Source organism: Equus asinus, chromosome 12, assembly GCF_041296235.1.
Source record: "Equus asinus isolate D_3611 breed Donkey chromosome 12, EquAss-T2T_v2, whole genome shotgun sequence".
NCBI lineage: Eukaryota > Metazoa > Chordata > Mammalia > Perissodactyla > Equidae > Equus > Equus asinus.
The window spans coordinates 52,295,209-52,439,387 of NC_091801.1; positions in this window are offsets into that span (position 1 = coordinate 52,295,209).

Here is a 144,179-nt window from a genome sequence, read left to right on the forward strand (position 1 = left end):
AGGATTGGAGAACCAATTTATGAAAACTATTATAAAAAGTAGAGCAAAAAAAAAAGAATACCTTTATAGTCAATGAAATGACAGTAAGAATGGGGTACTAAAAAGATGGAATGAAATGCTAAATTGACTACCAATCATATTTTCCAGATTTTAAAATTAGCAATAATGGTTTCTCTGAAACTAATTTCCATATATCCACGCACCATCTTTTAACTAGAAATATTTCAAGTTCTCCTTCTCTGACCTTTACAACAATTTTTCACTTTGTTACTAATAGGCACTTTTTTCCCTTGGCTAGGCCTCCATCCAGAGGTTGACAAGCTTATTAAAATTTAGTATGTATGTTGGATCTCTAGGTTTCTCTTCATGATGTGGAGTTACTTGCAATTCAGTGTTTGCATGTTCAAAGAAACTCTTATTCCTCTCCATTAGACAGGGTGAATTACCACTGCTGCCAGAAGCCAGAAATCCTCCTCCACCCGACTTCCAGGACAGAAGATTTATTTCCGGGAATACCATGAAAGGGGGTGGAACTAGCGTTTTGGGCCACTTGTGGGAAAGCATCAGGATATTTGTTTAAATGGGAGTGGATGGAATTATTATTATCTTCCTTTTACAGATGAGTCAACTGAGATTACTTAAATAACTTATTTAAGATTATAAAATTAGTAGATGACAGACCTAGAGTTAAAGCATTGACAGGCTGCCACCAGAGCCCATGTTCTTTCCATACAAAGAGGGGTGGGAAAATATCAGGATCTATACCGTACCGTGCTTTAAGAAGGTGTACTTAGGACCTACGAAAGGAAAGGGAGAGTTGGGAGGGGCCAAGTTGTTACTGAGCGTATTCTATGTGCTAAGCATTGTTTATAGGTCTAAATAACTTATTTCTTTGATTATAGAAATATTACATGATCATCATAAAGAAATTGGGAAATATAGAAAAACATGAAGTAGAAGACAGTATGACAGCTCACAACTCAGAAACAACCACAGTCGATATTTTGGTGTATTTCTTTTCAGTGTTTTCTTTTTGCTATTAACCGGTTGATATCTGGAATGACATAACAGAGTTCATACGATACAAGCAGGTTTGAATACTTCTTTTTTCTTTTCCTGAGGAAAATTCACCCTGAACTAATGTCTGTTGCCAATCTCCCTCTTTTTGTAGGGGAGCCGCTGCTGCAGCATGGCCACTGACCAATGGTGTATGTCTGTGCCCAGGAACCAAACCAGGGCCACTGCTGTGGAGCGTGCTGAACTCAACCAGCAGGCCATGGGGGCTGGCCCTTCACTACTGCTTTTTCCATTTAATATTATGTCTTATGCATTGTTCAAGCTAGAATTCGAACAACTACTTGAAATTTTTTGGAAATTATAATTTGACCTGTGTTCTTTTTCTGCGAAGACAGGCTTGATTCAACTACCATGAGAACACCAAGTTACAGTTTTTTATAGAAAAACAATTACAGAAAGGAGCAGGTACAAGACAGCTTGGAATTTACCAAAAATGCTGTTCGTATACTAAAAGGCCTGCTATGTGGCTGTTCTCTCCTAAGGGGCTTCCTAGAGACACGGCAAAGAGGCCGGTAGGGGAAGAGTTGAGAATGAGTAGACTCCTGATGTTCGGCCTGTTTACTGGCAGGGGTTCCAAGTGGGTCCTAGTAGACTCCAGATCAGAGGTCAGTCTTGGGTTTGGACTTGTTCTGGTATGATCTGGAGTTTCTTCCCTGTCCTCTAGTGTCATCTGGTCAGCACAGTGCTTGCTGAGCCCCTTTCTGGACCAGGCACTCCTCAAGGCACAGTAATGAGACTAACATGCCTTCTGCTTTCACACAGTTTATAATCCAGTCTGGGAAAAAGCCTCTGAACCATGATTTGCCTGCTTAACTCTTTACCTAAGTACAATGGTGGGAAGTGCTCTCTACGGAAGAAAAGCAGCAGGTGCTGTGAGTCTTGGGGCAGGAGCTGGTGGAGAGCGGGTGGTTAGGGAAAGCTTTCCTGAGGAAGAAGGATGGATAAGACCTGTCCAGGAGAAGTGTAGCAAGGAGAGAACTGAGGTAGAGGGAGGAGGACATAGAATTCCCAAAGGAAGGAAGCAGCTCGGGACTTTCGGGAAACGGAGAGGCCAGGGTTGTTGGAGCATAATGATCGAGTGGTTCGAGGTGAGTCTGTCCTCTTCTGAATCCTTTGATCGATACCACAATAAAATCTAATAAACACCATCAAGAGTAGAAACACACAAGTCACGCTGGCAATTGAAATTTAAATGGGCTTAGAAAAGGAACAATTTTAATTGTTAGGGAAGGAAATATGAATAAATGAAAACTTCTGCGAAGACAAATGCAAAAGGCGATTGAAATAGAAATGACTGTAAACTCAAGGCAAATTCAAAGGGCAGTTTTCCTTTATTTTAATTTCCTGTGTTTATTCAGAGGATCATATGAACATACTCATAAGTTTAATGCTCCCTCCATGAAAAAATCATTTTTAAACACCAATTTTTTTTTTTATTCCAAGAACAGGAGAAGCTAATGCCCACATTTTTATTCTGAATGAATTGCCAACATTTTATTCAGTAGTTTCACAAAAGAGCTGGAACCTCACTGAGGTTTCTGAATTAAATTAGCTTTCAGAACCATTTAAAGTTCTTCCATTCTATTAATTCAGCAGACAATCAAGTTGTTCACTTGTTGACTTTTATCCACATGCACTCAATCAAATCAACTATCAAAGAGAGATACCTATTAGTTGTTAATTTCATATGTTAGATAGGAATCCTAGAACTCCTGTTTATATCTGTTTGATAACCTTCTAATCTTTGCCACAGTCTCACTAACAGCAGCATTAACTAGTCTGCCATCTATCTTGATTAACAACACTGGGACTCAGAAAGATGCACAGCATCTGATAAGCTGAACAGGCCAAACTTCTAACAATGCCTGTAGCCCTGTGGAAAACGGGCTGCTACCACCATTCTTACAAACCCTTGAAATTGTCTTTAGATCACAGTTTTGCAAATTATTATTTTTAAGCAAATGAGAAGAGCTTGTTTTAGTGTAGGAGCTCTTGAATAATTGGTAAGACTAAATGTTTTGCAACATTTTTATCCTCTATTTTTCATCCTCTGGGTTTGGGTTTTTAAAATTTATTTTTGCCTTATATTTAATTACAAGAGTACTGTTATCTTTGGATCTGACTAATTCAACAAATATTTATTAATCTCTGTATGACTAGCACTTCCTACGTACATAAAAGATGTAGAAAATACAGCTCCACATACCATAAAGTTCTATATTTGAAATCACAGCAACTAGATTTCTTGAATAAGTGGAATTATATTGGCCTTTATGAAAGAGAGAGAGAGAGAGACAAAAATTCATTGAACATAATCTTTGTTCCATAGGTAACGTCCGGGTTATTCTTCATGCACTTCTTTCAAAGTCTATTTATACCATTCTTGTTAAGGACACCACACATCATTCTTGTCGATTTTAGTAACTGCCCACAGCCTTTGTCGCCACACTGTTCTCAGGAAGTCTTTGGTGACTTCCATATTCACCTTGCCAATGCTTCTACCACCACAATCTCATGGTTTCAAGTTTTGAAACTTCCACTGACTCAATTCTTTATCCCACTTCAGACATTCTTAGGCACTGCTACACCATGGAACTTGATTGGGACCACGGCATCTCTAATATTGCAATCTGAAAAGTTCTTTTTGACTTTCTCTGAATCTTTATTGGTCTACCTGCTCTCTCAGGTGGCTTGTGGGAAGTAGATATCAACAAGAGGTTGGAGCAGAAGAATATAGGATGAATGATTCCTGATGTGACACATCCCTAGATATGTCCAGAATAAAGTATGTAAAGTTGAGAGAGAAGGATTGGATTCTTATATTATCTCAAGAAGGCTTTGCACTAGCACATTTTAGATACTAATGTGATAAAATGTAATTTATATAAAATGTGAATGTATTATCTCAGGATGATGGGCCATAAAGATGTTCACATTTCTTTCTCAACTTCCGTACCTGTGCAAATGACTCCCTAATTTATTTCTGAGGTCATGGTCACTCTCCTGAGTTCCATTCCTGAATTTCCAATGACTTGTTGGGTATCTCCAAATGTACCTCCCAAAGAACCTTCCAGCTCAGCATGTCCTGATTTGTATTCATCATCAACTCTCTTACATTAGCATCATCTGAAAATTTTACTATCCATTCATTATACCACCATTCTCTAGGTTCCCTATTTAGCTCCTCCATTTCCAATCCATTGCCAAGTCCTAACAATTCTTTTCCATGAAATTTCTCTTATGTGTATCTATTTTTTTCTTTTCCCAAATCCACTTCCCCAACTCAACTCTCATTATATCTCATTCTGAGAACTGCAATATACTTCTATCTGGTTTCCCCAGACTCTCACTCCTCTAATACATCCTGCCCAAAACCAGAGATCATATTCCTAAAGCTACTTTAGTGCAGGCACCCCTGCTCAAAATTTAGAGTGGGTTCACCTTCTCAGTGAAATTCAGAGACTTTAATCTGTATTCTGGTCCTTCATAATCTGCCCAAACTTTCCTTTCAATTTTGTTTTCCTCTCATATATATTCTTTCATACATCTTTGTCCACCCATTGCCTTGGGTTTTACATTTTATGCCTTTCTTATGATGTTCCTTCTGCCTCTAATTCCCTTCTTCTACATATATATTGATGCCAAAATGATTTTCAAAACTCTATTCAAATCCCTTCTTCTTTCCTTCTTTTCTTTCTTCTTTCTTTCTTTCCTTCCTTCCTTCCTTCTTTCCTTTCTTCCTTCCTTCTCTCCTTCCTTACTTCCTTTCTTCTTGTGGATAGTGCGTTCACAGGCATCTATTATGTTCCAAAGGGCAGGCAATTCTGTCATGAAGGATCTCACAGTCAAGAGAAGATGACCAATACATCAATAAGTACAAGCAAATATGGGAGCAGGGAGAAGAATAGAATCCAGTCTTGTTTGGAGAGGGGTGAGGGATCAATCATAGGAGAATTTTTGGAGGAAAGTTGCAGCTATGCTGAATCTTAAAGTATGACGAAGAATTATCCAGAAAAATAAGTTTAGCTGAGAAGGAAGGTTTTGACAGATTTTGGAGCTGGCGTGAGCACAGGTTGCTGAAAAAAGGAGGTATTTGATGAAACCACTAGGTGGTAGGTTTTGCTTGAACTCAAAGGACGGGGGAAGGGAACAGCAGAAGATGAGATCAGAGAGGTAGGCAGGGTTTGAGAAGGAATTGCTGAACAATGTTTAAAATTTTAGAATTTGTGCTATAGATGATTGGAACCATGAATAGATTTAAGCAGGAGAGTGAAATGGCCAGATTTGCATTTTAGATAAACCAAGCAGGAAGATGTGTTAAGAACAGATTTGAGGAAGAAAAGTCCACCGCCAGTGACAGTGGATGGAAGATATTAACAGAATCTATGGGGGAAGAGAATTAAGAGGAAGGAAGGAAAAAGTACTTAGTAGTTAATATTGGTAGCATTCTATTAATCGATGTTGGAGAATGGGAAGAGTCAACGATGACTCCCAGATTTCTAGTTCGCAACATTGACTGGATAGTGGTACTACAAGATGAGATTAAAAACATAATAGTAATGTGTGAGGAGCAGGCTTATGAGGAGAAATGAGAGGGAAAGGTTAAAGATAAATTTGAATGGCCTCATCATGTCATCAGGTGAAGATGAATGAAGTTAGGCAATATACAAGATACATGGCATACTATCTGAGCTTTAAAGTTGAGATTAATTATTGCCCAGATGGTTTTTATACCTAGATTGCATCTGTAGCAATGCAGTGTATCCTGGAAGGAAACCTTAAGGAATAGATGGAGGAACAAGAGCTGAGGAAGTAGACAGGGAAGAAATAATTAACAAGGAAAAAATCCATCAGAAATGTACTTTTCCATTGATTTCAATGTCCATCTTTTCTTTGAGTTCCCAAAGCATTTGACACTCTTTGGGGGAAGGAAGGAGATTCCTTCTGTCTCCCTTTTTCTTTACAATATCCCAATCTAGTCAGATTAAAGAGAATTTATTGGACTATGTTTACTAGTGGATGGATTTACTATTGCAAATTGATGTACTCTTGTGCCAAGATCTCTTTCTTCTTCTTCCCATTGCCTTCAAGAAATGTAATTGGTAAGCTTACCAGGGCTCTCTTGAAAGTCTCTCTTGCTCCTCTTTCCTTACAAACTCGTAAATTCTCATCACTTCGGGTGAGTAGTTAGGGAATTAAGAATGGCACATGGTAGCCTTGAATGGGTTTTGGGGATCAAATACATTCTCCAAACCAGCTTTACCAGAGAACCCTACACTGGAGTATTGGGCTCCAGCCCGGCTAATTCTAAAGTGATAATGTACCCATTTGTCTGTGTCCCTTGTATGTATTGATTCCTCAGTTTTAAGAGACAGAAGACATTATCGGGTAAATGTAGAATTCAGGCATTCCTATCTTTCCCCTTCCAGTTTAACACATTTTTGTGGCACTTGTTACTTTTTCTCTTATATTTTTATACATTTATATTCTACATATAACTATATTATATGTTCATATTTTATCTTTTAATTATTTCTACCTATCTCCTATCCCTTCTGCTGTATCCTAGGCCCTTTAAAATTCATTCTGACAGTGACCAAAGGCATTTTTATTTTTCATGACATACCAGATCCTTAGATAGTTTGAAAGACTATACCACCCTGCATCATTCCAACTTGCAAGTGACAAAAATGAGGTATTGAAAACACAAATTGACAGTATTTTATATGATGACTACAATTGTGATTTCAAGTAAGGATCATAGATGAAACCAAGATTTGTGATAGTATTATATCCACTTTATCCTAGTAATTCAGGGCCTCATTCAATGCTTTATAATCATATTATTACATATCTTTCCCTCCCCAGCAATGTATATGGGCTTGCCTACAGTCATTTCAGTAGATGCTAACAATGTTCTGGGATTAGGGATCTATAGTTCAGTGTAAAGAAGGAGAATGTCATGCTTTTGATACTGCTTGGTGGACAACGATGAGAGAGTTAAGTGCCTGTGGGGAAATGTACTTTTTACTTTTAAAATGTGTACTGAGGACCTGAAATGAGGAAATGCCTCTGTCCTTCAGCTCCTTTTAGATGTTATTTTTTAATGCCTAAGATTCTCATTAGTTTCTTCTGAGCACCCTTCCTTCTTGGCTGATTGGTGCTTGAGTGACATCTTGGTGCCTTTATTTTACTATTTTCTCAGAGGCCCCTTCCCACTGGTAAGGGAGTCGCTTAGATCTGTGTGTGTATGTGTGTTTTATGCAGTCAGGTCCATTTTTGAACATACACATGATCTGTGTGTGTGTTTTACTCAGTCAATTAACATTTTTGAATATGGACAGGTACAAATGACTTAAATTTGCTTAAAAAATGAATTTGAATCACTGATACTATGAGCCTAAAACTAAGAATTAAGTCTCTTAACTCTGTAATGAACACAGCTGACTACCCAACACCGTTGGCTGAAACCAATCAAACAGTCGTTCTCTGTTTACACACAGTAACTCTCTTTAGGTTGAAGGGTTCGCTTAAATTTTTCAGTCGTAATTTAATGAATTTTTAGATATTACGGTGGTATTAAAATTTGGAGACTCTCAAAGATATCATGTCATGTCATCACCAGTTTATCAATACTTTCTTCACTATTAAATATAAGACAAAATTCCTATTTTCAAGGAGTTTATAATCTAGTTGAAGAGAGTGTGAAATGTTAAGTTAAAGGAGCTAACAATACAAAGACTAGAGTATACAAAATGTCAAAAGGCAATAAGTGATCCAATGAATATAGGAATGCTAATGTTGCTTCGAGAGCTTGATTTTAGTCCTTTTGGATATATACCTAGAAGTGGGATTGCTGAATTATATGGAAGTTCTATTTTTAATTTTTTGAGGAAACTCCATACTATTTTCCATAAAGGCTACATTGTTTTGCATTCCCACCAACAGTGTAAAAGGGTTCCAATTTTTCCTTGTCTTCACCAACGCTTGCCTTTTGTTTTTTTATGATAGCTGTCCTACAGCACTATTCACAATAGCCAAATGTCCATCGACACGTGAATAGATAGAGAAATGTGGTATATACATACAATGGAATACTATTCAGCTTTAAAAAAGAAGGAAATTGTGCAATATGTGACAGCATGGATGGACTTTGAGGATATTATGCTCAAAGAGATCAACCAGACTCAGAAAGACAAATGTTGCAAGATTTCAGTTTTATGAGGCATCTAAAATAGTCTAATTCATAGAATCAAAGAGTTGAACAGTGGTTGTCAGAGGTGGCGGAAGGGGGAAACAGAGAGTTACTATTCAATGAGCATAGAGTTCCAGTTAAGCAAAATGAATAAGCTCTAGAGTTCTGCTTTGCAACATTACATCTATAGTCAACCATAATGTATTATACACTTAACACTTGTTAAAACAATAGATCTCATGTTGAGTGTTCTTACCATGCAATAAAGGGCAGTGATCCAAACTTTAGAATGAAGTTTAAATTTATCTTAATAAAATATTCCCTTGACCTCATAAGTCTGCAGATGTCCCTGGTTCCTGTTAAATGCCTGGAAAATGGAACCGTTGCAAGTGCTCAGTCCATTTTGTAAGGTGAGAATGATAACTTTTGACAATTTAAGAGAGAAGGAGAGCTTTATCAATGAATTTGGATGAAATGCATTATATCATATCATGACCATCAGCGTTCTATTTTTCCAGAGTCATTCAGGTATGACCACAGAGTCAAAACTTGGATATTGCTGTCTTGTTTTTGGCTTAAATGCTAGCAATCATGGAAGGCAAAAAATAATTGTTATATTTTTGATGTTGATGATTCTGGTCTGGGCCCTGATCTGAAAACTGAATCTGGAAATGACTTGAGAGCTTCCATCCTTTTGATGACTGCCTTTAGTCAAATTTCATTTTTCCAGATTTCTTGGCAAAAGTGTTTTTTCCTTAGTTGTAGTCCAATATTTTAGTCTCTCCATCCTCTGTTCCGAACTGTTGTTTTCTGCCCTTCTTTGTTCAGTGCAAATGACAGTAATGGCAACCTTCAGCTTTGGGGAGGGCAGACAGGCTACCTTCGTTTTCTACCAGGTCCCTCCTAGAAAATAATATTAAATGGATCTTTCCTTGTTTCTTTCGCTTTAGTTATTTAACTTGGCAAGTACTTTTCAATCTATTCTCCTCCTGTGTTTAGAAGTCAGGAAAACTGTATGCAATTACAGCAACTTTGTTTTATGCCGTTAGTAATTTTTCCCTCCATTCATATAAATCTTCTAATTTATAGTGAATATTCAGCTGGGTCACATAAGTCTGGACATTCAATTTCCATCAGAAAGGTTGGGTGTATGGGTTGTTTCCCCATAACTAGATTAATATTACCTATGTACATGTTTTCTACCCTAGGACCCCTGCCACTCTTTGTTCTTGTTTTAAAATTTATTTGCTCTTGGTTTTGTTGTATTTTATGGTCCTCAAAAAAGAAAATAAAAGCAGACTTCTTCCTGCCTCTACACATGGCATTTCAATAAATTAAAATCGTGACAACTTTACTATTAGAAGTCTCGTTTTATACATTCATCCCATCCAATAATAATGAGCACGTTAGTTACAATAATTGTATTAAATGTTTAACATTACAAAGCACTGAGAGAGCATTTCAAAGCTGACTCTCTTGATCTGACAGCCACAGAAGGATCCTCTTGAACACAGCTTACAGTAAGGAAGGAATACTTTCATTGCTAAGAGGAGATGTGAAAGAAAGAAAATTAACATTTGTTGATCACGTAATATGTAACAGGCACTATGCTAGGTATTTTTCTCAGTTATTTTTATAACAAACCCCTGAAATAGAAATTAGTAGCATACCCATCTTATAAACATGGCTCAGAGGTAAAGTACCTTGGCCAAAGACACATGACTAGAAGGTGGACAAGCTGGGCTTCCAACCCAAGTCTACCTGGCAATGGAGCCCGTGTATTCCCTCAGTCTATTCTGCTGCATTCTAGCATCAAGACAGGATGAAAAGCATTGGACTAGGGAGAAAAAACCTGAGTCTAAACCCATTTTACAGCTGTGGGTCCATGGGAAATTTTGGCTTCTGGGTCACTATCTCTCAATTTATCAAGTGAGAATAGAATACCTCCCAAGCTGGCTGTGAGAATTAAATAAGATTAGGTATGTGTAAATCCTTTGTAGAAAATAATTATGACCAACATGTGTTCACTTGGGTGGCAGATGGTAAATACTTTTAAAGTATCTATTTATTTAATCATAAAAATCCTATGTGGTTATTTTTATCCCCATTTTATATAAGGAAACTGAGGCAAAGATAGGCTAAGTAACTTACCCAAGGTGGCACAGTTAGCTAAGACACAGAACCAGGATTTGAACCCAGGAAATTTGGATTCAGAATGCAAGCTATTAATCACCACTGTATACTGTGCTATAAGATGTAGGGATCAGTATGAAAATTTCAGACTTCCAAATAAATATCAAAATGACACAAGAATTTAGATAAGATCAGTTGTCATCTAATAGCTTTGGAGAAGTGGAGCTGGCCCTGTTCAATATCCTAGCATCAATAACGTGCCATAGGAGTTATGTTAAAGAAGGTCAATCTAGGGGTCAGCCCCATGGCTGAGTGGTTAAGTTCACGTGCTCCACTTTGGCAGCTTGGGGTTCGCCAGTTTGGATCCTAGCTGCAGACCTAAACACTGCTCGTCAAGCCATGCTGTGGCAGCATCCCACATAAAGGAACTAGAATGACTTGCCACAAGGATACACAACTACATACTGGGGCCTTAGGGAGAAACAGAATAAAAGAGGAAGATTTGCAAGAGATGTTATCTCCCAACCAATCTTCATTATCCCCCCCCCCCAAAAAAAAGAGAGAGAGAAAGAAGGTAAATCTAGCCCACTGCCATATCAGAATGGAATCAGGCTGTCCTCATGGTTCTCCTTTGACACATTAACAATACTTAGACTACCTACAGTTATTATCCGCTCTTCCCAGGGAGACTCAGGTGTCTCATGACATGCCCACTGAGAAGGACTTGAAGGATCCCAGCAGGGCAGACTCTCTTAAAGATATAAGCATAATACATATACTCATAATATAAGCATAAAAAGGAGGAACTCTTCTTGGAGATTTATGTTAGCAAGACCCAGAAGTCAGGGTATACTTTTATGGCTTGGTGACTCCATTCCCAACCCTAACCTCATAACTATGACAAACATTACTACTCTGCCAGCACTCTTTTCTTCAGGGCCTGGATGTGGCCTTAGAACACTTCCCAACACTACTGTGGGACATCACAACTGATTTCCACTCTACTCTTTATTGTTTCCTTTCTTCTGCCTTAGGTTTTGTTTGTGCTTCTTTTTTCCATTGTTTTAAGGTGAAAGGTTAGGTTATTGGTTTGAGATTTTTCTTCCTTTTTAACATAGGCATTCACAGGTATAAATTTCCCTATAAGCACTGTTTTAGCTACATCCCATGAGCTAAATATTTTGGTATATAGTGTGTTCATTTTTATCCACATCAAACAACTTTCTAATTTCCATTTTGATTTTTTTCCTCAACCCACTGGTTATTTAGAAGTATGTTGCTTAATTTCATATATTTGTGTGTTTCCCAAATTTCTTTCTGTTATTGATCTCTAATTTATCCCATTGTCATCAAAGAACATATTTTGTGTTGTTTCTATTCTTTTAAATTGATCGAGGTTTGTTTTATGGCCTAGCATATGGTCTATCCTGGAGAATGTTCTATGTGCACTTGAGAAGAATGTATATTCTGCTGTTGTTGGGTGCATTGTGCTATAGATGTCTCAGGTTTAGTCAGTTCATAGTGCTGTTCCAGTCTTCTATTTCTTTGCTGATCTTCTGCTTAGTTGTTCTATCCATTATTGAAGGTGGGGTATTAAAGTCTCCAGTTATTGTTGAGTTGTCTATTTCTCCCTTCATTTCTGGAAATTTTTGCCTCATGTGTTTTGGCAGTCTGTTGTTCAGCAACTATTTGTTGAGCGTTTATTATATTCCAGGCATTGTGCAAGGCAGTGAAAACACAGTGGCATCAAAATGGATAGACCATTACCCTTAAAGTTACAGTGGGATAAACAGGCAGTGAATAAGTCAACTTAAAAATGGAAATATAATTTGTAAATTGTAGTAAATGCTACCTTTCCCCCACTAGTTTTTAACTCACTCATAGCACTTATCCAAACTTGAAATTATTTTACTAATTTGTAGTGTTTCTCTTTCTTACAGTAGCTTGCAAGCTATATATATATATTGACCATAAACTCTTGTTTCCAATTCCTGGCACAGTGTTTGTGCTCAATAAATCTTTGTTGAAAAACAGAAAGAGAGAAATGAAAGAAAGAGCAGCATATCTTGGGAGAGAAAACAAGAGCCACTTAATTTAGTTTTCCAGGATTGAGGAATGCCTCTTTGATGAGTTATTTGAAGCTTTGTTCTGAAGGACAAATGGAAGTTAGAGGAAGGAGGGTTGGGTGAGGAAGTGGGGAGTGGGAATTCAAAGCCAAGGGAACTGTGTATGCAAAGGCTACGAGGCAGAAAAGAACTTGTCATTTTTGGTAGGAAAACAGGCTGTGAACAAGGGGAGAGAGCCAGACGAAGTTGGTAGGGACCAGACATGAGAGGCTTATAGACTGGGATGAGTGAATGAATCAAAATGAAGGCTAGGTTGCTGGAGCAGAGATCCCAACGTGCAATGGCTCAAACAAGATGGAAGTGCATTTCTCTCACACAAAATAGCCTAAAAAAGCTAAACGATATCCTCGTGGCCAATTCATCCAGAGACCTAAGATAACAGCAGTTCTGCCATTCTCAATACTTCTCTTCTGAGATTGCTCCAATTGTTGCTATTTTTAGCCAAAAGGAAGGTAAGCGAACGTAAGGTGTGTGGGTGTCGCATGTTCTAAGGCCTGGATGTGGAAATGGCACACATCACTCCCATTCATATTGGAATCATCATTGAAACCTAATCATATGCTAACGCCTGGGACCTAGAGAAACTACAAATTTCAACTGTTGTTCAGACATCCAAGTGCCCAGAGGCAAGTCTGTTACAAGAGAAGAAGGGGAGAATGGATTTTAGTGGACAATTAGCAATTTCTGCCTTAGTAAGGATTTAGACTTGATTCTGGTAGCAAAGAGTAGTTATCGCTGGGTTTTAAGCACAAAGAGATACGATCAGATTAACATTTTACAATGGCTTCTGTGAGAAAAATTGATTATAAAGGCTTAAGAATGGAGGTGAGGAGGAGAAGAGCCAAGATGGCACCGTGAGTAGTCCTCTTTGTCTCTCGCCCTTCGAGTCTACAATTATTTGGACACTTATCGCTTGACAAAGGATATCCAGACAGCATCTCAGGACGTCTGAGACACCCACGCGACTATACATCGGAAGGCGGATGGACTTTCCTCCGGGAGGATGTGGAAATAGGTGAAAACTCTCCGACCCCGACGGGAAGCCTAGTACCCGCAAGCGGCTTTCTTCCAACGGACGCCCCCAGAGGATCCACACACATCTAGGGCAGGAGCGAGAACACAACAGAGGAGCGACGGTGGAAACAGGTGACCAGAACCCTACCTAAACCCCCTGCAATTACTCCTAAACACAGAGGGAAACTTTGGAGGTGCACACCTGAGCCCGCGGGGAGAGTCTCTCCCCGCCATTGGCGGGGAGACCCAGCCTGGTGCTCGGGGCGCCCGGAGGGTCCCAGAGAGAGACACGGAGGGCACGGAGATCTCCCAGCTGCCGTTGCCCGCCCCGTGGGACTAGGGATTGCTGGAGATCTCGGAGAGGACCGGGGCTGGGGGAACTTTCAAAGGCCGGTTCTGCGACCCGGAGGGGAAGCGCCGGAGCTCCACCCGGGCAGCAGACAAGGCTCTCTGTCTGCCGTTAGCAGAGGGGCCACGCTGAGCATTCACGGCTCCGGGAGAGGCCCGGAGAGAATCCCAGAGGGCGGGGCGACCCCCAGCTGCCGTTGCCCGCCCCGTGGGGCTAGGGATTGCCAGAGATCTCAGAGAGGACCGGGGCAGGGGGAACTTTCAAAGGCCGGTCCTGCGACCCGGAGGGGAAGCGCTGGAGCTCCGCCAGGCAGCAGACAAAACTCTCTGTCTGCCATTAGCAGAGGGGCCACGCCCAGCATTCAGGGCTCCAGCAGAGGCCCGGAGAGAAGCCCTGAGGGCGGGGCGACCCCCAGCTGCCGTTGCCCGTCCTGTGGGGCTAGGGATTGCCAGAGATCTCGGAGAGGACCGGGGCGGGGGGAACTTTCAAAGGCCGGTTCTGCGACCCGGAGGGGAAGCGCCGGAGCTCCACCCGGGCAGCAGACAAAACTCTCTGTCTGCTGTTAGCAGAGGGGCCACGCTGAGCATTCACGGCTCCGGGAGAGGCCCGGAGAGAATCCCAGAGGGCGGGGCGACCCCCAGATGCTGTTGCCCACCCTGTGAGGCTAGGGATTGCCGGAGATCTCAGAGAGGACTGGGGCTGGAGAGAGTTCCAGAGACCCAGCTTAGTAACCTAGGGGGAAACCCTACAGGCTCACAGCAGCCTTAGGGAAAGCCTCTGCACAACACCAGTAGAAGGCACCCAGCCACCAGCCACAAGGCTGGAAGACCCCAGGGCAAAAGCAGCATAGCTAGGTGTACTAACCACAGACTGTAGAAGATGCCAATAGCTCTCCTGCGACCCATAGAGGACAAGTGAGATTTGGTGGGTGCCGACAGCAATGGAGCGACAAATATAAGTGATCCCACCCCTGGCCACTGGAAAAGCCCATAACACCATTGCAGACCCCAAGGAGAGAGCACATCTAGGTGGGCTGCAACAGTAGGCACCTGCAGCCTGAAGCCCCCCTGTGACGGCCCCCACAGCAGAGGAGGGAATCCAAAGGGCCACTGTGGCTACGAAGAGGGGCCCAGGCCCAGTTAGCAACTACGGACAGGGTTCCTGGTTGGTGAAGTATAAACAGCTGCTCCCCCCACCGCAGCAGCTGAAACAAGTGAAAGGAGCAACTAAACTCTATCTCCATGCGGAGGCACAAATCAACAACATCAAGCAATATGAAAAAATACATTAAATCTCCAGAACAGAAAGAAAGCAACAAATACACAGAAAACAATCCCAAAGAAAATGAGATATATAACCTAAATGACGATGACTTCAAAACAGCCATCATTAAGATTCTCAATGAGTTAAGAGAGAATTCTGACCGACAACTCAACGAGTTCAGGAGCTATGTCACAAAAGAGTTTGATACGATAAAGAAGAACCAAACAGAAATATTGGAAATGAAGAACACAATAGAGGAGATTAAGAAAAATCTAGATGCTCTGAACAGTAGGGCCGATAATATGGAGGAAAGAATTAGCAATTTGGAAGATGGCAATATAGAATTGTTGCAGGCAGAGGAGGAGAGAGAAGCAAGACTTAAAAGATATGAAGAAACTCTCCGAGAATTATCAGACACAATTAGGAGATGCAACGTAAGGATTATAGGTATACCAGAGGGAGAAGAGAAGGAGAAAGGGGCAGAAAACCTATTCAAAGAAATAATGGCTGAGAACTTCCCAAATCTGGTGAGGGAGATGGATCTACAGGTGACAGAAGCCAATAGATCTCCAAACTTTATCAATGCAAGAAGACCAACTCCACGGCATATAGTAGTGAAGCTAGCAAAAGTCAACGACAAGGAGAAAATATTAAGGACAGCCAGGCAAAAGAAACTAACCTACAAAGGAACCCCCATCAGGCTATCAGCAGATTTCTCAGCAGAAACTTTACAGGCTAGAAGAGAGTGGAATGATATATTCAAAAATCTGAAGGACAAAAATCTACAGCCGAGAATTCTCTACCCAGCGAAAATATCCTTCAAATACGATGGAGAAATAAAAACTTTCCCAGATAAACAAAAATTAAGGGAGTTCATTGCCACAAAACCTCCTCTTCAGGAAATCCTCAGGAAAACCCTCATTCCTGAAAAATCCAAAAAAGGAAAGGGGCTACAAAACCAAGAGCAGAGGAGATAAGTAGAAGGACAACAACAGAGAGTAGCAGCTCTACATCAGAACAGATTAAACCATGGGACGAGAAACAAAGGAAACTGAAGAAAACCGGAAAACAAGACACAAAATGGGAGTGGTAGGCCCCCACGTCTCAATAATCACTCTAAATGTAAATGGACTGAACTCCCCAATCAAAAGACACAGAGTGGCAGGATGGATCAAAGAACAAGATCCAACAATATGCTGCCTCCAGGAAACACACCTCAGCCCCAAAGACAAACACAGACTCAGAGTGAAGGGATGGAGAACAATACTCCAAGCTAATAATGAACAAAAGAAAGCAGGTGTCGCTATACTAATATCAGACAAGGTAGATTTCAAAGCAAAACAGATAAAGAAAGATAAAGAGGGACAGTATATAATGATAAAAGGGACTCTCCACCAAGAAGACATAACACTTATAAATATATACGCACCCAACACAGGAGCACCAAAATTTGTAAAGCAACTCTTAATAGAACTAAAAGAAGACATCAACAACAATACAATAATAGTAGGGGACCTCAACACACCATTAACACCAATGGACAGAACATCCAGACAGAAAATCAACAAGGAAATAATAGAATTAAATGAAAAATTAGACCAGATGGACTTAATAGATATATATAGAACACTTCAGCCAAAAACAGCAGGTTACACATTCTTCTCAAGTGCACATGGAACATTCTCAAGGATTGACCATATTTTGGGAACCAAAGCAAACATCAATAAATACAAGAGAGTTGAAATAATATCAAGCATCTTTTCTGATCATAACGCTATTAAACTAGAAATCAACTACAAGAAAAAAGCAGAGAAAGGTGCAAAAATGTGGAGACTAAACAACACGCTTCTCAACAAACAATGGATCATTGAAAAAATTAAAGAAGAAATCAAATATTATCTGGAGACAAATGAAAATGAGAACACGACATACCAAATCATTTGGGATGCAGCAAAAGCAGTCCTAAGAGGGAAATTCATCGCAATACAGGCTCACCTCACTAAACAAGAAAAAGCTCACATAAGCAACCTCAAACGACACCTAACGGAACTAGAAAAAGAAGAACAAACAAAGCCCAGAGTCAGTAGAAGGAGGGAAATAATAAAAATAAGAGCAGAAATAAACGATATTGAAACAAAAAAGACAATAGAAAGGATCAATGAAACAAAGAGTTGGTTCTTCGAAAGAATTAACAAAATTGACAAACCCCTAGCCAGACTCACCAAGAAAAGAAGAGAGAAAGCGCAAATTAATAAAATCAGGAATGACAGAGGAGAAATCACAACAGATACCAATGAAATACAAGAGATCATAAGAGAATACTATGAAAAACTATATGCCAACAAATTGAACAACTTGGAAGAAATGGACAAATTCCTAGACTCCTACAATCTCCCCAAACTGAATCAGGAAGAAATGGAGAATCTGAATAGACCAATCACAAGTAAGGAAATAGAAACGGTAATCAAAAACCTCCCCAAAAACAAGAGTCCAGGACCAGACGGCTTCTCTGGAGAATTCTACCAAACATTCAAAGAAGACTTAATACCTATTCTCCTCAAACTGTTCCAGAAAATTGAGAAAGATGGAGAACTCCCTAACACATTCTATGAAGCCAACATCACTCTGATCCCCAAACCTGACAAGGACAACACAAAGAAGGAGAACTACAGGCCGATATCACTGATGAACATAGATGCAAAAATCCTCAACAAAATTTTGGCAAACCAATTACAGCAATACATCAAAAAGATTATACACCAGGATCAAGTGGGATTTATACCAGGGACACAGGGATGGTTCAACATCCGCAAGTCAATCAACGTGATACACTACATCAACAAAATGAAAAACAAAAACCACATGATCATCTCAATAGACGCAGAGAAAGCATTCGACAAGATCCAACACCCATTTATGATAAAAACCCTCAGTAAAATGGGTATAGAAGGAAAGTACCTCAACATAATAAAGGCCATATATGATAGACCCACAGCCAACATCATACTCAATGGACAAAAGCTGAAAGCCATCCCTCTGAGGACAGGAACAAGACAAGGGTGCCCACTTTCACCACTCCTATTCAACATAGTACTGGAGGTGCTGGCCAGAGCAATTCGGCAGGAAAAAAAAATAAAAGGAATCCAAATAGGTAACGAAGAAGTAAAACTCGCGTTGTTTGCAGACGACATGATCTTATACATAGAAAACCCCAAAGAATCCACAGAAAAACTATTAGAAATAATCAACAACTACAGCAAAGTAGCAGGGTATAAAATTAACGTGCATAAATCAGTAGCATTTCTATACACTAACAATAAACTAACAGAAAAAGAACTCAAGAACTCTATCCCATTCACAATCGAAACGAAAAGAATAAAATACCTTGGGATAAACTTAACCAAGGAAGTGAAGGATCTATACAATGAAAACTACAAGACTTTCTTGAAAGAAATAGGCGATGACATAAAGAGATGGAAAAACATTCCTTGCACATGGATTGGAAGAATAAACATAGTTAAAATGTCCATACTACCTAAAGCAATATACAGATTCAATGCTATCCCAATCAGAATCCCAAGAACATTCTTCACAGAAATTGAACAAACAATCCTAAAATTCATATGGGGGAACAAAAGACCACGAATTGCTAAAGCAATCCTGAGCAAGAAAAACAAAGCCGGCGGAATCACAATCCCCGATTTCAAAACATACTACAAAGCTACAGTGATCAAAACAGCATGGTACTGGTACAAAAACAGGTCCACAGATCAATGGAACAGAATTGAAAGCCCAGAGATAAAACCACACATCTATGGACAGCTAATCTTCGACAAAGGAGCAGAGGGCCTACAATGGAGAAAAGAAAGTCTCTTCAACAAATGGTGCTGGGAAAACTGGACAGCCACATGCAAAAGATTGAAAATTGACCATTCTTTTTCACCACACACCAAAATAAACTCAAAATGGATCAAAGACCTAAAGATTAGGCCTGAGACAATAAGTCTTTTGGAAGAGAATATAGGCAGTACACTCTTTGACATCAGTTTCAAAAGAATCTTTTCGGACACTGTAACTCCTCAGTTGAGGGAAACAATAGAAAGAATAAACAAATGGGACTTCATCAGACTAAAGAGCTTCTTCAAGGCAAGGGAAAACAGAATTGAAACAAAAAAACAGCTCACTAATTGGGAAAAAATATTTACAAGCCACTTATCCGACAAAGGGTTAATCTCCATAATATACAAAGAACTCACACTGCTTAACAACAAAAAAACAAACAACCCGATCAAAAAATGGGCAGAGGACATGAACAGACATTTCTCAAAAGAAGATATGAATATGGCCAATAGACACATGAAAAGATGTTCATCATCACTAATCATCAGGGAAATGCAAATCAAAACTACACTAAGATATCACCTTACCCCCGTTAGATTGGCAAAAACATCCAAAACCAAGAACGACAAATGTTGGAGAGGTTGTGGAGAAAGAGGAACCCTCATACACTGTTGGTGGGAATGCAAACTGGTACAGCCACTATGGAAAACAGTATGGAGATTTCTCAAAAAGTTAAAAATAGAAATACCCTATGACCCAGCCATCCCATTACTGGGTATCTATCCTAAGAACCTGATATCAGATATCTCAAGAGTCCGTTGCACCCCTATGTTCACTGCAGCATTATTTACAATAGCCAAGACGTGGAACCAGCCTACATGCCCAGAAATTGATGATTGGATAAAGAAGATGTGGTATATATACACAATGGAATACTACTCAGCCATAAAAAAAGACGAAATTGGCCCATTCACAACAATGTGGATGGACCTCGAGGGCATTATGTTAAGCGAAATAAGTCAGTCAGAGAAAGACGAACTCTATATGACTCCACTCATAGGTGGAAATTAGTATATTGAGAAGGAGATCTGATCGGTGGTTACCAGGGAAAAGGGGGGGTGGGGGGAGGGTACGGAGGGGGAAGTGGTGTACCCACAACATGACTAACAAAAATGTACAACTGAAATTTCACAAGCTTGTAATCCATCATAACATTAATAAAAATAAATAAATAAATAAATAAAGACAAAAAAAAAAAGAATGGAGGTGAGGAAACTGGATTGACAATAACTGCAATAGTTCAGACAAGAAATGATGGTAGTTTGAACTGCAGTGGTATAACAGAAATGGAGAGAAGCAAATCATTGAAGTATAACCTGGGAGTATAATTGCCTATGCTCGAGAAAGTATTGGAGCTGTGAGTGAGGGTTATGTGAAGGAGAAATGTAAAGAATGACGTTCATGTTTCTAACTTGAGGGACTGAGTAGATAGTGGTGTCATTGACTAAGATGGGAAAGCTTGGGGAAGAGGTAAGTAATGTGAGAAGCTCATGAAACCCACTTTTTATATCTCATGTATGAAGTGTTTGTTTCCCTGTGACTTCAACTGGCTATGGAAAAGTAGTGAGTAGAACTACCTTAATAGTTATACCTGTGTCAGTTGAGATAATGCCCAAGACATGGTTCAAAGGATTGTGAGCGGAACATCGTATTTTTCAGGGTGCCTGGAGGCATCCTTTGCTTCTACTTTAATGAAATACATAAACTTTTTCAAACATGTACTGTTTCATGCTTCCTCAAGCTCTGGTCCTCCAAATGCTCTTTTCTCCTGCTGCATCATTTAGCTCTCTCTTTGCATTGGCTGCTCAGGCAGTCATAACAGAACACTGTAGACTAGGTATCTTAAAAAACAGAAATTTGTTCTCACAGTTCTAGAGGCTGGTAAGTCTACGATCAAGATGCCAGCAAAGTAGGTTTCGTTCTGAAGTCTCTTCTTTTAGCTTGGAAGTAGCCACCATCTTGCTGTGTGCTCACATGACCTCTTCTTTGCCTGTACAAAGAGAGAGAGAGATCTTCTCCTTTTCTTAAGGGTACTAATCCCCCATGAGGACCCCACCCTCATGACCAAGGCCCCCTCTCCAAATATCATCACATTGGGGATTAGGGCTTCAACATAGGAATTTTGAGGACACACAATTCAGTCCATTCAGTCCATAGCACTCCTCCTGGTCTTCCCAAACTCCAGGTGTCTCAAGGAGTCTTGCCTGATCACTCAGTCTGTTTCAGAGACCTTCGTTTGTTCCCACAGTACACTGTTCGTGCTTCCATCAAAGAACTGATCATGCTGAACTATAACTGGACACATTATCTTCTGTCTGCCCATTAGCCTCAGTTTCCTGAAGGTGGTGCCTGGCCTTATTTATCTCTAGATTCCAAGGGCTTAGCATAATGCCTGGCATAGAACAGACGTTTGCTAAATACTGGTTAAGTGGATAAATCAGTCTTGAGCAGCTCACTCTCTGATACTAGAAATGCCTCCTTTATTTTTAAGTTGTAACTGCATATTTGGAAAAGAACTAGCTAAAATGTTAAAAATATACATCTGTGGTGCATAAACATACTCAGAGGGAAGAATATATTTTAACTTGATTTAAGCTTCCTGATGACAGAGCTGATTTTGGGAAAATGTGGTTCTACATTGCAGATTTCACCTTACATTAAGGAGCACAGAACTGCTTGTGGCCATGGAGATGCCTTCTGCGTATGCAAATGCTGACGTGTATGACTAATGTAGGTGCCCTCTCTTTTCAGTTAAAAAAAAAAAAGATTCTCACCTGAATTTTTTTCAATGCAAATAGAAGTATAGATAAAGACTTATGCAGAAATTACAGATGGCTGAAACAGAGTGAATGTGTAAAAGAGGTCAGATGAGAACAAAAAAATCCATGCTGAAAGTTTGTCTCCATAAAAATCCTAGTATTTCTGTGGTTGTTGTTTGTTTTGTGTTTTTATGTAGTGTTTATTGCTTACTGTGCTCCAGGCACTTGAGCATCTCACATACTTTATCTCATTTAATCCATATAACAGCCCTGGGAGGTAAACTAGTTGATTTAGTTTATGCTCTGCGTTTGTTACTTGCTTTTATGGACTCTAATCAGGATTTGAGGGGTAGATTCTTAGATATATTTGCTAATATGCGAAGCCATAGTTGGCTTGGCTTCCCAATTATACATACGGCTGTTATCTCACTTTTAAAATTTTCCTACAAACAAATGAACATTTGTGCATTTACTACTTTGTACAGGTAGAATCTTTCGTGAAAGTTAAATGCTGTTCATTGAAAACCTTTCCGTGGACTCTTAATCACTCGAATCTAGTCATTCTCTTTATTTCTTCTTATGTTTGTAGTTAATTGGGGAGTTACGATGAATCCCAACAGTAAGCAAGTATGATTAGCCAAGGCTTAAAGCTCTTTGATTAAATGCCAGGTGCCATGAACCACAACCAAGACAAGTGATTTGAGCCCTTCGAAGACTCATGGAGGGGTTGCTCTGTGTTGTGACTACACCAGGCTCAGGGAACTCTGAACTCCTTGGCCTTAGCTTATGAAGACTCAGAGGAAGCCAACTGTGCCGTTCCTGGAGTAAACAATGCCCCCGGGAGCCCCTTCTTCATTCCCCTAGGCATCTAAATGGTAACAAGAGGCAGCTGAAAGTCTCACTCACCCTTCTCCTGAATTTTTCTTTGGATTTTACAAGAATTGTTATTGTTCCCTTGGTGAAGACCTCTCTCTCATGAGCCTTGCAGAAATACTCTATAAATATTCTTGTATTAAAATATTCTAAAACACAAACTTTTAGCTCCTGGAGTCACTCAACTTTGTAAAAGATCATTAGGTTTAGAAGAATAAAAATAGTCTTGTGTGTTTGCAATATGACTGTACTTAATTATCAGATTACATAGTGTGGGTTATCCAGGTTCAAATTTAGACACATGTGCTTTACACGGTAAAGGATGCATTTACACAGGGGATTTTTTTTTTTACTCAGTGTAACTATGTATGAACCACTTAATTTAAAGATTATATTTGGAGATATTATAATAAATTGGGATACTATATTTTACTCAGTTTACGTTTAGTTCCAGGATGCTTGCATTCTATAAAATCTATTTCAAGACTCCCTAAAAAAGACAAAATAGACACTCTTTAAGCAGTTTACAAGATACAGATCTTTATCTTCTACAAAGGAAAGGAAACAAGAAAGCTGTAAATAATAAGTTCTGAATAGGAATGACATAAACTACCTAATCAATGTCTTCCAGAACTGGCAAGTGACACCTCTTTGTTTTTTGCAAATAAAAACCTTCTTACCATCACAATATAAACCATTATCTCTGCAGGCAAGGTATATTTAGAAATGTACAAAATGTACATTTCCTGCCAGCCTCTAGATCAGTAGGTGGAGATCTAAAGTCATGCAAATATTACAGTAAATGCAGGCAACCAATTTCTAATTATTCCATATCAGCAGATTTGTGAGGAATATAATTTATTAAAAAAGAACAGTTTATGATCAGCAGACCTTGGTTATGACTGTTTAGGAATTCAGTGCATTTTGATCTAATCACAAAATCAAAATATTCATGAAACACAATGATATCTCCCCAAAGCAGCCGGGCAGCCATTAATTTTGAAATTCGGGTAATTTATTAACACTTATCTGAAGCTGTAAAAGCTTACCTCTGTGTTTGTAATACGGGGAAAAGTGAAAGCAGTTTTAAAACTGATTCCTAATGATTTATAATGGTTTGCTGTAATTTGAGCCAGAAATTCAATTAAAATGTATGTCTAGTTTTGTTTCAAGATCTTTAGTTAAAAATTCTATTAAAATTCTATTTCCTTCTTGCATTAAATGTATCTGTTATCTGCATATACAAGAAATATAAGAAAATTCTATCATTTATTCCCCAGTCTCCATAAATGCTTTAAAAAAGCATTCATTTCTATTTCATAATTCTGCTAAAGGAGCATTTGGAATTTATATATAGTAGAGGAAGAATTACTGTCTATGCCGTTTTCTCAGGAAGGAAAGAAATCTAACACTGAATACTTTAGGGATAAGCCAAGTGATATTTGCCACTTTATCAAACTAGAGGAAAACGAATAAAATGAAACAGACGTTTTGGCTCCAAATTATTCACCTAATAGGTTGTCTCTTAGGCATTTAAAAAAATATAACTTTCCAGAGAAAGGAGTGGGAGCTGGAGTGAGGTATGGGGGAGACCGTTCAACTTTCCTGAAACAAATGCAAACAGATAAAATCTTTGAAAGAATTGTCCTAAAATACGAGGTTCTCTAGAACTTTTTTTAGGCACAATGAGCTCGGTGGGTTAGTTGAAACAGAACCCGATTGGCTCCTGCTTTTTGTTTTCTGCTTTTCATTGAACTGCATTATATTTAGCAATAATTACCAAATGCAATCATTAAAAGAACTGGTTTGCATTTTAATTTTTTGGTAGCAAGAGTCTCTGAGCATAATTTATTGAATGTTTGTTACGTATAGATGGGTGGATTGCAAGGACTTAAATAGTCCAATCTCCTCAGTACTATATGTATTGTACAGAAATACTGTTATTTCTATTTTACTACAGTGGTAGCAGAAGCACAAAGTTTCATAGAGCTGATAAGTAGAAAGTCTAGGATTTGAATCTAGAAGAATTGTGACTGATCTCCTTTTCAGTTTGGTTACATGGCAGAGTGGTGAATGGTGCCACCTTCACAGCACAAAGCCCAGAGTTGGGCTGAAGTCAGCTGACTCCAAGTTTGGTGGATTGTTTCTAAGAAAGGAGAAGATTTATTTAACAGCGCTAATAAGCACTGGGAAGAAACAGAGTGGCATTTTCCTTGGTGTATCTCTTGTACCTTGATAATTACAAGGTTGTCTTCCCTCTCGTGGTGAATTGGGGACCCGAGCAGGGTGCAGGGTTTGAGGGATGAAGTGCTGAGAGTCAGAATGCCAGAACACAGACAAGGTAAACAAGAAAACTCGATCACCAAGCCAAATGGGTATAGAGAAAAAAAGAAAGACAGAGAGAACAAAAAGAGAAAGCAAGCTAAGTTATATTGTATGAGGCTGAGACAAACGGAAGCTTAAGAATTAAAGTATAGAAAAGCCAAAAGAAGGGAGACAGGCCTGGAGCAATTCCAAAGTGGAGTCGTCTTTTAATGCTGCTCTGAAGGCTACCCTTGTGGGGATGAACTGAGAGCATATAAAGGGTCAGATACCAGTAAACCATGCACTTTTCTTTGACCACGCTCTTAGAATCACACGAGATTTCCCCATGTTTGCCTGTTGGAAGTTACTAATGGCCAGTGAGTTTCTGTTTTGTACTCTTGGGTGGGCCAGGGTCTGACAGCAGGAGACCAGCTCTCCCCTACACATACTAGGTTTCCTGACATGGGCTCATCAGAGTCAGGGCAGGGTTTTATTGGACTAGACTTGTTGCTAAATGATGGAAGCCGAGGTGGATGCCAGAACTACAATGAAAGGTGTGTGTTGATGGAAGCAGACTCGGGGATGAATGAGGTAGACGGGACATTGTATTGCAGATGGGTAGTACATTAATGGAGGAATTTTTCTAGGCATTGATATGCTCCATGAATCCATCTGAAAGCAATGGCCAGGTGGACATGAATGTGAAAGGCTTTAAACCACATTACCTAAAGCAGGGATGCAAACTAGGGTCTGTGGTCCAAGGGAGGTGTGGATTGGAGGTAAGCAAAATGGGAGTTGAAAGATCAAGAGTCAAAATGTATGACAGCCACCAGGACACTCTCACAGTTGAGGCAAGAGGTAATCAGAGATGCAGCATAATGTGCTAGTATTGGGGGATATTCCGGGAGCAGCATTTCCTTGAGTTGGCTACTCCTGTACTTGTACCTAAACCATTTCCTGTCACGGCTGTGCCCACAGACAGTCTGTATACCTTGTTAAAAGGTTTGCATGAACCAGTTTGGCCAGGCTGAATGGCACCGCGGCATAACCACAGTGTCTAGATTCATGTCTTCCAGGTGTGTTTATATAGTTGACTATTTTTCTAGAATAGGACCTTTGGCATTGTGTACCTCCTACGTGCAGGCTTCGGAAGCCTTGAATTTTTGGGAATGTGAGTCCAAGTGCTAGATTAATTGTCCAGTTATATTCCTGATGAGGGGAAAGTTTGGGATACCTTGTTAGGAAATACCTCCTGTTGGACAACACGCTTGCTCTATGCTGAGCATGAGAACAGTCGATAGGGAGGCTCTACAAGGCGTGGTCATTTCTCATTATAGAATTCTGATGTCAAGTTGGTGGTGTGTGTTTCTTGAGAGGTGGCCAAGTCATGAACCTTTGGCCACGTTCAAAACGGTTACAGTTACCTCTGAGCTGAAGCTCCCTCTACGGGTTCCCTGGTGTGGCCATGCCAAGAATGCATAACAAGTAGGAATGGAGTAGATGGTGAATAGGGAGCAAGACAACAGTTGTGAAGAATTATCAAGAAAAGCACATTTAGGAATGCATTCTGGCAACATAGAGGGCTGTGAGACAACCCTGGTTCCCCATGCCTTTCTCTCCTTCATTGCCTGGGAATTTAATGAAAATCCTGACACAAGTAGCTTAGGGCTTTTCTGAGCACTTAGCCTTTTTGTTTGTAATGAATTGTCTCTGTTAACTAAATTTCTTCCTATAACCTTATAATAAGGGTGCTTTTTTCTGCAAGGCAGATGGCATATGAAAGGAATATTTCTAAAGGCTATTTGTAGAAGAGTGTGGCTGACAAAAGAGTTACATGGCAAGGGTTACATTCCCAAAGGTTACATGGGCAAGACAAAATCAAAAGCCCCGGAAATAAAGTTACTGAAGCTTTGTGAATGTTAAATAATGCTGCATTAAAGATTTGGGATGGGGCATGAGATCATTTGATTCCGTTTACAAAAATGTAATATACATTAGGGTCCTGGGGTTATTAAAAATGACATAAGAACACTAACAAACATATTAGGAAATATTTAGGGTTTTTTGAATCCAAAACATAACATGAAATTTGAACCAACTTGCTAAAAATCAGAGCAATTTATTCAGGATTAATTGTCATAACAAGTAAATGCATACATGTTGTCTTGGCAGACATTAACTTATTTGTTCATTTTTTTAATTCACCAATTTACTTCAGAGCAATCCCATTATTCCGTTACCATCACACTTCTTGAAAAAATGCTTTACATTTGGGGGTTTTACTCCCTTCACGTTGGCTCTTCATCCCACAATAATCTGCTTTATGTTCCTCCTACTCTAAGGCAACAGCTATCATTAAGTTCTCTAATAATCTCTCAATTACCCATCTTTAAGGCTTGTCTTAACTGTAATCTTTCTTGATTTCTGTAAGGCATGTCCTTCTGTCAGTCCGCCTCTGCTTACCGTTCTCCTTTCTTTTCATTTTTACCAAACTCTCCTGCTTCTCTTTAAGCATTTGTCTCTGTTCCTTCCCAGTCCATTTTGGGGTTTCCTAGGATTCTGTCCTTGATTCCCCTCCAGGCCCAGAAACCAGGTCTCCTGGACCTCGAGTTAGGCTTTTTTCTCCAGTGCAGTCCCATCCCAGTACAAATGTAAGAGCAGGTGGCTTCTTTAGCATACCCTTGTTCTGCCTTCTCCTCCCCTCCATAGTAGTCAGATGGTGTTTCTCGAGCTAAATATTCATGTGTATCTTGCAACTATCCTCAAAAAGGACTATATGAACTCTTTGAGCATTTAATAGTAATTCATACTTTCTGTATTATTACAACCTGCTCTTCTATTCACAGAACCACTTGTTTTGCTGAAGCCAAACACTAGACATGGCTTTATTTGTGTCATCTTGACCAAATATATAATTTGGTACCCAACAATACTTTAAAAAAATTTTTTCCTATTGTTGCTTTCTTGTAGTTTGTTGATCTTCTGGTATATTTTGTCTGAATTTTAAAATCATAAATGGTATTAAGGTTTTACTGATTCATCCACCTATCCATCCATGCATCCATCCATCCATCCATCCATCCATCCATCTATCCATCCATTTATTCATTCATTCTTCTTCAACAATCTTTTTTTTTTAGCATTAGATAAATTTGTTTTGAAAAGGCAGCCTAAGAGGTAGATCCCCAAGAGTTTTGTATGTAAGAAAATTGAAGCTTGGCATGAGGGCACCACAAGAAACAAATGAGTATCCCTTGGTTTCTTAATCTGTGAGAAATTTTGCCAGCAATTACTTATTCTTCATTGTGTGACCTGGGACCTGTTCCTGGCTCATGTCTGAATATATATCTTGGTGGCCTTTGACATAAACTATTTTCCTACGTGATTATAAGCAATTTAATTTTATGTTCATCAATTTTCTATTAATGTTTCCTCCCTATAGGAGAAACTCTATATCTATAGATTTGCGATATTTTCTTTATTGACTCAGGTGTTTCTAGTAGAATAAATATATGAAAATTTTGTTATATTTGTTGCAAATATTTTCTTTGTTATTTGCCTTTTAGTTTTGGTAAACTTTTGAAACTTCCAGCTTTAACATTTTATAACCATATCTGTCACTTTCTTTGTGAGTATTCCCATTACTTATAAGCTATAAAAGTCTTCCTACCTCCAAAGAACTAATAAATATTTGCTTCCAATTTCTTTTGGATGTTTTCGGTCATTCTATTATTCTGCATTTAATTCCTTAATTTGTCTGGAATTTTAGTATATAGTGTAAAGGGAGAATCTAATTTTTTCCAGAAATACTTCTCAATTGTTTCAGCACCTTTAAAAAATAATTTTAAATTTCGCTCTGATTGGTGATACCAATTCTATACTACACTAAATTTGATATGTTCTTCGCTGTGTTTCTGGGCTACGTATTTTCCTCCATTAATTTGTCTATGTAGTCTTATCACATCTTCAATCATAGCAGCTCTATAATATATTGAGCTCTGGCAAGATTAGTGTCTCTTTTCCTCCATTAAACTTCTCTTTCAAAGTGTCTTTAGCCACATATTACTATTTATTCTTAGTTTGACAAATATTGGTGTAGATTGTGATATTCTATGTGTTTCTCATGTTTCAAGTGCCCCAAAGAGAAATTTTCACTGAGCTTATAAGAAAGGCTTTCAACAACATATAAGGGTCTTGTGAAAAAAGCCCCGGATGAAACAGAAGATACAGGTCCTAGCTATGACCTTGAACAAGTTATAATTTCTTTTAATACCACTTTCTCATTTATAAAGTGAGAGATTTGTTCTACACAATTTTAAGCTTTCATTCAACTCAGACTTTTTATGTACAGAGTTCTGATGTTAGAATTTTAAACCATTCATTTACAAATTCATTTATTCTCTCATTAAGTTTCTGGGAACAATGGTAGGAATGCTGGTAGAGATAGGATAGAAGGAGGCAAGATAAATATATATATAAAGTATATTATAATCTTCAAGTAATTTACAAGAATATATTTGTTCATCTCTGCCACTAGTCTAAACTCTGGAAGGGTAGAGCTTGACTTTGTTTCTTGTGACTGACAAATAATAAATGCACATAAAGATGATTTGTTGGATGAATAAACACTGACTTCTACAACTTGGAAGATTCTTTTTTGGGGCCCTCCAAAGTGGCTAAGGCAACAACTCCATTGCCCTCTTTCTCTAACTGTCCTTGTCCGTGGAAATCTACCTCTTTCTGTTTTAATCAGCTAACTCAGTTTTGTCTCCCCTCCTGCACTCATGGGCCTACCTCCAGCAACTCAAGATGAGAAGCTGAACACACAGTGGGATAAATACCAGACTCCTACCAGTACCTTAGTAAATGTTAAAATTTGTGCAGAGGAAGCAGGAAGGAGGACTTAACCCAATCTGTACTGGGATTTTCAGCAATTTCCTAAGATCTCTCCCTTTCCTGTTTCCAATCTTCCTTCACTTTAATCCTCTCTCTGATCACTCCCGACCTCATTTCTTCTTTTAGTTCTTTGGAGTTAGTTTTCACACTTGGCTTGTCTTGTTTAAACCACAGCTTTTCCTAACGGCCAATCTAGCTGTGAATACCTCAAGACTGTCTTGCATAGAAAACCCAGTCCAGCGAAATGCCACCCTGAATTTTAATCTTGTCCACTCCACTGGTACTTACCCGGACTACCTCCCTCACCCTATGAGGAACCGTCTATTCAGAATCTCCGGGTAGCCCCAGAAAAACTGCCAAACTGAAGAGAAAGTGCTGCTACCAAGAGAGTGTTAGGAGCCTATGGTTTTTTCTTTTTTTCTAATTTTTAAAATGTAGTTAAGTACACATCATATAAAACTTACCATGTTAACCATTTTTAAGTGTACAGTTCAGTGAAATTAAGTACATTCATATTTATGCCACAATCACCACTATCCATCTCCAGAACTCTTTCCATCTCACAAAACTGGAGATCTCTACCCATTAAATAACTCCCATTCCCCTCTCTTCCCAGCCTCCTGGCAACCATCGTTCTACTTTCTGCCTCCATGAATTTTGCTACTTTAAATACCTCATATAAATGATATTATACAGTATTTGTTTTTTTGTGACTGGCTTATTTCACTTAGCAGGTGTCCTCAAGGTTCATCCATGATGTAGCAGATGTAAAAATTTCCTTACTTTTTAGGGCTGAATAATATCCCATTGTATGCATATACCACAGTTTGTTTATCCATTCATCCACTGATGGACACTTGGGTTACTTCCATGGTTTAGCTATTGTGATTAGTGCTGCTATGAACCTGGGTGTACAAATATCTCTTCAAGACCGTACTTTCAATTTTTTGAGGTATATACCAAATTGCTGGATCGTATGGTAATTCTATTTTTAATTGTTTGAGGAACCACCATATTATTTTTCACAGCAGCTGTACCATTTTACATTCCTACAAAAAGTGCACAAGAGCTCCAATTGCTCTCTATCCTGGTCAACACTTGTTATTTTCGGGGTTTTGTTTTTGTTTTTGTTTTTGTTTAATAGAGGCATTCTAATGGATGTGAAACAGTAGCTCATTGTGGATTTGATTTGCATTTTCCTAATGATTAGTGATCTTGAATCTTCCCCATGTGCTTATTGGCCATTTGTGTATCTTCTTTGTTCACAGCCCATGTTTTGAACACTTGCATCAAATCTTTTTTCAAGTTTTCCAGGACCTAACCTTCCTTCAATGAACAATTAATTTCAAGCTCTTCTTTGAATCTCTCCCTGACTGCCCTAGGTAGAATTAGTTGCTTCCTTTTCTGTTTTGCCTCCGTGTATTACATATTTCAGTACCTCATAATCATCCTATCAACAAATGTGTTTCCTCGCATCTACACAAATGGTCAGCAACTATATCTTATTAATCTTTGTACACATATTATTTATTACTATATCTGGCACATAGTAGGTACTTACTGAATTTTTGTTGAATGAATAAGTCAATATATTCATTATCTACTTTTAAAATAAAATGTTTATTTTTATAAAAACCTGAATATTTTAATCATGGCTTCTTAGGAAATTAATAAATGATGTCTATTAAGGCCACCTGCATTCTTGTTCTTTGCTACCAAAAATGAGTGGTGATTCTCAACTCTGGGTGAACATTAAAACCATCTCAATTCCTGGGTTCAACCTCAGAGATGCCAGGTGAGGCCTAGACATTGTATATTTTCATAGTTCTTCAGGTAATTCTAATGTGTGGCCAGGGCTGAGAACCATGGAGAATCACCGAAAACTGTGACCACAAAGTCTATTGCTCTCTTCCAGCTTTACAGGACTGAGTACACTAGTGTCACATTAGAGGGAACAACTAACACATTCATGAAAATTAGTTTGCAGGTCTACTCACTTCCTAGATGTTCTTGCCTGTATTGAAATAATCCAACACAGCTGTGTATCTACCATCTCTTATAATCAACCATATTACAATCTAGTTAGTAGTCCAACATCACGAGGGTGTTCCTATTTTATTTTAGTTTGAGAGATGTAAGCTCAGGTATTATTAATGCAGTCATTTGAATCCATGGAATCAGGTAAGAAGCATGACGTAGCTCTAAGTTTGAGCTATTTCCATGTGGAATGTTATCAAAGTTGGCGGGGAAATGCTGGTAACCTCTCTACACCGGTAGACGTGGGTTTTATAATTACTTATGACTTTGCTTCTTTTATTGTCTCTGGCTCTAGCCTTGGCATTCTTTTAATGTGCATTTCTGTACAAATTAGAAAAGCAAGAGTTAAGAGGTAGAACTTATGTGTCTGGCCACAGATGTTCAGAGCAATTCAGCGTGTCAAGCTGAGGTCAAACGAATAGGGAATGTCATTACTAAATGGTAACGTTTTCTGAGAGCTTTAGAGAAATTCAAGTCCTTTTTAAATCTACATTTATTTTATCTTTTTTTCAGGGTGATAGGTTGCACTTCTTAGTTCTTGTCAGAGATTTGTACATTAAAATGACTTTAAATTTTAAGAAATTTAAAAATCAACTTTCCAAATAGTATTTCAGGCAGTGCCAGGAGAAGACAAGCAGTTTTATTTGAGATAGAGACTTCTTTTTAAATTCAATGAGAGATACTTGTTTATTTGTAAAGCTGATGTGACATAAACCTATATATCCCTTGATATATTAACAAAGACACTGGGGATTAGGTGATGCTTCCAAATTCCATGACCTGAATTATAAGTATCAATTCCATCTTCTCACAGTTCATTACATTTAAAATGCTATAATGTTCAGAAGTTTAGCACATACTTGTAGCCGTTTGGAAGCTAACAAAATGAACTACATACCTGTGCATCTGTGCTGTGTGTTATGATTATCCACACTAATAAATAGCGAGGTTTTACTATAAAACACATTATGTGTATTTCAAGCCAATGATGTAGCATTAATGGTATAGAGTTTGCAAAAATGGATCAATGGCAAACCTGGGTTATTGAGGCAGCATTTTAGTGCATGCTGTCCCTATAATGCCTTCAAGGAACCAAGTCACATAGTGAACAAGAGAAAAGTGGGTGCCTCCACTTCTTAATTATCTCTGGAATAGAGGTGAGCAGAAATATAGCTAAACATATAGTTGATTGATATAGCAGACACTGTTGGTGCCTCACATGTATCCTTCAAAGCTTTACATTTCTTGTGCTCATGCTGATTTACAGTTGTCAGCTTCTCCAACTTTTTGTCTAAAGGCTTTTTCTGGGGGCTGGCTCCATGGAGTAGTGGTTAAGTTTGGCACACTCTGCTTTGGTGGCCTGAGTTTTCAGGTTCAGATCCCAGGTGTGGAACTACACCACTTGTCAGCCATGCTATGGTGGTGACCTACATACAAAATAGAGGAAGACTGGCATAGATGTTACTTAAGGGACAATCTTCCTCAACCAAAAAAGGAGGAATCAGCCTGTCATGTTGTACACCTCTATTGAATATAGATTGGCAACAGATGTTAGCTCAGGGCAAATCTTCCTCAGCAAAAAAATAATAATAATAAAAGGCTTTTTCAGAAGCAATGAAAGTGAGCTCAGCTCATTTGCAGAGCAGGCTGGGAGGGCCAAGGAATTCTCTCTTTTTAAGCACAGTCCTCAATCAGTGACAGGTGGGAGTTGATGGATAAATACCCCAGCTCTGTCTTCAGAAGTGGGAGAACTTTGAAGTATGCTTTCTGTTCCATCTCCCAGACTTCCCCAGTTGAATTATCTCCAAGTTTCCAGAGTGGCAACTTGATCAATGGCATCCCCTTATAGTCTTATTGCTTTTTGGGACTCTTTCCATCTCTGTGTTACTTCTCCATTTCCTTATCAGTCTTCCTGCACTTCCCAAACTTGCAAACAAGTCCTTGTCTTAGGGTCCACTTCTGGGAGAGCACAAACTATGATAATTGACAATGGTATAGGCTTTTTTACTTTTGTTTTAAAATGGAACCTTAGGGGAATTCACCTGAAACATATTTGCAAAGCAATACCCTGGGAACTCTGTAGCTTAGAGCAACTCACAACATCTTCCTGAGCCTCAGTTTCCTTATTTAGAAACTTAACAGATGGAATTAACGATCTCACTCTAAGATTCTCCTATTCTAAGACCGCAAGCAGGGTTTCTCTCTCCCTCATTCTAGCATTATTTCTGTAATTTACTGCTGAGTGTTACTTCTCTATGCTGGTAAAGACCATTCTCTTTCAGAGTCCCCTTAGCCAATGCTAGCAGAGCTTCCAAAAAGTCTTTCTGCTGGATGCATTCTTTGGGTGCCCCGTTCTCACTCATCATCAGCTCATACTCTAGGTACCATTCCTCCTACTGCTCCCCACTCCTCTGAGGCTGCTGGCCGCAGCCTCAGCTATAGAGCATCAGGATTCCAGGCCCCCTTCTCTGGGAAACCCCTCACCCTTTCCTTCCCTCCCAGGTGTGTTCTGTCTTGATACAATTAGAATTTGCCTCTCTGTGGGGCTCCCACAGTCGCTCCCTACATGAGGTATAAGCACCTGCTCCTTGATTTGATTACATTTGTACAATTTAATAAAAAGGGATTTTATACTATACTCAATAGAGGTGTACAACATGACAGGCTGATTCCACAGATGAAGTTGGTGCCTTTTCAGGTGGCTGAAATAATTTCGAGAACTGCCATCACGGCTTGCTTTCAGGGAAATGGAAGTAAAGACCAAAAAAAATGTGAAGTAAGTGAGGGAAAGCATACACTTTAAATATTTATTTTTTAAAATGGCAAACATGGTTGCTATTTTCCACGCCTCGGCTGGTCTGGACAGGGCTGTCTCGGGTTTCCTGAGCACCTGCGGCTCTGCAGTCTGTCCTCCTGGCAGAGAGAAATGCGCTTAGATTCTGAGTATTTATTTTCTTTTGCTTGCAGCTATTCTTAGATTTGGGATAGCCGTAGGAATAGGTAGAGGACTATGGACAGAGCCTTATGGGGTCAACATGGCATCACTGTTACTCAGAAGGGGCTTCCTGCAAAAGGGCTGTCACTCATCACGGTTTTCAGGTGGTTTATCTCAGTTTATCGGGGCTTTGACACCCAGAGCCTCAGGATCACGGTAATTCCAATGGGCATCTGGCCATCTGAATGAATGGGAACAGATGTACGAATGTATGTGGACTTGATTAGACCCAGGACTACGTTTGAAAGCACTGAAATAGGACCCTGGAACACAGAACCTCATGAAAGAGCCAGATTTCCAGCAGTCAGATAAAGACAGTCTCCCATCCCCTGCCCCAGGAGTGACTGGGGATGACAGAGAGCATCCAGTGCGCGGATGGTGGCCTTACTCATACCTACTAGCATCTGTGATGATTTTGGGGTTTTCTGTGTTGCTTTATTCATGCTGGTTCTGTGTGGGCTAAACTTGGTTGTACTGTTATCTTGAATTGCAGAGGTTGCACAGATTAGCAGGTTATTTTTAAGCTCCCAAGTCTTCCAAGTTCAAATCTGATCAAGGGAACTTGGGGTGAGTAAAGGGGGAGTGGTTCAGAGCACACACAAAAGATGTAGACTCTTCTCTAGATTGGCGCCAAGCCTGGGAGGGGGGTGTGCATCCAGCCTATCTGCTGATAGTTCTCTGGAAATAATTGTGGCTTGGTTTTGAGGCAGCTCCAGACTGAAGTGACTTCAGAAAGGTATATATCACGTGTCCCGGGTTATGATGCTGTTTACCCTTCACCAGATTTGAAGCTCCTTGCTGGCAGTCTCTGCATTTTTCTTATTTTTGATATCTTTACACAACCTTCGTGTGTCAGGGACTATAATACTCATCAGATATGCTTCCCATGTTTCCTGGCTCCATGAAGTGAGCTGGGCCATCTGGATAGTTCTGGCCAATGAAATAATACTTGTCAGTGCTAAGCTGAGGCAGCAAAAAACCCATGAATGATCCTGCAGTGTCTCTCTCCTCTGTTTTGGAGGATAACAATGTCCAGATGGTGGTGCCTCTGTCAGTCTGTGCCCATGAGTAACAATGAAGACCAGCCCTATTTTGATTCACACTGAGCATGTAATGTGTGCGGGTAATCTACTTCTGTTGAAGTAAATCACTGAGACTTTAGGGTTATTTGTTACCACAGTCTCATCAGTCTATCTTGACTAAGGAGAAAATTGGTACCGGAAATAGGGTGACGAAGAATAAAAATACAAAAAATATGTCACTTTGGCTTAGTGATCAGTCACAGGTAGTGAATAAACTGATATTGGAGACTGGAAAGGCGGCAATCGTTGAATGCTGGCTCCCGGAAATAACCTCTTGATGAGACAAAGCTGAGTTTACTGCTTACCACAGTAAGGAAGAGCACCACCTTGATGGGGCGCCTCAAGAAGGGTCTGATATAATGGTTGGGATTGGTGGGCGCAATGAAATGCAGGTGCAAGTGACAGTAGATGGTCCCTTTGTTACAGAAGTGCATGAATGAACAACCTCCACTAATTTGGTTTCTAACTAAATTTTATTTCTGATACAGTAGAATTTGAATCTAAAGGTGTTATCTAAAAGCCCATTTAATAACATTTTGAAAATATAGATTTTAGAATCCAGAGGCTCCAGAACACCTTAACAGCTCTCCCTTCATGAACTACCTACATAAAACATTATCTTTCTTAAGCAGACTTCCAGAGAGATCATTTAGCAGCTAGAAAATGATCTCTTGATTTTATCAGCTGCCAAAACCACAGAGGACTACTGCAGCTCTTATTTATTATTTCAGCCCTGCAACAGAAATGCAGGGTGGGCCTTTATTCTTATTGTTTCCTTTCCCTTGCTTCTTGTCTCCGCCCACTGAAGTTCTTGTAGGCAGGGATTTAATGATTTAATGATATATCCTCCTTGAGTCCTCAGATCCCCCAGTGAGAGCTAATCCAACCTCACAAGAGCCCTTTATTTATCTTTCTATTAGAACACTTAACATGGGCTGGCTTTGCGCTGTGTTATTTTTATCTATGTGTCCCTTGCGTCTCCTTTAGTCCCCATCCATAGACTAAAACTTCCTAAAGTCTTGATGATGTGGGCCATAAGTTGGAAAACTTAATTGTGTTAAATCAATTCTTTCCAACAAATCTGAGTGAATAAATTTCTCTTGTGCACTAGTTCGATGTGTATTAGTCAGGGTGGGGTAGGTTATAGTGCTGTAACAGCAACCTACCCAAATTTCCATGGTTTGACACACACAAGTTTATATCTCACTCCCACTCCATGTGCAAAATGGATTGGTATGGATTTCTGCACTGTGATTGACTCATGGACATAAGATGACAGAAATTTGACACGTGGAATGCTGTTGGTAGCTGTAATTGAGGGAGAAAGAATCTCTAGAATCATTCATGAGCTTTGCACTGCCTCAGCCCAAACAGCTCATGAAGGGACAACTGTTTAGGTGTCGAGGAACCACTGGATTCTAAAAGTTATATTTTAAATTTGTAATTCAATGAGCAGACTTTTTAAATAATACTGGCATATTCAAATTTTACCATACCAGAAACAAAACTAAGTTAGAAACCAAATTAGTGAAGATGGTTTATTTATACACTTGTAAAGGAGTCATCTACCATCAGTTTTGTTCCTGCATGAGGTTCAAAGAAGGTATGAAAGGAGAGTGAACTTTAGGGAGTGAAAAAGTGGCATTCTGTTAGGGTGAGATCCTTGGAAGGGGTGTGGGGAAGTTTTATGATTGGCCTTTACGTATATTGGCCTGTCCTTGTTTGGTTGCAAGTAAACAGAAGAACAATTTGGAGAGATTTCCAGAGAGGAAGCGGCTGTTCAATCTGTGGCTTGCCATTTCCTAGAACCAGTGGGGATTGATAGAATGTTCTTTATGGTTCAACTGATAGAATATTTGAGCCATGGTCCTCAGGTTGGGTGGTGGTGACAGTTTCTCAACTGAATTGTTAATCTTAGTGAGTTTTGGAAGCAGCACTGAATTGTTGCATTCTCATCTGGTGTGGTGAATTTTGAGGGCTTGGACAAGTCAACAAATCTCTCTTGACTGTGTTCTCTTCATACAATGGAGACAGCGAATCAGGTGATGTCTAAGTTCTCTTCAGATGCTTACAAGTCTAGGATTCCACAAACTAATTTAATTACCCCATGTTTATCAATTGCTAATTGAAAGGAATAGCAATTTGTCTCTTAGGGTGGTTACAGGGAGAAATCATGTTACATCAGGAGCCTTACAACGAATACAGCTACTGAGTTGTGGAACTCTCCATAGTAACTAGCCATTCTCTGTTATTCAAAGGTGACAGCTTTTGGGGGTCCTCCTTCCTAGCATATGTGTCTGTGGCTCAAGGGACTGGTGGGAGTGTGCCCTCCTCTTTGCACATCCCTGGAGTAAAGGCTCATCTCAAATTGTGGAAACAGCCATGTCTCCCAGAACCTAAGGCCATTCACGACCCTGCCACTTAGATGTGCAGTCAGCTGGAAACCTTTATTCAAAGAAGCTGCTCCAGGCTTAGTAGCTGCCAGGCTGATGCAACTTGCCCAGCTGCCCACATCCATGCCACAAAGTTGGAATCTATGCCCTGAAACAACCTGGATCCTTCCCTGCATATGGTTTCTCCACTTCAGCTCACCGAAGTCTGTGGCAGAGTTCACCTCGGGGCAGAAAGTACTGTCATGATTTTAGAAGTTGTAGAGTGGTCCTCTTTTCCTGTAAATTATAAATAATGGATACTCAACAGTAATTTGAGGATATATTTGTCAATGGCCAGTCTTTTGCTAATGCCTATCTCTGATTCACAAAGCAAGGATCTCTTTACATGTCCATTGGGAAGGGTAATCATTTGCCAGTTCAAGTAAGACATTTGAACTTGGCACCATATGAGAATTCCTAATATTTACTCAGCTCTTACTATGCATTAGGCACTATGCCAAGATCTTTACATGCATGGTAGCTCATTTATTCAACAAAGTCACTTTGGTTGAGAATTTGATACTCATTTTACAGATGAGAAAAATGAGGAAGATTGAAGTAACTTGTCTGAGGTCATACATAGAATAATGACATACTCTAGTATTAGAGTTTTGCTGAATAGGCAGGCTTTCTATTTTTATTTATTTATTTATTTATTTTGCTAAGGCTGTAAGTTTTTATTTTGGGAAAAATTAATGGATTTTAAGCATCTTAATTTTATTTCACTTTAAAAATATCATCTCAAAGATGCCCCAATGCAATATGACCTTTGTTCTTGAGAAGGGCTTACCCAGAGCTGTTGTTGATTGGTATGGTGGCCCTCGAGTATCTGCCATCAGAAGTTTCAACTTGTGTCACTCCAGAAAGAAGAAAGAAATGTGTTCTTCATTTTCTACATTGTGGAGGTGATAGCAGATACCATGTTTCCTGATAAAAAATATTCACACTCTGAACCCTGCCCCTTTGATCTGGCAAAAGTTGTTGCTTTTTTTTTGTTGTTTTTTAAAATCATTTCAATGAATGAAAGGAGCTTACTTACTTCTGTAGATCCTGAGGGAAGCTGTGGAGAAAGGCATCATATTGCCTCTCTTTCTCATTCCGATTGTCCATCTGTAAAATGGGGATTATGAGTGACCTTAAAGAGAATGCTTGCTGAGCGTTCTGGAATGCACTGTGCAGATGGTAAATATGACTCATTTGCACATATGGCCCTTCTCCAGAGAGTAGGGCTGGACAACGATTTCCCTGACTCTTTGCAAGCATGGGCTTAGATGAACATTTATGAAGTGCTTATAACTGTGCAGTATATCACTTGGTAGACACGTACATTTGGTTTGAATCTTGATGAAGAAGGTTTTTTTTTAATTTCTCCCTGTTTTCCTGGCATAATGTCCTGAACAGCAGCAAAGCAATCTGTTGTTTGTTTAGAAAAGATGGCAGAAGGGTGCATGTTGTGTGTGTGTGTGTGTGTGTGTGTGTGTGTGTGTGTGTGTGTTGTGGAGGGGGCTCCTCGTATAGGATTTCTTCACAGTCCAGAAAAAAGAAATTCTGCAACATAGAGTTACCTGAGTCAGTTATCATCATTTGGGAAAAGGTAAGATTTGGAATGAATTAGTCAGAGCTACACTCCTAGGGTGGGCACATAGCAGAGAAAATCCACTCTCATCTTTCTCTCCCAATGTGAGCACGTGCATGCATGCACATAAGCACAGATACATATGTTCACACACACAGCAGAAGGGGGTTTTCATCTCATGGTCTTCCCACAGTAGAATTCTTCAGTCCTTGGCTTCAGCAGCTCCATCTTTTCCTCCCCACCACTCTCCCTCCTGTCTTGGAGGCTGGGCTCTGCTCTGCTAGAGAGCAGAGGAAGCCTCTGAGCTAGTGGAAGAATCACCATAGCAACATGGCTCTGAGTCCTGCCCCCAAAGGTCTCAGCCAGACTTGCCTTTTGGTCTTAGCCCAAATGAGGCAATGTGAGGGTTTTCCTCACGGCCCAATCGGTCATAAATTTCAGCTCCCTTTCCTCCCTGGGCAGCCCCATCCCACTGGCCTCTATACACTTTGTGAACTGGATTTTCCTTTTTCTCTCCACCAGGCTGGAGAGACTCAATGCCAATTTATTTACATGTTTCAGATAACAAAGGTACAGTTGGCAGCCACCTCCCGTTGTGATGCAGGGCTCCTGGGAAGAGCTCCCTCTGAATAAATATGTCCCTCAGAAGAGAAAGGGATGCTGGAGAGAAAGAGTGGCAGTGCAGCGAGTGGCGGCTTTTCGGTTAGGAGATTGGGGTTCAAATCTGCTTCCTATAAACAGCACAGAGCTGGACTCTGCGGGGTTTTTTTAGCCAGTGATGGAACAATAGGTGTACTCAGCAATATGGACGAATCCTAGTAACGTGACGTTGAGAGTGAAAAAGAAGCTCCCGAAGATTACCTATTGTATGATAAAGTTCAAAAACTACAAAGACTAAACAACATTGTTTAAGCATGCCTATATTGTGATAAATAAAAAGGATGTGTGTGTGAGTGTAAAAAAAATGATAAAAGTTCTGGCTACCTCAAGTCATAAAGAAAAGGCAGGTATAAGTTATTGTCAATGTCAAGTCCTTGGGTTGGATGGTGAGTTTACGGATATTCATTAATTTTTGTTACTTTGTTAATTACAGAAAGGAGAGCCATGCCTGGACCTGTAATGATGGTATGTCCTGAAGCAATGATTATGGTTAGTCCATTCGGTATATTTGAGAACCACAAAACCAAAAACTTCTTAACTGTAGCTGCTGAGGCAAGTTACCTCTGCTCTCTGAACCTTAGCTATGTTATTTGCAAAATGCTGAGTTTGAGCTAAATTGTCTCATAGGTCTGTTTTAGGTAAAATAGCAATGTGGTTGAGAGAGCCGACTCTGGAGCCAGATTCCCCAGGATGTGAATCTCAGCTGTGTCACCTTAATCAAGGCAAGTGACCATTATAGAGTCAGTAGTACCTGTGACTTGGCTACCAATGTCACAGATGTTTTCATCTCACCTGACAGTTTTGTAGGTACCTCAAAATATCATTTCCACTCGTAATTCCTTCAAAATTACACTTCTAGATCTTAGTCCATTCAGGCTGCTATAAAAAAGTACCATAGAATGAGTGGCTTATGAACAACAGAAAGTTATTTCTCACAGCTGTGGAGGCTGGAAGGCCAAGATCAGAGTGCCAGCATGGTTTGGTTCTGGGGTGGGCCCTCTTCTGGATTGCAGATCGCTGTCTTCTCGTGGTATCTCACCTGGCTAAAAGCAGAGGGAGGAAGCAAACTTTCTCATGATTCTTACAAGGGCACGAATCCCATTCAGGAGGGCCCTTCCCTCCTGGCCTCATCTAATCTTAATTACCTCCCACAGACCCCACCTCCAAATATCATCACATTGGGGGATGGGGTTTCAATATATGAATTTGGGGGGGATGCAGACATTCAGTCCATAACAATCTTTTTATTGAAAACATTAATACAAAAAGCACATCTATCACACGTTTGTTACTTTGACAACTGTATTTCAATATACTTGATTTCCTTACTAATCTTATTTTTCTGAGGAGTGTTTCGGAGGTTTCACCAGAGAGACAAAGGAGTCCATAGTTCAAAAAGGTTACACAATCTTTATGGGAAATCTCAAAATTCTCTAAACACACAAACACATATACACTCAGAGAGAGACATATAACTCTGTTAAGTGGATAGCTTGGGTGGCCTGAGGAAGCTTGAAAGTATACCTATACATATGTTTTTCCCCTCAATTCCACATAAGGTGTATTTTGGGTGTCTTTCCTTTTGATAGGTGATCTGCATTTATTCCTTTCAAGATGAATAGCAGGATGGTACTTTTTGACACATTAAACACATGGAATAGAAGTCTGCTCATTACCTCTTCAGTTAAACTCCACAAAGCAAAACAGTTCTTTTGAAAATGATTTAAACGTGTTAAAATATTTCATTCAAGTTCTAAATCTTTTTTGAAAACTCTTGAAAAAACTCCAGGACCTGAAGGTCTTTGGGTTATTTCTTTCAATCTAAAAAACGAGGGTCAGACAAAGTGCAATATGACATTACAGCATTTCCTACATCATACTCTTAAAAATATGGACACACAGGGCCCTGTGTGCTAAAATCCATCCAGGGAGGAATCTATTTATGCTTTCTTACTATTTCTATTTCTATTATGACTTCTATTTACGCTTTATTACTCATTCATTGATTTTTCTCCAGAGACTTTGAATCTCAATTAGTTATTATAAAATTATTTGTTTCCCTATAAGTTTTTAGTGGAAAGGTACAGCAGAGGTGCTTGACACCAATTCATGCCACACACCCAAGTCTGGGAGCAATTAACCAAGGGCCCATTTGTATAAGAGAATAAGGTGTTTTATGAAAAGGATTCATCTCAAGTGAAGAGGAAATGGAAACAGTACTCAAGCTTGGTCCCAGGACAATGAGCTGTTGTCAGAGGAGTGCCAATTTTTAGCAGAGAAAGAAATATACCTTTCAGATTGTTCTTTGGCAATTTGGGGCTTGCACAGATCTCAGAGGTGGTAAATATAACAGAGCTGGGTCACAGAAGAATCTCTGTGAATCTCCTGAAGCTACATTCTGGTCCCTGTGGTGGAATCTAACAAGTGTTAAACTTTTGGTTGCCTCAACATCCCTCACTTCCTCACTGTGTGGGTAGCAGTAACCTTCCCTTCACCCCCTGAGTCAATCAGCATAGTTCCATCTTCCTGCCGTAAGGATTGGTTTGCAGGATGGCACAGAACAAAAGGTGACCCGGTCAAAGTGAAGCTTGGGACTTGTATTTGATGGGTAGGGGAAGAAAAGTCTTGTTCCCTGGAAGAAAGTCATTTGTGGATGCAACACTTGGATTTGGTCAAGTTCTTTTGCCCCATGTGGGAAGCCAGCCTGAGGACAAGGCTGACCAAGAAGGGCAGAGAAACAACGTATTTGTGCAAAAATAGAGCTAAAGCACTGATCAAAACAGTCCTGACGTTCCTCTACTTCTGGGTTTTTCTGGTATGTAAGCAATATGATGCCTTTACCATTCAAACCACTTTGATTTGTTTTATTGTTGTTGTTTTTGGGAGCCAAAAGTACTGCTTATTTTGGCCAAACTCAACTGTGGTGACTATTGGGGCCTGAATTACAGAAAAAAAGAAAAGGACAAGAGGCAAGAGAACCATGGTCGTCTGGACTCCTAGCCTCACAGCCCTCTGTGGAAATTTGTTCATGAGGTGATGATTAATGCCCCTATTTCATGGATTGAAACACATCTGCATCGAGAAGTCTGCTGGCGAGTCTCACTGTCCCATATGAGTTACAATGCAAGTTAAGAATGGAAACCTTATCTTTTTGTTCAACTTGCACAGACAGCACAGATTATTATGGACTTCGAAGTACTTTTTTGAACTTTTAAAACCCAGAGGCATTTTACGAAATTCTTTCAGATTTGGGACATGTGTATGACTTGTGTTCCCCTGAAATTTACCCGCAAAGGATTACTAGCTGATCTGAGGTTGACTCTCTTTTTTTTTTTTTTTTTTAAGATTTTAGTTTTTTCCTTTTTCTCCCCAAAGCCCCCCGGTACATAGTTGCATATTCTTCATTGTGGGTCCTTCTAGTTGTGGCATGTGGGACGCTGCCTCTGCGTGCCGCAGAGTGCATGAACTTAACCACTCGGCCACGGGGCCAGCCCCTGAGGTTGACTCTCTTTTATTGTCATTAGATGAAGATGACACAGTATAAATTATTGAGAGCACCCCACACCCCAATCAAAAAACTGTACTCCTGTTCCAGCTAACGGAATTTCTCTGGCTGGCAGGAAGGTTAAAGTATAATGAAAGCAATTGTTTATTGAGCAGTAACTTGATGTTAGGTATTGTTTAAGTGATTTACATGCATTATCTCATTTAATCTTTATCATTATGCTATTTTTCATACAATACAACATTATAAATGCAGCAGGAATGTGACCTGAGGGTGTTGTTAAGAGGTTGATGAGGGTTAATAACCTCAGATTACCTTGGGGCATTAACACATTACCATTCAACATGATGGAAGCCATCATGATCCCACTCAGGATGCAAGCAGATCTTTCTGAAATGGTCTGTGTCATTCATCAACTTGAAAATTGTTATTTTAGATGCTGCCACTAATCTTGTTCTAAAATCTTCAGTATTGGTCCTTCTGAGTTTGAATAATACATCACAATTTTGAAAATTTGCTTTCAGTACAGGAAGTAAAATTAATTTTTCAAAGTACATTGTTATTTTATATTTGAAAGTACTTTGATTGAATGCTTCATGCTTCATTGGTTGACAACTATATATTAAGGAGCTATAAAGAAGAGAGAGGCATTGCATTTCTGAATAACAGTGATGAAGAATCAATTTTTGTAACTGCATATCATCAGATTTTTATTATAAAATTGAAATCATGGTTTTATAGTTCTTCTGAGATATTTTAGAAAAGGTTGATTATTTAGATCTTTTCATAAGAATAAACATGTATCTCCTATAATGTGCCTATAAGCTGTTTAGAAAACACAGTTGTGTATCTTATAATGAAGTTTTTATAAAACATTATTTCTTGATGGTGAATGCTATTTCTGACTGGAGTTTGTTATAAAATTAAAAATAAATTCCTCCATAGGAAACTTAACCAATGAAGAGATTTGAAGCATTTTGGGGTAAAAGTGGTAAAGATGTTGCCAATTCTGGAGCTACCAAACTTCGTAGTACATCACTGGATTATAAGATATTGGCTGGAGAAAGTTTTAAACCAGAAATTTGCCTTTTTTTTAAAAAGGCATTTTCTGACTTGAGGATATAATTTTTTCTGAGCGTTAGGTGTCACCCTCTCCCTCTTGTTTTCTTCTTGGGTCAGGTGGACCCATCAATATTTTTCTTCTTTCTGGAAGTTTCTTGACTTCACACTCAAACCCACTATAACTTTGTTGCACCCTTTCTTGGGTTACAAGCTAAAACCAAGCCTGGGTCATTATTCTCCATAAGTGGACAAGGCTGCAAAATTGCACTTTGCCAGTAGGTCTTACCATCTCACACGTGATTCATGAACTCTCTAAATTCAGGGTTTCAGGAAGACATTGGATTTCTACTAATTTGATCAACGTTTATAAACTTGAAAGCCTACCTTCAAATTTACTTAGAACAAGGCACACTTGTATCATCAGCGTTTCTCATTTACAATAGCTATAATGCTGAACGGCATTTTTTCTAGCAAGTGGTATCAAATACAAACATGTAATTAACTTATCTTAGCACTTCTCGTGAAGTGAGGCAGCTCCTGCCAATCCATGGAGCTTCCAAGACAGATAAAAGAGATGGCGAGGAGCGTTGCCTTCAATGCCTGCAGTATCTCTTTGTCTATCCACATAGAGATAGGGTTTCTTCTCATCACCTTCAAATCCCCTTAAAGCTCCACTCCTACCCATCTCTAAACTTGATCTTCTGACTACTGATCCAGATACTGATCCAGTTTTGGAACGAGGGAGCTGTCTCACTGAATGCTGGACTTCGCTTGCCCAAGTTCTTGGCTAGTGCCCTGGCTACAACCCGTCTGCGGTAAAAAAAGAAAATGTTTGCACTATACTGCCTGAATCCATGCTGTTACAGGGGTTTTTTTCATGCAAAGACATGAAAATTATGTGGACTGAAAATAATTCTTGAAATAAGCGTGCATGCACCCTTCACCTAATCAACGTGGTATTAAATAAAGACAGTAATCAGTTAGAATTAGGGACGGAGTTAGACGAATTGACCTGAAAGTCCTTGCAATCCTGACTGTCTCCGAATCTAAAGGCAGTGGGAGAATTGCACCAGTGATGAAACCCAGGTGCATTTCTATTGCTTCCTCTCTCATCTTTACCACCTATATCCAATTCATAACAAAGTCCTATTTAATCTTTTTACTTCTCTCCATCTCTAGTCTAGTCCAAATTATCATCTTTTACTTTATAATCGTCTTCTAACCTGTATTTCTTCTTCTTCCTGACTGCCTTCTGATCTGTTCTATGTAGTACCACCAGAGTAAAAAGAAATGAACTCATAGTTATGCCATTCCCTACAATGGCTTCCCATTGATTTTAGGATTAAATCTCAAATTCTAAGCTGGATAATAAGCTCTAAATGGTCTGTGCCTGCTTTGCTGTTCCCATCACCACTCCTCTGCCTAAGACTGGGAGCGACGATTTCTAGAATCCCCTTTGCTTCACAGTCCTGTGTTGGAAATTGCCTTCAGTAGGACCTGATGTGAGATGTGGAAGGCAGAAGTGAAATGGAAGCCGCTATTCTCAAGCAGCAGTGGGATTCACACACAGGGCTTTGTCATATGCTCAGCAGCTTCATAGATCTTTCCGGAAACTCTATGTTGAGGTGGGCTTTACAAGCTTCCCTGAGGGTTTGCTTCCCCATTTGCACTCCAGAACTCCAAGTTGAAGCTGTTGGTGACCTTTTCTCAGATTTTCCAGCTGCATCTTTCTAGACTTTCACTTGTCTGGCTCTTCTCACTTTACTGTAAGCTCTCATTCCTATATTAACCCACACCTGCCTACCTCTCCTGCTAATTCTCTGAATTCACTTTAAAACTTTTAAATAAATTTGCAATTCTCTTGTTCATAGGCTCTTTCTTTGCACCTTTGTTCAAATGCTTCTCCTACTCCCATACAGGCACCCTTCCACTAAGTTAGCTGTAACTTATCCATCTGGGGCTGAACATACATCTCACTTTCTCAGAAAACTCTTCCCTGAACCCTAGCTTAGTTCAGGTCCCCCAATTATGTATCCTTCTACATTTATTTGGGTGATGATTCTCTTAAAGGCTGTCTTCTGTACAGGACTGTAAGCTCCATATGAGCAGGGAATGGATCTGTTTTGGCCAGGAACTAGTTCAGCGCTTGGCACATATTGGCACTCAATAAATAATTGTTGAGTAAATGAATGAATGAACAAATGGAATGGGTTTATGAATCCATTCACTGGGTCCAGCTGACTAGACATAAAGGTGGTCAGATTGAACCAAGGTGGACCTTGTCCTCTCTGATCCGCCTTGTTTATCCAGGTCTTCCTTTCTCAAAGACACATTTTCCCTTTAGCTCATTTCAGTTTGGTAGATTTATGTGGTAACTTCCACACCCCATTTTTAAATATATTTATGGCATTGAACAAATTTTAATGCATGATGATTTAAAGTTTAATTTTTTAAGTTATGTCTTTTACGTGAAAAGCCTGAAGGCACAAGCTTAGTAAAATATTCTAATAATGAAAAGATCTGATGTTCTCAGCACTGGAAATTAATAAAATATCAAGCAGCACCCAGACGGTGGCCCTATCTGGACCTACATGGGACACATGCTTGTCCCCTGCTCAGGGACTCCCTCTCTCTGAGTAACGCTTCCATGTGTGTACTTTCCCCATTCCAATTATGGTGACAGATGACACTTCACACTTGTATATTATACAGCACACGTTACAACAGCCAATCTTTTCATAACAAATATATTTTCTCCACTGTCTCCAAATACAATTTTAGTGGTTAATGTATCCCACAAAATGGTTCTCAGGATAATTTAGGTCAGATATTTTTGCTTAATTACCTGAGCTATTGTTGTCACTTCCCACGTCCCTTTGGCATGAAAGCCAGGCCCTCAGTGAGCACTGAGTTATAGCATGAACATGATGATAGTTCTCAGGGTATGATGCAGATGAATAAAAGAATGAAGCCATTAACAGAGCATGGATTGAAGCCAGAGAATGTCATCTCCTCTTCAAAGTAGGGGGCTCTAAGTAGATGGAACAGATCAAGGTTAATGATGGCCCAGAGCAGCTGTAAAACCTCTTTCTCCTTTTCCTACAGGCTTTCTCTTCTTCTCCTGTTTTCCAGTCTCCTTTAATCTAAGGTGGATAAAACAGAACACTGATTAAGCATAGGTTTTCTCTCTCTCTTTCTCTCTTTCTCTCTTTCTCTGTAAAGTCCTTTGGAACATACAGAAAGTTGCCCCAATCACCATATCTTTCAGATTGATTGCCCCTTCTGCCCATCTTGTGCTATTGTACCTGTCTGAAGGGCAGGAACTTTACAATCAATCGAGTTTGACCAGGAAGTTTTGATATTTTGTTCATCATGAATTTTTTGCACTAATTTTAGTTTTTAAAATATTGCATTAAAATATTTATCTCGACTACTGAGTTTTTGGCACTCCCTTAAATTTTGTGCCCAAGGTGACTACCTCACTCTGGTTCCAGCCGTTCTAGCACAGCAGGCATGAACATCCTTAGATGTGGACAGATATGAAGCTCATAAATGACTGTGTCATCACAATTACATGTAGCGATTTTCTTTCCAGTTTAGAAACCCAGCTATTTTATGATAAACCACATTACTGGAAATTGTGATGCTGTTTGTTTTGTCCAGCTCGACATGATCATTTAAACAGTAATCTTTAGAAATAGAGGACTGTTCATATTTCTCAAGTGGATTTCAATCTTTTGGAAAAAATGGTGTGGCAAAGGGAATTGAGTTCATCTTTATGCTCATTTGTACTCAGCCAATCTATGAATCTCACCACATATGCTTGGCAGTTAGTGCAAAGCAGATACGTATGGGTTTCTTAGATGGCAGTGAAGCCCTTTATTTTCTGGGGGTCATTTCTGTTGTTTTCAGAATGTGGCCTCTTGATGGCCCTGAGACCACTGTGTCCAGCTTGTGGTGCTGCCACACTGAAGTCAATGGCTCTGTGTTTCAAAGAAAATTAGCTGCAAGCATGCACAGACATGAAATGCACCAAAGATTTAAACAGATACCAACTACATTGTGAGTGGGGAAAATGTTAGGGCATATTTAAAGGCCAGAGACTTTCACTGGAGAGATAAAAGACCAGAGAAAATATGTGAAATCGCAGTTAAAATAATTTTGTTCTTCCAGAAAACATTCAAGTCAGTTGATCAAGAAAGGCTGATGCTGAAATGACTTTCTGTCTTAGTGTGGATGGAGAAAATCCTGCTAAATTCCACGCTGAGGTGACATCGAAGCCAAGGCCAGTTTTTGAGACAACTTTTATTGAAATGGAAAACAGTAACTTTAAATAAAGAATAAGGGAAATGCCAACAGAAATAAAAGACCCAGAATTCAGAGGACAACATACAGAACTCTATATACTAAGCCACACAAATGGAAACAACCAAAATAATTGCCAAATACACAAGAAAATAAATGCAGCTTATCAGAGGTTAATGCTTTTTATATTTTCTTCACATGGCAACTTGTTCTGTGGTTAGATATAAAGGATTGGGGACCAGATAGGGCATGAGGCTTTGCTAATCCACATTGAGCCACTGCCTCTGTGTGACCTCAAGCAACTCTCTGGAGTTTGTTGGCCTCACTCAATCACACACACACACACACACACACACAGAGTACTTTTACTTGGCTGATAAAAAGGGGAGGAATTAGGAAACAATCTGTGAAATGTGGCATCATCTTGTGGGATCAATGGTCACCTCTGGTAATTGCAGAAAAAGGGAATTAAGAGAGGTGCTCAGATCTGTAAGGGAGTCAAACCTCTCTTTTTTGGTTTTTGACGGGACAACTCTCATGAGCAGAGTGTTTACTGTGTGCATATCCCTGGCAAGGGTTTGGAGGATTAACTAGCCTGCTGATAGGAGGACAAACAGTTTAATCCCACTGGAGCACCTGCTATGAGGTGGGCTGGGCTCTTCTTTGTTTTTTATGCAACACATTCTGGACTCCATTGGCTTCTTAGATGTGTTGATGGGTTATTTTGGGGAGTAGAGGACCTTTCCCAGTATCCATCAAATCATAACAGAAGAGTCTGGCTACTTTGCTCAAGCATAAACTCTGCCAAACGATGCATTACGGGGCCACAGAGACACTGTGCCTTCAGTCGGGGCCTCCAGCAGTTCCATAGTCTTGGCCTATGCCACTCTCTCTGCCTGGTAGGTCTCCCCAGAAACTCCTTCAAACTGGGCTAGGAGCCCATTTTCCCCTCATCTGCTCCCAGAGCACCCTGTGCTTGTTTGCATTGTCACACCTTGTGCCTTACATGACTTAAAATAAACCCTTCGTGCAGCCCCCACCCACCTTTCTTCATCCCAGTTTCTCACTCTCTTTCCCTCCCTCCATTGTGCTCTAAAGCTGAACTAAACTGATTTCTGGTTTATCATCTCATATACTCTTTGTTTATGCAGGTCCTCTCTGGAGGTTTACGCAGATGCTCCTGTGGTGAATGGAATTATTGAGCTAATTCTCCACTGCCTCCCACCCTGGCCCCAGTATCTATGCTCTTTGCTATATAATGTTTTGCAACACCTCCCACTAAAGGCAAAGTGTAGCTTCCTGTCCCTCGGCCCCTTGACTTTGGCCTTGGTCATATGACTTGCTTTGGCCAATGGCACATGCGCAGAAGCGGTAGTGTGCAGGTTCCAAGCTGATTCCTAGCCTCGCAAGTTTCCATTAGCCCTTTTGTGCTTCTGCCATTGCCACGAGGAGAGGTTCTCCCAGGTAAGAACTGCCCCTTCAGCCCAGGCTCCAGAACAAGCACAAGTGGAAGAGAGTCGCCCCAGTAGAAGGGCAGACCTTCAGCAAGGAGACTGCAGCCACCACAGCATGAAGCAGAGCTACCCCTGCTAACGTGCAGATGCATGAGGAATACGTGCTTCTGCCACTTCATACTGTTTGCCTGGTGAACTTCTCCTTGTCCTTCAGGACTCAGCCAAGGGAACTTCTTTCAGGAACTGTCTACAGACACACTAAGACTTTGGCCTTTCTTCCCATATGCTCCTGTAGCGGGGGGTGAGGTTTACAATCTCATGCTCAGTGCCTCCATCCTTGTCAAATCTGGAATGTCAGTGTTTTCTTAACCCTTTCCTCAGACTATCCTCAGACCCCACACCCAAGCATTGCGCAAGTCCTCCTCTGTCTTTCCAAGGCCATGGAATCCCAGCTACAGCCTTCTATCTGGTTTCTCTGCTCCCACCCCTCTCTGTAGTTCTCTTCACGTAGTAGCCAAAGTTGCCATCATAAAAGTGAACTCCATTATGTCATGCCTCCACCTCCCTCTCACCCTCATCTCCAACCCTTCTTATCTTGCACTTCATGTTCAAATATGCTCTCTTTCATTCATTCAATAAAAATTTAATGACTTTGTGGTAAGGCACAAATTATAATTTCTATCATGAAGACTCTGCAACTTCTTACCTCCCTACCCACCTCACCCTCAAAACAATTCCCACTCTAATTCTTTCCTACTTATCTTTCAAGTCTCAGAGAAGTCGTTGCTTACTCTAGAACCCTTCTCTGAGTTAGATATCCCCATTATGTGCTTCTTGGATATTCTATGCATTCTCTATTTTTGTATGTACGTGTATTGCATATTTACTACTGCTCTTTAAAATGCTGGCTCATTGTAATACTGTTGACTGCATTTTTGTTCTTTTTCTTCTCCTTCCTCCTTCCAGTCCTCCTCCTTCTCTACTCTCTAGTTGTATTGTGTTTTATTTTTTACACAACACTATTCCAAACACCCCTTACATTATGTCATTACGTCTTAACCAAAACCCTGTCAGTGGGCAGGTGGGTTTAATATCTCCATTTAACAGAAGAGAAAACTGGAGTTCATGCTGGTTAATTGACTTTTCTAAAGTTACACTGTTAGGGGCTGGCCCCGTGCCTGAGTGGTTAAGTTCGTGCACTCTGCTGCAGGCCACCCAGTGTTTCATTGGTTTGAATCCTGGGCGCGGACATGGCACTACTCATCAAACCACGCTGAGGCAGCGTCCCACATGCCACAACTAGAAGGGCGGCAACAAAGAACATACAACTATGTACTGGGGGACTTTGTGGGGAAAAAGGAAAAAAATTAAAAAAAAAATCTTTAAAAAAAAAAGTCAGTTAAAGTTACCCTGTTAGTGAATGTCAGAAGTAGATTTCCAACTCCCAACCAAAGCTTATTCTATTTCACCGCATCTCTTGATTTGAAAAAGGTCCTGCTCAGGGGCTGGCTCCGTGACCCAGTGGTTAAGTTCGCACACTCCAGTGCGGCAGCCCAGGGTTCAGATCCTGGGCGCGGACATGGCACCGCTCATCAGGCCATGTTGAGGTGGTGTCCCACATCCCACAACTATAAGGACCTGCAACTAAGATATACAACTGTGTACGGGGCGGGGGGCTTGGGGAAATAAAGCAGAAAAGAAAAGAATGGCAACAGTTGTTAGCCCAGGTGCCAATCTTTTAAAAAAAAAAAGGAAGATTGGCAACAGTTGTTAGCTCAGGTGCCAATCTTGAGGGAAAAATAAAAAAGAAAAGAAAAAGGTCCTGCTCATAAGGGGTCAGGCATAACTGGGAGTGCCCGACATCTAGACAGACACTCACAAAGTTAAGCAAAAGGATGTCCACTATATTCAGTCCTCTCTATTCCTATAGGTGAAGTCTATAGGATGTGGTAGTTAAGAGACAGATTGTGAGTAACAGAAGCTGACACTGCCTTCCAAAGGTTTAACCAAAGGGTTAAAAAAGTGAAAAGACTTTTTGGAGCATAGGGAAGAAACATTTTCTCAGTGAATCTGATGATATGCCTGTAATTAAGTCAAATAGGTTAAAGGCTTGTTATGCTAGCATTAACATGTAATTCATCCATTGAATTACAATGAGATTCATGTAAGGATTACACGTAAAATTCCATGTAATGAGATGTATTCATCATCAAAAGCTTTTTGCCCTTTAAGAAAATGTTATAATAATTATCCCATGAACGTGAAAAGTCAATAGAGGTGAAAACGCATGTCTTTTTATACCATCATTGTGATTGTATTTATATTGGCAAGGCCTAACCCTGCTGACATTTAACTTTCCAGGGAGAGAACCCGGGCCGCTGCCCTCTCCTCCCATCTCACCCTTTCCTCGTGGGCCATCCAAGAGATGCTCTTTGCCCTCCTTCTCATCTTCTCTACCAGAGATACAGAAACAAGAATCTTGTTTCTCAACTTACAAAACAGATAAGTTAGAATGTGATTACTCGCTTTACAAAAGAATTCACAAGAGACTTCCTTCAAAAACTCTCTTCTTTTCATTAATTGTGGTTTTTCTTAAAGTGAAGGCTCAGAAATATTGAGAATAGGGGCTTTAAAGATTATTACACATTTAATGTAAATTAATCCAAAATTTGTGCAAACATGTATTGTAGGTTTATCAGTGAAAAATATTAGAAATCTTGAGGATATTTATATGGACTTCAGTGATTTAAAAGTAGAGGTGAGTTTGGAGAAAACTACAACATAGATAACCATTTAAAGAGCTGGCTAAATGCTTAAAGTATTATAATCCAGCCATGGAAGTAAGTTTTTCCCCAGGTGTCCAGATCTATAAACAAAAGTTTACCTGAATGATACCAGACAATGAGTTCTGAATAAACAGTTTGGCTCACCATAGAATCCATAGCCAATCTAATGCACATAGAGTTGAATTTTTAAAAATTCTACTGTTGTCTTTTATCCAAGGGAAAATGAAAGTGGTAAGAGATGAATATGGAAATGTTAAATGCGACAATTTTAAGGCAAAATTGAATAATATATAGGTAGGTTATTGGTATCTCAACACTGGATTATTCTCTAACTTTAGCCACCCCATGAATAAGGTTAATTTTGTCTAGGTCCGTGATGTGTCCCATGAACAAAGTAGCAGAAGTAAAAGAGGGTACTTTACTTTTCTTGTGTTCATCACTGATTTTAGGAAACATCTGTCCGTGTAAGTGCAAAAATTTTCAAATAATTTTGTGTAAATATGCAAAATATTTCACAGTAGGAAAATAGCATCGAGACAGACTTGGTCTTTTAAAAGAAAATGAAATGCAGGCATGCTTTGTTTAGAATTTTCAATGTGATTTTAAAAGACATTTCAGCCATAAAATATCCTTTACCTATGGCTGCATAGGAAAATACCTGTCACTCATAGGCTTTTACTTTTAGTCATGCTTAATCAAGAAGAGTGTCATTTAGAGTATGAGAATTTAATTTGATGTGTATCTTTAATGTATGTGCCATGTGAAGTCTTAATTTTGTATGGGTCAGCAGGTGCTTTTTACTGAGACTGCTATTATCTGAGGTAAATTCTCTAGTGTTCTTTCTGTACAGTCTAGTTTCTTTTATGCAAAAGAGATAAGGCAAGTGTCTTTATAATTCTTTTTTTTCAGTACATGGAAACTGATGGAAGATCTTATGTTCCTAAGAATCAAGATAGCCATTGCCAGAGCTCACAAAGTCAGCTCTAAGGACTGAAGGAGGCTGGCTGTCTTCTTTTGTTGTCATGGAAGCTCCTTGAAGAAGTCATATAGTCACCAATGTACCTGTGACTAAAATGGTACGTCCAATAGCCAGTGGAATTTGTGAATAACCACTGACGTTCTTCGCTATTAAACTAATTTTCTTCTCCAATAGTCTTCTTCACAGGAGAGAAGGAGCAACTTATTTTCTAACAATGTTAAATTCTAGTCCAAAGTTTACTTCCTCCTCCATCACAATTTAGTCAACTTTCACTTATTCATCCATTGATATTCCATTTATTTGTTTATTCAGTAAATATTTATCGCATTATGGCTGCGTCAGACAGTTTTCATGGCCCAGTAAGGAATATAAAAAATAAAGATGAATCATGGCCACTGTTTTCATTTTACTTATAATATTGAAAGAGACAATAAATAAGATGGTTAAATAATCATAATGCAAGGTAACAATGTGGTGAAACCCCTAAAAGAGGTTCATACCAAATGGTATGAAGCTTTGCATTCACTTTTCAGGCAAATAGGCAAAGTTTTATGAAGAATACGAAATGTGACCGATGATGGTCGGATTTCTGTGAATAGACAGGAAAAGGACTTTCCAGTGGAAGGAAGAGCAATAACAATGGCATGAAAACTGTGAAAATTGATATTGTCCTTGGGAAATAATGAACAGTTCGGCTTGCCTGTGTTGGTAAATACTGCAAGCCACTAAATGCCTTAAAGAGGTTGCAATTTATTTAGTAGGAAATGGTGAATCATTCAAAGTTATGGCACCTTATCACACCATGATCAAAATAAGGAAGGAAGATTGATCTGGCAGCCATTTTACAAAAGGGTGCTATTCGAAATCATATTGTAATCACACTTGTGAGAATTTATGGGATTTTAACTATGATGATAAAGAGTAGCAAATGAAAAGCGGGGATAGAAATGGCATGGCTGGTGACTTACTTGACTTGTGTGGGGTGGGGAGAAGTGTTGAGATGAAAACATAGAGTCAAAAAAGATGCCAAGATTTTGAGCCTGCAGCGCTGAGATGATAAAATCATCATTAACTAAAATTGTGAAATTAAAAAAAGCCACTGGGCTGCGGGGAAGACGATGAGTTGAGTTTGAGTATTTGTTAACTCATTCATTCAGAAAACTTTCCTAAGCACCTCTTAGACAGATACCCTTTAAATGATTATTTAAAATATGTCAGGCGTTATGCTAAGCGAAGTAATTCAGATGGAGAAAGATAAGTACCGTATGATTTCACTCATATGTGGGGGATAAAACCAAAACAACAGCAAACACATAGAGACAGAGAATAGACTGGTGGTTACCAGAGGGGAAGGCAGGGGAGGGCAAAAGGGGTAAAAGGGCACAGGTGTAGGGTGATGGATGGCAATTAGGCTTTGGGTGGTGAACACAATGTAGTCTTCACAGAAACTGAAATATAATGATGTACACCTGAAATTTATATAGTTATAAACCAACGTTACCTCAATAAAAAAATATTAAATAAAATGTGTCAGGAAAGGAAATGGAAAAACAACACTTTTGGGGCTCTCATTGACAGCCAAAAGCTTTTTTGTTTTAAACACTCCCTTTAGTAAGTTTTAGAAACTTTGCTTTGTTGAGAGTTTAGAGACATCACTTTGTCAATATGAGATTATATCTTTCTTTCTCTTTTGGTGTGAAGGTGGTATTATATTAAGTGATAGTGATGCAACCAGGTAGTTGTTTTTTTTTAAACTTTTAAGTTTTATGTAATTTTAAAGTTGCAAGATAGTGCAGAGAGTTCCCAAATAGTCTTTACTCAGCTTCCTCTAATGTTAACATTTTACATAACGTGATTGTCATAGTCTGTGTTCCATCTGGAGGGTCTCCTGACAGGGTGGATAATTTTTGAAAAATTTGCCTATAGTAAAACTCATTCTTTGTGGTATATGTTTCTGTGGGTTTTGACAAATACATAAATTTGTGTATTTACCACTATGGTACCACAGAACGGTTCCATGGCACTGAAAATTCCCTTATGCTGCCCCTTTGTAGTCAAGCCCTCCTTCATTTTCAACTCCTGATCACCACTGATCTGATTTCTATCCCTTTAGGTTGGCTTTTCAAGAATATCATATGAATGGAATCATACAATATGTAGCCTTTTGGTTTTAGTTTCTTTCACCGTGAAAAATGTGTTCAAGATTCATCTCTGTTATTACATGGAGAAATCGTTCATTCCTTTTTATTTCTGAGGAGTATTCTATTGTATGGATATACCACCGTTTGTTTATTCATTCTCCTGTTAAATGGCGTCTGGATTGTTTCCAGTTTTTGGAGATTATGAATAGAGTTGCTATAAATAACCACATATAGGTTTTTGTGTGAATATATGTTTTCAATTCACTTAAGTAAATACCTAGATTGCTGGTTGCATGATGTTATACAGCATCTATATATACTATCTATATTATTATTCTAATAGATGAGTAGTGATAACTCATTGTGTTTTTATTTTGCATTTATCTATTGACTAAGGACATTAAGCATCTTTTCATATGCGTTTTTGCCCTTGGTGTCTCTTTGGTGAAGTGTATGTTGATATCTTTTACACGTTTAAAAAACTTGGGTTGTTTGTTTACTTATTGTTGACTTTTGAGAATTCTTTGTATATTCTAGATACAGTGCTTTATCAGATATGTGTTTTTCAAATGTTTTGTCCCACCTTATAGCTTGTTTACTTGTTTTAATTTCTTAGAGTAGTTTTTGAAGAGAAAAAGTTTTAAAATTTTATAAAGTTCTATTTGTCAGTTTTTTATTTTATGGCTAATGCTTTCGGTGTTGTGTCTCAAAATTCTTTTCCAACCTCATGATTACACAGATATTCTATGTTTTTTCCCCTTAGAAGTTTGCAAAAGGCACCATTCTCTAAGAAGACATAATAATGGTAGACGTGTATTCACAAAACAAAGATCTTCAAAATACATGAAAGCAAAACTGATATATCTGAAAGGTGAAATAAACAAATCTACAATTTTACTTGAAGTTATTAACACCATTCTCAGTAACTGAAAAAAAGAAGTAGGCAGAAAATAAGGAAAGATATAGATGATCTGAACATCTCTATCAACCAGTTTGACCTCATACTCATTTCTAGAACGCTTCCTCCAATGGCAGCAGAATACACATTCGTCTCAAAGGCACATGGAAAATTCAGCATATTCTGGGCTATAAAACAAACCTTACAAAACTTGAAAGAATAGAAGTCATACAAAGTCTGTTCTTGGACCTATTGGAATTAAACTAGAAACCTGTAACATAAAATTATTTGAAAATAACCAAATGCTTGAAAATTAAACCATACACTTATAAATGATCAATGGGTTAAAGAGAAAATCTTTAAAGAAATTAAAAAATATTTTAAGCTGAAACAAAGAACAGATGGAACAAATAGAAACATCTTGCATGTTGTTCACCTTTGCCATTAGATCTTTTAACATATTAATCATAGTTATTTTTAAATTCTCTTTCAGATAGTTCTAACATCTGTGTCGTATCTGAGTCAGGTTCAGAAGATTGCTTTCTCTCTTGAAAACTTGTTTTTTTTTTTTTTACCTTTTGTATACCTTGTCATTTTCTGCTGAAAGCCAGACATCTTACGTAGTAGTAGGGACTGAGGTAGCTTGTTTCTATGCTTTGAGATGAATACTTTTTTACCATCTTCTAGGCCATCAGCAGGGAGACTGGTGTTAGTCTAATCAGGAGTTGGGTTCTTTCCAACTCTCTAGGTCCCTGGGCTGAGACTGGTGCCTCCAAACCTTTTTTTTTCCTTTAATAAGAGAGTTTTCCTTAAAAGTAATTTTATTGGGATTATAATGGTTTACAACATTATGTAATTTCCGGTGTACATTATTTATCAATTCCTGAATACACTTCCTCGTGCTCACCCCCAGTAGTCTAATTTTTATCCATCACTGTACACATGTGCCCCTTTGTCCCTTTCACCCTCTCCCCAACCCCCTTCCCCTCTGGCAACCACTAATCTGTTCTCTTTATCCATGTATTTGTTATCTTCCACATATAAGTGAATTCAAGAAGTAGTTGTCTTTTAAATTGAGGTCCACTGATTTTCAAGAAATCTCTAAACCCTCTAAAATGTGGTGTAAAATTTTGTGTGATTGTGGGTAAATGAGCCTCCATAGCTTTCATAATTCCTCAAAATGGTCCAAGATTTAAAAGATGATAAACAATAACCCCTGTTTTATGACATTTAAAAATATTCATCCTACGCTCTTCTTTGTCACTAACTAATGCTTTCAAAAGCCCCAATCTTAAACTTAAATTGCTACTACAGGTTCTTTGCCAAATTCTATTCAAAGTGAGAAATGAGAATGAATTAGCAAATAATTAGGTCTGTGGAGCCCAATCACAAATTTCAGAAAGGGCTACTGTACTATGTGTTAATTGCAAAACTAAACAAATCTGTAATCCCTGTGCAATGTAGGAGCCACGTGGGTCACTGCTGCTTATCACTTGCTTATGTGAAGGGCTGGTAGATGGAACTGATCCAAAGGCAAGAGATAACTGATGAGTGGTCCTGAGATCCTTCCAGAAGATAAAGGTAATGGAGTCCCAGGTGCCCATGAAACACATTTCTACTTTTATAATAAAAGTCAATAGGAAAAATATGATTTCCTTTACAGAAGCTGATTGCACAATTTGTCAAAATTATTTACTTTAGAGTATGAGATGGATTCTGGAGTACTTTACTGAAATTTAGAGGAAGAAATTTTTGCATTTTATAAATTGATTTTTTTTTTGAGAGGTAGAAATTGTTATTTCTCTGTGATGTTTTTACTTTTTTATTTTCTGAAATTACTATTGACAATTGTGTTTAAGAAATCATGTCAAGAAAAGGGAAGGATTATTTGGCACCAATTCAGTGGAGTATTTTTATTACTTGCTGGGAAAACATCAAGATATGCCTCTGTTACAGGCTGAATTGTGTCCTTCCCAAAATTTATATTTTGAAGTCCTAACTCTCAGTACCTCCGATTGTGACTCTTTTTAGAGATAGGGACTTTAAAGAAGTGATTAAGTTAAAATGAGGTTATAAGGGGGGGGTGTCCTAGTCCAATACAACTGGTGTTGTTAAGAGAAAAGGAGATTAGGACACAGTCACAAACAGAGAGAAGACCATGTGAAGACACAGGGAGAAGAAGGCCGTCTGCAAGCCAGGAAGAGAGACCTCAAAACAAATCAAAGCTGCCAACACTTTGGTCTTGGATTTCTGGCCTCCAGAAGTTTCAGAAAATAAATTTCTGTTGCTTAACCCACCTAGTCTGTGATATTTCATTATAGCAGACCTGGAAAACTAATGTAGCCTCCAATATCATCTTACTACTCTGTTTTATTGACCCATTTAATAAAATTGTAATCTTCAAAAGATGTTAAAGATATTGTTGATATTGTGATAGTCAATATTCATTCTTCAGTTCATATTGCAAAATATGCATCTCTTTGCAGATATTTTATGGGTAACATGCATCCAATTATATCTAGCCACTAAATTTTCTAGGGAGACCACTACAAAATGACCATAGTACATATTAACACCTGTAAAGAAAGCATCATATCAAACAGGAGACGTGCACGTTCTGTTAAGCCATGAGAACAAGATCTTATCTTACATAGGTATTTTAAGCTAAAATTACTTTAATCTGGTATATTGTCAAATATGGTGCCATATCTGTGGCAATTTTATCAAATTTATGGAAAATAGGTATTGTAGTAACCATACACAGAGTGTTAAAATGTTTCCAGCTTACAGATATTGGAGCTTCATATACTTTTCTATGAAAAATGTATTGTTGATCCATAAAACTCAACCACTAAAAAGACATGGTTATGCAATAGGGTGTAGAGGCCAATATACTTTGATGATAGAATGAATGGATCTGAGTCCTGGATCTGCCACCTGTATGACTTTGGGGATGCTATTAACTTCTAAACCTCAGTTTCCTCATCTGTAAAGTGGGGATCATTATAGAATACTGTGAAGCTCAATGAGATAATGCATGTTGAGTACTTAGTTTAAGCGCTTGGCAAATTGTAGGTGCTCAATAAATATTATCTATCATCATCATAATCAAAATCATTTTCAGTAAATTAATAAGTGATGAAAAAGTGTTAACCCAAAGAAAAACAGAGAAAAATGTCAGAGATGGCTTTAGCTATATAATTATCCAGAAATATCAGATTAGGTTTTTATAGACACAGCATTAAACTTGGGGTATTTAATTTTCATGGCCCAGTGGAGGAAAATTAAGCTGTAAGGACATATTATTCAGCTGAGGTCCTTGAACCAAGTTTTCATGGAAACTTTTTATTTCCTTTCAGTAAGAAGCTAATTGTTCATTATCTTTGTAAATCTCTGTTGAAATGAAAATGGTCAGAGGTGAGTATACTTAAAAGATGATAGAGAAATAAAGGTTATAATATTAATTTATTTTATATATTATAGGGCAAAGTATATGGTCTGGATAGTATGTGTGACTTCTAAAATGAATTCTCTCTGTAGCTGGGTAGGAAAAGACATAACTGATAGGTGTTTTCCTTATAGTCCACCTAAGGTATATAATAAGAATACTGTACTTTCTGTTAAACCGGATGCTCTGAACCAGATACTATGAGTACTTTCTAAGGCAAGATATTTAATTACATAGGAAATATTTACAAAAGAGAAACTCATCCCAGTATCATCTCTTCTGGCATCAAACGGCATGATCTAGGGGAATGCACATCAGACATTTAAATCAAACCGTTCATTTACCTCTTTGCCCAAGAATTCATTGAATGGCAGAATTTAAGTATCACCACTGGCAGATACAGTGTTTCAATCTCAGCTACTCTTCAAACTGTGCCAACAGCATATATTGAGCTCTGTTTGAGTCAGTGTGGTGCTTGATGCCACGAAACACAGTCTTCCTAAGGCTTATTTTCCTCTCTGTAGGGAAATGATCCAAGAAGAAGGTGACAGGCTTTATATTTTTGAACTAGTAATTCTGGCTGGGTCAGTATATTAGGAAGTCTAGTATATTTTGCCTGTATTTACTGTCATGGTGCAAAGGGCTTGTTCTGAATTTGGTAGACACCATTACTTAGATGAGGACTTCAGACAACTCCTCAGAAGTGAGCACTCAGAGGTCAAGGAGGCCTAAGAGAAACAATTTAATTAAAAATTGGCAGTAAAAATATTGTCAGCCTAGAGAAGGAATTAGATCAATTAAATATTGGAGGGCATTCATCATTCTGAGCCACAGTAAACCAGATGAATAAATGTTATATATTCCTTTCTATGCAATGCAATAGTTTTACCTTTGAATTCACAGTGTGAACGTTGCTTTGCTTACCTCAGTATCCTTAATTTTCAAAGTATATTCACAGTTTAAAAAAAAATTTTGGCCAAAGGTCCTCTGTGATAGATACACCCTAAGGTGACCCTCCACATGTTATATCCTTGTATAATCCCCTCCCCTTGAGTACAAGTGGAAGGTGTGACTTCTTCTAATCAACAGAATGAAACAAAGGAGATGGGACGTTACTTCCTCGATTGAGTTACATTAATAAAGCTCTGTTTTAATAGGCTGGAGCGAGAGAGATTCCCCAGATGGCATTAAACAAGTAAACAGCCATGTTGTAAGCTACTTATCTAGAGGGCTCCTGGCAGGAAACTGCAGGCAGCCCACAGGACCTGAGAGAAGCCTCAAACAGGCAGCCAGGAAGAAGATGGGGCCCTCAGTCATGCAGCCACTTGAGAATGAATTTTGCCAACAACCTGAATTGAGCTTCTCCAGTCCACTCTTAAGATAAGAACACCTGGCCAACACCTTTATTTCAGCTGTGCGAGATCCTAAGCAGAGAAATCATCTAAGCCCTGCTCAGACTTCTGACCCACGGAAATTGTGAGACAATAAATAATGTATTGTTTTAAGCCACTAAGCTCATGGCAGTTTGTTATGTAGGAATATATGTAACTAAATAGCGGCAAATAGTGAATGAGATACTCACACTAACGTTAATTCGAAGTCATTCTTATGCAAAAATTGCTGTTTAAATAATCAAAAGCTGCAATTTGATCATTCTTTCCTCCCTGTAAATTTCCTGTAAACTGTAAAGTTTTTTTCCGCTCATTCATAAATCAGAAAACTGAGTAGTGTTCCTATTTTAAGGACTTTTATGATATAAAGTGATATACAGAGCAACTATGAAACTAAGTACATAGATGGTCACACATACACAAAAATAAAATTGTCCAAATGTCTATATTGAGAGTTATTTGCTTTTTAAAAAAATGCTCAAAATGATTGTCTTCTGGTTGGAAAGAAAAATAGCATACAATTTCAAATATTCTTAGGAAATCAGGTTTGTGAGCACTCTCAGTGGAAAGGGAACTTAGGACTGAACTGTGGAGGGCCTTGAATGTCCAGTGGAGGAGTCTGAAATTTACCTGAGAGTGAACTGGGAACCTTAGAATTTTATGGGCTCCACTTGCCAGCATCATGTCAGACTGGATGACAGCAATAGCACAAGTAGAGAGGTCCTTGCCATTCTGTTTCATACTCATCGTTTATGCAGTGACCTGGGCCAAACACTGGGACTCAAATGGTATAATATACAGTCCCTGGCTTCAACTAACCTAGACTCTAGGAGAAGGATGGCTCTATATATTAAACAAAAAGTAATAATGTAAGATGTAATCCAAGTACTGAAAGAGTTAGATTCAAGTTCAGTAAAAGGTTAGACAGCAGGAAAAGAATTCAAATAAAGCACTTGAGCAAGGTGTTTATAGAAGAAGGGACTTAACAGGACCAACAAAATAGGGTAAGCCTAGGTAAGAGGGATGGGAGATTATTCCAGGCTGAGCATGATCCCATCCAAATGTGGGGTTTTATATGTTGTATACAGGACAGGAAGGGTAAGTAAGCTTGGCTGAAATTGGGAGCTGATAGAGAGAAGAGTAAGAATCTAATTTCCATGAAGACAGGAATTTGGTCTATTTTGCTAACTCTTCTATTCTCAGTACCAAGAATGGAGGTTATTATACAGTAGGCACTCAATAAATAGTTGGAGAAGGAAGAAAGGAAGGAGGGAAGGAGGGAAGGAAGCTGGAAAATGGGTAGAGTAGATATAGGAGAGCTTTGGGAGTCTTACTTACGCAAACAATTATATCATCAAGGTTCTTCTGTTCCAACAACAGAGGCTGATGCTGGCTGACTATACCCAAAAAGTATTTTTCAGATTGCTTACAGGATTATTGTGAGGGCTAGGAATCAGACTTGAAGCTCAGCTTACAAGAACAGAACAATGCCACAGGGCTGGCTTAATGAAGAAACTCCTGCCCCTTCTGTGGCCCTACTGAACCTAAAAGCCACTGCATTTGCCCACCCCCCATGCCACTTCTGCACCAGGAACTTGACTTTGCAATCACTGGGAAACCAACATCACTACTGTTGCCATCACCAAAAACTGGATGCCTCAATCCTTACAGCAAAAATCGAAAACTTCACACAGAGCTTGTTCACTTCCAATCAAACTGTTATGCAAATATATCAGATTGATGGAACCCGAGTCACATCCTTGCTGGCTAGCTGCAAGGGAGGCTGGAACTTTTAGGTTTGACTCCTATGTCAGAGAAGCAGAACTCATTATGTGAAGTTTCTAATTATAGGAAGTCTACCCAAAATAAGAGCAGCAGATATGAATATGACAGATGTTTGCTGTGCAGTAGATTAAAATCAAAGCGTAAGCTAAATGTCTAGCATGGTAATTTAGGAAGTTAATCTGACAATATCATGGTGGACATCCTTGTGTGATCAAATACAGGATCCCATTTAGATCATTATTTACTTATCTTAAGCATTAAATTAGGCTTGCCCTAGAGTGGTAGCTGTGAGAATTTTAAGGGCATGATGAGATAAGCAGATATTGATGACACTACATTGTAGGGAGGGAAAAGGAGAGGGAGAGTCAGAAATGACAGCATGGTTTTTAGACTCAGAGAATGTTGATGCTATAAAGTGAAATAAGAATGTCAAAGAAAAGAGAGTTTGGGATGAGAAATATCTCATTTGGGGTCTACTGTAAGCATGAGGGCAGGGATTTTTCTTTTCATCTTTGGATGTCAAGAATCTAGTACAGAGGTGGAAGAGGGTAGGTACTCAATAAACACCTAACCACCTAAACAAATACATTGAATGGCCATACAGGAGGAAGCCGGGGACCAGGGGAAGGACCAGAGCCAGAAATAACCATATTCATATGTGTCAATAAAATCCGGAAATTCTGGGGAAGCAGGGAGAAAAGTAAGTGACCAAAGAATGAATCTTAGGAGAGAGAGACAGTTTGACATAGGATCAGGAAAATAAGCCAACAAAGCAGACTCAAAAGGAAGAGATCAAAGAAGCAGAGAGAAAGCTTAGAGGGAGTGACTTTACACAGTCTTTTGTACCTGAGAAAAGAAAAAATTTCAGAGGTAACAGTAGCTCATGTTTATGCAAATCAGAGACTAAGACTTGAGAAATGTGCTTCAATAACTCATTATTTTTAAAAATCTTCTTTAATTAAAACTTCTACTAATATCACTGGAAATACGTAAGATTAGAACAAAAATTCTGATGTTAAAACATACACACCTACATGCACATACTCAAGAGACTGGTAGAACAGGACTTACATTGAACGGGCCTTAAAATTTTGTCCCATCTAATCTCCCCATCCACAGCATCAGAGCTCTTTCCTTCAAGACCCAGATTAAATATCCCATCTGCCCCAGGTGGCTTTCCACAGTCACCTCAACAGGATAATCCTGAACCTGAGACTGTTCTTGATATGTTGAAAGTGCTATTTTTTAACTTCCGTGGAATTCCTGACAAAATATGTGAATTTTTAAAATCTGTTTACTAAGGGAGCAACTCTGGGTCAGGTGGCTGGATTAGAAGACACTCATTGCACTAGAGATTGTCAACAGAAGAACCAGAGAATAAAGAGGCTACATTCTTATTTGATTCAGATTTAGAAAAATTTGAAAACACGCAGTCACATTTAGCTTTCCGTCCCTCACTCCCCTCTCCCAAATACTCCAGATCAGTTAAAGGCTGCACAAGCTAGGGAGCAAAAGGAGAAAGCAAAGGAAGCAAGAATTTGCATTTTTCCTATTTCTGTGATCTCAGAAGGATTTGAAAAAATCAGTGAGGAGAGGGAGGTAGAGTCTCATTGCTCCTATCTGGAGCTCTAGGGCACCGCTCCAAAGGAATGTATTGGGATGTGATGTAGAAACAACAGGGCAGAGATGCCTGTGGAGTAAGTTAGAGAAAAGTGAGCACCACTGACAGCCCCAGTCCTCCTATGGCCTCAAGAAGATGTGGGAGAAGCATTAGCCTTCCCTGTACTCACGAGAGAGGGTTCAGAAATTATCTGAGAGAAATCGGGAAAGCACACTTGGGCAAATGTGAGAGCACCAGTGGATGTGCAGAGGGTCTCAGTGCTGAGCAAGGGCGGCTCAGGGCAGAGGAAGGCAAATTGAGGATTGCTGTAGAACGTGGCTACATGTCAAAAGATTGCTCATGTGGAACAGGACACACCCAAGGATCAGACTGGATAAGGAGGTCCACACACGGCTGAAGTAGATCAAGTTTTGAGAAGCAGAAGAAGTCTCCCACAGTCTGTGTTCACGTAAGTCACCAGAGCATAGCATCAATTCCAGGGGAAAAAAGGGTGAGATTGGGGAAGACTGAATGTGGATGAATTTTAAATGCCAAAATGATGGAAAGACTGAATTTGACGAATCTATTTGGAAGTGACTAGATTAAGATTTCTGTATCAGACAGGAGAGAGGCTCAAGCTTTGGAAAAATAGTTAAGACATTTTTTGGGGATATCTTTTTGTTGATTGCGTGACTAGGAAATTCCTGCCCATCAAACACTGATTAGTCCTATCCATACCAAATTCGCTGTACCCTGTTTTATGCCTGGTATTTGCATGCAATAATGTCACCAGTTCCTGCCTTAATCATTTGTATACTGGCTAGAAGGCATATCACTTATCTGGACAGAATGCAGGTTAATAAGCTTCAGAATAGCCCAGACAAATGAAGATTAGAGCCCATAAAAGGGACAAAACCACTAAGTTAGGTGAGGAACTTGAGAAGATCATCAAGAAACTCAGGGGCTCTTGGCAACCAGTATCAGCTAACATAAGCAGTGCCTAGGTACCTAGCAAAGGAGGGTGACTGAGACAGGTAGACTTCAGCATTGGAGGAGGTTTCTGAGAGGCAATAATTAGAGGTCCATTAGGCAGGTGGCCTTTTCTACATCAGGTATCTCTAACAGAGATCTTGTGTTGAGATCAAATTCCATGGGAAGAACTTAGAACCTTGGGTGAACTTCTAGAGAAAGTCAGTTTTAAGGGTAATGGGAAGTACAACAGACAAAGGTGGCTAGGGAATGTGTCAGGGTGTGTCAGATAACTGTCATACAAGGAGAAATCAGAAAATCTAATTTAATGTTGAGTTGTGGTCCCTGCTCTTTTATTTCCCCTGGATAAGAATAGAGTTGGTCTTAGGGTCTGGGGTATAGGTGAGTCTGTAGCTGGTGAATAAATGACTCCAGTTCTGTGGTGGTTGATGACCAATTCCTAGTGTCAGCCCTCACTATCCAGGCCCAGCCCTTTGAATGCCATGAAACTTTGGCAGTGCTCTTCCAACATCAAGCTACCCTCTGTATTTTCTCTTCACTTCATCTGCCTCAGCCTGTCACAACTCACTTTCTGCCACTTCATCCTCTGGGAGTCCAGTTTTGCTCCCTTTCATGGTAGATTCCCAGACAAATTCAAGGAGCTCTAGAGGTGCTGGTAATGTAGTATTTTATGATCATACTGCCAAAGGAAATTTTTGGACTGATCAAATGCTGAAATATATTTGAGAAAATTATGGAGACTTTAATATTTGACTTAAATTATCTTCAGAAGGAACTCCAAGACAAAATGGACACTCCCAGACATCCATCAAAATTTTCGTCATGCCTTCTGTTCTATCAAGTCTGCACCTACCATCAATGAGCCCCAAAAATGCATGCCTGCTCTTTCTCAACTACCAAAGTCCCCAAAGAAATGTAGAAGAAGGCCCTGAATCTCATTTATGTAATAAGTAAGGAAAAAAGGTCTTCCTGCTCCAGGTTCATTTTGAGTGGCAAGAGCTTAAAAAAGTGTGTCTTGCCTGTCAATTACAAATGAAGCTTAACAAGAGCTTTTGTTTAAAAGTTGTACATTCCAGTGTTAATATGGTTCTTCCTGGAAAAGCAGCTGCCTTTTATGGATTTAAAAGAGCAACTGAGTTTTATCAAAGGTTCCTCTTTCATGTTCTTCGAGTGCTAAGCTATATAAGTTAACCAAAAGATAACTAAGCATTAACCCATGTTGCCTTTTGTTTTTTATCTTCTTTTGAAATCCCATGAGTTTAGCTAAGTACATTAAATGGAGCATAAATCTTTATGTTGTTTTCATTAAGTCACATATTTGGAATATATATCCAAGGCTATTTGATCAATTGTAAAATATTAGCTGCTGCTCTGAAGATTTGTGACATGGATTTTAACAAATGGACAAACATTTCAGGAGCACAGAGAAAATCATTGCCTGCACAGCATGGATAAGTTATGACACACGAGTTTAAGAACATTCACAGAGTTTGTACTGCATAGTATTTTCAGATATACATTGCAATTTACGGTACTAAACATGAGCAAATTTGGAAATAATTAAGAGATTTAGAAATATTTTCCATTTTTCAGTTTTTCCATTTTTGTGTTCTTGTGATTGCCTCTCAAATTAAGTAAAAATTCCTCACATGATTATTAAAAGCCTTCTATTATACTGCCTCAACAAACATCTATTTCTAGATTTTTACATTCTATTCCTTTTACATATCATAAATGTAATCTCACGTATTCCATGTTCCAGTTTTACTTTGTCATTTCTTGCTTCTGAGCTCTTTCTAATACTATTCCTTCTGCCTAGAGGTTTCCGTCCCCATCTCTGCCTATCAGAATCTCATTCATTCATTTATAATTGTTAAGTTCCTATTATTTGCTAGACACTTTGCTTAGTATCTTTCAAGGTATAGCTTAAATGTCATTTAATCTATGAAATTTTCTGTAATTTTATCTCTCCTTTAAAACTCTGCATCTCTTTCGTTATTTTAACAATAGTAACACTTCATTTATGTCTCTATTCAGTACATCAAATATGATCTCATGTTATGATTATTCATATGATTGCTTGTTTTCCTCTTCCCCCAACTCTAGAAAGTCAAATTACAGAGGCTTTGGTTTATTGATCATTATAACTGGAGTAGCATCTAGCTCTAAGCCTGCATATAATAGCTGCTCAATAAACCTTTGTTCAATTAAGATATAAACTACTTTAGCTATCAAATCAGATATTCAGAGCATCAGTCTAATTTGTTTCAAACATTTGGTATTTAAATTGGTTTCAACATTGCAAAGTGAGACTAAAAGTTCTAACAACTCACTTTGTTTTAAGTTTTCATAGTTAATTTTCTTAAAAGTGATCAGGATATTTTATTTATGTAAAGAACTATGGGAAAGTAAAGCATTACTAATGGAGCAATTTACTTTTCGGAAAAAGACGTTAGGGCCTTATGTTAAATTATCTAGTGTATATGAGTTACACAACTACTAAGATTAAAATCCCTTAACACAACTAAGAAAACCTGTTATAACATTTTTAGGTTCAGATTTCAAGGAAGCCTCTTCACAGGAAGCTTACCCTCAGAAGTAAACTATAACATCTTCCATATTTTGAGTTCCAGGCATTTGGTGTTTATCTCTTGCCTCCTTTCTTATACAGATGACAAAAGCACACTGAAAGCAACCCATCTAACAAAGTATTAGTATAATTATTCTACAGAGAGGGTGTCTTTAGCCATAGCTGCTCAGCCTCTGGCTGCTTGGAACTCCAATAATCAGAATAACTCCCTTGATCTTAGAATGATAGAAAGAATAAAAAAAGAAAGAGAGTTGAAATTCCAGTGGAGAACAATCAATGAATGGCAGAAAAGTTTGAAGGACTTTACAGCAATTTAACAAATAATTCCTGAGTACCTTCTGTATATTCAGGGACATAAGTCAAAAATGAGTGTTCAAAATTGTCCTATTTCTAAAAGACACAATCTCTTTGGTAGAAGGTTTGTGTTCAGGGGAATCTTAAGTAAGGAAGCTTTATAGGTCATGAAAGGAAATGTTTGAAAATTGCTATTTTATAACAACCATTAGTACAAGATGTTAGAGTTCGGGACATGAATTTAGTATTGCCAATGAGATATTTTGAGTAATTCTCCTCCAACATTGCCTCGGCATGCCTGTATAGTAGAAAGTGGCCTAAAGCTTTCTTGATGTAAGTAATGGTCAGGTTTCTTTCATTTTCCTCTGAGAACAGTCAAGCATTCTCTATCACCGGTGATAGACATGGGCTCTCCAAGCATTAAACCAGTTCATCCGTTGTCTATGATCCACACATCTGTCTCTGTTATGGCCATTGGATTGTGCTACTTAATCCTGTCTGAGAGGCTTCCTAGAGAGGGAAAACAATCTCTTTGTTCTAACAGCCCTGAAAAGACAATGCCTTCTTATTGATGAGAGAAAGGGCTAGAACCTTTCCAAAGTGAGCCATGTCAGTGAGAGATAGGCAAAATCTGTTGTAGGTGGAGTCTATTTTCTCCAAATAAAGATGCAATTTCAAGAAATTACTTGCAAAGATTGCTTATAAAATTACTTATAAAATACCTCTTCAGATATTTCAGAACAATTTACTATGCAAGCATTTGAGCCTAAGGTCTGGGCATGATGTTTTCTAGGGGGGCAATTACCATGCATTACCAGTGTTCACTACAGCAGAGAGAACGAAGGGCCCAGATTACAATCCAGAATTTACTTTCCTGGGCAAAGTAACTGCAGTTCCACACAGTTTATATTTTTAATTCTATCTTATATTTTAGGGCAGAATTTTGGTTTGTTAATAACATTCTATGGCTGGTGGTCATGTTTTGGAATAAAATTAAGTAGATATGGGCAGTGTAAATGTCTCTCAACATCTAGAACTTGAGTTAATTCATACCATAAATTTATCAAGTGAGATAGAAAACTTTGAATAAAAAAAAATAATAGTAGGGGCCAGCCCCATGGCGTAGGGGTTAAAGTTCTTGATCTCTGCTTCGGTGGCCCAGGGTTCACAGGTTTGGATCCCAGGCATGGACATAGTACTGCTCATCAAGCCCTGCTGTGGTGGCATTCCACGTAAAATAGAGGAAGACTGGCACAGATGTTAGCTCAGCAACAATCTTCCTGAAGCAAAAACAAGAAAATTGGCAACAGTTATTAGCTCAGGGCCAATCTTCTTCACACACACACCCCCCCGTGCACAAACACAAAGAATAATAATAATAATAATACACCTTTGGCATGCTTCCAGATTTGTGATCAATACAATTTAAGAAGAAAAAAATGATTTTATATGTACTCATGTGGAAGAGTAATCCTTTGAAACATAATACCTACAATAGTGCTTGCTGCATGGTAGGTGATCAATAAATAGTTGTTCAATGAATATTAAACAGACTGTTTTTTCTTCTCCTCTTCCTCTCTAATTGTGACCATCATTTCTTTCCTTTCCGAGACTTGTCTATCATTAGCCCCAAGGGATAACTATTAGAATCGAAACTTGAAAACAATAGAAAAACGACAACATTTTTTTGCTTTTAGGTTCAAATGTGTGATGGTCCATTTTATGTGGCAATTTATCTGAGTCACAGTGCCCAGATATTTGGTCAAACATTATTCTGGATTTTTTTAATGAGATTTACACTTAAATCAGTGGACTTTAAGTAAAGCAGATTGTCCTCCATAATGTGGGTGGGCCTTGTCCATCAGTTGAAGGCCTGAACAAAGCAAAAGGTTGATCTCTCCAGCACAAGAGGGAATTCTTCAGCAACCTGCCTTCAGACTTCATCTGCAGCATCAGCTCTACCTGGTTTCAATGCAGGCTGCCTTTGAACTTGAACTGCAATGCTTTCCTGAGTTGCAGCTGGCTGGCCTCCACCATTAGATTTTGAACTTGCCAGGTCTTCATAATCACATGTGCCAGTTCCTTAAAATAAATCTCAGTGTAGATACATGTCTCATTTCTTCTCTTTCTCCGGAGAATCCTGCCTCTACAAAAGGTAACAAATTCAAGGGTGAGATAAAATATTTTAGGAAGCAGTGAGAATGGTCAAAATCAGATGTATTCTGTGTCCACACCCATACCATTCAAACTCATTATGGAGCCTCTGAGTTTGGGAGGAGGTTAGAGAGAAAAGATAGTATGGATGCAATAGAGTTAGTGTGGAGGGCTCTGCATCCTGCTCTTGCCCCTCGATGTGGACTCCAGCAGGGATCATGGAAGACACCCAACTCTCAGTCTGAAAGGACAGAGAACCCACATTTCACATGCTTTGTGAGGCTTAGAGAGAAGGCAACTACAGTATAATTGCAGATGCCGTATAGTAGAACTGGTAGAATGATGAGTCTGGGAAGAAGAGGGCAAGAGACAGCCTTGAATTTCCCAGAGGGGGATGGAAGGCATTCCAAAATTTCTTGGGCATCCAAGCAAGAAAGTTAGATGAAAGAGAAAGCAAATGTCTGCATAATGTTCTAGTGCCAGTTCTGGCCCCCTCAGAAAAGTGCGGTGAGAATAGTCATCAAATGGAGTCAGTTAAAGACTGCTATACCTCTCCCACTGGCAGAGCCTTGGATGTGGGTGTAATCTGAATTGGTCCCAAAAGCTACATGGATCTATGTTAGCAAGACTGTCCATCATCTGGACCAAAGAGCTAAGGAAGTGTCTTTCTCACAGCGGAAGAGCCAAGACAGACCATCAATAGCATCTTGTCCACATCCTTGACAGTCTTTTGGGAATGGTGCTTGCCTGTATCCTGGGATTGTGTTCCGTTCCTTATGTGACCTACTCTAAGTGGACAATGCCTTTCATTGGTCTCAGATCAGTGTTCAAGGTTCTGAAAAATAAGGGAGATGATGCAGATACGAGAGGGATATCCCCCTTCACTTAGGCAAGTTGTGGGGAGAAGCAGCAAGATGAAGCCACTCCAGTAAGCAAAGAAAGTCTGAAAACACACCCCTCACTACAAGGAGGAATTTTCATAAAACTAAAACTTGGTGAGATCAATATTTGGACTCTCTTAGCTGTAAGTGGCTGAAGTGGTTGAAATAAGTTTTCTTTACCTCAGAGAAAATTCCCCTTTTTGCGTAACTTAGATATTGTTCCATAGCACATAACTCAATTTCTAATTTTTGCTTCTTATGATCTGGGAAAATCACTCAACTACTTCAGATTTGAGCGTCCCTCATCTCACAGTCAAACAAGCCCTTCTGGGTGCCTCAAAATTTTAAATGTATCTTTTCTCTCCTACTAATTTTTTTGGGGGAGGGAGGGACTTGAAAGTTTTAAGCTATTTTTCCATTTTGTGATTATTTGCTGATCCAGAATCTTTTTGAAAGCAAATAGGGATATAAAATGCAACACACTATGTTTAAAATGTTTTCCAGAGTATTTTTCACATGTGGAAAGATGGTTCTCATTTCCAAGACATTTAAGAAGTCATATATTTAAATAGATTAAAGTCACAAAAGAAAAATGCTACAAACTCGTGGAGAACTGAAGTTTCCGACATATATTGATGAGCAAACGGTGCAGTAGATGTGTGGGCAGAAATTATTGGGGCTTTCTTTCCTGGTCACATCTTTAGAGGCCCCAGGTAAACTGAGGCATATTTTGACTCTGATATCTTGGGTCAATCAACTGTTTTGTTTGGAGTAGTAGCTTTCAAACTTATTTGACAGAGGAATGATTCTTGGAAAACAGACAAACAAGCTGCAAATATACAAAACTTATAAAAGTGGGGGTTTGTTGTTTGAAGAGCAGGGAGAAGCCTGCTCGGCTTTCTCTGCTCTCGTGGGTGGTCCTCGAGGCATTTCAGGGCACTCAGGGCTCTAACAGTACCAACGACAGAGGAGGTTCCTGGAGATTAGGACTCAATAGGAAACTACATAGGGAAAAAAATGGCTCTGCGGAATTTTCTCTCAGGGCTGAGACTGGGATTCGTAGCCGGATAACTGGTACTCAAGTCTGCAGAAAACAATAGTAAAATTTTGTAGAATCATTTTTCTTTGAAGGTGATTTACCTCTTCCTTGCCTTAAAAGATCTCCCTAATGCTGTATAAACCAGAGGCATTGTGTACTTTCAGAGTAAATAGGATGAGAGAATTTTTCACCAGACACTGTGCCTTACCCTGCCCTCTGATGTATTCTCCAGAAAGCAAACTTGAGTGTTACATTGTGGCACTTAAGTTTTCATTGCACATCAAAGTTCCATATGGAGAATCTTTACCCAGTGTGATATTTGCTTTGTATCAGTCTGGGGAATTTTCAGTGTTTACATTTCTTCTGTCTAACCATACTTGAAAAAAAGAAAGAATTCATCTTCTGTTAATGTGCATTGCTTTAAGCACTGCAACAGAATGATCACAGTCAAATGGTTTTATAATCAGTAACACACCATTTGGGAATCAGCAGCCTACTGTTAATAAATTGTGTACAGCCGTCCCTCTCTGGAGATGCAGTAACCCTTTGGAGTTAAGATACACTACAGTTCTTCTTGTTTTAACTAAGTCGTGCATTAAGAAGATAGGCTAGGTTAGTACTTAGTGATGAATTATGTGTGTTGATTAGTAATCTGAATCTGCATGTCTTCTATATATTTTTTCATTAGTGCTGTGGCTAAAATGTATTCTACAGATAAAAGTCATGAGACTTGAAAGAAAAGTGAAGACTGATAACCTTCTTAGAAAAGAACTAGGCCATTAGTAAGTATGTTGCTGAGCTGCTTAGTGAATGCTTGGTTTGGTTTTGATTACTATTAACTTATAGGGTGATATTTTAAAAAACTGACATATGGGATGGAGTGTATATTGGTAATAATACTATGCAAGTACTGTTTAGTTACATATTCACAGAGTTTCCGAAATGCTATTAGAATCAGGAATCTTCAAGAACTTCTTAAATAAACCTTGACTCACTGGACCTTCAGACTTTTTATTAAGCAATAACAGAAGAGAGTCATAGACCTAGACATAACTTAACTACAAAATACAGACCGTCACCCACCCTAAGTAAAACCTCATGCTTCTTTTCATCAATTTAGTAAGGGAGTAGCATATAAACAGAATGACAGTGCTACAAAATTTACAGAAGAGATGAGCCCAAGTCCCATGTATACTAAAGAAAGATAGTAAAAGGAGAAAAAGTATCAGGGAAATTTTAGTGTGTGAATAGTCAGATTTCTATAGCCGGTAAGGACAATTGTTCTTAGAGAATCTTGTCACTGAGGGCTGGGTGACTTTGGATTTGAAGTAGGGGCAGGACCTGGAAAACAAGAAAGGGATATCTATCTATCTATCTATCTACCTATCTATCTACACATGTATGCGTGTGTGTGTGCATGTGTGTGCGTGTGTGTGCATGCATGTGTGTACATACCACTGAAATATGTAAGTTGAGCTGGAAATAAAAGTGAGTGGAGTGAAGAAGATAATCCAGACATCTCATTGGTCAGCCTTGAAGAAGAGGAAGATAACTGACAGAAATGCGGAGAGCAAAGGAACCTCTAGCATGTTTATCTGAAACTGGGTAAAGCTGGGTTTGGTAACTTTCTTCTGTGCGTCACCTGGATGATCTTCATGTCCCTGATCCCTGAGGCGTTCCTCACATTTACAGTAAAGTAGCTTTATGATCTGGAGTCAAATGACCTGGAAATAAGCTATAACATGCCCCATTAGTAAGAGCAAGTTTTGGAGATAAGAGTCAAATGGGGAATGCTCTCATCCTAGAGATTACAAAAATGATGAAGAAGGTAGAAAGTCAAAATTATATCATAATAACATAAAATAACATTCATTTGGTACTACAGTTTGCAACGTTTTTTCACGTAGATGTTGTCATTTGCACTTTGCCCTAAGTCAGCTATTACCATTGTTGCTATTAGTCTCTGTATTAAACAGAAGAGCAAACAGGCTCAGATTTAGAGATTTGTCTGAGGGTAATGATGAGCTCATCTTTGCATCTGCAGTGCCCACCATAGTGCCTGACACATAGGAGACACTCAAAAAGTGTTTATTAAAGGAGTGAAGGTGGTTGAAGCTTGTGAGTTCTAGAAGTATAACCAATTATTTCTGTATTATTTAGGACTGTTTTGGTTGCAAGTAACAGAAAAAAAAATTTAGAGGTACAATTATAATTATATAAAACCTAAAGTCATGAAAGTTGTACAGGTCTGAAGAAAAAATGAAAATGAAAACTGGAAGGCATCAGTAAATCAAGGCAGTATTTCTGCCTCACTCTCTCTTTTTTTGTTTTCTGCTTGTCTGCCTCATTTTTTTTTATAAACTCTTTCTTCAGAGCAACTTTCTCTGCTCTTCCGGCTCAGGTGAAGAACACAGCTATCCCACAACTCCTAAGTTCAAATGTTACAGGTCAAGTCTCAATTCCAAATTCTTAGGGAGAAGATCTCAATTGGCTCAACTTGGGTAACATTTCCACTTCTGGAGCGGTCAGCTGTGTCCCAGAGAGGAGGTAACACCCTATAAACGTGGCTACTGGAATCCCACCCCTTTAGTCATACAGTTGGGAATAGTTCAGAGAGGAGGGAAGAAGGCGCTGCTTTTTAGGCCATGCAGACATTCCAGAGGTGCACACTACGCTTATGTCTTTTACCAAATCCACGTTCGCTCTACTCTCCTATTTTGCATCAGTGCCACGAGGAAGGATAATTTTTTGAGATACAGTATCTTTATAATTTTCTCTCCTTTATGATTTCAAGTAGGGGAAAAACACCTAATTCCCTGCCTTGCTATTTTTGCAGAACAAAAACAGAAGCTACCAGGAGTAAACAGTCATTTCTGTCTTATATAAAGATCTGACTTCCTTATTGAGGTTATGCTGCCTATCCTGGAGGGGAAGGGGGCTGACAGGTGAAGGAGTCAAAGTAGGAACAGTAATTGGCTTTAATATTGGTCTGTTCACTACCTCTCCTAGTCTTCTTTGCCATTTGGCACTTAAGCTGAGTCAGTCTTAAAAGACAAACCCAAACTATGCAGGTAAAAGAAGAGGGTGAAGTATGTTCTATTCAAAATATTCCAGAAATATTTATAATCTAGAATAGCTGCAGGGTAGATAATAAGGTGGAGGAATAGCAGATATTACTGAGAAGGGGCTAGGATAACTAGGTTTTGGGTGATGTCCTAAGAATGTGAGCTTCATTTCATGGGCAGTGAAAGCCATTGAAGAAGTTGTAGGCTCATATTGGTAGTTTAAAACCTCGTTCTGATGAGAAAATACTGGAGAAGGACCAAAAAGGAGTGAGGAAGAGCAGTCACAAGACTGTTGTAGTCATGGATATAAAATAGATTTGGAAAACAAAGCCTTGAGTCACAGTTGTAGCAATGGGAATAGAGAATAGGACTCAGTGAGAGATAATAAGGATGTCAAATCTATACGTGTTGATGAGAATGTGGGAAAGAGGGAAAAATTTTAGCTGTGATATATAGTGGTACCATTTATAGAAATAGGAAATCCAGGAGGTTAGTCAGATTTGAACGTGAAGACAATGTGATTTTTATTCTTAAATTCAATGAATTCTGGATGTTTATGAAACATCCAAGTGGAAATGTCCAATAGCTAGCTGGATATACAAGGGAAGGAGTTATAACTAGAAATGATTAATTTAGCAGAGGAGGTTGGAAGTCACACAGAACTTTGGAAATTTTACATTAGTTTTTCATATATTCAATCTCAAATTGTAATGTAAATAAGATATAAATTCAGTTAAAGCATGATTTTATAGAGCCGTCATCAGATTCTTTGCCTTCCATAGTCTGTCTTCATCATAACAAATTTATTTCTTATATTAGTGCTGTTGAAACTGAGCTTCATAAAACCTTCATCTCTGAGAACGCATTTTCCAAGGGACAGTTCCAAAGATAGAAAAGTGTATTGGGTGGATACTATTTTGACCTAATATGGCATTTTAAAAATGTATTTGCTTTGCTACATGTAATTTTTTGGTGGTAGTAGTTTTATAAATTCTTTGAATGGGATAAAATTCTAATTACTTAGTGCTCACAAGTCAACTTCCTCTTAATTGGTTTTCTGGCTTTTGTCTTGTGGGAACAATGTCCACTTCCGTAGGTGATACTTTGTGTTTATTTTCTTTTCGTGAAAAGTTTGAAGCTCTATGGAATGAAAGCTTCCTTCTTTTTCTAGTCTATCAGGAGCCCCCTGATACTTTATCTAGCTCCACCTTCCAATACTCAGCCAACTGCTTGATTAATTGGTGGTCTAAAACCTCACTCCAGATCTTGCCTATTATGAAATTATCTGGACACTGCTGTGTCTTCCAGACTAAAATTCCTCCCAAGATTTGCCTATAATGCCTGCTGCCTCTTGGTGGGCAGGTCTCTTTGCTGGGTGGCCTCTTCATACTTGACCTACCACGATACACATTACTGGATATCATCCATTTATGTCTTAACCAACAAGAGAACCAGAAGGGTGACAGGTCTGGATAGCAGTTGATATGAAGAAAGGCAGAAGAAAATGGCCGTGTTTAGCCAGATATGATCTCAGAAAGACTAGAAGGGTAGCTTTAAATAATTGAAATGGAAGGAGGAGGCTTTAAATTCAACAGACCTTCTGAAGATAGACTAAAGACCAGTAGTTTATTTGTTTATTTTGTTTATTTTTTTTTAAAGATTTTTTTATTTTTTTCCTTTTTCTCCCCAAAGACCCCCGGTACATAGTTGTATATTCTTTGTTGTGGGTCCTTCTAGTTGTGGCATGTGGGACGTTGCCTCAGCGTGGTTTGATGAGCAGTGCCATGTCTGCGCCCAGAATTCGAACCAACGAAACACTGGTCCGCCCGCAGCGGAGCGCGCGAACTTAACCACTCGGCCATGGGGCCAGCCCCTATTTGTTTATTTTTTTATTTACACTTTTTTTTTTGAGGAAGATTAGCCCTGAGCTAACTACTGCTAATCTTCCTCTTTTTGCTGAGGAAGACTGGCCCTGAGCTAACATCCATGCCCATCTTCCTCTATTTTATACATGGGATGCCTACCACAGCATGGTTTTTGCCAAGCAGTGCCATGTCTGCACCTGGGATCCAAACTGGTGAACCCCGGGCTGCCGAGAAGCGGAACGTGCAAGCTTAACCACTGTGCCACCGGGCCGGCCCAAAGACCAGTAGTTTAAAGCTAAAGAGACACAGATTCAGGTTTCATGTGAAAAGAACTTTCTAACATTTAGTGAAATTCAACGAAAGGTTACAGAAGGTAAAAATGATCAATCATTGTGTACATTACACAGAGGAGATACATTTGTCTGAGTAGTGATTGAAAACAAGATTTTGGTGTCAGACAGACCTGAACTGAAGCCTTACTCCACACTTCCTTAGTGTGTGGCCTCCTGTTTCATTGTTCACATCTTTTGAAGAGAGATAATGACAGTACCAACCTGATGCTTGGGCCAATCCTGCTGCCGTTTTTCTCTCACAGGTGTTCTTTGTGATCACTTCCCAGTAAACTTCCTACCCACTAATCTATATCCTAGAGATTAGAATCATTTATTTACTGATTTGAGTTATTACTAATTTTCATCTTTATCATCTGCTTCTAGCAGATTGTCAGCACCTTAGGGGCACAGAATCAACCTTATGCATCCTCCTATTTCAAGAGCTATGGTTGTTCAATGAGTGTTTCTGTATCTTACCTGTGTGAGGGTTTTGAAATGGATCCTAGCAAATCACCTGTCTTCTCTCCACCTGGGCAGAGGAAACACATATCCATGAACTTTCTGCCTCTTTCCCCTTATTCTTACAGAAACACCTAGCCTCATGCCCAGGAACACGGATTTCCAAATCCAAAGGTGCCATCTTGAAACAAAATGCCACTCTCTCTTATATTGCATATTTTTCAATTAATTACTAGGTTTTAAGCAAAGTTAAGCAAATTTCTATAGTTCACATTAATCTTGTGTTGGTAGCATAGCTTAGAGATTGAAAGCAAGATTTTGGTGTCAGGTAGACCTGAGTCAAATCCCTACCCCACCATTTCCTTTGTGTGTGGCTTCCTAATTCTCATTGTCCATGTCTTTTGAAGAGAGATAATGGTAGTACATATCTCACTGTGTCACAGGGAGAATTAAAGGATAAAATGTATGCAAAATACTAGACATATAGCAAACACTCAAAACATGTTAGTTATTGTTTGTGATTTTATTTTATTAATATTTAAAGTTCACTTCATTATTCATTCTCTGTAAGTTTGTTTTCACACAGATCTAAATACTTACTAATTTCCCTTGTAATTTCTTCTTTGACCTATGGGTTATTTAAAAATCTGTTGTTTAATTTCCAAATATTTGTGAATTCCCAAATTTCCTTCTGTTGTTGCTTTCTAATTTCACTCCACTGTGGTCAGAGACTATGCTTTGTATGATTTCAGTCCTTTAAAATTTATTAAGCCTTGTTGTATGGCCTACCTCATTCTTCGTAAATTTAATATAAAATACAAGAGATCTAAATATTGCTCTAAATCTCCTTTGCTGCATTATTCTCTTGAAAATGGGTTTGTAGTCTTTCTAATATTATTGTATTTCCTTTAACAGATTTTTGATGCACATGTTAGTAGTTCTAGAGTGTAATCAGTGAGTCTTTCTCTCCCCCCTTCTGACCAGGGCCATCTTGGTCAGCTCAGCCAGCCTGCTGCCAGTCATCCATCCCCATCTTCGGAAGACAGGACATTGAACCCACGGCCAGGAGCTCATTGTTCTCACACTCTAAGTCATGGTCTGAGAACAAATTCTGAACTTCAGCACCATCCACATGTCCAGCTGGTCTTCTCTCTTCCTTCCAAAGCCGTGGCCTTATACAGAGGTTGGAGATGAACACACCGCCTGTGCCCCAAGTCACTCGGTTTTTCTATCTGGGGCTGCAAATGTCCCCAAGAAAGAGAGAGAAAAAGAGGCTTTTCCTGGCAGTGTGTGCACTCCTGCAAGATGGAGCAGAAGCTAGTCATCGTTCTTCGAAAGCTATGTTATGAATTAGGGACTAATTTAAATATATAGTTGTATTTGCCTGATTTGTTTTATTTTATATGATGTAAAATCAAACTTTCTACATGTATTCAATAAGACATAATGTGACCATCATCAATAAATTTAAATAGGTGAAAAAAAGTGTTGAGTCCATAGTTGTTTAATATTAGTAAATACCTGTTTCCAGAAATTTATAAGGAAAGATGATCTGTTACATATATATTTTTATAAATGTAGCTTTTTGTATTGATGTCTTGCTTTTCAGTATGGAGCCAATAAAAATAAGTCTAGTGGCAATAACTGAGTAAATAAAGGAGGCATCATAGAATATTAATTGAGACCACCGGTTTTGAATCTGGACAGATCTGCGTGTCACTCTACTTCTCTGAGCTTTAATTTTCCTCATCTGTAAAATACGGGTAATAATTGTACCCAATCACTAGTCAGCGTTTTTATTGCAAAGGCAAAAAAGGAATATATGGGAAGGAGAGTTCATAGAATTCATGAGAAGTCTGGAGAATTGAGCTCAGAAATTAGGCTGGAACCATGTTATGCTGGAGAGGGAAACAAAATTAAGTCTTACCTACAAATAATCTGGCTAGGGTTCCCCTTCTAAACTTTGAGTGTGCTCCAAGGTGTAGTGGCCTCTTTGATCACGTGCTCCAAACCCAGAGTTCAGGCAGGAGCATCCAGTTGGCAGAGCCTTGGTTACATGGCCATGCCTAGATGTTCCAGGGAGAGCAAGTGTCTGGTCTTATCAATTCATACACTACCCTCATGCATAGATAATGGGCAGCCAAATAAGCAAATAATGGACAAATGTCCTCCACAGACCACATAGAATGTTTGTGGGTGTTAAGTTATATAATATATGCAAAGTGCTTAACACAGCACCTGATTCATATTAGGCATTAGGTGTGATTGTTCTCTCTCTTCCTTTTTTTCCTCTGAGAAGCAGAACCACTAGGAGTGACAGATAATAAGGTTCTGTACACTCAATAAATGGAGAGGAAAGAAACTATAACAAACACATCCAAAGCCCCACAACAATTGTATTTGTATTTTGTTTTTAAAAAACCCATCCAAGCACAAGTATCCTGGGTGCGGCTTCTGCGCTGAGAATATATTTCCTTAAATAAGCCTTTAGTATATAAAAGTTAAATCCTTCAAGGGAAATAAAGGTGTTTGATTTTCTTAAGGTGGCAAAGAAAACATTTTTGTTCCTTTATTGATTTGTTTGGTGGATTTAAACTAGAACGTGAATGTTCAAAAACAGGAATAATAGAAGTATCTGAGAGATCTCTGTTAAGATAATGGTTTCCCCCATGTTTTTGTTATAAGGTGGCTGGTTTAGAACTACTGTGATGCTTGGGACAAGAGAAGTTCTTCAAGATTTGACATGTTATCCTAATAAAAAATCTGCACAAGGATGTGCATCACTACGTGGTTTACAACAATAAAAATTAAAAGAACTTAAATAACCATCAATTGGACACTATATTCAATTGCTATCAGGGAATGCATTGCAACCATAACATAATTTTTGCTCTATTTCCAAAAATATTGTTCTTCAAAGATTCCCAATGACTTCCATGTTGATAAGTCCAATGGACAGGTCTTTTCAGTACTTATCCTACTGTGGAAGGTCAATGCCCTGGGAAACAGACTCTAAAGTAAAGGTTTGAACCTTGTTGCCCAGTGCTCAGATGCTGGCCACGCTGGGAGGAGGGCATGACCTTAGGCAAAGTGGTTCTCTTTAGCTGAGGACAAGTCTCAGAGAGGGATCGGCTGAGAACTGTTTGCTGCCAACACTCCCAGAAGCTAGAGGAATGAGGGATTCAGTCCTGGAAGGGGATCTGGTGACACACCATGTCATCTACTACCACTACTGTGCTTCTTAAAATCATTTGATATGAGGGCCACTCCTCCTTTTGAAAGACTCTTCTCTTGGCTTCTGGGTTGCCACACTCTCTTTCTTTTTCTTTTTTCCATCCCTGCTGAGGGTCTTCCTTCTTGGCCTGAATTTCACAGAGATTTCCCTCAACCTTTATTTCTCCTCTCTCTACTCAACATGAGCTAATTCCTTCTCACGTCTTCAAATATTATCTGATAACTTCTAAATTTATAATCATAACTCATATGTCTCAACTACCTCCAGAACTGTGTACCTAACCAATTATTCCTAATTTCCTCTTGGCTGTCTCACAGGCATCTCAAACAGAACGTTTTTTTAAACTGAACTCATTGTCTTTAGCAGAGACCCTCATCCCGTGTTCTCTATCTTAGTTGCTCGTGCTCCAATCCAGACAGTCACCCTCAGTACCTTTCTCGGCCTTATATCCTCATTCAAAAATGACCCAGTCCTAGCAAATTTGACCAACAAAATACACCTCACATCTATTCTGTTATTTTTTTCCATTTCTATTGCCACCATCATCTTTCATCTGAACTGCTGCAATAGCATCCTCACTGGCCTCCCAGGATCCATTTTTGCTCCCCTCAAAGTCATTCTTCATACAGCAGCTGGCGTGGTTCTTTAAAAATGCAGATATTACCATGTTACTCACCTGTTGAAAACCCTGCAACAACTACTCTGTACACTTAGGATCAAATCTGAAATTATCACCATGACCTAAAATATCCTTTGACGATACACTAGATTTCTGTGTATTTTTCAAATATGTTTTTCGTATGCTGTTGCTGCTTCCTGGAATATACCACCCCCAGATTTCCTTATCACCTGACGATTATTCTTTAAATTTCAAGACAGAATCAGTATGTCACCTTTTCAGGGAAGCTTGTTCTAACTCCCCTGGCTAAATTAGCTTACCCTGCTAAATGCTTTTTTTTCGCATTTATTCCTTCTCTCTGAGATGCCTTATTGGAATTTTAAATACAATATAAATTTTACTTTCTCTCTCCTACATTAGACTGTTAATTTCATGAGAACAAAGACTATGATCTTTGTCTAGCACCAGGCTGTCAATGTCTGGAAAGTATCTCAAACATAGCTATTCTTCAATAAATTTTAGTTGAACATTTTAATAAATACGCACACATACATATATATTACCCATATATACACACACTGTCTTAGTCTGTTTGGGCTGCAATAAAAAAAATACCATAGATTGGGTGGCTTAAATAACAAGCATTTACAGTTCTGGAGCCTTGGAAGTCCAAGTTAAGATGCCTGCAGATTCGTGTTTGGTGACGACCCGCAGCCTGGTTTAGACAACTGTCTTCTTACTGTGTCCTCACATGGCAGAAGGAGTGGGAGAGCTCTCTGGGGACTCTTTTATGAGGGCACTATTCCCATCCATGAGGGCTCCACCCTCAAGAACTAATCCCCAAGACCCCACCTCCAAAGACCATGACATTGGGGGTTAAGATTTCAACATATGAATTTGGAGGGTGGGGGGGACACACAAACATTCAGTCCATAACATATAAAGACATAGGAAATAGAAAACAATTCTGGAAGATATGACAGGAAATCCCTGACTACTATATATCAATCCTGAAACTGTGTTAGAAAAATCAAATGAATAAAAGTTGAACAGCATATTACGAGGAGCAGGGATCCCTCCTAGAAAGCTAAGACACCTAATTATGTCTGCTCCAGCAGCTCCGGCCTCCTTTCAGGGTCCTCATGCCCCATGGCAGTTGAGGGTACTGTGCAGCAGTATGTAAAATGGTGAAGGTTGTAAGTACTAAGGCCTAGAGCTACTCTTTCTGGGGTTTTAATGTAATCCTATGGGAACTGATGATGTTGTTTTAATACATATTAAGATTAGAATGATCTGAATGTGCAAGTTTTTGTTTGTTTGTTTTTTTGGTGAGGAGATCAGCCCTGAGATAACATCTGTGCCAATCTTCCTCTATTATACATGTGGGACACCACCACAGCATGGCTTGATGAGTGGTATGTGGGTCTGCACCTGGGATCCTGACCTGTGAACCCCAGGCTGCCAAAGTGGAGCACGCCAACTTAACCACTATGCCACTGCGCAGCCCCAAGTTTTTTTTAATGAAAAGAAATCACAATTTTTCAAGCAACTTGAGATTTCTTTAGTGAATAAGAAACATTCTGTGCTGAACGGCAGGCTATCTGAATTGTTTCCATTTTTCTAAGGGGTTTGTCCCTGAAAGCCTGATATCTTCATGGCCTAGGCAGTTGCTTTATATGAGAGGCCATGTCGGTCTGTGAATTCACAAAATACCAGAAGCAGCTTCTAAAGCAACATTTCACACCTAATTGATATATGGACTTGCATTTGGCCTTGAAAGGGAAAGTCAAATGAGCTTTCACTGAATCAGATGCTAGCTGCTTGATTTCTTCTTTTTCATGAATGTCAAGATGAGCACATTGGGATAAGTTTCCCTTCCCTCTGTACCACTTAGTCTGAGATTCTCAGACTCAGTGTGGTACATGGAGAGGCTAAAGTTATGAGGCAGGAGACTGATTGCCTCATAATTTGGTTTAGAAGGGTGAATGATGACTTAGTTTAAGCAGCTTTAAAAAAATGTGTCATCCAAGAAGCATTTCCACCAACCCACCAAACTGCTGGTTTGTATTTCACTAGTTAATTAAATTTCTCCTGCTTCTAGCCTAGTGAATATGATGTTATATATCCTGCAAAATGGGTACATCCTGTTTGGATAAGCCTTGGTAAGTTTCTTTTAGCATGCTTGACTAATTTTTTGCATATTTGTGTCAATTTCTTTCGGGTTTCAGCAGAGACTCAATTCACGTATGATTCCAAGCCTATTTGTTTCCTGACTTTTCTGAGAACCAATACATTTGAGCAATAATTCAGAATCATTAATTCTGTGACCGTCTCAGGAATCCTGGGGACTGATAGGTATGTAGTAGGTGTTCAGGACATGCTTATTTATCAAGTAAGTGTTAGAACAAAGAGAATTGTAAGCCATGTGTGAAGGTTAATTTTATGTGTCAGCTCGGCTAGGCCATGATACCCAGCTAGTTGATCAAAAACAGTCTAGATGTAACTTTGAAGAGGTTCTCCAAGAGATTAACATTTAAATCAGTAGACTAAGTAAAGCAGATCACTCTCCATAATGTAGGCAGGCCTCATCCTTAGAAAAAAGACTGAGGTCCCCTGAGTAAGGGGGACATCTGCCTCTAGACTACCTTCAGATTTGAGCTGCAATGTCAGCTCTTCCCTGTGTCTCCAGCTTGCGGGTCTGCCCTGCAGATTTCAGGCTTGCCAGCCCTCCCAATTGCATGAGCCAATTCCTTAAAATAAAACACTATCTCTCTATATAGTTACACATCCTATTCATTCTGTTTCTCTTGAGAATCCTGACTAATATACCGTTTTGTGCTCTGGAAGTTGAATATGTGAATTACTGATATACTCAGAGTTTTGGGTACCCTTTCCTTTCTTTTCCTCTCAACATAGATTTTACTAAATTATGTTCCAAAGAGTGATTTTTCCTATACATCGATATTAACACATCACCTCTCTCTATTTCAGTGGAATTTGGTTAAGCAGATGAGTTTAAGTGAAGAAAGTGTGAATAAATCTTACTTTCTAGAATACAAAAGAAATAATCCTCCTAATTTTAAAACTTAAAGGAAAATTTTTTAAGTTCCAGGTTCTAGGGTAGGTGTTTACAGTCTCTGTGTGACAGAGTGCAGCTAGAAAGCTTCTAGTGATCTATTTTAAATTCACTGAGACTGAATCTGCCATGGAAAGCACTAGGCAGCTGACAGGAGACCTTCCTTGTAAACTGGGCAGGAATTCTGAAGTAATGAACTGTGCTCCCAGTGTGGGTACCATAAACTTAGCAATGAATAACACTCTTTGAACGTCTGGACAAGAAAGATGTCTCACTCCAGGAGGGATGTTTTCCTTTCTGTAACCAAACTGTGCTTAGCTGATATTTGAAGCCTGACTTCACACTCCTCAGAGCTCTTCTTTGATCCAATACAGTTTAGTCAAATTGACTCTGATATGTTTGCAGATTGGAGTGGGGGTTAGGAAAATGTGGGAGTAGGGGTGTGGACCCATATGTTTCCATTCAGCTGGGAATTCGCCAACATTTTCCCTCTAAGGAAATAAGATTCCCTTTCCAGTTTTGATTGATGCATGGTAAGAAGAGATTTCAATATAGCTTTTGGCTCTAAATGGGTTGCGGAGAGTTACAAAGAAGAACCACAAAGGTGGGATATGGTTTAACAGTGAAACGAGGAGGGGAGATGAGAGAAATGTTAGCCTGGAGGAGAGAACATAAAAACAACTGACTAATGGTCTTCAAGTATGGAAGAAGGGGGTTGATCACTTCTCCAGCCATACAAGGGATAAAATGAGAAAAGTCCCAAGCTGTAGTTTATTGTGTTAATGCTGAACCTGCAAAGAAAATTCATGTCAGTTTATTGAACTAAAAAAAAATTATCAGTGGAAAGCATGAAATGTTTTCTAGGTCTTGATAATGAGGTAATCACCCATCTTTCTTATCTCTTTTAGATGTTAAATGCTTTACATTAAAGAAAGGGTAATCTGCTGTATTTTTTACTATATGAGCATGTGTTGTTTGTGGTAGATTATATTCAGCAAACATTTACTCCTCTTCCACTATCTACCCTCCACACCTCCGTGGGAAGAATGTATTTCACCCCCACATTGATGTTGGACTTGGCTCTTGACTTGCTTTGGACAATCAAATATGGGTAAAAGTGAAAGGTGCCAGTTCTGAGTCTTAAAAGACATCACGTGTTTCCACTTCCCCATCTGGCAGCTTCTGACCCCGATTCTGTGAAAAACATTCCCTAGATAGCTGTGCCCTTCTAGCCTGGACCCAAAGTGAGACAAGTGCTACAGACCCAATTGTCCCTAGCCTGAAGCAGAGGTGCCCTGTAGATCCGTGTGGTGAGAAATAAAAGCTTAATGTGTGTACACTGAGATTCTGTAGTTCTTTGAGGGAGTTCGGTGATTATTCACTTAATAAGCGTTTATCGAGTATTTACTATGTAACAAGCTCTGTGCTAGATCTAGCAGATACAAAAGACCCAGACTTCAAAGAGCTTCTAGTCTACTAGAGGAGACAGATATGTACATAATCAGCTGGGTTCGTATAAGGCACCATGAGTCTTGTGATCAATGCTATAAGGGGTAAAAGTACAGTGTTATGTGGGTTGGGAAATTGAAGAAATAATGTCCAGCTTGGAGGGAGTGATAGTATATCAAGAATGACTTCATAAAGAGGGATTGTTAAATACATTAATTGGAGACATGACTTGTGCCAATTGCATTGATCTGTGCTTTCGTGTGTGTGTACACATGTGACGTCCTTGCCTCCCACAGTGGGGACGTGTACTTGGGGTTATGCATGAAGTAGCTGTATAGAACGAGGGGTGCAAAGAAGTATGCACAGTGTGAGATAATTTTCAAACAATTTCAAAACGCCGTAAAATATCCATTTACCAATTTCATCTGTATTTATAAAAATATAAGAACCATATTACATAAACCAGGATTTGTAGTTCTCTAATGATGATAAATATACAAACTAAATTTGTTGAGTCTTTTGGAGCAAAAGCAGTTAATTCCTAGGAAGTGATTCTTTTTGTAAAAAGTCAAATTTCTCATCAAGTACTAGTACTGTTGGAGTCATCATCAAGGAAATTATATTTATATCTATAGCGAGTAAATTGAATAAAATGTCAGGAGAAAAAGCTTTGAAGTGAAAATCCTATTTTTGACATCTTCTTGACTATGTGGTTTAGCTTTCAATCCAGGAGGGAGTCAGGCTTTTAAAATGTTATTTATTTATTTACATTCAAATACAAAGTCACATCCTCTCACGTTAAGAGAGCAGGCTATGGACGCAGGCTGCATGGGGTTCGAATTTCATGTTAAATTTTTATCAGAAGTATGACTTTGGCGAGTTCTAACATCTCTAAGGCTCAGTATCTCTTTCTGTAAAGTGGAGTTGATAATTATAATGCCCCATGAGTCATTGAGAGAACGCATGTAAGGTGCTTGGCACATTGCCTGGAATGTGGAAAGATCTCAAGAAATGCTACTGCTATTATTATTATTGTTATGAGAGTAGCTAACTTTCCTCCAGCAGAGAAAGGCCAAGATTTAAAATAGAGTAGTATTTATTATTTATGAAGCATTTGTGAGTGTGACTGTATGAGTATATAACCCTGCAACCTTCAAGTATGCATTCAGATTTTGGATGATTTTGACTTTAAGTGTCTGGGACAAACTCTGAGCTCACCTGAATTTTCTAGACTTTAGAAAGCAACATTAGAAGAGATTCTCGGGACAACAGACAGTGCTGAGAACCACATTCTCTGCCTTTAACCTTTGAGTCACATTTGATATAAAACATAAATCACATGAACCATCTTGGACACGTGCTATAGCTCGTCTCTCCTCCTCAATTATTTTCTTTTAAACTAAATCTGTAAGAAATATTTGGGTAAATAATCTTTCTCTTTTTCTTTGTTACTTTCCACATGTCAAAAATAGAATATGGCCAAATTATTCCTTTCCACATTACCCATTTTTAACCAGGAACACTCAGAAAAGTTTGAGAATGACTTTCAGAGAAACATTTTTAATTGTTTTAATTTATCTAAAAACAAGGTAAAAAGTTTAATTAACAGGCTCTAAGTAATACTTATACCATTTTTCCTCTGCTATCAGCTTTCACTTTTATTTACGATGGGTGTCCCCTGTGTCTCCTTTCGGCCAAGGTCCACTATCACTAATATTTCTGTGATATGTGAATAAACTTAAATGTAAAGTTAGCACTTGCAATCAATGCAAATTAATGACTTTTTAAAAAAATTTCAATCAGGAAAAGCAGCTTTGTAGTTGAAAATCCCATGCTGGCCCTAGAGTGGGAGTTTTTCCAGCCTCTGCTTAAATCCAAAAAAATACTGCAATCTTCTGGCACAGACCCACTGTAATGCTTTAAAAACAATTTAGCAACTGTCATTGCTGTAATTACAGTAACTAATTACCATCCTTAGCAAACAAATAGCTTAACATAATACGCAAGCCGAATCAATTTTGAAGAAATGCAAATTCCAAAAGCGAAAAAGGGCATTTTGGCAAACCTGAAAGAGAAGCAGGAAAATAATACACTTTGTTTTATCTGCACATAATTCCCAGGGAATATCATATCATAAATATTTGCATTCAGTTCTTATCAGGACATTTGCATTTGCTTCTTATCAGTGTGCAGACCGGACTCTGCCAGATAGAGAGAGGAGCGCCCCACCATGCACATATTTCTAATGAATCACGTCTCGGGCCCAGAGAATATTTTGGCTGGAACTTTATCACCCAGATGAAGAGGTCATTTAACTCTCCGAGTTGGTTCATCTTGGAATTGTCTTGAGATTTTGATGTGATTCACCCGACGCGGCATTTATTTATTTCTTTATTTTAGACAAACACTGGAGGCAGTTTATTACCAGAACATCTCTTCCAAAGGCAGCTGTTCAAAGGACACTTCTCCCCTTGCCTGCCACCCTCTCCCCACCCACTCCTCAACTTCTGCAAAAATGAAATCATATGTAAATAACATCGGTTTCAATTATTTCAAATTCTGTAACAGGCACGGCCGTCTTTATTTTGTGGGAATCAATAAAGAGAATAAAAGCAAGGCAAAGAATAAATCAAGCCCTACTCGACCATCATTATCTTGAAATTTAGTGCCAAATCCTGTTGTAGTTCTCCAGGAGCACGTTTGATTAGCAGCGGCTTCCTGAGTAAGGGGAGGCAGTGTTGATGGCCAGGAAGCCACCCTACTAATGAGACCATCAGATTCCTCTAACGGGTTATCCAGATAAATCCATTTCTCATCTTATTACAAGTAACAGTGCATCTTACCCATGAGCACACATAAGGTCAATAAGCGAGCTGATAGCAGCTTCTCTCATACATGAATGATAATTTTGTCCTTTTTAACCCTTGAATTATCATCTGACACAGCACCCGGCACTCACTGGTTTGCTGCGCCAGAACATAAAGCACTCGAGCAGTCCATTTTGTTTTGGAGAGAGAAGCAGGAATATTATTCATATTGATTGGATCCTTTCTGTTGGTCTTGGCTGTTTAATTAAACCAGATTTGTATTTTAGTGCTTTGGTAACACGAGGCTCAAATAGATAGGGGTATTATATCCTTATGTAAAGCAAAGCCTGGTTGGTATACAAGAATCATGGCTTTGCAAGTAAAGGGTTCTACAGGAGAGCCATTATTACACCATTTCCCCTGAAACTTTATCATCTACTTGATATTATTGCACAAATTCTGAGGTCAAACTTCAAAGCACAACTCTGGATGGGATCAATTTGAGTGCTAGGATTTCAATTTCCAATTATAAATTAAAATATAGGCATAATGGGAAAATTTGTCACTTATAATAGTAGCAAAGATGCATTTAATTGTACTTCATAGTGATTTTATTCATGAATATGGTCACTTAAACCTAATTTCACCTTTGGCCCAAATAGAATTTCACTTTAGTTTATTTGTTTAATGCAAAAGAGAACTTCTGGTTTGTTATGATTCAAATGATTGACACGTCTCTATTTGGATCCAGAAAATGTTGTTTAAAATCTCATAAGAAGGTAAACATCTCATGAAACTTTATTCCCAGAACGGTAAAAGAAATTTCTGCCAAATTATTTGTTTTAATTATAATTTTTAAAAATTCATAGTTAAAAGATTTATTGCTAAATAGGTCTGTTAACATAGGTTTTCAGAAATATTAGGATTTCAACATAAATTATTTTGTTAAAAAACGTCTAGGCACAAGTACTCATATTGATATTAAGAATTTTAAATATTATTTAAGCCAAATAAACATTTTATAACATTAGCTTATTGAATTATTTCTTTAAGAATTGTTCAAATATTAAATATGAGATGAAAATTTATGTACAAATGAAAGGTTACAATTATGTGGCGTCTTAGAAGAAATTCACATGAAATTGTTCAAAAAACTTCTTTGTTTTACCTAAGTTCGGCTCCTGTGTACATGTTTACGTTGTGTGTTATACTCTAAATCCATGATGCATAGTATATTATATGTAAACATCATATAAAAAAAAGCCAGAGCCAGAGAAGGAATAACACTAAAAACTATTTGTGGGATTCAATAATTCATCTGGAAAAGACATCATATCTATCCTTCATGTTTTATCATTGTTTTTTGCTTTTTCTTTGAGGTGGGAAGAGCTTACAGTTAAGAGCCCATTATCAGGGTGAAGGATGCAGGAAATCCAAAATATTTATGTTTGTCCATGGCACACGGACAAAAGACAGTTCTCAGGAAAAGGGCTTTCTGATTAAGTGATTGAAAACACTCTGGTGTATTTTAATAGCTTCTTCTATCCAAGAGATAACATCATCTTCATCCTTATCACTATTCTGAAACTTATTTTAAACATTCTCTTGTGCTCTTCCAATTAGATACTCTGCTCTTTTGGCTTCCTGTGTCCTCACTGCAACTCATCTCATTTGTTTGCTTTCTCATTTTTGTCAGCAGGTTGGGTGTAAAAAGAGGCATTTAACAGATAATTGAAGGGACATACTTTCCAGAGTCAAATTCAGCTATGTGGCATTCAGCCAGTCTATCAGTGATAAAACATGGATGTGTAAGACATCAACTCGCACTTTTCAAAAGCTTAAAATATTGATGATTGGTTGAATGGCATTACAGAGGATGGTCAAGGGCAATCTGTTCATTTTCACATGAAAATTGATAATGTCCAAACAGATAACATAAAATCAGTTCAAACACTTGGCCAAAATCTATTTAAGGGAAGCATATGTATTGAGTAGAAGTTTATTAATATCTACTCTTGCTCATCTCTTTCTTTAGAACACTTTTTCCCCAGATTTTTGTAATCGCTAGTGCTTTCTCACCATCCTGGCTGGATTGAAATTCCACCTCTTTAGAGAAGCCTTGCCTGACCATTCTAAAGTAGCTGCCCCCCACATACACAGGCCACTTCTGGTTCCTGTTTTATGCATTTTTATTTACTTCGTGGTATTTACTGCTCTCAATAATTTATATATGTTTTATGTATGGATGACTTTATAGTTTGTACCTGATTCCCTGCAGATGAGGCCAGGAATTTGGTTATACTTGTTCATTGTTTTTTTTGTTTTGTTTTTTTGGTGAGGAAGATTGACCCTGAGCTAATATCTATTGCCAATCTTACTCTTTTTGCTCGAGGAAGATCGTCTCTGAGCTAACATCTGGCCAATCTTCCTCTATTTTGTATGTGGGATGCTTTCCCAGCATGGCTTGATGAGCAAAGTGTAGGTCCACACCCAGGATCCAAACCTGCAAACCCTGGGCTGCCAAAGTGGAGCGCATGAAGTTAACCACTGTGCCACCAGGCCAGCCCCTTGTTCATTGTTTTAATAACAATGTCTAGAACGTTTTTTGGTATGCACTGAACAAGTGTTAATTGTTTTTTATGAAACAAATGAATTTGTGGAAATCCAGGTCCTGTGTTTAGCCTTTTAAAAGCAATTGTCACAGCAACTCTATGAGATAGGTACTAGTAATAAACCCATTTTGCGGATGTGAACATCTGAGACTTAGGTTATTAATGGCACTCAACTAATACACACTGGAACTGAGACTCAACATCAAGTCAGCTCAGGGCTTCAAAGTTTCTGTCCTGAATAGCACTCTGTTTTCCTATACATAACACTTCAGGTAATTCTACTTTTATTAGATTAAATGTATGTTTAGTACAGCCTAGGACAGAGGACAAGTCACTGAGATGGGAAACTTTCGAAACACAATGACAAGTGATCTTTTTGCTGCTTTGTCAGAGATATGTTTTTATTGGCCTTTGAGTTCCCTCTCTTTTGAGCATTCAAATTTTCAGTAGCACATGGAAACCCCAGGTGACAGCTGTGACTTAGAAAGTTCTTTTCCCTTCTGCACAAAGAATGGACATTGCAAATTTTCCTCTTGGGGAGGATAAGATAAAAGAGAATTAGAAGTGATATTATTCTTGAAGTATTCTGCAGACCAACAGACCAGACAGAGGATATGGATAAAGGTTTCCGAATGCAGATTACAAAACTGGCCTTGAAGAGAAGGGAAAATACACCCGTCGGAATGTCTGCTGAAGGCTTATTCCACAAAAGGCAGGGCATCTGATAAATTCTAGACTTGCTGACAACTCAGAAAGATGAAGAAGCAAGGAAAGAAAACAATATTCTAGACCAAATTATGAAAGGCCTGTATTGTGATAGAGACGTGCAGGAACCTTTGTAGGAAGTAGTCCAATCATTTGAGATATTAGGTAAAAAAAATCGTAGGAGACACTCAATACTATATCTTAGACTTTAGGAAATACATTGCTTAGAGTTTATAATAAGGGCAAGCCTCATTCCATGGTCAGTGAAGTCAAAAGTTCATGTGGCTCAAGAGGGAATCTTTGAAAAGTAGAATTTCTAACAGCTTAATAAAAAATAAGCATAATTAAGAAGCAGAAATGTCGTACCTAAAGCTAGCAATGCAGCCAAAAGGAAGCCCTCTGATAAAATCATCTAATAGAAGGGCATCTACAGAAATGAATGGAGGGAGACATTAGCCCAGATGCATACAGCAGAGGGAAGTGGATCTGTAGAAAAATATCAGGAAGGCCAAAGTCTAGGGTGAAATATAAGTTCCAATAACAACTGAATACAACCCAAATGGTGTATGCTCTCCGGAGAGCAAGGAGAATAAGAAACAGATAAGTGGATTTGTAAGTGCTACAATAGATATATGCCCAAGGTAAAAGAAAAATTATTTAGGCCCTGCTTTGATTATATGTTTACCAGCAAGCCAGATCATCTTCAAGCTGGATAAGTTAGAACAAGGATCATTAAGGGGATATAGAGACCCAGGTTAGATAAGCAAATAAATTGTAAAGAAACATCTATTTTCTTTATATGAGTAAAGGCTCGGATGAATTAAGTTGTAAGGTTCTGGAAGATCTTACAGAGAAGACCACAGTGTTCTTCTAGGGGCTCTTTTAGAAATCATGGCGATTGAGGGACATACCAAAGCTCTGCAGGTGGGGCTATGACCTGCTTTTAAAAAAGGGCCAAATGGTGGAATTTCTGAAACTTTATTGTTCAATATAATACTATCAAACCCTGGCAATGTTTTTGGAATAAATGATTACACCTATGATTTATCAACACTTTAAAAAAAAGTATTGATGCTACGAGGAAATATTGACTCACTGATACTATCCAATTAATTTCCTTCTAAAACCAGGCCATTGGAGTGATAGAGAGAAATGGCATAGTAATGGCATAACTTTGGTTTCAGAAGGCCTTTATTTGACAAAATCAGTTGTGGAATTTTGGATAAGATGGAAAATGTGACTCGGTTAGATTTATCCCAGTGCTGCTTTATCCTACACAAAGAGTTTTGAAATTTTGATTAAATTAGTGGTCTCAATTGATGTATTGCATTTAGTTTGACCACAGTGAAAATTTGTGTTCACTAGATTTACAGATGGCCCAAAGTTGAGTGTGATGGCCCATGTGCTGGGGAGGGATAGGTAGACTGCTCAGTTGTTCAACTCTAAGATTCTATGATTTGGTATGGCTCTTATCTCCCCCACACCTTTGTCAACACCAGTGTCAAATCTGCAGGTGCTCAAGAATGCAGAAACCTGTGAACACTGAGGAGAATTTGCCACAGGATGTAGCTTGCTGGCTTTTTAGTGCCACTCAAGTTGTTGACTGGAACAGTAGAACTCTTGTTTGGATCATCCTTAGCTGAGAAGTGTGTATCTGGCATTCTTTTTCTCTTTCCCCCACTTCCATTCCTCCCTGTAGCTGCAGCTATTGGTGCTCCACCAAAATGTCCTTTATTTGGCTGATGCAACCTTCCTTCACCTGCTGGGAGTGTTGGCTGGGTAAGCTCACAGCTGCTTCTTCCTCCAGAGTATTGTTCTCTGTTGGAAGAAGCCACCTCAAATAGAGATGCCTGGGAGCTCAAGCCCCACTCCAAGGGTGGCCCACAGCCAAGGACTGACTGATACGGGGGCACAAAACGTTGACCCCTGGCCTTAAGGTGGGACCAATCTTGTGGCGTGATTCATGCTCTAGAGCTCCCTGCAGGATCAGGATGAAACTAGACTCCAGCCAGAGCCCCTCTCTCATTAGCTCCTTCCCCTCTCCAGCCTGCTTTCCTCACCCCTTTCTCCTGAGAGCACTCCATCAAAAATCACCTGCACGAGAATTCCTGTCTCAGTCTCTGCCTCTGGGGAGCCCAACATAAGACATCTCCTCTTCCTCTCTTTGTCATTTTTCCTTCTTTATTTCTCTTTCCCACTTTCATCATGTCAAGTAAGATTAACCCATGAAGACAATACCGTGTAGTCCTATCTATAACCTGAAAGGAGAGATCAAACTTTTTAATTGAAATTTGGCTCAGTTAGAACTATTTTTGGGTTTGATTTCAAGACTATTGCATCTGTTTAGCCTAGGAGGCCTATTAAGATCCAGATTCTTGGCCCCACTTTGGCCGTGCTGAGTCAGAGTCTCTGGGGTGAGACCTTGGAACCTGAACTTTATCAAGTTCTCCAGGTGCTTCTATGTACATAAGAATTTGCAAACACTTGAGGTAGAAGATAGCTATACTGTTGCCAAAGTTGTGGATTTGATCCACTTGGAGGCCACTCAGCTGAGCATTAAAATAATCTAATAGAAACAAAACTTTTCCAGTCCATGAATTGTGCTTTAACCTTGCCAGGGTTCCTGAAAACATACATCACTAAAATATACTCACATATACAGTTCATTGTTCAAGCTCAATGTCATCTCAACTTTGGGGATAAAAGCACATCAAAGGGCGTGTTATGGAGCTTCTTCAAATACCAAGGTTCTTAAATTCAACACAGGTGCTCTCAACCTTGACACAAATTGCCACTTGTTACCCTGGGTGGAGGTGGGGGGGCTTTAGTTACATACTTGTTTTTCTTCTGGTGTTACTTTTATGACAAAGAGACAGGGTACAACCACTGAATACAGCAAAACTATGGTAGTCAGCATCCCACTAACAAGAAAGCAGGAGATAAACAGAATTCCTGCTTCCTGGAGGTAAACATCTTCAATCTAGCAAACTGCGTGGATGCTAACATTAACCTAATTAACCCTATGGAGATAAGGGGGTTGGCATTTGCTACTATTTCTGTTACTTGAAGGTAAAGTTTAGACCCAGAGCTTCAGCTTCTGCCTTGTAAGACTTTCCCATCTAGGGATGGTATCTAAGAGTAAAGCTGTCTGCCTAGCATTCTCTTGCGGTGCGGCTCTTGGGAGGAAGGAAGAACCACAAATGATGCATCCTACAGGGGAAATGTTTATTATCTCTAACTAAACTACAATTTCTGATCACTACACACTTGCAGCTCCCCCATCAGGCCAGTTGCAAAACCTCAGCAGACTGTAACTTCAGGCCACACGTCGGATATGTTGTTCCCTGTGCCCTCTTGGCTTTGGCTGCACCATGGTTGTTGAAGAGCCCCTTTGCAAACTGGCTAGAGCTTACTCTGGGGTTACTATTGTAAGTCAGCATCAGACCTAGGTAAGAAAATTATACTGAATTGGGCATCAGCAAATGCTAGCAAATAGTGTACAATGCAAGAAAGATAATAACCCTAATGAGATGGTGGCTCTGGAGAACTCACACAAATTTGCTCTTTCAGGGGGAAAAAAAAAAAGCATGCATCTGGGCCCTTCAACCTCCAAAATTCACAGATTAGAAGGGTGTGGAATTGTCAATATGATGAGCTGAAGCAGGCCAGGAATAATTTCCAGTGCTCTGCTTCCAGCTCCCTGATGCCTCTCCACCTGGGTGAGCCATCCGAGCTCGGCACTGTGATCCTGCCATCTGTCACATCCCTCTGGGTAGCAGCCGGCCTTTTGCATAAGTTTCTTACTGGAGGAGAAGCGCTGGCAGCTCTCGGGACCTTCTGAACCCACCTGAGGAGAGCTTGTGGTGACCCATAGAAGAAAGCGTTTTTTAAGAATAGGAAGAAAAGGAAAGATGGAGACATAAAAAAGATGTACTTCCTGTCCTCCCTTGAGTTGTACCCCTTCCATTCCTGACTGACTTCCAGGAGGCAAGGAAGGGGAAGTGGAGAGCACAAAGGCAATAAGAATACAAGTATTAGGCCAGGCACTATACTTTTACAAACTGCCATTTTTCTTCCTTACCAAAATATTTAAACTAGGCATCTAAACAGATGCAATTCTAAAAATGAATAGACAGCTACATAAACGTACAGTTATGAGATTATACAGACAATATCTAATACTGCTTGGGTAGAAAAATTGTGTGTGTGCCCACATGTGTGAATATGTGTGTGCGTGCATGTCAGTGCTTTGCAGGTGTGCACGTGGGTGTGCATGCACACATGTATGTGTGTGCATGTGTGCATTTGTGTGTATGTGTGAGTGTGGGTGTGTATATATTCCAACTAAAACCAAACATAGCCTTATTTATTTAATAAGAGAGAGCAATTAGCCATCCATGATCCAGAACTCTTTCTGCTCCTATTTCTAGTGGGAAGTACAACCATTTCGTTAGCTTTTAATGAGGTATGTTTCACTTATGACCTGCCTTGTCTCGGGATCTCCATTACTGAGAGTTCAAACTTTGTGCCTGGTGTTCATGGTCCCAAATTACCTCTCCAATCATTCTCCTTCCCTCTGACATCTATATTCCAAACTATTCAATCATTCTCACTCTCTCTGCACATGCCATGCCTCTATGATATTGCTTACATTCTACTCCTTGCTTAGAATACTTTTTATATTAGTTAGTGTAATGCTAGTGGCTTTAACAAATAAATCTTAAATGTTAGTGGCTTAACATAATACAAGTTTATGTTTTGCTTATGCAGCATTCACATAGGTATCCTGGTTAGCAGGAAGAAAGTCACTTCCACTCCGAGTCCATCAATGAGAACCAGTCATGGCACAGGGCTGGAGAAATGTCATCCTTGGTTAGGCAGCTCGTCCCATGTGACAGCCTTACTATGGAAGTGGGGACACACATACTACTGGACAGTTAGCTGTCTTTCTAAAGTGACATTCTGTCAAATACTTCCAAGCATTTCCCATTGAAATTAATTTCTCCATCCTCTCTAATCCCAAAACACTTTGTTTATACCTCTTTTATAATAAGCATTGTGTTGTTATTGTTACTATCAATGTTGCTTTCATTTGTTATTACTATCATTTTTACTATCATGTTATTATTGTCATTTTTACATCAGTTATTACCATCATTTGTTACTACCATCATTGCTCCTATCATTGTTACTTTCACTTCTTACTGCTATCGTTATCACCATCATTTGGTTTGGAGTACAGCACAAGGTGGGGAGTCGTGGTCAGCACACAGGCATTGGATCATGAACTGCCAAAAATACATAAAGTTTGAATGCTGGCTCCACGATTTGCCTATGGACCCTTGGTGATTTAGTCAACCTCTCAAATGTCCTGGGTTGTGTCTGTATAATGGAGATGATAGTATAGCCTCCTACTACTGTCATAAAAATTAAATAAAATCAGGCATTTAAAATACTTAACAAAATGCCCAGTACATAGTAAGAGGTTATTAAACAGTGACTAGCCATGAGCTCTGTCTCCCCAGTAAATTATAAATTTACTGAAAGTAGAAAAAATTTTGTAGATTTTCATCACCCACTACAGTGCCTGATACATAAAAAGGGTCTAATAATGTCGAAGTGATTTATTGGAGCTGCTCTGGTCTTTGCAATAGAAGTGTAAATAGGACCAAAACAAATTCATTTTCTCTATTTTTTCTCTACATGGAATTAATAGCTATCTATTTTAATTGGCCTCTCAGTTATCTATAAAGCTAAAAAACATAGGGAGAGATATTTCAATTTATGCTTCTGTCATGAAGTAACTTCATGTGTAACCCATGGATCTCCCAGAAATGAGATTCTCTAAGATTCCTTGGTTGCACATTCCAACCTTTTGTCATTCAATGTGGAGACATTTTCCCTTAGGTAAGAACCACATTTCTCTTACTTTACTTAAGGTCATTTCCTACATGAAAACTTTTTATTTTTACTTATTTATTTTTGGTGAGGAAGATTGGCCCTGAGCTAACATCAGTTGCCAATCTTCCTCTCTTTTTGCTTGGGGAAGATTGTCCCTGACCTAACATCTGTGCCATCTTCTTCTATTTTGTATGTGGGATGCTGCCACAGCATGGCTTGATGAGAGATGTGTAGGTCTGTGCCCAGGTTCCAAACCTGCAAACCCTGGGCTGCCGAAGTGGAGCATATGAACTTAACCACTACGCTACTGGCCCCATGAAAACTTTTCAAATCAGGCTCTGGTTTCTGCTGTTTAGATAAAAAAATATTTTATTTTTTCTTTATATGATATACATGTATTTAATTTAAATATTTTTATCCTTGTCTCTAGAGCTCACTTTCCTTTTCAGAAATAATTACCCCAAACTAGATATATACTCTAATAAATATCTGTCTAACATTTTCTTTTTTTTTTTTTTTTTTAATTTTTTTTTTTTTAAAGATTTTATTTTTATCCTTTTTCTCCCCAAAGCCCCCCGGTACATAGTTGTATATTCTTTGTTGTGGGTCCTTCTAGTTGTGGCATGTGGGACGCCGCCTCAGCGTGGCCTGATGAGCAGTGCCATGTCCGCGCCCAGGACTCGAACCAACGAAACACTGGGCCGCCTGCAGCGGAGCTCGCGAACTTAACCACTCGGCCACGGGGCCAGCCCCATCTGTCTAACATTTTCTATAGAAAGGACACTATCTCTCATTGACCATCATGGTTTCTTCAATGAAGAAAGACTCACTCCAGTTGGGATATTAGGGTTGTTCCACCCCAGAAACAGTGGCATGAGATAGCTAACTATACATCTCCTGGGCTATAAACTATGAGAGGAGACAATGCGCTCCTTTTTGCTTGCCAGTGTAGCCTTAAGGCCTGGCACATAGAAGATGATGTATATCGACATTAGTTGAACAAATAAATGAATTATTTAATTAATAATCAAGCAACCAAATTGATCGGTGGGGGAATGTGGTGATTGGTCTTTACATAAGACAAAACTCATTGTATTTCTTTTTTTCCCTATCTTATTAAGCAATTTGAGATTTTTTCCCCCCAGCATTATTGCTGAAACAGAATCATTACTTATGTTTTACAGGTTCTGTAAAGCTTTATGCACTTTTGGCAGTTCTAAAACTTTTCTGAGCATTCCAATTCTCTTTATCCTCTAGGAACTTGAGGGCAAAGTGAAGCATGAGTAGTCTGTGTTTCATGCCCCTCCCCCAGTCACTTTCCCCACTCACACAATCTACATATATTCATCATCAATGAGGAATCTAGCAGGCACTTAGGATGGTGGGGATCACAACAGTTCACGAAACACCCTGGAGAATGACAGGTTTATTAAATTAATATCTCAACTGTACTTCCAGATTGATATGGTCTGGGGAGAAATCTTTCATAGTAGCCCTTTACAGGGATATCTAGATTACGGAATATGCATGTACATTATCCCATTTGATTTTCACACCAACCTATGTGGGGATTGAAGCTCAGAGGCATTAATCTGCTTGCCCAGGATCACATGGTCGGGCACACTGCCTTACAGCCTGTGCCTCTGATTCGAAATTAGAGCTGTTACAGGATCTGCCTTCGCTGCTGCTTGTAACGACCATGTTTCTGCTGGCAGCTAATTGAGTATTCTACCCTCACCTATTTTCTGCACATGTAAAACTCACCCAAAGGAGTTGAATTCCTACAAGCATTCATTCATTGATTTTCACTTTCAACAACTATTTATTAAGCACTTTTTATATTCTAGGCACTGTACTAAGTGGTAGGATACGATGCTAAATAGCATAGACGTGGTCTTTGCTCTCTTGGGGCTCATAATCCTATGGGAGATGAGGAGTGGGATACAGGAAATTGAAAACTCAGATTCTACCCAAGCCCTGCAGAAGCAGCAGCAGCAGTTCCAATGTAAACCCATCATGGGGAGAAAGGGATCTGCAGGCTGTTACCTAAATGAGTTTTGGCTGCCATGTTGGGCCTAGGACCTTGAAACTGTGGCACTGTCATTTCAATTGCTAAATAATTTGCTTCTAAGTTGTTTGTGTCATGGGAAAAGTGTGTGTGTGTTTACCATATTAAACTGATGTATTTAAAAAACAACTCAGATTTTCACATAGTTTACTAAGTGTTAAGACAGGAAATGTACTAGGTCTCTAAAAGCATGTAGGGAGGGCTAGCATGTATTCACTGCTTTACTTCATGCAAGCTTCTTCAGGGTCCTTCTCATGTATTAACTTATTTAACCTTCAGAACAACCAGGTAAGATGAAAACTATTATTATCCACATTTTTCTGAAAGGGATTCCAAAGAACCGAAAGGTTAAGCAATTTTCCCAAGGAACTCTGGCTCACTACATTAAAGGAGAGACAACCACACTGAACCTGAGAGGTTGGGGAATTCTCTGAGAAAGTGCTCAAAGTGCTTATAATTTATAGTACAAATTATGCCTCAGTTTTCTTATCTATAAAATGGGACAAAGGGAATTTCTACTGCATAGGGTTTCTCCAAACAGTAAATAAGATAATATACATAAAGTCATAATATAATACATCTAGTTATTGTAGGCACTCAATAAATTTAGCTTTTATTAGTATTCTTATCATAATTGTTATTAACAAGGTTAGATAGGAAATTGATAATGAGTTAAGTCAAGCAAAGTGAAGTGAGATGGCAAAGAGTATTCTGAAACAGGGGATGGTGTATGTGAATGCGCAAAGGTGAAGGAAAGCATGATAAGATCGAATTCAATATCTGGACCGTATATTGTGACCTATTTTGTGGTCTGACCATTTCTTTTTCTTGGCCATATAAATGCCATTGTCTTTGCCACTGGATCGTGTGCTGCCTGATGACAAACCCAGAAAAAGTTTTTAGTTTAGAATTGCCAGTGGGTTGATATAAGTTTAGTTTCTACCTATGGGGGCGATGATGATGACGAAGTCTGTGTAACATCTCTGCAAACATTTCCTCATCCACATCTTCATCAGCACCTCTAAAGGTCATTGTTACTAATATCATTATCAATTAGAGCAGCGTAAGATAACTTGACTACACCTGAACTCTCACACACAATGCTACTTCACTCTTGACTCCGAACTCTCGTGTCTCTTGTAGATATTACATTGTTAGAGGGCAGACTTGTGTAGAAGCTACCAGAGATTTCCAGTTTGACATGGCAGATTGGCCACATGTGTTTATTTGCACTTTCTCTACAAACTTCATTAAATGGCAGGAAAGGCACAAACACACAAGAGAAAGAGATTGTGAGAGGAGATGAGAGCAGACGCGCCATGTCAAAAAAGTTGGAAGTGGGCAAACAGCTAAGCAAATGGTAGGAGACTGTGTTGAACAGAAAAAGTTGGCAGCTAGGTGTTTGGAAGGGTAGAGTGGAAAGCCAAAAAGGAACAATACACTACTCATTTAATATACCTCTGGGAGCCAGGAATTGAAGGTAATATGTACCTCTGAAAGGAAGAGTGAGGTCTGAGTCTGGGATTGGCTTGGTTGCCTGCCTTTAAAATGAGAGGATGGGACCCTTTATGTTCCCTCTTCCCCCCAAGCTGAAGGCTGAAGATTTAGTTTCTGGAGAGGATGCACAACAGAGGACCTGGTGTCTGTATCAGCAGGCAAAGCAGAGGGAGGTGTTGGTGCTACATGCAAACATGGGGAATAAGTGAAAGTTTCATATGAAAACAGAAACTCCCATGTCTCTTTTCCATTTTCACCTCCCAGAGCACCAGACATCTCTCTTTTCCCACTCAGGCAAGAGAGGGAAGGCGTTCTCTCTGAGGAAACGACCCACTCAAGAGAAAAGGTTTACAAGAATGGACATTTAAGATTTCCCCATAACACTAGCAGCCTGGAGAATAGCACACACCCTGTTTCCCTTACGGAAGCCTACTATTTGACAAACCCCACTCATGTACACAGATATGTTCAAACCAGCATTTTACTACTTTGCTAAAGTTGGAATGGAACCAAAGATTACTTGATTTTTTAGATAAGACTAACATAAAAGGCAGCCACCAAAACAAACAGGAAAAAGGAAGCCAGAGGATAAAAAGACCATACGGAGAGCTAGAGAAATTTCAAAGAAACTATATTTGTTATCCCAAGAGAGGTAAGAGAAGATTCTGCATTTATGATATGAAACCAGGATGCTATAAATAAGAACGATTCAGAGTATTACAAAAGAGCTTTGGGAAATAAAAAAAATATGGAACAAATATTAAAAATTCAATAAAGGTTGAATAATATACTTGAGCAAATCTTGTAGAGGAAAGGACGAAAAGTCAAAAATATACAAACATAAGCAAAAAAGGCAAGAAAATTAGAAGATCATTCTAAGAGCTCCAATATCCAAAAAGCTAGAAGTTACTGCAGAAGATAACAAAGGAAATGGTAAGGAATTTATCAAAGAAATAATAGAAGGAAATTTTCCAGAACCAAAGAATGGTAATTTCTAGATCTAAAAGTCTTACCAAGTAAAAATGCTCATCATGGCAGGGACCCATAAAAATACAAATCGCCCAGCACCATTCTACAAAATTCAGGACGGCAGGGATAAAAGCAAATCCTAATGCATTCCAGAGAAATGTACAACTGAATAGGTCATGTAAAAAGAAAGGATCAGGGATAGAAATGACTTCAGGCTTTTCAACAGCAACCTTGGAAGCTAGATGACAAAATTCTGAGGGAAAACAATTCTTAATCTACAAAGGTATACTCATCAAAACTGTCAATCAGTTGTCAAGGCAGAATGAAAATATACCTAGTCAAGCAAAGTCTCAAAAACTTAGCCCCTTAGTACCATTTCTTTTTTCTTTCTTTTAAAATTTTTTTACCGTCTTTATTGAAGCATAATTGACAAATAAAAGCTGTATATATTTAAGGCATACAACGTGATGTTTTGATATATGTATACACTGTGAAATGATTACCTCAATCAAATTAATTAACATATCTATAATCTCGTGTAATTACTCCGTGTGTGTGTGTGCATTTGTGTGGGTGTGGTGAGAGCATTTCACATTTAAGATCTACTCTCTTAGCAAATTTCAAGTATACAATACAGTGCTATCAACTATAGTCACCATTCTATACATTAGATCTCCAGAACTTATTCGTATTGCATGACTGCACAGCTTTGTCTGCTTTGACCAACATCTTCCCATTTCCCCTTTCCATTTCCCACTTCCCCGGGCAGCTGACATTCTACTCTCTGCTTTTATGAATTCGACATTTTTTTTTTTACATTTTTTACCAAGAATGAACCTACATTAACACCCCATAATCACTCAAAGTCCATAGTTTACTCTTGATATTGTACATTCTATGGATTTGAGCAAATGTTTCCTGACATGTATCCATCATTATAATATCATACAGAGTATTTTCACCATCCTAAAAATCCCCTGTGCTGTAGCTCCTCATCTCTTCCTCCCACCTCCCACCACTGGCAACAACTGATGTTTTTATTGTCTCCATAATTTTGTTTTTTCTGGAATGTCATATAGTTGGAATCATACAGTATGTAGCCATTTCAGATCGGTTTCTTTCACTTAGTAATATGCATTCAAGGTTCCTCTATGTCTTTTCATGGTTTGATAGTCATTTCTTTTTAGCCCTGAATAATATTTCATTGTCTGGATGTACCACAGGTTATTTATCCATTTACCTACTAAAGGGCATCTTGGTTGTTCCTAATTGTTGTCTATTATGAATAAAGCTGCTATAAACATCCATGTGCGGGTTTTTGTGTGAACATACATTTTCAACTCTTTTGGGTAAATACCAAGGTGTGTGGAATTCTACTTTTTTATGGAATGTTATTCAGCCTCAAAACAAAAAAAGAAATCCTGACATTTCCAACAACATGAATGAAGCTGGACGACATTATGCTAAGTGGAATAAGCCAGACACAGAAAGACAAATACTGTATGGTCTCCCTTACATGTGGAACCTTAGTACCATTTCTTAGGGAGCTATTTGAGAGTATGTTTCACCAAGGTAATAAACCAAGAAAGAGGATGAGCTTGGTCCAGGTAAAGGTGATGCAAACCAAGAGACGTAAAGGGACTTCTCAGAAAGAGCAAAGGAAGCCTCAGGATAGCCCCTGCGCAGCCGGACTGGCGAATCATCATCCAGGATGGAGTAGGTAAAAGGGGGCTCCAGGTCAACAGACAGAAATTGATCATGTGGATGCAAATCTGCCGTCAGCGTTGCTGAAGAGCAAAGGAAGCTACACCCTGGAGCAAGCAGCAACTTGCTGAGATTGTGAATAGGCCAAATTGTGCTAATGGCTAATTTGTATTTCCTTTAAAGGAAAAAGCATGATACCCATGCCCAGCAGCTTTTTCTCTCAGACATTTGTTTTTGTTTTTGTCTTTTAACAAGAGAACATATGGAGTGCTAACCAGATGATTTAGAAAAGCTCTGTTTTATCCCTATTATTGAATGATGTTTTAAGTGAATGCTACAGTATTTACAAAATGCCGCCACCATTATAATCTTCGAGAAAGACTAAAAAGACTGGCAACCAAGCTCAGTCAAAACTCATGTCAAATGATGTGTTCCAATAGTGAACTGAAATGCAACACCAGGAATTATAACTTGGTTGCCACTGAAGGAGAAGATCTATACCTCATTCTGGGGACAACTTCTTGAGGTTCCAGAACTATGACTCTCTATATGGACATGTGTGAGTTAGTTTGTAGTGTGGATGTAACCTGGATAAAACCCAGAGCATTGTGCTGCGCAGACTCTTCATGTGGTGGCACTCAAAGAAGCAGACACAGCCAACAAAAGATTGATTTTTTCCTCGCATCTTTCACAAATGGAAGGGACTCAATTCACAGCGCACCCCACACATCTTAATTGTCTCCTCTTTTTCCCCTAACTCTATTAGCTCTAGAGCTTTTCAAACACCAAACCTTTAAAACTCTTTCCAAACTCAGCCCAGGAGGCTTTTCTATGTTACCCTCCTGGTTACTCTTCCTCCTTAACTCTTTCTACTGTAGATCGATGTAATGCTCTTTCCTTGATTCCTTGTCTAGGTTTTCTGTAACAAAGGAGAGCCCAATAACTGACTCCGTAAGAAAGAATTTGTCTTCCATTTTTCTCTTCTTTAGAATTCCATATCTTTTCATCCATTTTCTTGGTATAGCCTCATAACGAAGTGGGAAAGACAGACCACATCTTAGAAAACAAGGGAAAATTTAGCTGATCCTCAAAAGACAAAATTGTTTTTGGTAAAGAGGGAAGTATACACGTAAGCTGAGAACATCCACACATTAACAAATTCTCTCGTTGATAGGCAGGGAAAAGTTTTCATTTGAGGTTCTAGAAGTGCCATAATTTTTACATCACCTCAGGCATTTACGCACACAGGAAACCCCCACTCTACTGTCAGCAACACTACCCGTTGTCCTATTTCTGCAGTCTGAAACAATGGAAGAAAGCTCTTTACATCCAGAAAATAAACTGATTGAAATATCATCTTGAGGAAGTCTGTTCTAAAGACACTAATTGATATTGTTTGAGGAAGTGTAAGTGTCTGTCATGAAAGCCATTTTAACAGCCGATTTGTTTTCTTCTTTAGTTCGCTTAACTTGGCAGAGTGTTAACTTCCCCCTTAGAAAACCTCCTATGTTGATTTATGAATGTTTTCAAATTTTTAAGATTCTCCAAACCGTTGTTTCACCTGTAAGTAGAGAGATAGCTTGTTTGGCTAACTGCCTTGCATGACTCTGTGCCAGGCAATGAATAATGCCATGTTCAATATTCTAAATTTGTGTTCCAAATTCTGAATTTCCAATGAGCTGCATGGAACTCTGCTGATAAGTGACTGATTTTCCCTGCAAGGATTGTCTTATTTTAAACTTCAAATTTAGTTGCCTTACTTTATGCAAGGCAATTTTGAATGGATTTTAAAGTGAGGATGAAGACTATTTACACTTTTCTAAACCTAGAAGGCAGAAGAAGTGAGCCAATGAAGAAGGGCATCTTATCTAAGAGGACTACAGGTCTTAACAGAAGCACTCAGGGAGGGCTCTTTCTTTCGAAATGGTGTTAGCCAACCTTTTATAGGAAGCTCAGATACAAAGTATTACCCAAGTTGCTAGTATTCGCCCCAAAGGATTTCTACGTATTTAAAAATATAAACATACTTACGTGCATGGAACTGGAGCTCAGGAAACAATAATGAATCCTATGAGTGACTAGATATTTCTTCTGCACTGAAGTAGGCTGATTTGGAATTCTAGAATTTGGATGAACTTAAAAATATTATTTACCCATTTTTGTCTTCCTCTGCACATTTTTCTAGGCCATATTATAAGTACTAGAATAATGTGAGAAAGCCTTTCTTAGAGCCTTTCCAGCAGAAGAGGAAGGAAGGATTGCCAACAGTCACCGCTCAGAGAATGTCTGTGAGTGTTCCAAACTAATTTTGTGAACTTGAGCATCATTATTTTTGTTTTGTTTTGTTTCTAGGATGTGTGTCAGCCAAGACTGTACCTACGTGGACCTCAGCTTACATAGATTATCCAGCTCATTTAGATAATGTAGGTAGTTTGAGTACAAGTACTTAGATAATTCTCACAGCTTCTAGACTGACCTGGGTTGACCAGAGGACTGCATACTCCCTCATGTCTTTTCAGCTTAGTAAACCCATCAAGACATTAAAAACCAACAACCAAGACTCTGTTTTTTTCCCCCCAATTCATGTTTAAAATATATTTAATATGATTAACCAGTTGTTTCATATAGCACGTGTTTTGATTTAAAGCGATAAGAGATGGTTTCATATTGGATTTAGGGACCACTGCTGTGGGAGAAATGACCATGTTAACTTCTTTCCTGAAAAAGAAAGTTTCACTCTGCTTGTGGCTAGAACTGTGGTTGAGCACACAGGATTCCTTTGTTGTCTGTGGTCATATCGTACTGGTAGTTGATATCGGTATGTTGTTGGAGGGATAAAACAAAGCTGGTGATAAAATTTCCAATAGCTACTGAACTAGGAGAAAAATGCAACATGGGGCAGTCAAGATACCAGTCAAATTATGGCCGACTAGAGTTAGAATGCGGAAATGTGTTAGTGCTGGCTTACATTTTGGATGAAGTGTCCACTTGATACATCTTTCCTCCGTCTAATTAGGTGGATGTGCTTAGTACTGCTTCCTTTAGTGAGGGCAGGAAAAAGGTATAAAGACCCACAAAAGGGTCCAGGAGACCATTTCAGATTTTTTTTTGACCTAGAATGTGGAGAACGTATTAGAGACTGATAGATACATATACAGAACCTGCTGTGAACTAGCTGAATGTGGTCCAGAGTGACCAACTTTCCAGTTTGTTAACCCTCATTTTGAGGACCATCTTAAATAAAACACAGACCCATGAAATATGGGAAAGAGTTATTAACTTAAAAAGTAAAAGAGTAACTTGTATTAACATTGCCTTTGACTACTTCCATCCTAGGAATGGCTCATTGAGAGGAATTATTTGATTTGTCACAGAGATGTAGGCAAATACTTTGAGTGGTGGAGGTAGAAGTGGTGGCACCTGAGGTGAGTCTGTTTCCCCAACCTGGGATGGTGTGACAAAAGCCAGTGGCACAAAGAGCCTCGGATAGAAAATGAGTGTGAGATGTGGAGTCAGGGGTCAGGCAGGAAGATCTCTGAGAGTCCACCTAGGATGGTGGCCTTTGGGGCAGACAGCGTTGGCAAATGTTCACCCATGTGCAGTGGACCAAGAAATACGATGACTGCAGCAACTATGGGTGAAAGAAACTGCTTTTCACCCAGTTTTTTGGCATTGAATAAGTTCAGTATTTTTACATAGTATAAAATAGAGTGGTGAGGAGTACCCCAATGGCTAAGATTGAAATTCTCATCAACCCAGAGGTTGGGGGTTTGGAGCAAATACAATTTGATTTAGAGAAATAAAAAAGAAAAAAGTGACATTCCTTAGACTGTGACCTTCCAGTCTTAAATTCATACACGTTTTGGAAATGAGATCTACAAAACACCTAGCTCAGTGACTGGCTTATGACAAGCAATCATTATTCCTTCAAGAAATGTTTATTGAGTAGCTACCTTGTGCCAGACACCATGCTAGATGTTGGGTATAATGAGGTATAAAAAAACAAGATGCAGCCCCTGCGCTTGTGGAGGTTCCCCGATGGAAAAAGACATATTAAATGACTAAACACTCAACTTATTTTTTAGTTTCATGAGAGGAGCCAGCCTTGGCACAAACCTGACTCCCAGATGAGGTCAAAGCCAAGGCAACCTCAGGGAAGTGGAGCCCGAGGCCTGAGGACACTGAAGGTTTGGATTAAATCCCGGCCAGGAGACCTACCTCTAGACTTTCAGCCACAGAAGGAAAGAAGTTCTCCTACACACACACACACACACACACACACACACACACACACGCAACCGCACACACACACACACACACACACACGCAACCGCACACACACACGCAACCGCACACACACACGCAACCGCACACACACACGCAACCGCACACACACACGCAACCGCACACACACTCTCACACACTCATCTTCTCTTTAAGTCAGAGAGTTCTGACACCAGAAACCAAAAGAATTCTTTACTAAAACACCAAGAAAAAAGAAAATAAGAGAATACCAGATGTATATCATATTTAAGGATGGTAAATTAGAAAAATAGATAAATCAATAACAGGAAATGGAAGCATGTTCCCATAGCCTAAAGATCAGAAAGGGAAGCTGCTCGAGGAAAAGAAGCCCAGTGCCTTGCAGATAGTAGGCATGCAATAAATTGTGGTTTCTTTGAATAGGGTTAAATCAAATTTACCAATATTGGAAATCTACTGATGCAATAAAGAGGACACTTTTAAAGAAGATGAGGTGATCGCTACAGGGAGCTCTCAGTCTTTAAGGATTCATAGCAAAGAGTGAAGGCAGAAGACATAGCCCAGAAGGAAAATGACAAAGAAGAATAGCCTGTAAGAATTCCATTATATTATAGAACAAAGCTCTAAGACGCTGAGGTTTGTGAAAACTGCTGAGAATCATAAAAAGGAGTTTTGAAAAGTTACAAATAGGGGCTGGCCCAGTGGCATAGCAAGTTAAGTTTGAGTGCTCCACTTCGGCTGCCCAGGGTTCACCGGTTCAGATCCTGGGTGCAGACCTACGCACTGCTTGTCAAGCCATCCTGTGGTAGGCGTCCTACATATAAAGTAGAAGAAGATGGGCACAGATGTTAGCTCAAGGCCAATCTTTCTCAGCAAAAAGAGGAGGATTGGCAGCGGATGTTAGCTCAGTGCTAATCTTCCTCAAAAAAAAAAGTTATGAATAAATTCTCCTAACTGACTTCTGCATAATGGGATGCCAGATTAATTGACACTCTTTCTCCTGTTTTCAAAACATCCACGCTAAAGACTACAGCCCACCGAAGGCTCATGGTTCCTAGGCTCTTTCTATAACACCTATGAGTACCAGACAAACCTACCCTTGGTGCTGTGTGCAACCCAACGTTCAATTGTGTTTCTTCTCAGTTTATGCCAGTTTTATATTGTGGTAGTTAAATATTATGCAAAGTCATGAAAAGACTGGGAAAGGAATTTTTAAGAAAGTAATACTAAATTAAACATAGAAAGACTGTAAAAATGAGTGGCTAAAAATATTAATAAAAGAAACCATTTCACATTATAACCAAAAGACTTTGGGAAAAATTGTAAAAATCTGGAAGATTACTGCACTCAGATTATTTTGCTAGAGTTTTAAATTTTTATTTCACTTTAAGGAACCCAAGGTGGAAGAGTGTAGCCTATGTTATAGAAGTATGGTATAAGCAAGAAAGTAGTGCAGAACTCCAAACAGGGGATTCACACTCAAAGAATAGTCCTTCACTTTGCAACAAAGGAGCGGTCAAACAATGTACCCTTAGATAGTTTAAGTGTAAAGCACACACACACACACACACACACGCACACAGTTAATCTATCAACTACTCTAGCTGGGTCACATTAATTAATGAATTTCTACCATGTGTTCAGAGGGAAAACAATGAGAAAGAGCAAGTCTTCTCTGTTGGATAGTTTGTGTTAAGATACTGATGAAGTGGACAGAGAAATACTACTCAACTTTATTTCTGTTCCATCTTCCTGTCAAGAGTGCTCTTTACACCAGAAATAACAGAGCAATCCTAGTTAAGAGGTGATTAAAGAAACAATGCAGGTGAAAAGAGCACCAAAATGTTTTAAATGTTCAATTTTCCCGGTTTTAATAAATTCATCCTAAGGGTTTCAAGAGGAGCCATAGCTGAACTCTAAAGAATGATCAAAAATGGAAAAATGGAAGAAACTTGTTCTAAGTTTCCAAAAGGGAAAAATTTGGAAAGTATGTTTGATTCAATGCCTAGGGAAACATTGGAATGGATTATTAAATGTATTATTTATGATCATTTAAAAACAAAATCAATGATCTCTTAGAAATCACACCAAAACAACCTCATAACCTTTCTTTTATTGTTGTTATTTTCTAATATGATTATGAAAATGTAGGAAATGATCAGGGAAATGCTAGCATATCTCTTATGATATTCTGGCAGACAAGACGAGGAAATATGATAATATGTCTAGAAAGAGCTGACATTGATGGAAGGGTCATATTCAGAGCAGAGGAACCAGAAGATGAATGCCAGCCTGAAGAGAGGCTGACAAAAGTGCCACTGTGTTATCCTCTTGTCTTGTCCCAGCTGACTTCTGTATCAAATAGTGCTGATCAAATTTTCAGGTGACAAGATTAGAAGAAAGGTTTAATACAAAGGGTAATAGAATCAGGGTCAAAGAGAACATGACCAAATAAAATAATAGGCTGAAGTCTATTAGACTGAAATCCTACAAGATTGGATTTAATTGGATATAATTCATATATTTATGGGTTGAATTTGAGCCTAATTTATTCAGGTTGGTTCACCAGGAAATCTTGTAGCAGGCACGGAAACACCATTAACGGACCTTATAGTTGATGCTATACAATTGGCAATGTCTACCTTCTAAGATTTTGGGGTTAAAAATCATTAGCCATTAGACACCAACTCTGGGGGAGGTGGAGGTGTCTGTGAAATATTTCAATCCTCATTCCAGTCAGTTCCAGGGCATCCTGTGCAGAGTGGAGAATAGCTATTGGGGAAATTTGGGCATTGTATGGATATTCAGAATACCAGAGAGAACTTCAAGTGACAGTTCTGAGAAATCTGTCCATACGGAAATTATCATTTTGGGAAGAAAAAGTGAAAACTAGCCAGCATACAGGCCCCCATGGATGAGACTAGAATAGTAGAAAAGTCATGGCCAAAATGACAAACCTAGACACCTCCTCCATCAAGTGACTCAGTAGAGGCAGAAGGAAGGAGTCGGGGGTTGAGCAGAGAGACCATGTAAAGAGAGTAGGTCTATAGAAGCACTATGTTTGGATCTTCTCTTCTAGAACAGTAGTTCTTTTATTTGGCTGGGCCTAAGCTTGGCCTTTCCAGTGGTGAACTGCTTCATTCACATGTCTTTCTTTTGGCAGCACTAATCTGGTTTCCACTTGGGACTTTCCTCTCACCCACTGTGTGGTCTTGGTGAGACTACAAACCAGGCCACCTGCCCTTCTCTAACCAGTGTGGGAACATGACCCAAGACAAGCCACTGGACTCTGTCTAGACTTTAAGCTTTAAGCAAGGTGAGAATCAACAATAAATAAAAGTACAGTTAAAACACTTTCCTTTCATTTTTGGTCTTTCAAGAGGTCTGTTGAGGACCTTACTTTTCTGAGCCTAGTTCTGCTTTCCTGTTGATTGTATAGCTTCCCAAGGCAGTTCTTTTCTGCTAGAAGAAAAGAAGTTTGGTGCAAAACTGTGGCATAACATTGTCAGTGATGTACCTGAATAGTTGTTTGTATCCTAAAACAGATTTCAAGGTGCTTTCTGAAGGAAGTGTTGGCTTTTCTATGGGTACCCTAAGGGCTCACCTCAGGGCTGCCATTCTCCACTAAATCGTTTTGACACATTTGTCCATCCCACCAACTGTGTTGTGTGACATGAATGATTTGTTTCTGTAAAGTGGTGATGTTTGTGAATGGTTCATGTTTTCTTATAAATTAAATCAAATCCAAGGCTCTTTCTTACAATAAGTCACTCACACTCAGTTACAAATAGGCTTCCTTAAGTGGGAGAGAAAAGTCTGGAGTGAATGGTAATTAATGGAATTATTCACCCTCTGGTGTAGGCCGGTGGGAATGTGTCATGCATATGAATCTCTCACGTGGATCACTCTGGACTGAAGGCCTTTGAGAGCATAGTGAAGTCATCAGTTCTTATTAAAAGGCCAGCTGAGAGATGAGCAGTATTCCCTTTAGGAATCTAAATTTCACGCTGGGATAAGGCTTCCCAGCCTAAGCTTCGGGTTGTATAACTGGACCATCATCCTTCGGCTTGTTGTAGAATCATTTCTGCTGACACGCACTTTAACATTTTGCCCCCATCTTTTTTTTTTTAAGGACACCTGAGAAAAAGCCCACTAAATTCTTATGGCATGTGCTGTACAAATATTGCAGAGGACATTGCCCACCATGTTTTCAACAAACATTTTTTGAGTATCTTCCATGTTTCAGATCTCATGATAATCTTTGGGTATATGAGGAGAATGAAGATGGACTCAGTTGTTGAACTCATGCAATTCACATTCAAGAAGGATGTCTTTCAAGAGGGAAAGATGACAATTAATCAAACAACTACAACAAATAGAGGCATGATTACAAGTTAATAACTGGTACAAAGAAAAGACACACAGAGTGCTGTGAGTTCTTTCACCACTGGCTCTCCCCTAGACCTAGGGAGAGGTAGATGTCAGGGAGGGCTTTTCTGGAATCTGTAGGATGATTCAAGAGCTGAAGGAGGAGCTGGAATTAAGTGGGCATAGGGGCAGAGCAGGGACCTACATCTACCGATTTGCTAGATGCTTGGGTATCGTTATTGTTTCTACTTTTCCTCCATTCTTGTATGCAATTTGGACTCTGGATAGGTTGTATCCTTTACCTTGGAAAATCTGTCAGAGGCAGAAAGACTTATGCTTGTTACTTTTTGAAAAATGGAGTAGTTTATCCCATTTTTCTAGGAACATTCACTTTCTAGTTTGAATTTAAATCTTTTTTTAATTGATCTGTTTTGTAAAATTTGGTTGCTATGACAATAAATTGACTCACTTCAAAAGCTATTAACAGCAGCTTGGCTATTCCGTTTTCTTTGTTGAGAATATTACAATAGGTAAAGTGTCACAATAACCAAGAAAATTCCAAGGATGGGGAAAATGGTACAGGAGTTTGGCAAGATGTGATATGCCTTCTGGTTCATTAAACATTATAGAATTTAATTTCTGGTGAATAATTGAGAGATATTAATTCATTTCATAAGAAAAACCTGAAGAGTAGGTTTAAGAATGATAACGTTTCCTTGGTTTTCAGTTAATAGCATTCATTATTTCAAATCAATATTTATTGAGCTTCTACTATGAGCCAAGAACTGTGCTAGGTACCATAAATAAAAGATGAATTAGACAAACTCCCCACCCAATGATGAAGCTGTAAACCTGAATTTTTACGGACACATTAAGGTCAGAACAAAATTAAGTTCCGAAAAAAATGTAGTAAAGCTGATGCTGGGCATGCTTCCCTTCTCTTAGGCATCATATCATGAAACTGCCAATAGCACTCCTGAGCAAATGGCATTGTCTTTAGTATATTTTTCACTTTCTAAAAACAGTGGATATGAGGTAAACGCATCACTCAAGCATATCACCTGATGGTAAAAATACCATCACCATGGACCCTCAGTACAAAGCCCAGACGGTCCACGAATTACTTCCCCTGAGAAGAGGATATGTCAATGAATTACCAACTGACAGTTTTCTGGCTGAGTTGAGAGCTAGTCTAACTCTGGAGCCATTTGAATTCCAGCACTGCCAGTTATGAGTGTGTTTTAGTTTCCTCATCTGTAAGATGAGGATAATAATAGTATCTACTGTATGGGGTTCTTGAGGATTCAATAAGTTATCTCTTTATTTTATCTATTTATTTATAAATAAATAAACAATAACAATATGTCACGTGCTAGATATTCTAAGAGCTTTACAAATAGTAAATGCGGGGAGAGGGTCTGAGCACACCTGCGGGTGTGTGGTTGGGCTAAAGAAACCGAACAACTACATATAGCAGTAGTAAGCCCTTCTTTTCAAGGGGAGGAGCCGAGGGCAGAAATCCAGGTTAACTCTGAGGTCACTTCAGACCTTAGCCTCAGCCTTCTTTAACGTTACAATTGCTTTAGAATTTTGAATAAGAATATTCACAAATTTCAAACTTCAGTCCTTCCACGTTTCATGGCCCAGGAAGCTTACTAATAAGAAGCAAATGGTGTGAAAGGGAAAGATCAATAGGGGCATAGATAATTCAGAAATTGGAATATAGGTCCTGGATAATCACAAGATGATGGAGGGCAGTGAGCTATGAAGTCAGCCCATTTTCTCCCCTTTAGGAAGAACAGCGGAAGTGATTGGAAGACTGCGAAGGGATTTTGTCACAATGCAAGAACACGGACTCTGGAGTGTTGCAGAGCTGAGCTTTAATATTGAAGTTGCCAATTACTAGTTATTGGAACATGAATAATATTTGAAGTTCTCTGAGCTTTAGCATCCTCATCTATGAAACGGGAGTAAAATGAGATTAATTTATATCAAGTTCTTATAATGATGTTGGCATAATGTAGGTGTTTAAAAAATTGTGGCTGTTACTCTTGTTACTATGAGTCTAACCCAGCTAGATTTATAGATCGAATGAGATTTTTAAGTTTTTTAATCTTCAAGCTTAGAGGACTAAATAATGCAATTGCATAAATAGTACCTAAGGAAAAATACCAAAAAATCATTGAAAGGAAGTGTGTGATCACAGTAATGTTTTCATCTGTTAAACTGGGCGATCTAAGACATTAGACATAAAAATTAAACGGAACCTGGTATTTGACACTGTAAAAATAAGCAAGTGGTTTCTTTTCTTAGTAAAACACACCTGTTTTCAAATTTAGGTTTAAAAATTTACCAACAATCTGGGAGAGATTGGAAGGAATCTATGAACCTTCATTATCACATCAAGTACGGCATGCCACTCATTTGTCAATATAGAAGTTTAGACTAATTCAGTGTCCAGGCAGACATTTTTATAAAGTGAATTATTTGGAAATCTGCCTTTGTTTTTTGTTCTTACTGGACTGAAAGCTGGCCAAAGGCAGCATCTCCTGAAAGCTATAGCGGTCTATTTTTACATAGAGAGAAGTCAGAGCTGCAGGAAAGCACCTAATAATTTCTATAGCTATTAGAAAGCTTTGAGGACATTCATTTTGTGTGTGTGTGTGTGTGTGTGTGCGTGTACACTCTATGTGATGTCATATATTGTATGTATTTAAATCCAATATTATTATTTCTTATTCAATACTCTAAATTCTATTGTAGCTACGTGTTTTTTTTTGGTGAGGCCAATTGGCCCTCAGCTAACATCTGTTGCCAATCTTCCTCTTTTTGCTTGAAGAAGATTGTCACTGAGCTAACATCTGTGCCAATCTTCCTCTATTTTGTATGTGGGACACCACCACAGTATGGCTTGATGAGTGGTGTGTAGGTCGAAGCCTGGGATCTGAACCTACGAACCCTGGGCCACCAAAGTGGCGTGCATGAACTTAACCACTATGTCACCGGCCCAGTCCCCAATTGTAGCTACTTTTAAACCAAGAGCTCAGGTTGTGTTTGCCTGTATCTGAACCTCAGAATCCGTTTGTGTCCATGGTACACTGCAGTCGAATCCATAGTGCACTGGATTCCAACTCCTTGAAGGTAGCGCCCTGCCTTGTTTCAACAGATTGCAAAGTATGTGCCAGCATGCTGAGCCTGCCACAAGTTTTCCCGAGCAAGCTGCTTTTAGAGGCTTTCTGTCTTCATCAGTTCATAAGAAGGTTTGAGATGGCTCCCCACTCCACTAGCCCCTCACCCCGGCTTGGTCTTGTTTTCTTACATAGCAAGTCTTTTCTTAATCACTAGTGAGCAGTAGCATTTGGTCTAACCCAGGACATAACATCACAAATTATGCATTAGTGGAAGCCCAATTAATAAAGTTTTACTAGACCAAATCTCTGTCTTAGTTTTTCTACTGTTCTCAGGTTTATTAATTTTATTCTTGGTAAGGATTAACTCCATTACAAAGGAAATTATCTGACAAATGACCTCCCCAAATGACGGAAATACCAGTATATGTAAAGACTATGCCAGTAAATAGTAATGGTTCATATTGTTCTTAACTTTATTGAAAGCATTATTGTGTTTCTTGGCATGAGGAAAAGTAATACTTTAAATCTTTCAAATGCAATAATAAGAGGCTGTAGTGCTTTAGGAAACTGGAATCTGGAAGTCATAGGATGGGTCAAGAGACCAGTTCCTCCTCTAAGGAGTCTTGGTAGAAACTAAAATAGCTGCATTGTGCTAGAGGTCTAATAAGACGCCACCAACAGGGGCATTCCTGCTGAACTTCCACGTCACTCACCGAATGCTTTGAAAAAACTTGCACGTTAGGTAATTCCACAGCTGTAAATTGGCAAATTGGCAAGAGTCCTGAATAGCCTTGAATTTAAGACTGAAAAGGGAGGTAAAAAAGGATATTTTATCAGATCTTGTAAACTTATTTGGATTTTCCTCAGAGACCAGACCATCACAAAACACCCACGGGACTTCGAATGTGTGTCTTAAACAACTTCCATGAGGCCATTGAATTCTTATCCATTTATATGCAGACAGACACATGTGTGTGTGGGGGGTGTGTTTGTGTGTGTGTGTGTGTGTGCTGTCTTTTGCAGGTGCAAAACTTGAATGTTTTAGCTTATTTGGGGTCCTTGCAAAATGACTTAAAAGTGGTTTTACACGAGTGACATAAATTTGTTGGCTTGCATTCCCAAAATGATTTTTTTTTTCTGAATAAAAAAGCTTTAAAAAATTAGCTTTGGGTTGGTACACTCCCCTCCCCCAACTTTGGTGTTGCATTTTTTGTTTGTGTTTTTGAGGTTTAGGGTTATCTATGACTCATTGGAAAGCTCCAGTTCAATCAATTTAGAAGGAACTTTTAGGGCTGAGTTATTTTTAAATGCCTGAAAATGAGAGAGCTGTAAATGGAAATCTAATCACAGCTTAACCTGTAGTCATGCAAACAGTCAACTATGAAATCAAATGAGTTTCCAGCCCTCTTAACCCATTAATGGTTACTGACTAGCTGTGTTGCTCAAACATCAGTTTTCAAAGAGCAGGAAAAGGAAAAGACACATATCTGGATGGGGGTGCAGTGGATAGGAAGGGAGGGGTGCTGCGGATGCAAGGAAGGAAATCTCTAGGATACAACAATTTCCTCATAGACACAAGCATGCAAGCTTACATAAGCATATATCTTCCTCTGTTACATAGTGTTCACGGTTTTTCATGAAGCCTTTCCCTAGTAAATATCAAGCAAAGGACTGTATTGTCATTGTTAAATTGCATCTGATTTTGAATACTTGACATTACAAAGGTTCAGCCTTTGTAGGCAGACCATCCTCATGACTGGACTTGCTGAAAAACACAGTCCCAGGATTTCTCTGGAGTTTTGCGTCCATTTGAAAACTATGAAACCTTGGCCAACTCTCTCCGCAGCCACCGCCCATCACCTTTCCTTCCTTTGAGGGTTTCTATCTACTCTCCATCTCCCATCTTATTTTTCTTGTCTTTTGACTGTACCTCCTTTTTCCTGCCACTTTTAAGGACTCCCTGCTCTTTTTCATGTGCTCAGCTCAGCTTTGATTCTGTTACTGTCTATCCTAAAAGCTACACCCGACAGCAACAAAGGAAGGCTAAGAAAGGCTACTTTGGTGAAAAAAAAATTGTCTACGCACCAAAGGATTCAAATTAGTGAACAGTGTGCACGTGAGAAAGATGTATGCAAGTGTATATGTGTGTGTGTCTCTCTCGCATATATAAATGCCAATACATGTGGTTAACTGATATGTTTAAATTCTCACTTTCAGTTTTGCTTTTAGAGCTCTTCAGAGAAGGTCGGCAAATTGCCATATAGTGGAAAACACACCAACTATTGCAAAATAATAGTTGATGATTGTTGAATTAATAATCTCTACTCTGTTAAATGACTAAGTCTCTTTTCTTACCACCTGAATTGCCACCTCAACTAATCTAAATATAGATGAATGCAAAAACCTGCATGAATAAGGAAAGTCCAGTTTGGCATTCCATGAAAGCCATGCTCGGCTGTTTCATCTCACAGAAAAGGCAAGCTTGTTAAATGTCGCTTTAGTGCCAAGAGGTAATTACCCCCCAAGGATTTCCTGGGGTTAGACCAAGCCTCTTTTATGAACATTTACCTCCAATGTCAGAGGATGACTGAGAGGAAAAACAGTCTCTCTTTTTCTTACACATGTACTCATAGAGATGAAAAATAAAAAGAAAAGCCAAAGTAAACATTTTTTTTCTTTTCTTTGTTAGATGTGGAACCTTGAGTAATGTATCTTTCCCCATGTGTCTGAAAAAGGTGAACTGGTAACATGACCCCTTCGTGGAACTTACACAATTTGTACATAGCACACGAAGTAGCCTGTTTTTAAGCCATTAACTTTGTTTCCAAAGGCTCACCCAAAACGGCAGGAAGGAAAGAATAGTGTCTTGGTTTTGAAAAGGTTGAAATTGGATGGAAAAAATAAAACCCCTCTTTCTCTATTTTTCACTGTAGTCATTGTTTCTTTACCTAAGACCCTATTTGCCCTTGTATACTTATCCATTATGAATACTCTGCCACATCCACACTACCAAAGGAGTACACAGTGGAGTAAAATGAAAATTGCATGCCGTAGGATGTGCAGCTCTCATTTCATAAGTCGATATGAGTAATACTTAAGGTCTTATGTGGCCCTCCTATGAGATATTTTATCACAACATTTAATAAGTTGGCAGTTGATTCATACTCCAAACCGTATTCCAAAGGATCTCAACGTCCTTTCAAAATATTGTGAACATGCAGCAAAGTATTTTGTCCTAAGTCTTTAGCATTTCTGATAGTTATAAGCTGCTTTGTCATTAATATCCATCAAACGGAGGACATTTTGGCTGAAAATGAAGAAAAGATTTATTAAATTTAGTTTCAGTTCCGTTCATGGGACTGAAATATATGTAGAAATATGAAAAAGACTAATGTCTCTATGTTAAAGAAATCGATTTCCAGGGTGCCAAGTGGAAAAGTGTAATTGAAATTGACCCATTAAATGACTACATTATTTGTGTACCAAATCTAATATATTTCACAAAACTATAGAGCTGTTTCAGTAACTACCTGCCAAACTGTATATATTGTTCCTAATTAAGTTTTATAAATGTACTTATAGAAATGTGAGGTTGCAGAATTATCCAAGTAATATGTCTGTACATTTATGAAACCCGTTCCAGAGAATTAAGACAAGGTAGTGCATTTCTAATCTCATGATTATTTCATGACTAGTGAAAGCGGTAATAAACAAGATGACAAAATGAATATTCAAGGAAAGGTTTCCAGTTAAATTCCTGAAACATACTGGAAATATACCTGGTATTCCTTTCTTAACTTCTAGCATTGCCCTGGTAAATCACATTGTAGCAAACACTTGGCCTTTACAAACATATTTAAACCAACTTTTTGAGTACCTACTGTGTACCAGGCACACAAATTTTCAAACATGTAATTTTCTTTAATCCTGGCAACCACTCAGTAAAACAGTTCCCATTATTCCTATTTGGCTGAGAGATGATGGGCAACTAGATTACAATACAAAACATTTAATTTTATGGCTGCTTTTAATTTTTTCCACCTTCATTATTAGATTGTGTGTTTCTGAAGGGCAGGAAAAATTCCCTGTTCCTCTTTGTACTGAAAGAATGAAAGAAAAATTTGTTCTTTTCTAACTGATTTAAAAGACCCTTTCCCCTTTGGTATGGTTTTGTTTACAGTTCATTTTCACCGAAAAGAAATAATCAAAAGACTCTAAGATATTGTGGATTTTTCCAATTACCAAATAGAAGTGTATTTCCCCCCAGTTTTATTGAAAAATAATTGCTATGCATCCCTGTATAAGTTTAAGGTGTACAGGATGATGGTTTGGTTTACATATAGTGTGAAATGATTACCACAATAGGTTCAGCTAACATTCATCATCACGTATAGATACAATAAAAAGCAAAGAAAAAAGGGAAAAAAATTTTCTCCTTGTGATGATAACCCTTAGGATTTACTCTCGTGGCAACTTTCCTGTACATTGTACAGCAGGGTTAGCCACAGTCATCATGGTAAACGTTACATCCCTAGCACTTATTTATCTCATAACCGGAAGTTTGTCTCTTCTGACCACCTTCCTCCAATTCCCCCTCCCTGCACCTTCTGCCTCTGGTAATCACAAGCCTGATTTCTTTTTCTGAGTTTGTTTTTGTTTTTGTTTTAAAGAGGGCAAATATTACAGAATTCTCTTGGGAAGAAAATATGTTCTCCTTCATATAAGGAGATGATGCGACTAGCCAATTTTATTTTAAAATATTGAGTCTAAAACATGCATGAGGCATTATTTTAAGTACATATGGAGATGAATAAGGCAAGGTTCTCAAAGAATTCCGGAAAATTGTGAACTAGGCTGTTTGTCACCCTTTTCTTTGTGCTTCTTCTCTCTCTGGTCTCAAAGGCTCGTTCCTTACCCAGGACTATCTTTCCTGGGGAGAATTAAATACTTCTTGTTAATCATTTGGGACAGGACTGAGATGATGATCCTTTAATTTGATAAAGTGACATAGGTAGGGACCAGCTCCAGGAATTGGTCTCTCCTGCTGCAGTATTATAGACATTGGAAGACCCATCTGGCTTTAGAGCTGAGTGTCTACAGAACAAAGATAAAGGCAACGAACAAGTGAGAAAAGCAGTTGGCTTCCACCAGGTCAAATGGCTAAGTGAAATCTGGGGAAATTTACAGCAGGGAATTCAGGGGCAGGAGATACAGTGAAATCCAAGAGGGCAGATGGTGCATTGCGATTAACTTGGCTCTAGTTTATAACTCCATGGCTCCAGTAACTAGGTCAGGGTCTAGTCCTGAGCTGTGGAAAATGGCAAGTTTAGTTTCCAAACCTAGAGTAACTGGTCTGCTAAGAAGTTTACCAAGAGAGGAACTCACACACAGGGAGAAGCCCACGTATAACTGAGACTATGGTTAGTGCTAAGCTAGTTAAAAGGTGATTGATTAGATGACAGTCCTTCCAAAACTACAGTTAGTTGGCAGCTCCTCATATCCTTCTAGTCAAGATAAGGATTGATTCTGAAACAGCAAGGCAGTGGAACCTGTAGTTTAGTTTCTCAGCTTGCTATTGTTATACTAATGCTGCGTATCAAATCACTCCAAAACTAAGAGGCTTATAAGAATAAGCCCTTATTATTGCTCACTGGGCCAATCTGGGCCAGGTTTGGCTGATTTCAGCTCAGCTTACTCCTGAGTCTGCAGTCAACTTCTGAGGTCTGTTTGGGGATGGCTAGTCTAAGATGGTCACATGGATAAGGGGTTACTGGGACACATATCTCTCTGTCCAGCAGGTTTAGCTCAGCCTTATTTTCATGACACTGGACTGGGTTCTGAGAGAACAAGCAGAAGCATGCAAGGTCTTTGAGGTCTAGGCTCAGAGCCGGCAACCTGTTACTTCTCCCTCAATCTACTAGCCAAAGTCACAAGGACAGCTCAGATTCAGGGGAGTGGGAAAATGGATTCCAGTTTTTGGTAGGAGGAGTCCCAAAGTTGTGTTGCGAAGGGCATGCATATAGGGGAAGAGTGAAGAATTGCGACCACTTTGCAACCCACAACATTTGAGGCCTTAAACTTCAACTGTCAGAAAGCAGGAATGTGGAGGCTAGGAGCCTGCGGAGCCAGGCTCTTCTCCCTTTGCCAGCCCTAAGGATTTCTTTTCTTTTAAAATGTTGATCTCAGCCTGTTGATAAGAGGTGAGCATCTGGCTATGGTAACTCTCCTTTGGGTGTGAATAACCAGCAGCCTGCTCAACAGGCTAGTATTCATAAGGCAGTTTTCATTGTGGTACCTTCTGTGCAGTTTATTCATCTGTAAAATGTGGATAATTTTAGAACCTACCTCATGTGAGTTTCATGAGGATTAAATGAGTTAAGAAAAACACTTAGAACAGAATCTTGCAAATAATAAGTGATTGGCAGGTGTTAGTTATTGTTGTTTTACTATCATTGGTTTCATTATTATTGTTACCTGCCCTTGTTAACCTAAACAGAATAGGATTATTGCAGGCAATGCAGAATATTGAGGCATATAGAGCTTTTAAAACTGAAACAACTTTCTTTCTCTTCACATAAGACAACTTTGAGCCATTCAATCATTTTGAGTCCTTTTTTTTTTTAATTTCCTAGTAAAGGCAATAAATTTGTGACAATTGGCTGTACTGTCTGAGGAGCGCAGCTTGAAAATCATTGCTCTAAGAGACCAAGGACCACAAACTCAAAGGCCCATGAGGCCTGGTTGGTAACACAAATGAGCAAAGCCAGTGGCGTGTAAATCAGTAGGCAGCCAGGTGCTGTCGAACTGGGGCACCATCCATGTATAAGAGGGCCACTCTCGGTTAGAAGTGGTTTTGCTTGGTGGTGGAGGGAGAAAAGAGGCCATTTCTTGTGATCACAGCTTTTACAGAAGCTAATGAGATCGGTGAGAGGAATAGAAAATAAACGTGATTCAAGTAGTGACACAAGATAAGATTATAGATACTCTTGAATTTGGGACTGAAGGCTTGGTAGGAAAATTTGGACTAAACATGGTGATACTGATTCAGTGGTAAAGGTGACTTTTTCCATATAACTCCATTTAATAAAACATAATAAAAAAGAATATAAACCAGCAAATAGCCCATAAAAGTATAAAGACTACCAGGAAAACTGGTGCTTGCCACTGAGAAGCTGAAACCAGAGTAAAAAGCTGTGGATTTGGGGAATGAGTATTTTCTGAAGGCAGAAGAGAATGGCCTGAGGTGCGGAGGGCCCATAGTGCTGGAAATGCCACATTCCTCACTCCAGAGCTCTTTAGAACTGTGCCCCAACAAAGTATCTGTGTAACGGAATGCATCATTCTTTGTAACAATGAATGCCAGTAGTTTTCTCTCATCAGCATCTATCCAACGGAGAGTGAATCTGGGATACATGCGTTTCAGTGTATGTGTGCAAACAGACCTGAAAGGTTAACATCACCTACAGATATTCCTGGGAGTCCTATGTACAGATTGTTGTACTTTTTGGTGTATCTATAGTATATTTCTAGATGTTCCTCTGGCTTGAAAACTTCGTTTTATTAGCGTGTCATCTTCCCATTGTGAACCCATGAATACCAATGCACTATGGCTCTTTTATATGATACTCTTTCCAGGACCAATCTACTAATTTGGTTCAAAAGCCTCAGCCACATCTTCCTCCCCTGATTGGTGAATTTCTTCCCACCCTTCTGATGCATCTCCTTGGGGTCCTTCATTTTCTCCTGTAGGTGACAGTCTTGAGTTCATCTTATTCATTCTCCATTTAGTGGCACTGGGCAGTGGTTCCAGGTAGCATGTTTGTGAATGTCTACTTTTAGCTAAAGAAGATTATTTTTTCCTCCAAATGCTGATTCTGACCATAAAGGTGCAGAACTTGCCTCCATCCATGCCTCCAGCAGTCCCTGTCTCTACAACGCACTGGTCACTTTCAGATGTCAGGCTTAGCCCAGCCTGGTTCATAGCAGGGACTCCACAGTCAAGTTCCAACTCAATCTCTGGGGTTCACTGATTCAAGAATGAAGATTGTAGAGAGAGGTTAACTTCGGAGGGGCATCTTCTTTGAACTGGACATATTCCCAGAGAGAGACATCTTTGGCCTGCTGAAGAGAAGGTCAAAGCTTTCTTCTGACCTGGAAGCCAGGGTTGAAGTGAACCTCTATAACCTCGCACAAAGAACCCTCTCTGGGACCCTCTCATCTGTCACAACTTCACCTCAGTTCCTTCTGCAGAAAATAGGCTCTGAAGGCAGCAGTAGCAGATGCTGACAGAACACTGATCTGTATTTCTAGACTGAGCAAACTTCTGTTATGGGCAAAGATTTCACTTCTCTGTGCCTCAATTTCTTGCTTCATAGAATGGTGGGTTCCCACTAGATAATTATAAGTGTCTTTCAGCACTAAGCTTCTGATCTTTAGGTGATAGAGAGCCATGGTAGATTAGTGAACAATATAAATTATTGTGAAGATGTATGGGCAAGCTCGGGCTACTCCACAGAATACAATTCTTAGCAGATCTTAAACCATCATTTTTCTTCCACATCTTCCCATTATAGGGCCTTGCTTTTCCACGATTTCTACCCTCATAGAGAAAGTAGATCAGTAAGACCAAAGAGAGAATGGAAGAAATATAATGGTCACACAAATGGGAAAACTTGATTTGGTATATCTGTATATTCTCTCCCTCCAGACAGATCTAATTATGTATCAGAAGTTTACTTAGTGAGGATAGAAAAACAAGATGAAGAAAATGTAGTGTTAGATAAACTAAATTTTTAAGAAATCAAGATAAGAAACTATGATGTATCCATTTCAGGATAAGCACTGTACTACTAATGGGACCAGAAATCTGTTGAATCCTTTGATTTTTAACTTCATGCATTCATCCTTGTGCTCAAGATGGCCTTTCCATTCCATCTGGAGAGGACATCCTGACATCCAAAAGCTCCCTTTCTTTTGGACAGTGCTTAAGTAGGCTCTGCCAGTGTTTGCTCTGTGACTCTCCTTTTGTATGTTTTTTGCTGAATGAATCTTTATTACTTGGTATTTTCTTTTGCAGATATATTTGTTTATTCAAACAAGACACAGTCCAGTCTTGCTGACTTGTAAGTCACTTTCTCTCCCTGGAGTGACCTTATATACCTCTGCTTTGTTCCTTTCTTGATATTACTCTTGATTTCTCAATGGGAAATCTTATTTCTCTCTTTTCCTAGGACATGGGAGGTGAAAACCTCACTGAGTTTCCAACCACTAAGAACGAACTTACAGAGACTTTCATTTTTATTCTTGGCATGACTTGTACACAATCTCACATGAAGAAATTAAGATGTATTTCAACATTACGTTCTAGTTCCATAAAGTTTTGTGGTATTTTATTAGAATCATATTCTATGAGGCTCTCCTTTTTCAGTTATGGCAGCAATTTTTTAAATTAATAATTAGCCCTCCTCCCCCCAGCATTATTTATTCAACTTGCTGCCTGACTATTTGCTCCATGAGGGCATGTATCGTGTTTATTTTATCCCCAACCTAAAGGGCATCAAAGTACTATACTGTACTGTCAAAAGCAATATTTATACATGATTGAGCCCCAATTCCACTCCTCTCCATTACCCTTCCTCCAACTTTCCATCCTGCCTCTTGGTAAATGGCATGTAACTTTGCCCAGAAGTATGCGTATTGCTACGTGGCTTTATTTGAAAATATTATACTTTAAAAGATATCACTCTACAGTTGCGTACTTAATAAGACTTATTTGAATGTTTGATGAAAGAAATCCCATAGCTTACCTAAGGAAATTTTTCAAATTTTTAGCACCCAACACTCTCCATATCTTCCTTAAATCTAAATTGACCTTTTCTAGATCTCTATCCTAATACTGTGTTGACTTGCCATCAGTACTGCACAGTTTCATTTTGGCAGAAGTCATGAGCTTTCCTGAATTTTCCCAGATGATGGTTTGCTATTTTTGTAAGAGAACACTGCCATTTTGCCAAAAGTCTTCTGTTTTGCAGAAACTGGCTGCCTCTGCTATTTTTTTGGGCTGCAAATGGGGCAACAGCTGTCCCTTCTATACCAGGCTGTGGATATGAGGTTGCCAGAGAGACACTGTTCTGGAAACTGAGACACTATGATAATTGGCTCCACCATCCAGGTGAACTTGAGACTATCTCTTGGAATAGCAGAAAAATTAGGACTAAAAATATGTATTGTTTAATTTTGTATAATTTTTTGTTAAGCCTCTGAAGTTCACTAATTCGAATTCTAGTTAGTGCGTTGCACAATGGCAATGTTGTGTAGGGAAAAACCTCTGATTGAAAACGAGGATTTAGCCCTTTGAATTTGGTACTTGCTCTGTTTTGCTGGGATATATTCTAATTTCCTTTTGAGATTTGGGTTTACCATATACAAAATGAGGCTATTGTACAAGATGATACTTAAGGTCTTTTGGTTCTTACATTATCTGTGAATATTTACCTCTAATTTTAGAAAAGAGCAGTCCTTTGATGGTGTGGTCTGTTTGTTTTCTGTGTGCTATGAAATTTTCAAAGTAAGTTTCTGCTAAGGCAGTAAATCTACCTCATAAATTTCCATGTCTAATTTGCGAGATGAAAAGATCAAATATTATTAGAGGAGTTTTCAATTATATTTTACCTTGCCATTCATTCAGAATTTTTCATTTTATTTGAAGAGCAATTGTAAGCTCAGTGGGAGGAGTCTTCTTCCAACTTAGGCATCTGTCTCCTTGCACTGGTGCCCCCATTTTCTCTCTCCGTCTCCCCTCTCTCACCTCACTTCACTACCTGCTCTGTGGTTTAGCAATTTGGAAAGACGAATCTTCAGAGTCCTAATCAGCACTCCTTATTATACAATTTAACTATTTAGAAGGTCATTTGAGGTTATTTAGTAGTTCACAATTTGTGAATTCCATATGGTAACTCAAATTAGGTGTATAACTTTCACAAAGGAGTGGATCCCTCATATTCCTTTGAGTCAGTGAAGGTATAAACTAGGCTTCCTTGCCTTGTGCAGTGCGTTTCTGCCTAAAAACAGTGCCTTTCCTAAGCCACTCTCATATCTCCCACATTCAAGAGTCAAGGTCACAGTCTTTCTCCAGCACTAATGATTGCTCTTTCTAGTTGTATGAATTTTGTTCTAGCACCAAAAAGCATAAACCATTTATTTGTTCTGCATGAGAGAGGAAAGAAGAAAATATAGAGTTAAAAAAATTCTTTTCAAAAACCCATGAGATATAGTTTCTCCTTAGATTATACAAGATTTTTGCTTACTCAAGCCAAAGGAATATGGAAAATAATAATTAGCTCACAGTAAAGCTCCTTGAGGGCTTTTTGAAGAGTTAAATTGTGGTATTATTTATAACAAAAAGGTAATATTTTCTGTGTTTTCTCGCCTCAATTTGTCTTGTTGCTTTAACACATTACATGTTATAATGTAATCTATGAGATAGAAACAATACCAGGAGTCCTAATTAAATTAAAAGTAATTACCAGTTGTACAGATAGGGCTTTCAATTGAGCAGCAGGAAGTTGATATTTTGTCATCCCCAGTTTATCTCCATGCACCGAGCACGATTCTTTGTACCAGTTATTAATGGCATTTTCTCAACCGTCATGAAGAGTGTGGGAAATAGGGAACAAGGAAGAGAACAAAAGGAAGAGAGGAATTAGAGGAGGCTCAGAGGAAGACAGAGACAGAGAGGCAGCTTTCTGTCGCTGTTCTTCAACTAGGATTCAGAGAAATTTTTCACATATGGAGGGACCTATTGCCGTCCTTCACTCACCTATGAAAGAAAGATTTGCCCAACCCATCTTCGTAGCATATCCTAATTTTTCTTGAGTACAAACAGAATTTTAAAAAGAGAACCTCACACATTCTGTGCTCAAAGTTTGGTTTATGATGTGACAGATTTTCCATTTTCAGAAAGAAAAAAATAGTTCCAGCTTCCAACAGGAATTTAATTGGAGAGAGGGAGCGAAATGGCAATATATAAAGGTTTCCTACTGTCCAATTTCTTATTCTGCTTTTCAACTGGGCATCTTTTAACAATTGGAAGCAATGCCATTCTCCCATCAGGAAACACAGTGCAGGCTTTAAAGAGCATTTACAGGGTGATGTCCGTTTGATTGACCGTTATCTTGCTGGCATGCTGCTGCTACAAATATGAGCAATTATTGGGAAAGCAGTCAAATTAAATTTTCATAACTATAAAACTGCATTTTACCTTAGGGGCACAGCTTCCTTCCTATTTCTACAATCTATTTTCTATGCTTTATATTAAATCTAAACAAATGAATATTTACCAACATTAATATTTTAACGTAGTATACGCCAGTCTGTGCCCTCTCTCCCAACAAATTTTTCATCCTTCTAGGAATGTTCTACAAGACAGTTTAACTTTTCTAGTATGATAAGCGTCATTTTGGATATGCTATTCTTAATGGGTTCTTTCCTATCCACCAAAAGTATACCTTTGGCTAATTCTTGCCTTTAATAATCACATAATGTCAACAAATGTCTCACATGAAATCAAGTTTAATTTTTTTTAGATCATCCTTACCAAGATATTAAAGCCTGGTTACTTCAACAAGTCCATCCAACATAAGGATGACAAATGTTTAAGTGACAGGTGGGATGCTGTGTTCCCTTCCCATACCTGTGGCTGGCATTGCTAAATGATTATAGCACAGTTCATCATAGAGACGAGATATTGGCTCTTGGCTGTTATTTGAACCAATTTGAGTTGACACAAAGGGTGAAATCTATTTTGCCACCCTTGTTGTAAGTGGTTTTATCTTTGTGCATTGTTGTCCTGCTTGGAATCTTCCCATATCTCTCCATCTTAAGCCACATTGGGAAGCCCACCTAACCATGTCTTACTCTTACCTGAATCACCTGATCCTGCTACTCCCAATTTTACCCTTCAAGTATGGCTCAAATCTTCTCTCTTTCATGAAGCGTGAAGTTTCCCCAAATTTCTCTGGGTCACATTGGTCTTTCTTCTCCGATGATTATGCCCTTGTTGCTAAAGTAGCCACATGCCTTGGTAATATTAGAGAAGAAAAAAAAATCCCTGGAGATGTAATTTAGGCTAGCATCTCACTTACAGATGTAAAGAGCCTCAGAATTCTGTATTTGAGTATATGTCATCTGGATATGAAATTGGGCAGAACAAAATTTAAGTATTTTCTCATTCTTCTGTTGCTTGGTTTCTGGAAGATATAATTTTGATTTGAGAAAAGGAGAAAATCTGCCCAGGAAATGGCCATGAAAAAGGATAAATGTAGAAGGAAACATCCTAGGAAGAAGCGATAGGTTCTTAGGAGTCCCTCTATAGAGCTATGGGATGTCATGGGGTATTTATAGCCCAGCTCATTGACTTTGTTCATCATCAATAAATATTAATAGCGACTATGTTAAGTTAAGGATTTACCCGTGACTGTGACCTTGATCTTGTTGCAATATTACACTGTTTGGTAGGACTATTATCATCCTCTTACTTCAGCTTCAGCTCTGTTTTCAAAAGGCAAGAAAAAAGAGGGAAGAGGAGGAAACACTTAAACTCTTCATTGTCAGGAGGAAATTAAGTGAAATGTTTCTTAGAATATAGAATGGCAAGGGATTAGAGAAGGATCATTCAATGCTCCCTGTCAGGCATACGGCCCCAACCCGTGCATCTACTACTTGAAAATAGTTGAAAAATGAGAGAGGATGAAATATTAATTTTTGGAGCTAAGTGGTTTAATTTATTAAAGATCACCTGTGCAAAAGAATGGAGTAAAACATATTTGTTTTCCTAATAATTGTTCACTATTTTTTCATTCGTTCCATCCCACCATGTCTTTGTGACAATTCTCTTAATTTATTTCTATCAAAACTTTCTTGTCAAAGCTGCCTCCCAAGTGTCACCCTGTTCACCAAAGGAAGGACTTTTTGGAATATCTGCTAATCTTCCAAATCTTAAACATTTATGCAGACTGAAATGGTTTCATTAAGTGCTAAGAAACAAAAGAAAGAAATGTAAGAAGTGATTCGTACCTTCTCTATGGTAAAATTTGGGCAGTTGTAGACTGAACATCTGTGTTTCTCAAGGGAATCCATCTTAATGGTTTCAGGCAGTGAATGACATTTTTGAATCCTTTCCAATGGCTGCCCACCTTTCTTGGCCACATAGAACTGGGCTAGGCAAATAATCAACAGCATTTTTTATCTCTCTCTGTGCTGAGCATTACACTAGGTGCTTTGGGGAAGGATGCCAGAAGGTGTATATATGGTGCATTGATACGGCTGCGTACTCTATTCTTGCTCTCGACTTATTCTCAAAGGTCTTCTTTCTCAGGAGAACGGCTGGATGAGCTTCCTTTTCCTTCAGCAAAGTGATGCCAAATGTTGGTTTCTGAAACTGGCCCCCAGATACATGCCTTTGTTTCCGGAGAGACCCAGGCTTCAACCACCTAGGAAAGACCACAATACACTTCGTTGCTTCATTTGTTGAGTTGTCAATTGACGTTCAGGATTTTTCAGTGTGATTACCAGTAAAAGTAATCACTCTGAGTAGTCCTTTTAGCATTATTTTCTTAATTAGACTTTTTGGGAAAACTATTGAGTCCTGATTCTGGTGGTACATTAAACTGTACAATTGTGACGATTCATGTTTGCTTAAAATAATTCAATGACTAACCTTTAGTTTCTCACTTTAGTTATTCATTGGTTTATTCATTCAATCAATCATTTATTCAGCAAATATTTGAATGTGTATTAATTGGCAAGTTTTGTGCTAATTGCTAAGGATGCAAGCGTTGAAGACAATAAACAGTTTACCTGATGCAAAGAAATTTAAATACGGTATTGGAGATCTACATTACCCAGCAATTTTTGACTTTTAATTACAATAGTATAAGGTTAGCTATTTTAATTCATTAAGCATTTATGAGGTATCTACTCTGTGAAATCATAGACAGTGCCAGATACAACATCTAGTGCTGTGAAAGGAATGCACTATGGTTCTTGCCTTCCAGGAGATCAAAACGTGGTCTCAGATTCAAACATATTTAAAATTACTCTGAAAGTGAGGTAGACATTGTAGTCATAAATGAAGTGCTACTAAGGGAGTTAGGAGAGAGAGAGCAAGAGCAAGAGAATGAGGGTGAAAGAGAGAGAGAGAATTTGGGAAAACTTCTTGAAAGATTGGAATTGAAACTAAACTAAAACACATTGAGAAAAAGATTGGAGGGGAACTGGGGAGAGATGGCGAATCCTTCCTGACAGATTAAAACAAACAGTCAAATCACCTAGACGTTAAGGTAAGCTAGTAAGTTCATTTTCTAAGAACAGTAAGGAAAATGGCTGTAGATAGACAGTTCAATCTAGAAATGTAAGCTAAGTCTGTGTTATTAATGAATTTAAATAGCAGGTTGAACAAGTGGGACATTATGAGCACGTGAAAGAGACCCACTGAAAGCTTTCCAGCAGGGGAGTGACACTGGTTTGATCTGTTTCAGAAAATAATGTTGGTCACAACACACTCAAGATGTACTGAAAGGGAAAGAGCCTGGATATCAGTTAGACAACAAACGTCATTGTTTGGATGAGAGACAATAAGGATTCCAACTAAGGCAGAGGAAGTGAAAACTGAAAGGAGGCAGACTGGAGACAGTAAACTGAGGCAAAACCAATAGAGCTTTCTGACCAATTAGATGGCGACCGTAGTGGTGGATCTTTGTTATTTGTGAGTGAAATGAGAGGGGAACTCAAAGGGGCATTTTCTAATACCTATATTCCATGACAGAGTCACAGATTGGATTTCATACGTAGTTAAGTTTTTGATGCCTTTTAAGAGAGCAGTTTTAGTGTTGGAGACAACACCACAATTGTAATGAATTGATGACAAAGTAGAAAAGAGGAGTTTGAATCAGCGTGTAAAGTCAACTCAATTTGTCAATTATAGAACTGAAAAATTGGCCCCCCAAATTAGATTTCTTCAAAAACAGATTTCGCCTTCATTGCTTACTCAGAGCCAACTGGATTTTTCCTTGATGCAAGGAGAGATTACAAAAGTATTTTCTTATTTTAATCATAAAAATAACAACTAACATTTATTGAGCTTATGGTATGTGCTGGGGACTGCTCTAGATGAGCTTCTGTGCACAATGAGAATGCATATCATATAAATCATATAGGAATTAATAATTAGCAGCTTCATTTAATAATAATAATAATTATTTAATAATCATTTAATTATCATTTAATAATAAGCAGCAGCTTCATTTTCCGTTGAAAATTATAAATATGAAAAAAGTTACCTCCTGATATCTAATTTGTATAATGTTTTTTGTCCTATTTTTGTTTGGATCCTCATCATGCAGAAATCTTGATGCTAAAACAGAAAATGAAATGAAATATTCTGCGATTTCTAGCTGGCTACTTGGCTCTTCTGAGCCCTTAGCTTCCAGGATTTTTCAAAATATGTTTTTCTGCACCACAGCTCAGAGTTGCTAAATCCAGAAATTGAAACATTCCGAGAACCAAATCATTTCGGGGTGAATCAAAGCTCTTGGAACATTGCCCTAGGATTTTGAAGATAGTGTTTAATAGTGAAAAATGTTCAATATTTTTAAGGAAATTCCAATTATGGAAGGCTGCCCCATGCATATCCCTGATGATGCAGGGCATCCAACACAGTAGGTATCTTGGCTTTACCCTCACTCCCATGAAGAACCAGGACCCCGGGGGTGAAGGTGAGGGTCCTCTGGCCCCTGACAGCTCTGCCAGCATTTCCACTCTTGCAGTTACACTTCATGAGGAACTCTGAAGCTGATGTCTGTTTCTAACTCCACCTTAAAATGTGCAAATAAGTACCCTCCCTTATTCCATTCTAACCAGCTTGTCTTCCGACTGCCATTTTAGTGCCAGCAAGTGTGATGGTTTTGAGCAAGAGTTTCTCTCCCTGCTCAAACCCTCTTTACTACCTTGTCTGTGTTTTTGCTTGTTTGTGCTTGGCAGGCCTGGTGATGCAACCAGAAGATGGGACGAGAGAGAGAGTGAATATGGTTAAACAAGTCTTAAGACTGGGAGTCATTTTGTTTTAGTGGAGAAGGCATGATTTATGGAGTCAGATAGTAATGTGAAGTTACTGATTGTGTAACTAGGGGCAAGTTAATGCTTTTGTATCAGTTTTCTCATCTGTGTAATGAGGATAAAACTTGCGTCATAGGATATTTTTGGGAATTCAATAAAACAAACACATAGAGCACATTGTAGGTGATTAATACATGGGAATGATGCTATTAGTGGTAGTAGGAATATTAATAGCAATAAAAGAATGGAATAGAGATAAAGATGAAGCAAGAATGATGGGGAGCTAAAGGGTAAAGGGCCATCAACCGCAATGATTGACAATTTCAGAAAATGTTCTCACACTTCTCTATAAAGTGAGGGAGGAACTTGACCATCTTGTGTCCACAGAGACTTTGTCTCTCATAAGCAGGAATGCAAGGTAGAGTGAAGCTGTGTTAACATGAAATATCCTTCCTCTCTCCTCTTCTCCTCCAAGTTCAACTCATTTTTCAGAGGCTGCCTGAGTTATCCTTTTCTAGGATGCTATCACCACTGATCTAACAATGACCTCCTTTTCTATTGAATTAAGGCAATAAATTACATGATCTGGTATGTTCTCTAATTGTTTCCTGGAGGTGTGGCTTTCAAATGAAATCAAGATTTCTTTAGTAAAAGAAACTTCCCTCATACTTCTTATATATCCACCAGAGGACCTTGCATAGCTGAGCACAGAGAGAAACCCTAAACCAAATGCTGTAAGGAGGAGATTAAAAGAATAGTAGCCTTAAGCTCCTTGTACCACAGAAAACCCATTAAAGGGGGGGCATTTCTGTCCTCAATGGCTCGTTAATTTTCTCTCAGAGATAGAAGGGATATCTACTTTTTCCTTGTTAATTTTCCACTTTGTAGCCTAACTTTCCTCTCCATTCATAAAAATTCATAAACCTTTGATTTAGATGGACTCTTTAAGATTATTTTATTTAACTTTCAAATTTGAATCGTGAGGACACTACTAGCCCAAAGAACGCAGTGATAATAATCAAGTGAGGTTTGGTGCCCAAGACTCAGGACTTCCAGTGCAGGGTTCTATGGCTCTTCATCCTTAATAAAGATGACCTTCTAGCTGACCATTTACATATAGATGTTATCTTGTTATCTTCTCTTACTCTCCTCCCTGCCTTCAAATCATACAAGAAATTTACATTTCACAGAGATGAAATGTATGTTTTTTTTTTTTTTTAAAGATTTTATTTTTTCCTTTTTCTCCCCAAAGTCCCCCGGTACATAGTTGTGTATTCTTCGTTGTGGGTTCTTCTAGTTGTGGCATGTGAGACGCTGCCTCAGCGTGGTCTGATGAGCAGTGCCATGTCCGCGCCCAGGATTCGAACCAACGAAACACTGGGCCGCCTGCTGCGGAGTGCGCGAACTTAACCACTCGGCCACGGGGCCAGCCCCGAAATGTATGTTTAAGCAGGGATTTCTAATTGTGCTCGATTAAAGTTTGCTAAGGTTCTACGGAGGAATTTCTAGTAAGGTTTTGTGTTTGTGAAACTGATTTTATTTTACATTTCTAAACTTGAGAAGGACATGAACACACATGTGTCTGCGTATACATATATGTATGAGTAAAAATGTGTATATATACACATATACTCAAACACACACACACACCTCTCAAATCTCTTCTTCTCTTTGATAAATAACGCTCTCATCATTAATGTTTACAGTTGTTTGTCCCAGTGTAATGAAAGGCCATGTCAGAAAGCAATTGCTGAAAACGTTGTCATTGAGATCAGAATATATAATGTACAGGGGGAGGTTATTGGCAAAACCCAGAGAAGAAAAACATAAAAGTGAAAGAGGAAATAAATAATTCTTCCAATCTCCAGTCTTACCTTGATTATCCTAATATCACCTCCTCATCATCTTGTTTGTCCACATTTCCTCTCTTGTATTAGCTATCTATTGTTGTGTAACAAATTAGCCCTAAACTTAACAGCTTAAAAATGACAAACATTCATTCTCTCACATAGTTTCTGAGGGTCAGCAATCTGAGAATCTTAGCCTCATGCTTCTGGCTCAGGGGGTCTCATGAGGTTGCAGTTCAGTGGTCAGTGGGGCCTGCAGCTATCTGAAGGCTTGACTGGGGTTGGAGGATCTCCTTCCAAGCTCGCTCCTGTGGCTCTTGGCACGAGGCTTCAGCTCTTCACCAAGTGGGCCCCTCCACAGGACTGCTCACAACATGACTTACCTCAGATCAAGTGATCTGAAGGAGAGAGAGAAAGAGAATGAGCAAGAGAGCTCACAAAGAAGATGGAAGCCATACTGTCATTTATAATCCAATATTGGAAATGACAAACCATCACTTCTGCTATTCTGTTGATCACACAGATCAACCCTGGTACAATGTGGGAGGAGACTACACAAGGAGGTGAAAACCAGGAGGCAGGGATCATTGGGGGTCATCTTGGAGGTTGGCTACCACATCTACCCTCCACCTTAACTTTCTTCCTTATTTTGAAACCTCTCTCTTTGGAATGGGTTGTTATTTGTCAACTGGCAGCAATTTTGCTTCATTGATATTTTTCATTATGTATACATATATATGAGTGTATGTGTATAATCAAATTTCATTGTTTGACAAAATGTTTTCATTTGAAAAATGTAAATGGTTTGTGGCTTCAGAAAATGTGACCAATGTTATTTTCACAGTGTTGTTACTAGACAGTAGAGGGTGCTGTTGGTGTGTGTGGACCTAAGGTGAACTCTGAAGGTAGAGCAATATGACGGGGCTGGTTGAGTTCTCATTTTGAAAAATAGCCAGATGATTTTTCATCTGATTGGTTTCTCAATGTTGTATTTCATTTCTAAAAAATAAATTTTCTTTTTCTCTAGACAATAGATGGGCAAAATCAGGCTTTCCATAAATGCTTCTGATTCCAAATGGTCTATTTGCAGTTTTCCTCAGTGCATGCTTTTTGGCCCTAATAATAGCTGGTAGAATAGAAGGAGGAGACACCTGAAGTTACTTTGACATGAATTGTATGCAGATCATGAGGGACAATGCTGTCTTTTACTTGATTTGGCCTCTTCATTAAGACTTACATTTTTAAGTTCCTCTTTTGCATGTTGCGGGAGTGGCGACTACTACCAGCTATTTCCATGACTGATGCTCAGTTGGAAAAGGATGAGATATTTTCTCCTCCTTTAGAATGAAATGAATATTATGTGCGGGCACTTGGGGGGACTGTTATTTGGGTCTTTGACTCTTCCCTTTCTTTCAGAGAGTATTCTTATCAGTGGTACAGGTCTTTTTTTAGGTACTCAAGTGTTTTTAGAGACATGACTATTTGAATCAATTTCTGGTATTTGTACCAACATCCCAATGAGACTATTGTGCACTTGGAATGGTAATATCTAGGATAAAGACAAAGTTTCTTCTCTCTACTCTTAAAAATACTGTTCTCCATTGTATTTCACAAAATCTCATTCAATCGCCACTTACCTTATTGCAATATAGTGCAAAAAGCCTTAGTTTTTGGAGTGAAAAAGATCCTGTTTCTTATAACACTCTCCTACTCACTGGCTGGGTGGACTCTTATGCCTCAGTTTGTCCCTCCGAGAAATGAAAAGTAATAATAGTAAGGATATTAGGGACTGTGTTAAGAGCTCGGCCTACATTCTTTCATTTAATTTTCACAGTAAGCTTTTACCACGTACGCTAGTATTTTTCTCTATTTGTAAAAATATGGAAGTGAAATTGAGACACAAAGAGTTTAAGCAACCTGTTCAAGGTTATGCAGCCGATAAATGGCAGGGTTTAGATGCAATCCCAGATGTAGGCAACATTAAAGTCACCCCTTTAACCACTCTGCTGTGCAGCAACCCTCAATAGTACCAACATTACTAGCTTAAGAATTACACATGAAAATGAGCATCTATTAACCAGCAGAGAGCCTTGTACTGTTAACACTTTAAATAACTGTTAGTTCCCTTTGCTTCTCTTATTTGCTGCAATTTAACTAACAGATGAAAGGAAGAACATCTGTTTAGAATGATGACCTCTGTTAAAAGAAGCTGTGTGTTAGTTTTGCATAATGATACCATGATTGTTTTTCTTGGAAAACAAATTATAAATGTCCATAAAATTGACAAAGGAACAAATTGGGCGCCCCTGGATTCTTTCTGAAGCTTGAAAATCTGTATGGATAAAAAAGCACATTAAAAAGAGTTTTTCCTCTCTTAAGTAGTGCCTATTTTAATCATAACCTTTGGAAGAAAATTTAAATGTAAAAAGGTGAAAATTAAAAGAACTATAAATAACAACAAATGACTACCTTGTAAATACAAAGCCACATTCACTTCCTGGGCTGTTATGTCTGCAAACTATTTGAACAACAGTTAATAAGCACATTCCCAATGAAAGCAAAAGCTAACTGATGTTTCATCCCAGTGCACCCTTTGTTGAGCGTGTTCGGAAATGTAGAGCTGGGAGATAGGGATTTCTGTGCTTTTTGCATTAAGATGTGCACATGTGCCCACCAAAGAAAACGAAGGGTTTTTCAAGTTCCCCAAATATTCCTTTGCTAATATTCATCTCTGTTAAAAAATAATAATGTGCTCTGTTTGGATGAGCTGAAAAGTCATCTACCTTTCTTGTTGCTTTTCCTTTTCTCTGTGTTCTCATGCTGAGATAACCCACTTATGGTTCCCAGGCTTGTGTTACCTTGACTCATATGTTGTTTACGAGGCTTGTCTTCTGGGGATCAATGCGCTGGACTATGGACAGCACAGTCTAACTCTTGCAAAGGCAGACCAGTGAGTTGCAGGCCCACCTGAATTACGTCCCATCTCTACCTTCCTAACTATGAAACTGGGACACTTTAGGGCTACTACTTAGGTTTGTTTTTTAAAAATTGTTCTCCATATTCTTTGGGCCACAGAGAAGGCAACCCCAAATACTAAGTTCTACTTTTTTTTTTTCATCTTCAGATTTGCGCTATTCTCTTGAATCTCTCTCTTTTTCTTTTCCTTTATTATTTTTTTAGGGCAATTATCATTACTCCAGTTCATCTTCTTTTACATGACAATACACCTATGTTTTTGAATAGTCTGACACATAAACAAGTTACTGAAGTGATTAAAGTTAGCATAAAAAGGAGAGCATCAATTTTTATAAATGTTTGATTTTTGGCTTACCTGGTTTCAAGTTCCAGCTCCATTAGTTGCTATGTTTGAATGTGAGTAAGGTATCTAGCTTTTCTGAGTCTTATTTTCTTCATCTATAGAATAGGGGAAGATAATGGTTATTTGATGGAGTCGTTTTGAAAATTCAATGAGATGGTCTGTAAGATGCTTAGCGTGGAGCCTAGTAGAGTTAAATTTTACAGCATATGCCCCTTGACTATTTGAATCACAAGTACAACGAAAATCATCTGGATTCAGTACATGAGTGTATTGCAATTATATATTAGTTATGCAGAAACAATCTATTTCCTCTAGCCTACAAATACAGGTATCCAGAAGAAACATCTGCCTCCCACAATAACTGCTATTTGTTCAGTACTTAATATATTTGTGGGAAGCAATGTAACAGATTTTTAAAGATATACATTATGAGAATGAATCTTTCTAGTCACCTATCTTTATTGATAAGAAAACCAAGGCTCATAGACAGTGAGAGCTTTGATCAAATAATTCATGACAGAGCAAGAATTTGAACTAGTCTGGCTTTGCCACCATGTTGCATTGCCAATCCATCACAGAAGCTAAAAAATAGTCTAGAATTGCACTATAGTACTGTTCAACATATAGAATCATAGCCTTTATTTCTAAAATAAATATTGCATGAATATTTCAAAGCATACCTACTATTTTTAAGAACTTTTAATCAGTTCATATGTCCCAAGCAAGAGGTTTTGAAAACTTTTGGGTCCATGGAGACTTGCATGTCTTTATTTTGACCATTGCTTTAGTAAGAATTTCCTTAAGCTTTTCTCATATTTTTATGTTTATGTTAATTACACCATGTACAAAGGAGTTTCCCATATGTTTACAAAACAAACCCTTACTATACTTTTGTAATTACAAAGTCTGCCACTAAATTACTGTTTCATGTGTTTGTGTTTCAATTATTAACTGTGGCGGCGTATAACTAAAGCTGAAAACATGTCATTTCTATGATAATAAGTGAACGCAATTAGCAGCATATCTATTCCACACACAAAATATATTCATTTGCATTCTGTCTCCTTGTATTATTTAACTGAAGTTAGGCCAAGTCATGTCATTTCTCTGTTACCTTTTTTTCAACCTAGAAAGACTCTGTTTTATTTTATAAGTACTTTTATGATGTCTAAATAAACAGAATTGGATGAGGTGGCGATCTACAGACATACCTACTCACCGAGTTGGTTATTTTCTGAATCTTCTAAAGCTCCAATTCATCAGATTTATGGTGATTATTTTTAAACCGATGAGATGTGTGCATAATATAGCTTTGCAAATAAGTTCTACAGTTTTATAAATCTCTTTTCCTGAGTGATGAGTCAAATCTCTTTATTACTTGCCAGCCATGGGCAAGTGGAAAAGTGGCTATATTTGTCTGTGTTGCCTTCACATTATATTAACCAGAACTTTTTGGGTGATAAGTAACAGAAACTCAACTCAAGTAGCATAAGCAAAATTATGAATTAATATAGAGAATTTGGGGGTCCACATAGAACTCAAACATAAGGATGCAATTGAACTTAAGGAATGAATTGAGGTCAGAAACTCAAAACTCATCTAATTTGGGTTCTCTGTTCTCTGATTGTCTACTCCATTCTTCTCTTCTCTCCACACTCCACCTTATTCTGTTTTGATCAGCCGGTCAGCTGTGGCCACGGGGTGGAGTCACCTTGTTCCAACATGGCAGCTCCTTCTGTAATCTTATGGATTGATTGCTCATATGTGATTATGAGGAGATTTTCCTAGAAATAGGAATTCTCGGCAGACATTCCAAGCCACCATTCACACACATGGGCAAACGAGCAGACACAAATTAATGGTATATTTAAATGACCAAGAAGTATTTCCAACAACACTGCCTGCTTAACGTTGGTCATGTTCTCAGATTATGTGAAAATCAACCATGTTACAATGAAAGAAGAAAGGACAATGGTTTCACTAAATGCAGTGAAATAATAACAATAGCTGCTATTATTGAGCTATTACTTTTGAACAAGGCACTGTGCTAGAAGCTTTAAAAGCAGAATCAAATTTAATTTCCACAACAATACTAGAAAGTGGAAAATATTATTATCCCTATATAATAATATTATGATGATGAGCTCCAATACTAACATTATTATTACATGATGAAATGGAGGTTTAGAGAGGGCAAAGCCATCTCAAAATCGCTCAGCCGTGAAGTGGCGGAGCTTGGATTCATTCTGCAGCCTCTGCGGCTGTAACACTCAAGCTTTTAACCATGAAACCATTTGTAACTGCATTTGATTTTCAGAGTTCACCATGACTTCAGGATCTCAAGGTCAATTCCTAAAAACTAAGGGTCCAGAACATTCCATTCTGCCATGTTTTGATGGATTGAGATAAAGCGGAAGGTGATAAGATTCCTCTAATTACAAGGGAGTTGCAATTGTGGCAGAACTTGTCTCAAAACTGTTCTTGAACATTTATATCTTAGTCCAGGACTCTGCTGGTTTTGATCTGCCAAACCAGTTCTCCTTTCTAATGTCCACCTCTTCGCCTTGTGTACATTTTTCCCACTTCATGTTCTGAGGATAGGATTCTGCCCTTGTTATGCTCTTTCCTTTAATTTTGAAGGCAAATCAATAAAAACAAAAAAACAAATGAAAAGCCTCTAAACCAAACCAAATCAAGCCAAACAAACAGGTATAAAGGATACTATATGACACCCGTGTACATGCCACTCAGAATGAATAAACATTGGCATTTAGTCCTATTTGATTCAGAACATTTTTAAGAACTAAAACCTTAGAGATAATGTCGAAGGCCTTTACACTGCCCTCTTCAGGCCCCTCCCCTTCTTTTCACTGGAGGACAGTGTGTATTCAGTCCCTGATGTTACCCTTTACCACAAATACAGTCGTCAACAACGTATTGAGCTGTCTGTGTATATATTTTTAAATTTATATAATTGGTATCATACCATACGTAATACTGGACTACTTGCTTTTTCCCGCTCAATGTTATGGATTTGAGATCTCTATTGATTAATGTCAGTTATTTGATCATTGAATAACATTCTAACACATGAGTATTACAGAATTTAATTGTTAGTTAACCCATGAATGAACAACTAAGCTGTTTCCAAGCTTTTACTATTTAAAACAGTGCCACAATAAGATCCTTATACCTTTTATACAAATATTTGAGAGTTTCTCATAAATATGAGCTTACAGTCCAGTGAGGGAAAATGTCTCGAATTAGCGCGTATTCATAAATGCTATGAATAAAAATAATGGGACAAGGGCAAAGAACATGAATATGGTGAAGAAGAAATTTGTTCAAATATCTTGGAGGCATAGCCTCCAAATATCCTTCCTGGCAGAGAGAACAGCAAAAATGAAGGCCCTGAGACAGAAAAATCCTGAGTGTCCTGATATTTTATCCAGAAATCTTGATGAACTCTTATTTATTTCAATTATTTAACTAGAGTTTCTCTTGCATTTCTACACACATAATTATGCCATTTATAAATGATGAAAGATTTTCCCCTCTTTATCAATCTCTGTGTCATTTATTTCTTTTTCTTTTCTTGTGGATTGAATAAAAATTCCAATACAATGTTAAGGAAAGAGAAAGAGACAGTGAACATCGTTTCTTTATCTTTAATGTGAATATAGCTAAATATTTAAATATTTTAAGTAAAAAGCCTTCATGAGGTTAGAGGGTTTTTTTCTATTCTTTCACTGTTAATTTTTTTAAAAATTTGTAACAAGTAGTAAATTTTTCTGAAGAACTTT